The following is a 144,179-nucleotide window of genomic DNA, read 5'->3' as shown; positions in this document are numbered from 1 at the left end:
AGGGCAAGCATTCTGTGAAATTTCTTCTTGTGCACTGGAGCACTTTGTCACCAAAGAATCGTTAAACCATTAAACGCATACACTGCAATGTTTTCGTTTCATTTCACGTAACTACATTAAAAGCTCTGTTAACAGTATTACACGAAGGGCTTATGCAACTGCCAAAGTTTCATCACTGCACTGTCAGCATAAAATTCCTTCACTATATGATGCGTAGCTGCTGAAAATACTGTGCTTGAAGTCATGGATGATTTGACCTTGTACTGCTATCTGCTGGCCTGCTGTAGTTAGTCGAGATGGCAAAGGGACCGTCCGGAAGAGGCATTGTTTTCGAGCTGGTAATCATCGATCTATGTATACATTACTAATTTCTGTCATAGGTGCCACACGTTAAAATTTCACATGGGAATTACATATGGTAATTGTTCAAAAGTCAGTCTAAGATAACGTTAGTCCCTCAAATATGCTTTCCAATTTCTTGTGCTAGTGTATAGTGCCCGTTCTTTCGAGCAATCCGGTTCAAACGTTTGAATAGTGATAGGTATTGGCACTCTTGTGTCAGGTATCTTGCGATAGGTATCCCTGGCCCTTGCGTCATAAAACACCATAAATGATCAGTAGTGCTAACTGGCATACGTGGTCTTCTTTTTTAAACTTGGTGAACTCTCAGAAACAGAAAAAGAAAAAGGAACGCCACACTATAATTTACACTATAGCAAAGAGAAAACAGACGAAATCTAACAGAAAATATATAGATTGACAAGAAATGCACGTTATTCGGCTTGAAAGCCGGCTGAAAGTTAAAGCTTCGGAAATATAGGATATAAACTGCCGGTCTGAGCGCAGGCCCGTCTTCCTGTCTGTGTTAGCTCCTCTACGGTGCAAATTGTTAAAGGGGTCATGGACCACATTTTATCGAAGTCGAGAGATGCTTTGGACGTAAAACAGATTATTTCATAAATACTTTGCCACAAATGTACTTCAATGCATTCGGCAGAAGCGGAGTTATCGGCATTCAAAGGCCACCTGTGACCCCTTTCACGCTGCTCGCAGTTCAATGCCTTGCACTGGGAAGGCTACGGCGGAACGGGGTGTTGTTCAGAACACTCCGCCTACGGCACGCCACCCTGGGGTTCAGTTGTATATTTTGGATGTTGACACAGACGCCGCTACCGATTTTGGCGCCTACGACGAGCCAGACTCACAGGCTACCCCTCAGCTTACGGTTGAGTTCACGTTGTCTCGTTCCTTTACTGTTCTATAGTGGGCCTCTACGATCGTGCAGTACCGGACTGTCCGCAAACCGTCTGCGACTTCCGGTCTGCAAACACTGACAGATTCGTCCCAGTCACGTGCTCCTGCTGTCGGGGACTATCTGAGGTTTCGTACGAAAGTACCGTGACTTGAAATGAATTACCTGACTGCCGTCGTCTGCTCTTGGCTACTCGTAGACAGCCCCCTACACAGCGAATTCCTTAGCGCAGCCTTCGAAGTGGTGCAGTCGCAGAGGCCACGGCGCCCACACAACAATAAAGCTTGCATATTGGAATCGCAACATGAGCGCATAGAACGCGTTCGCAAAGCGCAGTTTACGTCGCGCTCTCGCTCTTCGTGCCCTTCAACAGCTGTGTTTAAGCTAGCTCATTGCCTGCAAAATTGAAGCGCAATTATCACACGGACATAAGCGAAATCACGGTCGCGCCACGTCTCTGTTCACGCGCAAAACACCCGCCGATATCCTTAACGCTCGGGAGACTGTCTGCTAAAAAAAAACCGGACGGGCGTCTTGGGTACACCGTCTACTAATCCTGCACGTCAAATAGCATATGCTCGAACTTGGGAACACAAGGGATAAGCATATATATCAACAGCAAACGACGAAGCTCCGATTGTGTACCACCCAAGTTACCGGCATGAAATATCCACATGCAATATTGTCACGTAGTAGTGACGGTGAAGAGTACAGCCGCAAAACTGTGAGTAATTTAGCTTTTTATTGGGCGAACCTGTGCCCACCGAAGCAAGTCACGCTCAAAGCACAATGATAGCGGCGAAGACAGACAGCTTGAATAGTCTGACTCATAGCCTCATGAGGGATCCTTGAAGCTGTTTATGTCGGCAATAACTTCCTGTCCTTGGGCACAAGTGCAAAATGGGACTATGTTGCAACTGTCTGGCAGGGATGGTGCTGTCGATTTATTGCCCGAGTTCAAGTGCTTCAGAACGACTTGATAGGACATCTGGAAACTCGACCCTTTCAGGAGCACCAACAGGTCCACGCACGACAATGATCGAAACACCATTGCTTCGTCGAGTGGAAGACAAGTATTGCAGTATGTCACTAGTTCTTGAACCCTCCGGCTCGGGAAGGATGTCATGCATAAGTTGGTACATATTGCACACGCATGCCTCACTAATCTTATACCAGTCGGATAGGGATTGCCCACAGTGCACTCCTGCCACTGACCTACCACTAGAGCTGCATTTGCAGCCTCGTCCACTACGTCTGATGGCCGCTCGTACTACATGTTGTGTCCAGCGCAAAGGAGCCCCACTTAGAAACCCGAAAGCTCCACCCATAAGTCACCTGTGCTTATCTTTCAAGGAAAGTCACGTGGCAAAAAAAGAGACGCCCTGACTGCCTTAACGGGGCGCCTAAATAGCATTGAGGAAGCCATAAATTCGACCGTTGAAGTGGATTATGGACGGCTGCCTTTTCTAGTCGTGGTGGTAGAACGGGACAGCGAGCGCTAATCTTTCCAAGTTCAAAGGACGGACACGCTCACAGAGCGGTATGTTCACTTCACTTTTGTAAAACTTGTGTGCTAAAAGCGGTCCATGATATTCTCATTAATACAGAGAGCACAAACAACTTGTAGTAAGCCAGAAGACTTGGTTTCCAATTTGACATTTATTTGACGCGAACTCGGTGCATGCAGCTACCAGAAGAGGTTTATTGCTGCTTCCGAAAAAAGAACATCGCACCCAAGGGAACCACGTGATGCCTCCGGCCAACGTCGCGCCGCCACTCCATATGTTCCCGGCATCAGCGAAGATATGGCACGTGTCCTGCGTGAATATAACGTGCAAGTCTCCCATGTTCCCAGCCGCAAGTTACTTCACGAGCTTGTCACCGTTAATTACCAACTATAAAAAAAGAAGCGTTCCCTGGCGTTGTATATAAGATACTGTGTGCGGACTGCAACTATAGCTGTATTGGCGAAAGTGGCAATATTTAGCGGTGTCTAAAAGAGCACAAAAACGATGTGTAAAAGAAAAAAAGTCACTCCCCGTGCACTCGCTGAACACGCAGTATCCAAGCAACACGATTTCAACTGTAGCCAAGCTTCAGTCACCGCCGAAGAAAAACTGGACGAAGCGACAGTATCTGGGACCTTTGACTACCCAAACAACCGCACATGCTTAATCGAATCGATGGCAATCTCTCGGCAACATACGCAAGATGCCTGAAGCGATTATTGACGCGGATTTAGGCTGAAGGTTTTATGCCTCGCAGCTCAATGAGCAAGACTTCTGTGTGGAAGTGGGAACGTTTAAGAATTTTTAGACAACCCCATTTTGGTCACCCTTCCGTTTTTCTTCCTATTATGTTAGAATACTACACGAAGTGTAAGACACGTAGCAATAGTGACAGTAGGAATTGAAGTAAATGTAGGCTAAGTAAAAACGAGCTGTTGTGCCGGGGTCCTCTGTTTGAATCCTGCCATCGGCAAATCTCATTAATGGTTAATAATGAAAGCTAACTTCTTTCTAGCTACTTTGTTACTACTTTTTCGTATCGTGTACTGTTCAAACCTCTTTCGTGGTACGATCCCGGAGGTTGTGCACAAGCGCGCCAATAAATTTGTCCCATTTTCAGTTTTGAGCTCTGCTATTGTTGCGCACACTTTAAAAATTTAAGTCTGAGAACATTTAAAATAAAGCTATGTGCTGTCTGTGTTTTGTTTAATGACATTTGTTTGTGGACCGCCATTTTCAAACTTCTGAGGTATAACTTTGCCAAGAAGGTAAGACCTGGTATGACCAACTTTCGTGATAGAATGGCGTGGCGATATAACCGGCGTGTACCGTGCTATATGGCATGGCATGATATATAGCATGCATAAACCTAAATGCATACTGAACGTCACGGCGACGACAGCAGCCAAAGTTCTCTCTAGTGTCCATATAATTTATATCGCAATAAAAATGCTCCCGGCGTACCACGTACCAGCTAACACTCGAACTGCGCGCCCCCAAAACCTAAACTGGATCTTAAGTTCAGCTATTGACATCAGCAGCTTGTGGCGCAAGAGTCAATTAGGTCGCAGGGCTCTATGGGAGTGTCCGCTCTCTTTGAATTTGTTTCTGTATGGTTGGGCCTTAAGTCACGTCACCCACAGATACCGATCGGAACATGCTGTGTTCTCAAGCAAGTCGCAGTGAGCGAGTGAACTGACTCACCGGGGCATTCCGCGGTGGCCGCCGTATCTACGCTACTGTGCAGACGTATAGCTACAGCACCTGTAGCGGGTCACTTTGTATACGACTGGGCTTGAGTGCGTGCTCATGAGTCCCAGTCTTGCCGTGCCACATGGTGCGGACTAACTTGGTCCTGCACCAGCTTCACTGACGGATAGTAGCCCCATCCAGATTGCGAATTCTGGCGGTTACGACAGTCAAAATCCGACGCGATGGTTACGAAACCCATAACCAGTGTGGCCAAGCTTCATTGTTAAGCGCGTGAGGGCGGCCGAGCGTTAGAAGACAATAGTCGGCGGTGGTAGGACAGTCGGACTACCTGAAATGCGTAATTCCTATAGAAATCGGAAACGCAGATTTCACCCTACGCCAGCTAGTTTAATAAGCTGCAGAAATAAACATGCAAGGTAACAGTAAGAAGCGCACTGATACAAACGCCCTTCTTGATTGATGTCAGCTATTTGCCAATAGCAGCCCCGTACGGGAATCTGCTGTATGAGCAAACGTAGGAGCCGGAAAACAGTGAGGATAAGGGTTTTGTTGAAATGAGAGCGTCCACGAGGAAGGTGTTTGCTCTCCACTTGTGAGCTGCACGAGCCGCAGACGACTGCAAAATTTGGCCGAGACGCTCCCAGCAGTGTATGCTATCCGCGGATTGTGTTTTCTGACCAAGCCCAAGGGATGGTGTAGGACCACATTAAGGTGTAGCTTGTTCCTTGAACCCTGCAACACTTTACTCTTAGCCGCTATTATTGAAGGTTGTTGAGTCCTCACAGAGTCTCTTCAAAAGTATGAACGGCGGTGTACGTTAATGCTATTGTAATTTTGTGTACTCGTAGATCTGCAGGCGGCAATGGAACGAGGTCAAATACATCCAGTCTGCCATCGGCTTCTACGCGCACAGCGGCAAAATGTGGGTCGGCTACGACACTGAGAAGACCATCGCTGCAAAGGTGAGACCACTGTTTGCTTTATAGTTTGGTTTTGAAACCTAAGTGCGACCAGCCTCGAATGCCAGTGACACAAAGCTCGCAGTACTAATTATGCGTACTATTTAAGCATGGTCACACGTGTACTTGTTTATCTTTCATCAGGTGACCACATTTCACCGTCCAACAAGTGTTATCGCTCAGCGATGGACGCGCCAGCATGTATCGGAAGTTTCTGGAACGTTATCAATGGTTACATCCGCTGCCTCTTGTCACCAAACCTTGTGTACCTTGATTTGCATGTATGCGCGACGCGAATTGCGTAGTACAGGAAGGGATCACCTTCCTTTCTAACTCTACATATGCTATAGTGCTTTCAATCGTTCTGCTAACCCAGGTAAACATGTGACACGACTTATTAACCCGATAGCTTTCAAGAATTTTTGAAATGCAATAAGAATACATACTGGCATCCAGTTTAGCTGCCGTTTACCTTCTTCCCGGAGAAATTTGCTTCGTGCGAAATTTGTTTCCCATGCAAAACAATACAGCCGAACAAAGGCCTCAAACCTCGTATCCCAAAGAGCTCATGAGAATAACCACATAAGAAAAATAACCTGAACCAAGCATTTTTACAAAGTCGGGATCCAGAGTATTTCTCAAAGTTCAAGCCTTTTCGCTACAAACTAAATGCTTCATTTCTAAGAACCAGGGACAAATACCCCATTAACATGCTTAGTGACATCACCGATCAAAAGATGCTCTTGAGCAAATTAATATCCTTGCTGGCCTGCTCTTGCTCCGGTACTTCTGAGAGTAATTATCGGAAGTAGTACTTGTAGTGGCTGAACTTGCTGAGAAATTTAATCAATATTTCGTATCGCTGGTGACTAGCGCGCTCGATTCAGGTTCACTTGATGTTATGAGTAACCACCTTAATAGCGTATGTCTTCCTTCCTATAGTAATGGCGAAGTTGTGTCTCATCATCATCATCATCATCAGCCTAGTTACTCCCACTGCAGGGCAAAGGCCTCTCCCATACTTCTCCAACTACCCCGGTCATGTACTAGTTGTGGCCATGTTGTCCCTGCAAACATCTTAATTTCATCCGCCCACCTAACTTTCTGCCGCCCCCTGCTACGCTTCCCTTCCCTTGGAATCCAGTCCGTAACCCTTAATGACCATCGGTTATCTTCCCTCCTCATTAGATGTCCTGCCCATGCCCATTTCTTTTTCTTGATTTCAACTAAGATGTCGTTCACCCGCGTTTGTTGCCTCACCCAATTTGCTCTTTTCTTATCCCTTAACGTTACACCCACCATTCTTCTTTCCATTGCTCGTTGCGTCGTCCTCAATTTCAGCAGAACCCTTTCGTAAGCCTCCAGGTTTCTGCCCCATATGTGAGTACTGGTAACACACAGCTGTTATACACTTTCCTTTTGAGGGATAGTGGCAACCTGCTGTTCATGATTTGAGAATGCCTGCCAAACGCTCCCCAGCCCATTCTTATTCTTCTGGTTATTTCAGTCTCATGATCCGGATCCGTGGTCACTACCTGCCCTAAGTAGATGTATTCCCTTACCACTTCCAGTGCTTCGCTACCTATCGTAAACTGCTGTTCTCTTCCGAGACTGTTAAACAATACTTTAGTTTTCTGCAGATTAATTTTCAGACCCACCCTTCTGCTTTGCCTCTCTAGGTCAGTGCGCATGCATTGCAATTGGTCTCCTGAGTTACTAAGCAAGGCAATATCATCATCGAATGGCAAGTTGCTAAGGTATTCTCCATCAACTTTTATCCCCAATTCTTCCCACTCCAGGCCTCTGAATACCTCCTGTAAACATGCTGTGAATAGCATTGGAGATATCGTATCTCCCTGTCTGACGCCTTTCTTTATAGGGATTTTGTTGCTTTCTTTGTGGAGGACTACGGTGGCTGTGGAGCCGCTATAGATATCTTCCAGTATTTTTAAATATGGCTCATCTACACCCTGATTCCGTAATGCCTCCATGACGGCTGAGGTTTCGACTGAATCAAACGCTTTCTCGTAATCAATGAAAGCTATATATAAGGGTTGGTTATATTCTGCACATTTCTCTATCACTTGATTGACAGTGTGAATATGGTCTATTGTTGAGTAGCCTTTACGGAATTCTGCCTGGTCCTTTGGTTGACAGAAGTCTAAGGTGTTCCTGATTCTATTTGCGATTACCTTAGTAAATACTTTGTAGGCAACGGACAGTAAGCTGATCGGTCTATAATTTTTCAAGTCTTTGGCGTCCCCTTTCTTATGGATTAGGATTATGTTAGCGTTCTTCCAAGATTCCGGTACGCTCGAGGTTATGAGGCATTGCGTATACAGGGTGGCCAGTTTCTCTAGAACAGTCTCACCACCATCCTTCAACAAATCTGCTGTTACCTGATCCTCCCCAGCTGCCTTCCCCCTTTGCATAGCTCCTAAGGCTTTCTTTACTTCTTCTGGCGCTACCTGTGGGATTTCGAGTTCCTCTAGGCTATTCTCTCTTCCACTATCGTCGTGGGTGCCACTGGTACTGTATAAATCTCTATAGAACTCCTCAGCCACTTGAACTATCTCATCCATATTAGTAACGATATTGCCGGCTTTGTCTCTTAACGCACACATCTGATTCTTGCCTATTCCTAGTTTCTTCTTCACTGTTTTTAGGCTTCCTCCGTTCCTGAGAGCCTGTTCAATTCTATCCATATTATAGTTTCTGATGTCCGCTGTCTTACGCTTGTTGATTAACTTAGAAAGTTCTGCCAGTTCTATTCTAGCTGTAGGGTTAGAGGCTTTCATACATTGGCGTTTCTTGATCAGATCTTTCGTCTCCTGCGATAGCTTACTGGTTTCCTGTATAACGGCGTTACCACCGACTTCTATTGCGCACTCCTTAATGATGCCCATGAGATTGTCGTTCATTGCTGCAACACTAAGCTCCTCTTCCTGAGTTAAAGCCGCGTACCTGTTCTGTAGCTTGATCCGGAATTCCTCTAGTTTCCGTCTTACCGCTAACTCATTGATTGGCTTCTTGTGTACCAGTTTCTTCCGTTCCCTCCTCAAGTCTAGGCTAATTCGAGTTCTTACCATTCTATGGTCACTGCAGCGTACCTTGCCGAGCACGTCTACATCTTGTATGATGCCAGGGTTCGCGCAGAGTATGAAGTCGATTTCATTTCTAGTCTCACCATTCGGGCTCCTCCACGTGCACTTTCGACTAACCCGCTTGCGGAAAAGGGTGTTCATTATCCACATGTTATTCTGTTCTGCAAACTCTACTAATAATTCTCCTCTGCTATTCCTAGAGCCTATGCCATATTCCCCCACTGACTTGTCTCCAGCCTGCTTCTTGCCTACCCTGGCATTGAAGTCGCCCATCAGTATAGTGTATTTTGTTTTGACTTTACCCATCGCCGATTCCACGTCTTCATAAAAGCTTTCGACTTCCTGGTCATCATGACTGCATGTAGGGGCATAGACTTGTACCACCTTCAATTTGTACCTCTTATTAAGCTTCACAACAAGACCTGCCACCCTCTCGTTAATGCTATAGAATTCCTGTATGTTACCAGCTATTTCCTTATTAATCAGGAATCCGACTCCTAGTTCTCGTCTCTCTGCTAAGCCCCGGTAACACAGTACATGCCCGCTTTTTAGCACTGTATATGCTTCTTTTGTCCTCCTAACCTCACTGAGCCCTATTATATCCCATTTACTACCCTCTAATTCCTCCAATAACACTGCTAGACTCGCCTCACTAGATAGCGTTCTAACGTTAAACGTTGCCAGGTTCAGATTCCAATGGCGGCCTGTCCGTTGTGTCTAATTGTGTCTAAATGTGTCTAAGTTGTGTCTAATTTTACACAAATGAAGATAACCATAGGTGAAGACCCGTTTCCGCTTAAAGTGAAACAAATTGTCTAAGTTAGCCCCAAAATTAGCTCTGCAATAACTGAAGTATATGAACTGTATTTAAATTAGGGAGTGTTCCCACGGGAAATGAAGAAGGCAGAACTTGCTGTGCATAAAGGAGGCTCCAAACACGTCATAATACGTGGCTGTGTCGCTCTTACCCATTTTTTCTAAGGGCCTTGAGGAAGCAATTTTTGTGTGCATTTGCAGTTTCATTGAACGATGCCATGTTATCTCGAAAATGCAGATTGGCTTCAGGCCACAATCCTTAACAGAGCTGGAATTATTATAACAGAAACAAATAATTTAAACAAGATATGAAATTGATATGGAACATATGAAATAAGATAGGAATTTAAATAGCTTTATCTGAGGGCTTTAAGAGAATAAATCACGTGACTGTAATGCAAGCGGCTTCTAGATATGGAGTAAGAGATAGGGCACTTGATCTGAGAACTAGCTATATCAGCGAGTGCGTTCAATATGTTGCAATCGGAAATTAAAAATTGGGTTACAAGCCCAATGGACATGGCGTACACCATTGTAGCATCTTAGGGCCTTTTGTTATTTATTATTTATGTTAATGATTTATGGCAGATAATGAGTGAAGTAGAGTACGTCATGTACACCGACGACACAATTTTATATATTTTAGCAACTGACACCAACAACCTCATAGGCAAAGCAAACGTAGTATTAAAAAAATTACAAACATCGTCTTTGAAGAACATTGTTTCGACAAACGAAGGCAATATGAAAGCAGTCTTATACATAGCAAGAAACATGTCGTACATATAGCCAACCAGACAATTACTTTGGACAACAACAGTATCGATGTAGCTGATGAACTTCGAACGCTGGAGATTGCTTTTAAGGAAATGATGTTACGGCATCCGCACATCAAAATATGACAGGTACACCATCCCGCAAAGTAGGCATTTAAAAGATTTCAAAACACACTCTCCTAGAAAACAGAATGGCTGATATATTTGGCTCTGTTTGAATCGCACACAATATGGTGGCACTTAGTGTAGGGAACTACCGCGTTCACCACTATGAGCAAATTACGAACGTTGTAAAAGGGCGCGTTAGGAGTTATTGGCAATGTACATTCTTTTAGTGCCGATATACTCAGTCTCATGTTTTAAGAAAGCCGGTATTTGTCAAAGCTTATTTATTTATTTAGGTACAGTGAACTCTTGTTAAGACGAATTCGGTTAAGCCAAATTCTCGCATATAGCGAACAACATGGGAACGCCTTAAGAGGAAGCTTTAGCTCGGGTGCTCCTATCTAAATACATGTAAAAGGAGAATTCGTTTTTCTCGGCAACCACTGCACCAGATTTGACGAGGTTTGTTGCATTTAAAAGAAAAACTTAAAATCTAGTGACTGTTGGTTTCGAAATTTCGAGTTAGGTCGTGAATTTTTTATTAAAAATTGGCAAAAATGGAAAATTTTCAAAAAACGAAACTATCAAGTTTGCAACTCTGTAACTCAACAAGGAAAAATGATAATACAATTCTGTGAATTGTATCTAATAGTACATCTAAAGCGGACAAAATTGATATGCTTCACATGAATATAAAAAAATTTCGTACTAGGGAAATACAACTTTTGCAGAACCCTTGTAACCAACGTAACAAATTCACCTAAGATGTAAAGCAACATATTGAATTTGTCCGCCTTGAATGGTCTAATGGATGCCGTTCACAGAACCGCGATATCTGTTTTTGATGCAGAGCTATGAATTTTTAAACCTCGTGCTTCCATTTTTTTCAAAGTTCCGAATTTTTGAAAGTTCTTTTAACAAAATTTAGGCCCTAACTCGAAATTCCGCTTCCAACAGTCACTAGTATTTAATTTTCTCACTCAAATACAACAAATTTCATCAAAATCGGTCCAGTGATTATCTCAGAAAATAGTTTTTGCGTTTTACATATATTTGAAGACGCCGCGTCAGAGTTGGGCCCGAGCTAAAGCTTCCTCTTAAGACGAACCGCCTCAGACGTGCTCTTCGATTAAGAGGAACATTCGGAGTGACCGCCACCGATCCCGGAAGCTAGGGTGCCTCGGTGCGCGCGCATCGAGGCGCCCTACTGTAGGCTTGCGAGACACATCGCCGATGGACAGGCGCAAAAACAACAAAACAAAAAGAGACAGTGACGTTTCACTTTGTGAACACAGGTGGCGCGCAAGCGTATGGTTACTACAGCGCGTACGAAGCTATTGGCTGCGCCTAGACTGCCGCATCGCAGATCGTATTCAAGACAGGGCGCGCGCGGCCGCGCCATACGCAGCAGTCGTCGGGCTAGAACAACCTCTTGCATACACTAGCTCAATTAACAAGCATGGTGCCAGCGCGCACAGGCAAAGGTGAACACATTACACTCGAGGACCGTGGACGCTCGCTGTCAAAACGCTGGCGTGAGGACTCGCGGCAGCAGCAGCGAGCGCAGTGACTTTCGCGCTTTCTCTCGCTTCAGCGCAAACTCAGTGGCGAGAAGACGGCGCACGCCAAGCTACGAGCCATCAGCCCGCTTAGACTGTGCCCACAACGCAGACGACGTGACCACACGCGGCCGAAGCACAGGGGGAATCTCCACATAGCTGGCATTGGCTGTTTTCGAGCAGACGCTGTTTCGACGCTAGCGCCAAGGTCCCCTACACTTACGGCACTAACCGCAGGGCGACGCAGAAGCAAAATGGCGGCGCACACGATTGTTAACGTTGTCATGGCGAGAGGAACAGCAGCCGCGCGGCATCTCCTCTCCCAAGCGTTTTTCTTTTCCTTTTGTTTTTATTATGCAAACCTGCTCTGCTCCCTTCCCACTTTGCACCATGCCGCGCTTTCTCTCCCACTTTCTTTGTTTTTACTTGTACGCGGCGCGTCTTTTTTCTTTATCGAGCGCGCGCGTGCTATGGCGCACCACGTGCCCGCTCGCAAGCAGTGCGCACGCTACGCCGCGCATTGGCATTGCTTGCGAGCTGGCGCGTGGTTCGCCGTGGGCTATGCATTGGCACGCACGCAGTCTTGCCCACACTTATGTTATACCAGCATGTGCAGGGACATAAAAAAATTGCACTTCCAACACAACAGATCTTCAGTCTCGCTTTATTGACTTCATTTCTGAAAACAAAGATATTTCTTATAACGTGGTGGTGATACATGCTCAAAAAATGAGCAAATGTGAAAGGTGCATGACATATGCAAGAGTACTAAACACAAAAGTTCACAGACGCTGAAATAACAAAAAAAAAACGGCTAGAAAACGCCGAAGATGCCGCTCGAGTCCAAGGACTTCGAGCCGTCACCTGAGGCCACCACATCAAGAACTGCCGGACTATTCTTTACTAAAGTTTCGTATTCTTCTTCTAGAAAACGCCAAGGCCGTTTCATGTAGACACACATAAAAAAAAAGAAGATTTTTATATAACGCCCTAAAGAACGAAATGTAGAGCAGCGTCTGATATATGCACTAAGATATTCCACAAAACTGGACGGCATGTTTTTCCTGTACAAATACCCGAACACTCTCCCAGCCAAATTGACTTTCTGCCATATTCCTGAGTCGTTCTTCATAATCAATTTTACTGTGAGCATTCCTCACTTGAAACTTGCCCAGTCCATATCACCCTGCACAGCTGTATTTATAGTCTACCCGTGAGTGCCCACTGTGAGGCATCCCACTGACCTGAAGTCCCAAGTCCTGAATGTGGTTGCAGCTAGCGCCTCTGCCGGTGGCGGCACGAAAGACTGACCTTGAGCCGCTCTTCGTTTCCACTGCACAACGCGTGAGGCAGGCAAAGTCCCAGCTTGACCGTGGCCGAACTTGAAGGTAAAATTTACGTAACCAGGCGTTTTCCAGGTTTGTACGTGAAGTAGTAGAGCTCTCGCTTTAATAACAAAAGGACGCCCGCCGTGGTTGCTCAGTGGCTATGGTGTTCAGCTGCTGAGAACCAGGTCGCGGGACCGGATCCCGGCCACGGCGGCCGCATTTCGATGGAGGCGAAATGCGAAAACACCAGTGTGCTTAGATTTAGGTGCACGTTAAAGAACCCCAGGTGGTCAAAATTTCCGGAGTCTTCCACTACGGCGTGCCTCATAATCACAAAGAGGTTTTGGCACGTAAAAACCCATAATTTTTTTTAATCGCAGAAGGCAACGAAGCCTCCAAAAGAACCATGCACACATGACTAGGAAGAAGGAAAAAAGCAGAAAAAAGTGTCCGACGATTACTATACTCCCTAATACGAAATTTCAACGCAGCTCTATACGTGTTTTCATTTCGCGATATATTCAGGCGAAGAATTTGGGACCGAAAACACCGCACCGACTGACTGACAGTGGGCCAGTGCCGTCAGCGCCTTCGCAGAGGGATGGGCAGTAAGGGAACGCTGGCATGATAAGCGGCATCTAGGGATGCCGACACTCACTCTACCACACGTGACCGTCAGGTCTCACGGCCGCCAGAATTCACCATCGCCGCACAAAAGCAACTGTGGAACAGCCCTTTGAAGCTTTGCAGTAAAATAACAAAAAAAAGACATCGCAAAGGGAAGAAATAAATTATTCATAGCAGCAGTGTCTTTAGAAGTGAGGGCCAAGTGAAGCATTGACAACGTTACAATGTCGTAATCTTATGAAAGGCAAAAATTGTCATCCACAGGAGTGCAGGACGATGTTATATAACGGATTCTCGGAAAGATAGTCGCGAAGTTCATGGAAAACTCGCCTAGGTCGGGATATTTAACCAACGCCTTTCTTTGTGGTCACTTCGCCATCTGCGTTTACCAAGAGGCTGACAGATCGCAACGCAAGGTCGCAGTAAGGACTGCGGAAGACCCATAAGGCTTCGTGCTACTCTACGAAGGGCGAACATTTTTGCCCATTCATGCGCCTCCCTGCACAGTTAGCGGGCTGTCGCTGTGCTTATTTGACAAATTTTGCGTTGTCGACAGTTTATGGTAGTTGACATTTAACCCCTTGACACGCTTACTCGATCCGGCTAGCAGGAATGTGCCATAGTATGGTGTGACGTATCCGACTATAACAGCCGACGACCTAGAGCATATAGAAAGAACTGACCGACGAAAACGCACTGGACCTTCCCTTCATCTCTAAAAGACAGCCGACCCATGTGGAGTAGGCTCCCAACCTAACGACCGTGCTCTTACAATGTAAATGCAAGCCAGTTGCAAAATAAAAGTTCGTTTTTCCAAGCTAAACTATTACGTTTGGCAGTGCACTCATATCTAGGTCACCCGCAAAATATGCCATGACGTTCAGGTTTCGCCCTAAAATCTGTGAATCAGATCTGTATGGAGATAGCTGTCGTTTTTAATATTGCAAAACCGCTTGACCTCCCCAAAATCACCTACCTATTTGGCTGGTGCTTCAATGTATATTGCGTTTGAGTTGAATAGCGTACATATAACCTTCTTAGGTTGGCAGCGACTACAGTGTACCGATCGGTGCCCCCCAATACACTGACAAACAATGCTTATCGCAGGTGCAGCTAGCTCTGCGCAAGTACCCGGACTTCTGCGTGATGTTGGTACAAGTGGACAAGGACGACTTCCGCGGCATCTGCTCCGAGAAGCAATTCCCTCTTGTGCAGAGTGTCAAACATGCGATGCGCCAGTACCACCGGAAGCCGCCGGGTCTGGAATCATAAAAGCGCAGGGGGCGGTATGATCGCGCTTTGACTACCGCAATAAAAAAAGAAAAAAAAAAGTAATCTTGACCTTACCAGAGACATTCTAACTGCCACCCATATCAGCGAAACATCGTTCTTTCCCACATTTGGTGATACCAGCGCTCACGTTTACTGGCGGACTGCTTCTCGTATACTAAACAAGCATATGCTTTCAAGCCAGATAGCATTCTGGCAAAGATCAGTTAATCGCGCTTAATAAAACCCTGCAACCTACCTCCGAGTGCGCAGTCGCGAGCAAGAAGGAATCACCTCATTCGCCTTTAAACAATTGTTACTCTTGATGAGCGTGAAGATTAGGACAACTGAAGCACACGATATTAAAGCGACTAGCTTGCTCTGGCTCTTTCGCCTCTTCTCATAGCAGCCGGTGGTGACAGGACTTATACAAAAGCACCACTGGCCCTATGTCTGCTGCGGGAGAGGGCGCCGGATGCGGGAGGAGAGAGAGGCAGTGGATTTCCAGCCAGCAATCAGGTTCGTTTCCCCTTCACCGTTTCCCCTTCATTTGTTTGCATTGACAATAATAGTTCCTGATTTTACAGAGAAAGCTGTATATGACTAACCTTCTGTAGTTTTTTCGGCGTCCGTCAACAGACAAAATCATCATGTGGGCCGATGCTGGTGATAGTGCAGAAAGGATCCAAGCTCAAGGGCACATGCCCTTGTGGGCTCGGGATCCTGTAACGTGCCCTTCGGTATATTCGGGATGGGCCCACGTATGCGAAGAGCTTAACGTCTGCTTCACCTGCACACACGGGTCGGCCCGATTTTGCACTATATTCAGGCCGACCCGCGGCGGCGTAGGTGAAGCACTTTGCTTTTCGTTTGAGTTTTAACTGCCTCAGCTTTCGATGCCATTCCATCTTCACAGAGTGGAATGGTTGTCAAGTTTTTTGCTCTCATCGGTGAAGTAGGCTGCGGTTGTAGGGCTACGCTTAGATTGCTAATAAAAGGAATGCATACACAGAGAATTAAGAAATTCTTTCAGACCTCCTTGGCATACGTGCTTCCACGTAGCTCTTTTTCGTTTAAGAAACAGCAGTGGTAGGAAGTTTTCCTAGAGCCTGTGTAAAGCTTTATTTTAGGCTGCAAAAGTTTCTCAGTGATACGGTGCTCTGAGACTACATCCGATGAGGAGCGGTGTACTTTATTTCATGCTCTTCGCAAACGCGTGGCAAGGGTGACACACCTATTCGCTTGCACTGCGAGGAGGATTGCTGCGCACCTGAGTTTAGCGGCCTTTGGAGTATTGGTGAAATAAGGACCAGGGAACATAATGATTGAACCGGAGTCGTTGCAAGCGTAGGTAACAGTACAATAGAACGAAGTTTCATTCACGAAAGACGAGATCCGTTAGCTGAAATGCTTGACAGTGATTGAAGTGGTGAAACCTGGTTCGTGCACGTAGGCTAGAGGGCTATTTGTAGCCCCCTAATTTCACATGCATATGTCGCCTGCATAAGGGCTGCAAACAACAACAACAACAACAACGACGACGACGACGAAGAGTACCAATAATAATAATAACAATAATAATAATAATAATAATAATAATAATAATAATTTTATGAAGTAGAAGAAGAAGAAGAGGAAGGTGGAGAGAGAAGGGGTAAAAATGACAACAAACAAGAATGGCTAACTTGTCATACTGACTGATCTTAGCTTTATTACACATTTGGCGTAGCCAAGGACAGGACAGGAACCTGTGTTGTGCACCTCATCCGCTTCGTTTAAAGAGAACCACGTGCTCAAACATTATTGAAATCCGCGGGTACGACGTCGGCAGGCTCGCGAGCGTGGCAAGCTTTTTCCAGGGAGGGCGGTTCACTGTTACGGGTGAGCATTGATCACTTGTTCAGAACGCTCACGAAGACGACCTTTTGCTATTGGTGGTATAACGTAACCCTGTACGACCACCGTGATGTGAACTATGCTGAATATATGAGAGGGTGCAAGACATTTTTCATCATATAGTGGAACTCGTGCAGTGAGACACTAGCAAAAAGTACTAGAGCTCGTGACGGAAAACGTCCTCCAGCATTCTCGGGGGCCGCCGTTGAAAACGGTAAAACGGTATGTTGTGACGGTTCGTATCCTGCAAACGCTCAAGCCTGGCGGAGAGTCTATGAGTACGCGTGTGACCAAAATAGTTGGTGACAAGACCTTGACAAGGTTATGAATAAGTGCTTGTACCTACGAGGGCTAGCGAAAACCTGCTATGACTTGATAAGCACGGAAAGAGCGTAACGGTCGCTGGCTGAGTGCAGAGACAGTTTTTGGCATATTTCAGCTAGAGTAAGCTCCAGAGCTGGCACAGCGCTATAGCCTTCAAATATAGGTACGGCACTGTGGTAGAGCATTTTTTTTAAAGAGGAGGCTGATACTTGTTGCTGACTCCATGTTATCGGACTTGTCACTCGTACCTTCGATTGTATTACGACCGCCGAAGAGCATGTAGCAGGGGGTCCACTACGAATGCCGCATACTGTTGACGAGTTGCTTAAAATGTGAGAGATTTATGCACTCGGCAGCATCAAGAGAGTGCCTCTAACGGCTGCAGTACTTTATGCAATGAAGATCACAGACTGCAGTGTAAAGACGTGAGCAAGTTGACATCGGGAGGTCACCCTCTTTCGTTTTACGACACCATCTTCTTTGCCGATTGTGCCAAGCTTGTGCACATTTCTGTGCAAGGAAATGGGAGAGACCTGAAGGCTTTAGCAGATAGTGGGGCTTCAATAACAGTTGCAAAGGGAAACTCCGGTCCTAATAAACGTGGAAGAGTGTCCTCTGACGGTGTATGGTTACGACGGCAGAAAACAGACGTATAATGAGTGGGCGGAAGTGTTGATTACGTGCAAAGGTAAAAGCACCTCAGCTTACGCTCTCCTACTCAATGGAGTAAAAAATCAGTTTCTCTTGACTGGCCCAATCATGCAACGGCTACAATTTTACCTCTACTGGGATGGGAATGTCACTACTCGGTATAACTGCCAAATGTGCCCGCTTTCCCTTGCTGAACATCAGCAGAAGCCCACTACAGTGGCTGACGTTATGCAGCTGTATACAGAGCTAATATGCGTCGGGGGCTATCCGAAGGCCACATCAACGTTTGAAGTACCGTTTGAACTTCGCTACAAGACTATAGTGAAACGCAAGGCCTACAGTATGTCACGAGAGAAGAAACATTGCTTGAAGGAAGAAATACAGAAGATCTTCGACGCCGGCGTAATTCGCCAATCAACAACTGCCTGCGTTTCTCTGATCGCCATTGCTTCTAAATGCGATGGCACATTTCGTCTCTGTACTGATTACAGGCAGTACAGACGAAATCATAAATGAAACCGAGGACAATAAGATCTTTTCTCGCCTGGACGTGTGCAGAGGCTTCCGGCAAATGCCACTGTCAGAGGCGACTAAAAAGTTTTCCGCCTCACTGACACCATTCGACATATACAAATATTACAGACTACCTTTTGGCTGGAAGAACTCACCCGCATGGTTTCAGAAGATGATGAACAGTTTTCTTAAGCCATATATCGGAATTTTTCGCACTGTTTACATTGTTGACATCATTGTGTATTCGAGGTCGGAGCAGGAGCACACCGAACTCCTGGCGAATGTCTTACAAGCGCTCAGCGATGCCGATCTGCAGATAACAAAAAGAAGAGTATTTTTTTTTTCTGTCCAAGGTCATTTTTCTCGGCAGAGTGTTGGACGGTACTACGAAAATTGCCAGAGTCTGTACATCGAATTTCCACACTTGCGAAACTGCATGGCCGTTATTCGCTGCGAGTTTTTCTTGGACTAGCAGACCACTTCAGGACTTTCATTAAGGATTTTGTGAAGATACCTGGCCGAGCCAAGGGTCTGATCGAGCTCACAAAAAAGGACGTTTGTTTTATTTGGTCCGATGATTGTGAAGCAGTCTATCAAGAATTAAGGCGCCGCATCTCGTCTGACCCAGTACTAGCTCTACCTGACTTCAGTCTGCCGTTCTAGATGAACAGAGGTGCATGCCATTGTGGTACAGCGCACTGCTGTATCACGTGGACTGCAGTTCTCCACTAAATTGACAACTTCAAGTCGTAAAGTACTATTGTACAGCTTTACCACTTAGCTCAACCACTCTACGACGGAGAAAGCGGCCCTTGCCGTCCTCATGGCTTTGCGTTACTTTAGACCGTACAAAAACGGCAGAAAACCCACACTGAATACGGACCATTATGCTCTGACCTATCTCCTCAGTAAGTCGGAGCGAAAAGGAAAGCTGGCGCGCTGGATAAACGAACTGCAGGAGTTTGATATTGAGTTTACCCACCGGGCAGGCAGCGGGTTGGTGGATGTAGATGCATTATCTAGACTGGCGTTCGAAGTTACACGTGAAGTGCTAAACGGACACTAAAGCAAACGATAAACCAGCTTAGACTAATAAAGCATTGTTTGAGAACCCTACAGGCAGTCACTTCAAAATAATAGAATCATTATTAGATGAGAAAATGAAGGTCGAATTATCAGTGCTTCAATTTCGCGCCGAAACCCGAACGCGGGGACGTCAGTATGACGTCAGGGATACCAAATTATGCTTTCGCATGTGGGCCGCGTTGGCTGAGTAAAGGTTCCCGAAACTAGCTATGTTTAGCATTTGGTTCCTTTAGAACACAATGTAGTCAATCTGTACACTGTACCGCAGGTGGGCAACGATCCCACAACCGTCGCCTTTCGCGTGCGATGCTCTACCGATTCGGCTACTGCGGCGCCGTATCCCCATACACTTTCTTGGGTATTTTTTTTTGCTTTCCTAGTAGAACCCTGTGAGTGTTAGCCAGCGCCACCACTCACAGACCTTGATGACGGATGTGGCACATCCTTTCTGCCGCAGGCGTCACGGGAACGTGATCTTTTTGGGTGAAGGCAACCGTCGAATAAAACCACACATGCTACCTGAAGGCATTAGTGTTGCCGGATTCAAGACCCTCGTTATGTATATCAAGAAGAAAGGGGGTTAACTGATGGGCCCGACTTTTATTAGCCATATCATAAGAAACTAACAAACGGTGAAACCAAGGGCAACATAGGGGAATTACTTCTGCTTAATAAATGAAATAAACGATAAATTAATGGAAATGAAAGTGGATGAAAAACAACTTGCCGCAGGTGGGCAATGATCCCACAACCTCAGCATTTCGAGTGCGATCCTCTACCAATTGGGCTACCACGGCGCCATTTCCTCATCCACTTTCTTGGGTATTTATGTTTTCCTAATAGTTTCCCTGAGAGTTCTAGGCAGTGCCACCACTCACAGACCTTGGCGGCGGATCTGTAACAGCCTTTCCGCCACTACACAGGTAGCACATAAAGTCTCAAACAGATTTTTGACCAAACTCGACGCACTGGAAACATCGCAAGCAGGATAGCTTAAAAACGAGGGTTGAATGCGTTTCGAAAACGTTTTCATAAGTCTGGCCGTATCTGTTCAGTTAGCGTGCTGGGTTTTCGTCGGCGCCGTTCTTGGCGGGAGAATTCTCCATTTATCAAGCGGCACTCGTGTTAATTGCTGTTATGTTCACCCTGCAGTAGCATGAGTTCGGCTTGGAAAAAGAAGCCTTTTGTGGTGTTGACCACACGTCAGAAGAGGCGAACAATTGTAGACGAAGTTGACGCCGCGACTGCCCACGAAGCTATGGTGCGCGAATGCAGTCACAATGAAACCGCTCTTTGTGACGCGGACAAGAGCTCCACGTCGACTTCGGAGGAGCGCTGCCAGTCAGTAGACCATGCTGTTGTTAGCGGTGATTGTGAGAGCGCGTCCTCTACTTCAATACCTCTGGCTTTTTCATAAACTTTATCATCATTAATTTCTTTCTGACAATTTCTTTCAGTTCCCTGCAGTAATTTTTTTGTCATGACCACTAGTGCACATGTGAGACGACCGATATGTCACTCTCATTGTTTTATAAATTAATTCACAACGCGCACTATCGTAGAATGGAAACACTTGCCATCGCACGTAGGAACTGCAGGATACGCAGCAAAATTCAGAGCTTCTATACACTGAGCGCTGTGCCCGACCTAATTGATTTGTTTACTTTTTATGCGTTTTGCTTTCGCAGTTTCTTACACAAAATAAAGTATTTTACAGATGGCATGTTAATCTTTCTCCTGTTCCATTTTGTAAGCATTCTCATGCGGTGTACTTATAAGGTTTTTTTCCTGTATTACGCATGAATAAAAGGAACAAGTTAAAGAGCGATATTCACTTTCGATGGCACTAAAGGAATGCATCGATACATCTGTTCTTATAGGAACGGTGCTCTTAAGAAAGCGTTGCGGTGAATTATACTGTGAGCGCAATGTATACAAAAACAATGTGCGGAAACTACCGTCGATGAATGTGAGTGCAAGCGAATAGCCCGAACGAGTGAGCGAACGAAAGAACGAGAGAGAGCGGGCGAAATACAGTTGGCGCGAGAGCAAAAGAAGGAACGAACGTTTTCCTTTCACATCAACTTACGACCGACCACTGACCTCTTACCAACCATAGAAATAGCCGGAGACAGTAAGCTATTCCCTGTAATATTCATGGGACTCAACGGTATGGGCTCGGCACGCTTGGGCGCATAGCTTGGTGTGATCACGCATGGTTTGACGCACGGATCGCGTAACCACAATGATGCGGCCGTGACGGCGTCCGAAAGTAAAGGCCTGCGAAATGCACAACGGGAACGGCCAGCTCACTGCTCTGTTTTGAGGCGGAGTGGTTGTCGAGCTGGCGAACCAGGGCGTGCAAGAACAACGGAAGAGAGCTGGGCCCGCGCGTCATGATTCGCAGTCGATGCGTAGAGACGCACAACGCGCACGACACGCCGACGCGCACACCAAGCGCTCACACCGCAGCCCTTCAACAAGACAACCCAACCTTACGCAAGGTAGCGACACGATGCCGTCATGACACCGGTCACGTGACCAAGCGTGTGGCGAAGGCTGTCGTGGCTGCCGCAGTGGCTACCGTGGGAAAGCCGTGCATTGTTCCGCAATTGTGCTAGTGTGGGCAGTCGTCTGTTTCTCACTGTTTTAGGTCGCGCTGTCCTTTGTCAAGTAAGTAATAAACTTTGTTGTATTACTTGGCGCTGCATGTGCAGCGATTTGTTTGTATCATTTTAATTTGGAGAGCAGCTGAGTTTTTCATTCGAAAGCGCCGATTGGAGGACACTAAATTGCTCTTGAAGCTCATTCTCATGTCGCTGTGGCTATGTGACGTCCCTTTTCACTGACGTTGTAATTAAGGCTTTAAGAGCAGTATTAAGAGGAAAGTTGGCGACGAAATGTTGCTTTTGGGTGCCTGGCATCGTATTCGGCAGACATGCGTGAAACTAGCAAGTTTTTCAGGATACGAAGAATGGCGGGAATGCCGTGTCTGCGCACATTGCCAATATCCTCTAGATAGCAGTCACTGTGGTATTTCAGTCTTCCGTTTAGCAAGAATGTTGGTGACGAGGGTACTGACAAACGGGCTCTTTGTTAATGTTCATCACGAGTACGGTAGGCCAAGACATCAGGTTAAGTGCCCGTCGTATTTCCGTTATCAGTGTGACGCAGCATTCTCGACAGGAAAGTAGCGAGCGCCGAGTTTCAAGAAACGAAACGCAAGCAAGGCAGATGACGATTATTGTTGTGGGACAAATATACACCCCAAAGGGTGCAACTGTTTTAAGAGTGTAGTTTAACGAAAACGGACTCTCCGTGAGACGTAATGCTGGAAGCAGAAGGAATCGGCGACGCCGATGCGGAGAGACCTAGCTCAGCCTCGAAAAAACGTCACCGTCGTTACTCCTGCGTCGTCGGCTGCCATGAACAGGAAGGCCTGAATCCCAACATCACATTCTACCGTTTTCCTTCAAGGCCTCACGAAACGGAGCATCAGGCGCGCTGGTTAGCTGCAGTTCGTCGCGCTGGGTAAGCGAAACTTCGCGCCATGGTGACTGCTTCGCCAGTCTTGAACCTTGCTTATCTGCGTTCTAAAATTCGGTCTTTTGCACCTACATTCCCGACGGCTGACCGACATAGCAGCAGGCATGGCCGGTGATTCACGATTTGAAGACCTGGCCACAGCGACAATTAACAATTCCCGTGCGAAGTCGTGCGTGCAAATGAGCACAAATGGCCCGGCTGATTCGGTGACAATTCACTACCCCACTACGAGCAGCACAGGTTAGAGAGTTAAATGTGCTTATCCTTGACCTCAAGCCAGCACGTTGAGGCAGCGCAGCAAGGTAGTATTGATTACAGCACATCGATATTCGAGCGCTGTCATTAAAAGCTACACCAAGCGAGCAGCGCACGAGCTCGCGCGATTCGCACGTAGGGTATTGCGAGCTCATAGCATTGCATCACTTATTTGTCAATTGCTAAAGGGACAGATGGCCCCTACTACAGTGCAGCAGGCATAACTACTTGTCCAGCGGCATGCAGTCAACAAAGACTGCAGGAGGCCCGCCGTTTCGCGGCATGTCGAAAGATCGCTGCCGTCGCCGCGCGTACCGTCGTGCGCTCGAGCAGTTCCGTACACACGATGCCGGCTTATCGCTGCTGTGAATTCATTTATAGCAAGCATTTCCTCGCGTTCGTGCGCCTGAATCTAGCAGCGTGCAAAGCTTACCTGAAGTTCAACTTCGTACGCGACTCGCTTCACTTGCGATTGACACCGCGCTAAAACTTCGCCGCTTACTTCTTGAACGGCGTATTCGGTGTTGCATAAGTTATTGCCTTTTTACGCAGCGTGCCACCCCTGAAAAACATCTTCGGCGCCCGATATTCGCTGCAAGCCGCGGTACAACAAAACCGGAAGTGGCGGGTCCATACTGTAAACGTGCTTTCCGAAGCAGACGACCGAGCTTTGTACTACCCAGTTGAGGACAGAGGGCGCTTTTTAGCACCATTTTCGCAGCACCCCCTGGGCAATGCAAGAGCCCCATACTATGTGTAACTCACTAGTGGATACTGCAGTCGTGAGTCGTGAATCCTCTTGGCGTAAAATATCCTGTCACTCCAGGTAGTCACTATTTTTTGCTGTTTGTGACTGGTGCTGGTCTCCACGCTGCGCGGCCTCGAACTCAGCAGACGCCGAGCTCGTGCGTGTGCCATGTGCACGCACGGAGTTTCGGAAGCGCTCGTGCGGTGTTTTTTATTTGTGCGCTCTTCGTGTACTTCGCGTAACAGGGCATCCGCTGTTCTTGGTCCTGGTGCAACAAATTTTCCCATACTACGTCAAACGCAGGAACCTCTTAGGCATTTAGGGTTGTCGTTCATTAAGTAAGTTGATGGGTAAAAGTACATAGCATTTGATGCTTAGAGTTCATGTAATATTACCATGTAATGCCACAGAAAGCTCTCCACATGCCAGTTACGAGCATTCTCATTAGAGCGCTGGTTTCTGGCTTGGAAAGCGTGCTCTGCCTTCTCTCGCCGGTCGTTGCTGGCATACGTGGCAAGCAACTGTCTCAGAAATTGTTCCCATGAAGATAGCGTCGCTTCATGATTTACGTACCATGTCCTCGCTGACTCTTTTAACGCGAAGTACACGTTGCGAAGCTTCCCTGCCTTGTCCCTGCTGTAGGAATCTGCGACTCGCTCGAAGTGTTCTCACCAGTTTTCTGCATCTTCGAACGTATCGCCGTGGAAAGACTCGGGCGTGCGTGGAGGGTGAGACGATGCCACTGGGCTGGTCATGGTTGCACCGTCGCTGTTAACTGTTGCCAGCACTGCTGCAGCAACAGGCAGTCCGAAGAGGCAGCGGCTTGTGTGCTGGTGTACTGGAGTCAGTCCTCTGGACTCCAATCGCTGAGGGTCGGTACTCCGCTCTCTTATGAACTGAGTACTCAAAATCATACCCCGTACCGAAATGTAGCACTCTTCAAAGAAACACACTAAGCAAACTAGTTTATTGTGGGGGAACTTGTGGATGGAAACTCAAGACTAAAGCATTTTCACGCAATTTGCAAGCAGAGGTAACAGGAGCCTATCAACAGTGAACCGCGTCTCCACACTGAACACACTTTCACACGCCCCGATGACCAGGAGCGACGCCGTGACTTCTCATTGGGCAGGGGGAGTCGGGCGCTGCCGTGTGCACGTGCACGAGGGACGCGTGCTGTCTCGCCATCCGCGAGCCGTTGCTGGAGCTCTTCTAATGGCGATGCGATGAGTAATGCCTAGGGGCTTTAGCAAATAAGCGCTTGGAAGGGTACCTCACGAGAGTGCTCGTAACTGGCGTATGGCGTGTCTGCCGCAATATAGATTATTTGTACAGCAATTTCGGCCTTGTATTGCGGAAGTGATTTGTGCATGATTAATTTCATATATTTGTCCCTACCTGGAGGTCTTAGTTGAAAATATGGTTGCAAGGCGACAGTGTGCCAATAAATGCAGCAATATCAGACAAACGCCTGGTAACTTAGCGTGGTGCCTTGAATGGTGGCAAGGAGATGACAGGTGACATGAAAACCACTGGCATCAACACAGTGTCCGGGGGTAAAAGGGCGGGAGAATACGTGGATATATATCGGGGCACCTTCACTCATCTGCTCTTAAGGACGATCTCCAAATTGTTTAAGGAATGCAAGCAATCAGATTGTTAGCACTGGAAGGGCGAGTGAACGAGTCCGTTTCATTTTTTCTGATTATTCACCCTATACTAGCATTTCAGCACTAAAAGCTCGCGCTCAGCTTGACGACTTATCTCATCGCCGCAGAATTGCCCGCCTCTCACTGTTGCACAAACTTTATCATCATCCGCACCTTCACCATATCTTCGAACCAGCGACAGCCTTCTTTCCACGCACAGACCATATCTTCAAGATAAAACGCATCAGTTGTCGCTCAGCTAACTATGCTAACTCCTTCGTTCCCCGAACAATTGTTGCATGGAATAACCTACCATCACACATTGCTACTCAAACCGATTTCGCAACCTTTCAGGAACTTTTACGCAATAGTTACGCGTAAATATCCATCATGTACCGTTTCTTCATACGTTGTTCAGTGTATATATTGTTTTGATCATTGTCTTACCATTCTGCGTGCACATTGTACAAGTGGATTCATGTCTCATTAATTTGTTAACGTGACAACTGAAGCAGTTTAGAGCAACACCCCGTTTTACTTCTTTTGCATTGTACCTATTTAATTCCCTTAATTTATTTCCTCTGACAGTTTTGTATTTTCTATCCGAGTTTCACTTGCCTAATGTATTTCGTATATTGTGTTTCGTATATTGTTTACTTGTGTATTTTGCTATATATCGTACTTTTGTATAACTTTTGTGTTTTCTTTTGTAAAAATTTTGTATAACTTTTGTGTACTTCAGTTGTTTTTTCCGTAACGCGCAAAGCTCACATTTTTTCATGTATCAGTACCCCTTATGTAATACCCCTTCGGGGGCCTTTAGGGGTATTATGAAATAAATATGAAATAAACGCAATTTACTTTTAATATTGATGTCGAATCTACATAATATGTGGCGATTTCATGGAACAGCTTGTTCAAAAGAATTTCCGCAATACATTTTTATAGTCAGCATTGGTTAGGTTATTTTTATGATCGGAATATAGTGTTGTTGCTGCATATTTTGTGCTCATGCCATTTAGATGAGTCATAAATTTGGCATATCTTTCACATTGTAGCTTAAGTGTACTGCGATATGTTTCATTAGAAGCTGCAAAAATTTGAATGTGAGGCCTGCCCACTTATCTGGCAAGCACACCGAGTGGGAACACTTAAAAGTTCAGTGCTACGAAGTGAAGAGTGAGCGCATACATGAGCCAGAGATGGTATGTGGGCGAGTAGTCCTAGTGAAGCCACTGCATCTACTTTCAAAACATTTCACTACCAGCGTAGTGCAAAATTTCGTGTCCACTTCGACGAAATGGAGCACCAGTGCAAATATCTGGGCGTACCTGTCCAGGGCAGCAAGTGTGTCTGCATTGAAAACATTTCAAGCACCAGCACGTACGGCAGTGCCATTGAGAGCGGAACTTAGAGTACAAAGTGGTGTTCTCCCAAGCTGTTCATCAATGGAACTCTGCCTGGACAATGTGCCAAATATTTTTGGATGTGAAAGTGAGGGTGAAATGATAAAGCATTGGCTCGGGGCTACATGTGTGAAAGGTTTTTGCCACTCAGAGTGCTTTCTACGGTGACGCTGTTAGCCCCTACTTGGTCGGCATTTTCTGTGTCCGTGTCCGTTACCGAAAATGTGGGCCGATCTCGGCGGCAGTGCAGGGCCAGAAGCGATGGCTCGTAGCCCCGTAGGTCAGAGGCTTCAGAAAAGTGAAGCGCACAGTGCATGCATTCTTTGGAAGCGCGGATGCAACATATAGAACAGCGTACCTTTCAATAAAGAACAAGCGTAAAACAAGCATCCCAGCGACGTAATTCATAAGGTGCGCCTAGTAACAATGACAAGCAGGTCTCCCCGCATACGTTTCCCGATAACGATTACTGCTGCGCAAGCTGCCGCGGCGATGGCAGCATGCGAAGTGGGGAGTGACGTCCCTAGCCTAGCGTATATAGAATAACCAGCCTAGCACCTGATTTCAGTGTTGCTGCAGCACCGCTACGGGCAGCGGCGTGCTTTCAAAATTACCATCACTCTAAAGCAGTAAAGCACTGCAGTTGTAGTGGTAGCATTAAACAGCTTCGCTGGACATCCACTTTCGCAGGGCGTGGATGGTGAGCCAATTTCTCTTATTTACTTTAGGGGACTGGAGATGTGTGCAAGGTTAACTAATGTATTCATGTGTTTGCAAATGATCCATTGTGACCTCATGTCTGTTATTGCGAGAGTGGCACATATTTGCCTTTTGTACAATGTTGCTTACATAAACGGATTCGTGTTTATTATGACCATTGATCCCTTGGTAATACTGAAGCGCAGCTTCCTGTGCATTCCAGTTAATTTCCAGGTTCAAAACATTCCATTATGGGGTTTTACGGGCCAAAGCCACTATCTGATTATGAGGTACGCCGTAGTGGGGGATTCCGGAATTTCTGGATTTCCGGATTCCGGATTCCGGGGATTTTGACCGCCTGGTCTAACGCGCACTTAAATCTAAGTACATGGATGTTTTCGCATTTAGCCCCCATCGAAATGCGGCCGCCGCGGCCGGGGAATTTCCAGGTTTATACAATTCTGTAATAATATGGCCTGCACATTGATTTCTCGTGTACTAAAGCACTATTAATATTTTAGTTATGTATAGCATTACTAAGTGTCATCGTACTCTGCATTACAGTGCTTCTCACTTGTTACACAGATTTCCTTATTTTGAGTATTCTTTATGATCATTCACGAGAGTGTTTTTTTGTTTTAAGGTACTTTTATTTCACTCACCATTACTATATTTGATGTACCGTACAGGCAATATATTCAAGCTTTACATGTTCCCGTTGTTTCGTTTTAACTCAGGATTGATTTTTCATCGTTGTGCCGTTATTCCTTTTATGTTCTTGTCAATCTGCTACATTATTGGTAACATACCTTGTAGGCAGAAACCATGCGATTAAATCTCGCATTTTCATTCTGCTTCTTGCAGTTGTGATATAAATTTCTAAATAACTCTAGTCTGTGCATCTGATAGCATGTGCTGATTGCTGTGCAAAATAAGAAACTTTCGCACACTTTGCGCTCTTGCTGTTCGTCATTGTATGCGTACTTAAGAATTTGGCTTATGCATGGTCTAGCCATTGTTGATCAATTTATAGCTCTTTAGGAATTGTTTCAGGTAGCTTTAGTGGTCTTTGATGTGTATTTAATTCGATTTATATTGCATTTCTCATATATTTTGCAGAAACCTTGCTTAAGTGCTATTTTTGCAATAAAGAGTTGGTTTGTGATATGCTCATTTCATGTGCTCTTGGCACAAAAATCCTGGCCTGACCGATTGTCAAGATGCGCCCATTTCTTAGAGAGAGGTCATTCCCATTTTATTTATAAACATCGTTCATGTATACCAAAAGCGGCATTGCGAGTTCATTATCGTGGACATGTGCTTTTTCAGGTGACTTGGTCGAGAATGTGCCTGCCTGTAAAGGCAACAGTGCTTGGCACTGCGCCATTAGCTCAGTAGCACTAGACACTGACGCTGCTAATAATTTGGGAACCGCGGAAACGAGCATCAGATTATGTGAAACCTTTCAAGACTACTTCTACATCAGCTTTTAGATAACGTCGTAAAAGCGTTTAGAAATCGTATGTGAAAAGCCCTGACAAAAGGATTATTTGTGTCTTTCCCAACCCTATTTCAAGATCAGCCTTTCGAATACGTTTTGAAGAGCTGTTCTAGGTCGTATGAAAAAAGTAATTAAGCCGGACATTAGCAGGAATATACGGCGTTTTACCAACGAAGAAAGTCTTGGTCGTCTCTTCTTTAAACCGTTTCTTTGGTCTCGGATGAACGATATAAAAACGTTATGTATCTCTCTTGTGCCACCTGGGTAATGGCTACACTAATGATGTCACACACAAGCAGGTGTCATGATATTTAACCGGTTAATTAATGGAAAACACTTGCCTCCGAGTTCGGTTCATGCATTGCGTTGCGTTCGCCTAAAGTTAACCTAAAGAACACCAACGCCGAGATGCAAGTGATACTAAGAGGTGCGCAAGTCAAAGATTAAGGTCGTGTACCATCATTTTTCTTTTCCTTATGCTTATTTCGTTCTTTTGATCAGAAGTTAATTTTATTGAGTAGCTTAGCTTTTAATCCAATAACGTTTAGGCTCTTTCTTTTCCCATTCTATTTTCCTTTCATCACTTTAATCTAGACTTAGCTTTTCGTTCTCAGTCCTTAGAGCTCCTTGCGCGTGCCTTGCCTAAGTTTTTTTTAGGTCGGTAACTTCACCCCTTTCAGCGTTCCATCAAGATTTGGAAGGGCCTGGCGGGTCACTTACATTCCTCCTCTTTCTTTATATTCCCTTCCAACGGAGAGTGCCTTGTGTAGTCCTCGTGGCTCGTCTGACGAAACCTATTTTCCCTCTCCCCCCATTTCTGTCCTTGTGTTTTCTCTGTTCTCAGCCTCTCCGCCTTCCCTCTTCTCTTCAGTGTAGATAAATCTGGCGTAGGGCAATATAAACATTCAGTTGTAACATATCACTGCGCTTGTCTAACATTCTTGTCCCTTCTATTTCCTGTTTTTGACTTTTAAAATATGCACCACTCTCACAGTAGAGAATTCTTCTTCAGCATGGTTCCTCTGCTTTCTTTCCCAATTCTTCCTGCGGGCTGGAACTTAAACCTACTGCACCAATTGGTCCCCAAAATTCTGCTAGCCTGAAAAAAAGAAAACAACACGCTAGGTAGAGCTTTCCGGGAAAGCCAACTAACATTATAAGAAAGTGGGCAGCAGGAGACACTACTACACGGTGCCATATGCTCTTTCTGTAGAAAAATAATAGGGGGCGCAGTCATCCACAATGACTTGCATCGCACTAGCTGTAAAATTTAAAACCGCTGCAGAAGTTCGGTTGTACTCGCGGACAACTTTCTGTGGCTATGAAAGAGAAGCTACAAAGGCAAAGCACGCACAAGTGAGAGCACTTCTGAAAAGTGCCCCGCGTTCTCAACTACGAGAGTTTAAGCTGCGGAAAAGGAAACATAAACAGCTTATTAGCAACAGTTAAATAAGGCAAAACAAACCACCGAATTTAGAAGGTTTACTTACATTTAATTGCAATTGTAGATCCAGATCAAAATTTTCTGCCCTGTATGTAGCAATCCTATTCTTATGGCAGAATGAGAACGTGAATTGTGTATTCCAGTGGCCGACTGGGAGCAGCCACTGATTCCTGATCCCTCTGCGGAGCAAAAGTATCTGCTACGCCAGAATTGGTAGATTTGACTGGAAGTCCGCGTGACGTATTTCCTTCACGCGCCTCTGCTTGCTGTCACGGTCGCCTGTTTCCGGTCGCAGGCAGCTATGCACGACACGGGAAACATGAACGCTATGTCGCGCCGTGCCTTTCAAAGCGACAGCGTTAAGGAGCTTGTGTCGCAGAAAAGCCGGTGTCGTCGGCCGTGAGCGATAAATACCGGGAGGCCACTTCATGAATAAAAAACAACTTGCAAGGTGGGAATCGGACCAGGGTCTCCAGGAGTGTAAGACGGAGGCGCTACCACTCAGCCACTAGTTCGATGCTTCAAAGCGGTACAAAAGCGCCTCTAGTGAATGCAGTGTAGCCTAAGAAACGAGCCGTAGAAAGTTATACTGCGGTGTATATCGGTAACTATGAACACGTAACTTAGAGAAGTCGCAGTTACACGAGTAGCGCAGTGCGTTTCCGCTACATTTGTTCTGCGGTTTCCGCACACGCAGAGCCATCTTCCGGCAAACGCAGAAGACCCGCTCCTCTCAATGTACAGCGCTGCCTCGACAGGTGGCGCGCCACGCGCGCATTGGGACTGTGCGGGGACCGGTGCGAGGCGCGTCGCGGCCCGGACTCCCTCTCCCCTGACGACGCTTCACCGTGCTCCCTCAGGGGTTGCAGAATCAAGCGTCCTTCCTTTGTTTACATCAGTATTTGTCTATCTCTGTACCTGTGCCGATCACGACGTTTGACTGGCGTACATCGTTTCCCCCTCCGAGTCACCGAGTTCTTTGGTTCGTTCCGCTTGCTTAGGCGCACGTTTCGTTACCGCGCCCAACGCTGCGTTGCTCAACGCTCACCGCGTGATAGGTGGGCGCAAAGTCCGATGCGGGGCGCCTCGTAAGTGATCGCTGCGCCGTAGCGCATTGTCTTACACCCCTTGGCGGGTCGACGGGAACGCTGTCGCGTTCCACTCTTGAAGGCGAAGCTTAAGCGTCCTCCAATTTTTGTTCCTGCTCGTGGATAGTGATAGCTCCGACTCAGACCCTATAAGTTCGCAAGCCCAGTGGTAATTCATCATACACGAAAAAAAACAAACAAACAAACGGACGGAATGCCTGCATGATACACATGATGGTGGCGATTGTGATGAGGCCTACCCTATCCAACTCTAATCTAGTGCCCTCTCACTTAATTTCCATGTAGTAAGTGCCCAGCGGTAGCGCACGCATTCTATTCACAGATTTGATGAGAGCAGTCTCAGTAAGAAAGACGCGATCCGTTCATGATCTGGCCCAGCGCTCACGATTTGCCATTGAAATTCAACATCATTTTGCAGCTTTTCCCTTCCGCCTCTGGGCAAACGCGAAACCGTCGCAGTCGAAGCTGCGCCTATTCAGCGTCTGTTCCAAGCAAGCAAGAGCACTGCAAAATGCTTGCGGACAACTTGGCGCAGTAACACACGTGCGGAAGCTCCGCCCCCGTATAGTATAGAAATGGCATTACGGTTAAGCGGCACAGTTTAGTGCACCATAAATTGAGGCAGTATTTTGAAATTTACTACCAGCAACGCTATTTAAACGATGCAGGTGAAAGCGCACATGTCTTTTAATTCTATTCCCTAATGGATTTGTTATTGCGCCTATAGAGGATGCACACAGCAAGTGCGCTTTGCGCTTGCGCCACTTGTAAACAATCTACGATCGAGAAATTTAAAACCGTAAATACAGTTACGCCACAGTTAGCAGCCTTCGTGATAAAAAACGAAATGTATGTAGAACACACATAATAATTTAGCATTAAACAAAAAAGTATGGGCAATATTATCCCGTTGCAGTTGGCATGCTCGGTAAAAAATTGAAGAAACGATTGTGCGGTTCATTAGGAATGGCCGCTGAATGCTATGTGAAAACTAATATTTACATGTCCTTCTCTTTGGCAGGCCGATACTACCTGGTCTATAAGAACTGATAAAGAATGTGGCAATGCATATAGGATCGAACGGACATTGTTAATCAATGTTTAGAGACGCACAGCCAATGACGGCCCTCTAAAGGCAAAGCACGCCCGTGATAACCAGTTGCGTCACCTGGCTTGGCCATTAACGGGCATTCATCGGCAAGGCATGGCCATCACTGAATGTCTATACAGTCGCTTCGCCAGCACTGTCATCAGAGAGGCAACGGTGGGCCTTGGCAGGCCCCGCAGGATATTCGGCCTAAAGGTGCAGAGAACGAGAACTAGAACCTCAAGTCGTCTCCTTGAAGGCTCGAATATGTGTGGTACGAGACTGGACACTAGTTCGCCGAATAAGATGTTAAGTTCTCATGTGACGCTTTTGGACGGGTCTTATTAATCCCCACGACCATGTGAGCCCTTGCGGAGGTACTTCGGTGTTTGCAATTTGGGCAAAATATTGGACCAAGCACGAAGCCTGAAGATAACGACAAAGTCGCCTCAGATCATAGAACCCGCCGTGGTTGCTCAGTGGCTATGGTGTTGGGCTGCTGAGCACGAGGTCGCGGGATAGAATCCCGGCCACGGCGGCCGCATTTCAATGGGGGCGAAATGCGAAAACACCCGTTTACTTAGACTTAGGTGCACGTTAAAGAACCCCAGGTGGTCGAAATTTCCGGAGTCCTCCACTACGGCGTGCCTCATAATCAGAAAGTGGTTTTGGCACGTAAAACGCCATAATTTTTTTCAATTCTAAGAGCAAGCCTCAGGTTACGAACATTGCTACAAACGCACAGAAGGCCACCTCAAATGATCGGTGGAGCGAACATAAATATGGCAGCCACGATGACAGCTGTAGTGTCTGCTCCATCCATGATGCAGCGACAGCCTAGGCAGCCAGCTGTTTTCTGTGGAGCATCGTTAGGAGATGCCGAAGCTTGGCTTGATGCGTTCGAAACAGTTGAGTGGTTGTAGGCTACTGGTGGGATTAGCCTTGCATTTGCTGCCGGCAATAGCTCCGTCGTAGCGACACTTAAAATCAATAAATCACATAAATCAGACAGGCCTCACAATTACAAATAGTCACTCCTAAGGTCATCATGTGGAGGCCAAATCCGCGTCCTGCAGGTAATATAAAAGAAGGCGACAAACCTCCTTCCTACACAACTGGTTCCCGCTCGGGAAAACAATGTCCTGAAGAGAACTATGAGGAACTCCTGTTTTCTGGAGGGATGCGAATAACACACTCCTTTCCGCATTATACAGAGTACAGCACATAAGGCGATAATCTATCTCCCCGCACACACCACACGTTGAACATAAAGGCGACAACGCTAGGCCAGTCTTGTACATCCGCGCAGGGGTACGAGCAGAGCCGGAGGGAATGCGGAGCAGTAAAGTGGCTTGGTTTCTTTTGAGACCTTCGGTCACACATGGCTTGATAGGTGAGCTTCACAAAGAACTGAAGTGGCGCACCACCGCTCCTTTAAAGAGTCTCTTGTCCTCTTGATGTACTTTTCTCAATGGTTTCCCAGACAGCGCTCTATGAACGTCAGAGTCTGGAGTTTTGCAGCACTCGTAGCGCCACCTGCCAGTGCGAAGATGCAGTAATTGAGTATAGTGCGAAGCCCGACTCCCATGCTAAGTTGCCTATGCCGCTAGCCACTGCGAAACAAGAATTTAACTAGATTTTGGTCCATATTGCGAGTGTTTTGCGCACTCAACACCAAGACAGACACTATGAATTTCTCGGATAGTCGGACGCGCCGCCGAACTGCCATAAAGCGCTTGCTGGCTGATGGCGGAAACAACGGCAACCGTGATAGCTCCGCGCGCTACGAAGAAACGCCGCATTCGACGCTACTGTTGTATTGTAAATTGCCGTGAACGTGAAGGACGTAATAAGAACGTTCTGTTTTACCAATTTCCATCGCGATCGTATGAAGGGGAAAGGTTAGAGCGCTGGATACGGGCCGTTCAACCTGTTCGTTAATCGAATTACTTGCATTCCCCGCAACACAGCGGCTCGCATGAGAAAGTGCGACAATCTTATTCTTCAGTCATTGTGTTGTGTAGCCCTGACGGAGGACCGTGATAACCAAGCGAAAATTCAAGAACCTGCAGCCGCCACTTTGTTCGCAACAACGTTGCGAACCATCCTGCTTATGTGCCATCGGTATCTCCACCTTTTAACAGACGTCCGCCTCCGCTTAACTCAACAAGTGGTACGGAGAGATCTGGCAGGTCAGCTTAACCAAACATTTTGACTCGTTTATGAATTCAAAATCCTGTTCTGGAGCATCGTTGTATCGCGAGCTCATTTCTACTTTCGGTATTTTGTATGTCCTGCGCCGATACAACAAGCGCGCTTCGCAATGTGCTGAGCCTGCTCGACGGCGTTTTTCAAATGTGAGCAATAAAGTTGCTGTAGGAGCGCTGGATGAGTAATTGCAAAGTAACGCACGTGTGTAAAGAAAAAAAATGTCGCGTTTATTCACATTTATTCCTGCGCGCTTATTGCTCGAAGCGTCTGCGAAAAGTTGAAATTGAGGTACTGAGCGATGCTGTAGCTCCTGCGAGAAAGAAATATGCAGCACATAGGCACTGTAGGAAGCTTACTTTCGTTATGATAGCACGCTGTTTGCTACCTTGGAAAACATTTTCTGTTTGCTGCCCTGGAAAAGGCTATGAAAGGATTTACTCTCTGTAAATAATAGCGATACAAAACATTACGATAAAATACATAAAATATAGGAGATACTTAAGTATTGTGTTCAGGACATTCAATATTGTCACAGAAAAAGCCACAAAAGACTTCGGTAGACGCTAGAGATCCTTTTATATATGTCGCTGTCCTGGCACCTTCGTCGTTCTCTTCTTCTCGGAGCCACCCAACATGCCTAGCATGTGGCACCGAATTGCAGCGAGTGGCTATCAGCTGTGTCGAGGTCGGGGCATTACCCCCCTCCCTAGAAGCATCGTCTCGATGCGGAACATTAATGCACTGGAGATTGCCACGGTGATACTGTTAAGACAGACGTAGATGGTGAGAGAGGAGTGGAGCTTTGCGTTCAGCGGGAGTGGTATAACTTCAATCTAGAGACGTGAACGACATCGGACAGGCGTGGGCGTCGGGGACGGTGACTGGTGCCTTCTCCTTCAAGAATCCCTTCGTATGTGACGTCGCCGAGTCGTTGAACGATCCTATAAGGTCCAAAGTAGCGGCGCAAAAGTTTCTCCGACCGACCACGCTGGCGGATCGGTGTCCACACCCATACTTTGTCACCGGGTTGATAAGTGACGTCGCGGTGACGAAGATTGTACCGGTCGGCGTCGTTTTGTTGTTGGTAGCGGATACGCATTCGTGCGAGCTGGCGCGCCTCTTCGGCGCATCGAGCGAATTCCGCAGCATCAGTGACAACATTAGAACAGTAGTGGGTAGGAGCATTGCGTCCAACGTTGTGATAGCTTCCCGGCCGTGTACCAAGCCAAAAGGGGTGAAGCCGGTAGTTTCTTGAACGGCAGTATTATATGCAAACGTAACATATGGGAGAACGTCGTCCCAGTTTTTGTGGTCGACGTCAACATACATGGAAATCATATCAGCGATCGTTTTGTTTAGCCTTTCTGTGAGCCCATTCGTCTGGGGATGGTAAGCAGTGGCTTTGCGGTGAACTGTACCACTGAGAAGCATGATATCTTCTGTGAGCTGCGCTGTAAATGCTGTGCCCCAGTCGGTTATAACTACTGTTGGAGCACCGTGGCCGAGTATGATACCAAGTACAAAGAAGGTCGCAATATCATTAGCAGTGCCTCGTGGGAGAGCTCGGATTTTAATGTAACGTGTAAGGTAGTCCGTTGCAGCAGCAATCCAATGGTTACCAGCCCTCGACGTGGGGAATGGTCCAAGCAAATTTATGCCAACCTGCTGAAAAGGGATCCGCGGAGGATCCACGGGATGGAGAAGGCCAGCCGGACGCACGGGTGGTGTCTTGCGTCTCTGGCAGTCGCGGCATGTCTTCACGTATTGCTTTACGTCACGGCGAAGGTTAGGCCAGAAGTACTTTTGGCGTATGCGTGAAAATGTCCGTGCGAATCCCAAGTGGCCCGAAGACGGCTCGTCGTGAGTGGCCCGCAGGATATCGTCACGTAGTGAAGACGGCACTACAAGAAGGCAGGCGGTTGCGGTCGAGTGAAAACCCAGTTTGTAGAGAACGCCATCGCGGAGAAAAAACGAGGATAATTTGCGGATGAACATACGAACCAATTTGGAATGCTTAGATTATTATGCTGATATGCCGATAGGCAAACCTGATGCTCTCTATACTTGCGAGTTGGAGCGCACCGAAATAACACCTGATACTTTATTTTATATTGTACACGTAATTCGCCCTGCTGAGCTTCCTTTCCGGAAGCGTGGACGGGCGGAAGAAGCTTTCCAGGTCCTTTATTTTTAGGAAACCGTGCCTCAACACAAACGAAAGAGAAGGGTCCATTGTGGCCTATGTACCTTCGCTTGGGGAGAGCTCTCCTTGCACTACTCAGTCCGCCCCAAGGCGACGATGGGCGCTGGTGACGGGTTTTTCCGCAGCGTCGCCTGGGCAGAGCTGAGGTCTATGGGCCAGGCTGTCCGCCATTTCGTTGCCTATGATACCTATGTGCGAGGGCCCCCAGTGGAAACGTATGGAGAAGCCTTTGATATGGAGATTGTGCACCGAGCATAGAGAGCTAACACATAAAGCATCAGTAGGGAACCCGTGCTCTAACCTTTCAAGGGCACAATTTGAATCTGTAAGAATGACAACAGGTTGAGGCGTACAAAACCGTAGCTTCTTTAGAGGTGCCTCAATGGCAACGCTTTCGGCCATTGTGGAGGACACGACGGCAGAGAAGCGAACAGACCACTCATACTTCCAAGAGGGAATGTGAAAAGCAGCTGCACTAGGTCCTCTGACCTTGTCCACAGAGCCATCAGTAAAAAATTCAAGATGACGTGCATATTCAGTCTCAAGATGTTGCAGTACGAGGGAACGCGTTGCCGCCAAAGGAGAGCTCCGCTTATCGCGAACGTGAGACGTTGTCAAGGAACAATCGAGGCTCGCGAATGACCAAAGTGGTTTCAACCTCTTAGTTCGACCTCTAGCGTAAAGACCCAGGTAACTAAGAGTATTAAGGGCCAAGTATGCTTGGGACTCAGATCTTTTTCGAAGGCGCTGTAGAAGGATTCGCCCCGCTACCGTCTGTTTGAGGCGCCCAATTTGCATCAATAACCTATGTGAAGCGACTAGGCTGAGAGGTATCGATAGAGACTCGTAAAGTACTGCATTGTTAGGAGCAGTCTGCGTAACGCCAAGAGCCCTCCTTAGTCCCTTTCTATGCAAAACTTCAAGTCGTTCTAGCTGTGATAGCGAGGGGGAAATTAACGGGAGCTGGTACATTATTTGGCTCGTCACCAGTGAATCGTGCAGCCTCATCATTGAAGAAGGGTGATTTCCCCATTGCTCACTTGCAAGTCTACGGATCACATTGAGACGCGAAGATAGTAATGTCACAATCGAGTCCACAGCTCGTCGCCACTGTATACGGTAGTTAATAATGACGCCCAAAAAGCGCTTGTGCTTCAATTGACGAAGGAAGATTGATCAACGTCTATCTTCAGTCGCGCATACCATCTTCCTCTACCTGGAAACATGATGAAGCCACATTTTTCCACCGAGAGAGTCAACCCAACACCTTGAAAGTAATTTTGTACTGAAAGTAATGCCTCTCGAGCTATCAGAGCTAAGCGCTCGTGTTGATATCCGGTTAACCAAAGACAAATGTCGTCCGCATATATTGACATATGGACATGCCTGTAATGTTTTTGCACTTAAGCGGGAAGACCAGCCATTACAACATTAAAGAGGGTTGGGGAAAGAACACTTCCCTGAGGCACACCTCGCGATACCGCGCTTTCAGTGCTTATGGTATTTCCTAACCCCACTTGAATTTTCCGTTCACTAATAAATTGGTGAATGAATCGCAGAAGATAGCCCTGTACGCCTGTGGCCTGCAAACTATTTAGTGTTGAGCTCTGAAGCAGGCTATCATAAGCCTTCGATACTTGTAGGAAAATAACTAGTGTTGAAAGGCCGAAAGCTCTATGATGTTCACTGTGACTTATCAAGTCTAAGACGCTACCTTGTGCGCTCAAACCTGCACGGAATCCAGTGATTCATGTTGGCAGAGCCCTTCTATCTTCAAGCAAACAAGATAAACGGTTACTTGCCAGCTTCTCCATGACCTTAGCCACACACGACGTCAGTGATACAGGACGATACGAGGCCAAGTCTTTCCTTTCTTTCCCGGACTTAGCGCTGGGACCACGCAAGCCACCGTCCATAAAGGAGGAACGTCGCCAGTCTATTACACTCGATTGAGATAGCTTAGGAGCATCTTCCGGTGTTCCAGACGTAGGTTCTACATGATATGGTTGGTAATGTCGTCAGGACCTGGTGCACATCGACGCCGCAGGCTGTTGAGTGCTGTCTGTAGCTCTGGAAGTGGGAACGGGGTGTCCATCATAGACGTAGATGTTGCAGGCAGAGCGCAGGGATGAATTCCTGAACTTGTACACACCAATGCATCTGCAACTTCCTCTGCCAAGCACGCGAGAGGTTCGAAAGACTCTTAACCGTCGAAACTGGAGCTTTGAGGTCAAGTTACACCACGTAATATTCTCGCTAGGAAACGCAAAAAAAACGTCGTTATAGAATGAGGGCAGTAGAAGGCCAAAATTAACTTTCTTTATATGCCTTATGTCGTGATCACACTGTCACAATGATGCATCAGAGAACTAACCACTATAACCTCTAGGATATGAAAACGTATGCATCACAGCTGGGACTTCTATGAGCCAAAAGCTCTTTCTATCAAGACATCTAGAGTCCAGTTTAACAACGGGTGAACTGCTTCGCAGGAGCTTCTAGAAGACGTTCACAATGGTCGTCCGAACACAAATAGCCGAACTTCTGTTGGAAGCTGGAGTGCAGCTGCCTAGAGAAAACTACATTGTATTTGTAGAAGAGAGGACTCATCTTTTTCAAGCAAGCCGACCTGAATGTGCATGAGGAGAAGAAATTCCGTTTGCTGATGTAAGGCATAAAGCAAGAGCTCTTTGCCATACTGACCCGAAACTAGCTCAAGGCCCTAGAAAAATTTCCTTCAGAGGCAAAGATGATTCAGAAGACGCAGGGAAAAAAAAGAACTAGACTGTGAAATTGCTGCTTGATGCCAGAGTGGCAAGAAATTCAAACGCTCGGCTCTAACAAACTGCCGGAAACGACAAGAGGAGTTCCTCGAGGAGAACTGCGAAAGATATTCCCTGCGCCATAGCCTGAAGTGGCGTCAATTACTGACATTGCCCGTGAGGAATCGAGCAGTTACTGTTATAAGCGACGAGTTAAGCTGGCGCGTCCGCTGCAGGGCTCCGTAATGCATTTCCATCGACTTGGTGCAGTGGGTCGCTCCCGACGGTGTCACGTTATCATAGCGGCGCCGTCCACTACCCGAAGTCGTCCATGTGCTGAGTCTGAAGCCATATTACGCCGTCAACTCAAACTGTAAAAACTTCGTTTGTTAGTTTATGCGGCGTACTTTTATTGCAATAGCGATCATATGGACACTCCAAGCTCATTTATTTCGTCGGCTGCGGCGTTGTCGTTGGCGTGAGGTTCCGTATAAAGGCCAAGGGTGACAACATGTTCCCGCGCGCCTTCCGCTGTATGTGTGAGTGAAGGCGTGCGAGGAACGCTGACAATGGCAGCTCAATCTCAAAGAGAGAAAAACGGGGTGGAGGCGCGCAGTCTTCCACCGTGCACAAGGTACCCAAGAGAGACGTGGTTATTGTGGGAAAGGAGGAAAGGCTGGCACTATTTTCTGCAACGTTTGCGGGAGCACGGCTCAGCGCAGCAGGGTGGGGCAGATGGGATTAAAAGAAAGAGCGGGTAGGAGGGAGAAAGGTAGGGGTCGTCCCAGGAGCATCAGAGCAGCCCGACCGGGAGGGCCCAGTGGGTTCGAGTGGAGGAGTAGGCTGGAGGTAGACCGTATAGGAGGTGGCCCCGTAGAAGTGAAGTAGTGACGGATCAGGAAGCCCAAGGTGGTGGGATGGCCGTTAGGCCATCCGCCTTTGTAGAAATTTCCTATAGTCTCACCGAGAGCCCCGACGAGTCGAGGTACTCGACACTTAGGGAAGCTGGTAGCTGATTAAGACAGGGGAAGAGGATATCTTCCGGTCGTGAACGTGGGAAGCCCAGCTGGTGGAGCTCTTGCAGAAGTCGGCCGCGGTGCTGCAGGTGAGCAGGGCAGGCCAGCACGAGGTGCTCCAGAGTCTCTGGTTCACCACAAGAGGCACAGGCTGCTGAGGTTGCTTTCCCAAGTCAGTGCCGGCGGGCTGCCGTTCAGTAGCAGCCAATTCGCAGTCGGAGCAGCAACGAGGCATTTCTCCGTAGGAGGCCGTGCAGTGTAAGAGGGCGTGGAGGCCGGCCCAGGGATACTAGTTTGTCAGGGTGGCAAGGCACCCAACGTTACGAGGTACAGGCGGGAGGGGGCACACGGGGTGCCGCGTTATAACCCGGCTGCAGGGCTGCGCATATGGTGGATGCGTGCAGCTGTGCGGCCGTTTCTTGCGAGCAATCTGCGTTGGGGGCAGCGTTTAGCGTCGACGGCGGCTGAGAGCATTGTGCGTGCTGTGTGTTCTCGGTGTTGACTTTGCATTGGAATGATAGACAGCACGAATGTCATTTCGCTCGCCGCTGCTCGCGCGTTTAGTCACGCTAACGTTTTGACAGCGAGTTTACGCGGTCTTCGAGTCTGATGTGTTCATGTTTGCCTGTGAGCGCGTGACCCCATGCTTGTAAATTTACTTTGTGCGCCTATGTTAACTTTGTACGGCCGATAAAAGCGCTGTCATTTGTTGGTATAACTGTGCACTAATATTCTATTGCAATCGGTGTTTCGCTTTTCGGATGAAATAGTGAATTTTTTTAAGGCGTTAGGATTCATAGTATAATTCGCACTTAGGGTACTTAGTGCACTTTTTGGGAGCTATGTATGTATGTATGTATGTATGTATGTATGTATGTATGTATGTATGTATGTATGTATGTATGTATGTATGTATGTATGTATGTATGTATGTATGTATGTATGTATGTATGTATGTATGTTTTGTATGTATGTATGTATGTATGTATGTATGTATGTATGTATGTATGTATGTATGTATGTATGTATGTATGTATGTATGTATGTATGTATGTATGTATGTATGTATGTATGTATGTATGTATGTATGTATGTATGTATGTATGTATGTATGTATGTATGTATGTATGTATGTATGTATGTATGTATGTATGTATGTATGTATGTATGTATGTATGTATGTATGTATGTATGTATGTATGTATGTGTGTATGTATGTATGTATGTATGTATGTATGCCGCCTACCTTGGTCGCTGGGTCGCCCGTAGTCGAATGCACAGCGCATAGGGTTACTGTTCTGAGATAAGAAGGTTCGAAACAACCATCGGACCAACTGAGAGCGAGAAATTTCTAATGGCGGAAAAATGGAGAAGTCGGTCTGAGAGAAGTGCCTCTAGCCTGCTAATCCACGCTGGGGAAGGAGTTCGGGGGAAGGACAGAGATAGAAAGTGAATAGGAGCAGCTGGGTCACTGAATATGTGCCATCGTGTTCATACGTGCCGCTCTTCAACGGACCTCTTTCACGCCGACATAAGTCACTGTAGATTCGGGAATGGGCAGGCACCACTGTTCGAAGAAACTTGTTCACGCCGGCTTGAAGCACTGGGTATGCACCAGTAGGTTTGTGCCACTCTTCAATGAACGTATTTAGCGCCAAGTTGGCTAACTAAGTATGCGTCAGTTGGAATGTTTCGCTCTGCAATCACTGAAAGGATGCCTTAAATTTCTTCTGTGCTGAGCGTAATCGAACCAATGTCAAAAGACTTCTCCCACGACAGCAACCTGACGCCTCAGGAGGCCGCGCCACAATGCACTGGGCACGTGCCGTTCTACAATGAATCACTCGCCAACTTGGGTCACTGAGTATGTTGCCACTGAATGCGCGGCAAGCGAGAGGACAATTCTCAGCTTTAGCAAGGACCGGCGCGCCGCGCAATTCAGAGGCCACTTGAACGCTTCGCAGCAGCGGCTCCTGATAGCCTCGGCTGTTCCTAGGGAAGCGCGTAAGTGGAGCCCCGCGGCACTGTGCGCCTTTTACCTACGCACCTCGTTTCGACGGCGGCAACGTGCTGCGGCGCTATATTGATTTAATGCTCACGCATTACCGTCGGAAGTCACGGCGAGATGAAGTGCGCCGTTTTTTTCTTCCTGTTCCGCTTGTAGCATGAGAATGAGGCTTGTTAAGAGGGGAGAGCTGACACGAGTACATTGTTTACGCTTTCTCTGTTGATCACTTTTTACCTGCCAACAACTGTTAGTGAACGCTCGGCACAGGTGGCGCTCGCATGTATTGGAAGGCTCTCGTCTTTTGTGGCCCATTTCGTAGCGACAAAATCTTTGTCCAATCAGAATGCGCGTGGGAAGAGGATAGTGGTCTACATTGGAGAACGTGCGTGAACACTAGCGATGAAACTCGACAGTAGGTGGTACAGATCACTGGGATTCCCAAGACCCCAAGAGGTGGTAGAGATCATTGCGTTGTGTCAGGGTCGCCGAGTTGAAGCAGGGCTTTATAACCTATTGGAAGTCGCGACCGAGATATTTTCACGTGGTCGTAACGGCATCCAATCATAAACTGTCAAAAGCGTGGCACCCAAACGCTAACTTTTTATTGCGCAAACCTGTGCCTAGTAACGCAAGCGGCACTCAAAGCTCAACAGTAGCGGCGAGCACAGTCGGCGATCTTCGAAATTTTATCTGCCGGTCAAGTTCGTCGACTTTTACCCGTGACTCATCGATGGTTCCACGGTTCTCGTCGGTTCCCGTGTGCCTTGCAGAATGTACCGCACCATTCGTGTTGCGCATACAACCTTAGTAGACAAGGTTCGGCGAGAACATACACAACAGATATAATCAACGATTACATTCGAGTAAGTTTTAATCATTCAGATGCGTCTTGTCTCGAGCGGCTAGTCGCGCGTCAATTTTGCGCGTATTTGGAGGCTGCTTTCACCGTAACAAAAACACTTTTATGTAGCACGTATTCAGCAAGGGAAACCTGTTTGGGGAGTTTTTCTTGTTACTGAACAATTTTCTCATTTTACACTTTTCATATAATTAAATGTTTGATAAGTTGAATAAATAATTAAAAGTAGTTATTTAATTAGGCTGGATGCTGAATTTATCTGAGTATCTCTAAGCAACGGCAAACATTACCTTGTTTCTGTCCAGCGACGCTGCATTTGCATATGTTTAAATCTCGGTGCTTGATAATTGGGACGCCCTGTATAATCAAAATAATTAAAGAAATGTAGCATAACTGCGAGTCGGCCTAGTTTGCGCACAAAAAGTATAAATAAAGAAATGTTTCGCAATCTTTACACTCGGCGAGTGTCATCCTTTTACTTGCCACAGACTAGCGGTTGAGTTTCTATCACCTTGTGATTCATACGCACAGAAGCAAAGTCTATGGCGTTCTTAGCGCGTTACGCAAGCCCTTAATTGTCTGCCTCACGATTTGTCGTTACACTGCGAAGGTAGAAACCGCGCTGAGAGTTTTCAACTTTCTACCAGTTTTTCAATTCTAAACACTCTAGCGAATACTGTTCACTAAATAATATCAGAAGGCAACCAACGCCACATTTGGGTTTCCTCACGCGATAATCGAGAGAGGCCTAAGACAAGATGGCGGATTTTTTCATAGTTTACATAAGAGTGACTTATCTTACGGCAGAGTATGCGTCTGGTTGGTCCTCCTTTGGCTTAAATGATTTTATCACTGCATAAAGAAAAGTGCTTACACAGAAATGCCGTGCAGAAATTTTAGTGGAAGGGCACGATTAACTTTTGTATTTGTACGTAGTTACACAAACTGTTTTGTATTGTGTCACCAAGTCATTTTCTTTCGATCAAGTTCGTCTATTCGAGCTGTATACATTCTTCCACGGTTCCATGATAAATCATTAATTGTATGTGTTAATACCATGCTTGTTAACATATCCTTGTATATTCCATGTTTTTTTTGCAGACCCGCACTTCACATGTACTTTCATATATGCGTGTGTTATACTTGCCTTAATATTTAATAGTAACTTTGTTTCTTTGTTTTTGGCTGGTATTGATTTGTGATGCAAAGACCGCGAAGAGATTTTGCCAGACGGTATGGAATTCTATTTTTACTTCGGAATATTGGCGACTGATGTCTATGCGATCCTGGCCGAAGGGCCCGTCAAACCTCTTTTAATTTCCTCGGTCCTCTTGGCGTACATAACGTGCGAATAAAAAAACGCCAGGCGTTACCAAGTTCATATCAAAGAAAAAAGATGGTATATGCGGCTAATGTTTTTGATGCTTTTGACGCCTTTATTTGTCAGTAATTCATTTTTTCACAGTCATCTTTCAGTACTGAATTTGACGTCCAGCGCTCGCTTTGTGCGCAAGGAACGCATCCTGAATCTTGCAATCAGGCTGATACAGCAGTACCTTGGGACCGGGACAGTAGTTGTAGTAGAGAAGCATACACAACTTGGGGACAGGGTAGTCAACGGCACTTTCCGTCATCAGCAACTGGCAACCTAAAACAAAGTGCGGAGGCATGTATCGCTTTGTGCGTAGCCAGATTTCTAGTGTGAAACGATTTAGGAAAAATGTCAGTGACAGACAACGCTTTTCTGCCTTTTAAGATGCAATTACGGAAGAGGAGATGACGTTAGAAAACTCCCTGCCCATGTGGGTAACTGAAATAAATGTTCTCCAAGAAACTTATTTTATTCGCTTTGACTACATATTCCAACAGCGAATTTAGCCGATTTGCAGTGAAGTGACATGAGACTTCCAGACAAAATTTTCATCATATCTGGCCTTAAAGTCTGCCGCTAAGTACACTGGCGCTCTAGTGAACAATTTTCCAAAATGTATGCGTCAAGCAGTCCGAGCTGATTTTAATTGGAAAAGCAATGCATTTTGTAGTCGTAACATAGTCGTAACTTGTCCAGATAGAGATACGAATCTGCTGCCGTGTTCGTCACATATCTGGGGCACAAGAGCGCTCTCTTACTACGTCTGTGGACTGCACTGATGAATATCGCTGAACAGATGTAACATAGGGGTACATCCGAGCATGGTTAGAACCTACATTCTCAGAGCTACAAATAGCTCGATGTATCATAACTTGAAAATGAGAGCGCTAAAAAGCAGGGTCGCGAACGTACGAGACAAATGCAGTGCCAAGATAGTATCACACCTTCGTAGCGCTGCTTTATTAGCGCTGTTACCTTCGAGTTTCGATATTCCCCAACGAACCTAGTTGAACACGCTACTTCGATATATCGAGTCATTCGATATATCTGAAACCTTCTATAAGAAAGCTTGAAAATTGTTTCTGCGGTGCGTAGCTACTTGCAGATTTGCTGTCTCAGCAGTGAAGAAAAAAGCAACCAAGGAGTCCACTCACCAAAAGCAGGACTATGCGCGCAGTACGTAGTATCTTTGTCTGTGGCCTGAACTTTTTTCTCGGGGTGGTTATGCCATTCTCGATGCACGAGATTCTGCAGATGTGCTCTTTACGTTTCCCCTTTACGTTGCATTCACAGCTTTCAAGCGAATTTATAGCAAGGCTAGCAAACATTCCGGGTCTGGTACATCTAATGTCGAGTTCGTCAGTAAGTCTCACGTATTCTGCATATAATATATTTTCTTCAGCTGGGTTTGTCCTGTTCGGGTACGAGTGTATATAAGAAATATGAAGGCAGCTAAGGCAGGACACTTTGAGCGGTCCATTTTGCTCGCTTCTGAGAAAAATGTCCCTTCAGAAATAAAAGATATAAAAATAAAATGAAATACATTTGTTACGCGTTTGTTAGAAGTAGCAGGTAAATGCATGCGTACAGGCTAAACACAGCGTAAAGACGCATGCAAGACACTTGCCTCTTCCATTATATCCGATCCTTTCAACCAGGATTAGGCATCTTCTATAGTCATCAATGTACATAAGCTTGCGTTGGACCGGATAGAAACCTAGCGGATTCAGAAATAAGGAAAATTTCATCACCGTTTTCTTCATCAGTCAAAGGGAGAAAGGACAGAAGGTGCACATGACGAGCATTGACAGGAAACACACATATTTCACGTTGCGAACCACAATTCCTTAGGAGCATGAATTCAAGCATGTGCATAGGCAGACGTCAGGTCTGTTGCTGTATTCTAGCAGAAGTCTGTGGTGAAATATAAAGTTTCTGTGCAAAATGAAGAAGATGGGTCATACCGCCAGCACAATGTGTTGAATATCGTGCATTACTGGTCATGTCGTGTAGCATTTATTTTAGAGTGCCGCCCGCAGGAGCCCGTTCCTGCATTGATCGCCGGCGTGCCTCGTCGGCGTAATCGAGCGAACGTGGAGCGCACCGGCGAATGAAAGAAGGTGTTGCGTTTCGCCTGCGACACGTGGTTTTGCCGGCGCGACTGCGGCGGGGCGGCAGACATTTTGGCCCGATCGTCGTCGCCGCAACGCTCCCCGCCAGGTGTTTCCAGGCGCGACTGCGGCGATGCGACCGCAAAGGATCACCCTCTCCTTCCAGTCATTGTGCCCGACCGGCAGCGCTACGACAGTGTGCTACGACATTGTGCTACGACATTGTGCTACGACAGTGTGCTACGACATTGTGCTACGACATTGTGCTACGACAGCGCTACGACATTGTACATTCACGTGCTCGTCTATTGAGGGGTTCCTTCTTGCCCTCAACTGCGAGAGTATAAAAACAGCTGCCCCCGGACGCCAAGAGGAGGGCTCCGATTTCTTCTGTTGAGTAAAGTGCTCTCCCGCCTCTCTACTTCGGTCAACCTGACCGCCAACTCTTTGCGATGTTAAAATAAACAAGTTGCTTTGTTGTTACCAGTCGACTCATGCTTTGCCGGGACCTTCGGATGCTTCCAGTTGTACCCCAGGCCGCCAGGCCAACGCTACCCTTGGGGCTTGCGACCCAGGTACAACCACGGGCGTCAGCGCCGAGTTCCCAACAACCGATCGCGCCAGCGGTGCGATCCAAACATCTGGTGGCAGCGGTGGGATCGCCTCCGCCTTCAAACAACTGTCTGCCAGCGGTGAGATCGCGACAACGGAGGCCAGCAGCAAAGAGATGCAGTTGACTGTATGCTGAGCAGCTCAACGACGATCCGGGAGCAGTGCAACGAGCCCTGTGTGACGACTGGTTGCCTGCAGCGGAACGACTGCGCGGAATTCCTGCCTGCGAGGTTTGGTGAGTGCGGGACTTTCTTCTTCTGAGCTTTGCCAGGCTTTTGTTAGTGTCAGAAACAGAGCTGGTAATTGTGGTTGTCGTTGCTGCCGGGTTAGTTTGCGGCAAGACAATAGTAAGCAGTAGAGAAAGCAGCATTCAGAGCAGCCATGGATTTGAAGTCGTTGCGCAAACCGAAATTGTTGGAGCTTGCAAGAGAGTTGGGTCTGGATGTCTCGGACAAACTCAGAAAACCAGAACTGCTAAAGGCTATTCTTGAGTTAGAGGCTGAGGATGACGAGCTGTCGGAATGCCTTGAGACCATTGAAGAGAGGGAGACTGCAAAAAGACAAGAGCGTGAACGTAAAGAACAGAAAGAGCGAGAGCAACAAGAGCGTGACCGTCAACACGCTTTGGAAATGAAGCGTCTCGAGATAGAGATGGAACGCGCTCGTAATGGAAGTCAGGCACACGGTGCAGGAGAACGCGTATTGTTCAAAATGACTGACCTGATGCGGCCGTTTAAGCTTGGAGAGGACATTGGTTTGTTCCTGGTTAACTTTGAGCGAACGTGCGAGAAGCAGGGGTTCTCTCGGGAAACGTGGCCACAGCGCTTGCTCACTTTGTTACCCGGCGAGGCGGCCGACGTAGTCGCTCGCTTGGATAGAGAGGAGGCAGAGGATTTCGACAAAGTAAAATCGAGTCTGCTAAAAAAGTACCGGCTGTCTGCGGAAGCGTTCCGTCGGAAGTTTCGGGAAAATGAGAAAGGCAAAAGTGAGTCATATACAGAGTTTGCATATAGGCTTATGTCAAACATGCAGGAGTGGCTCAAAGAAGAGAAAGCGTTTGGTGACCACGATAAAGTTCTCCAGTGCTTCGGGCTAGAACAGTTTTATAGTCGGTTACCGGAGAACGTGCGATACTGGGTCTTGGATAGGCCAGACGTTTGTACGGTGACTAAAGCCGCTGAGCTAGCCGAGGAGTTTGTGACGCGTCGGGCTCGCGGAGCTAAGGACGGTCAAAAGGGTGAATTTGGCTCGAAGTTCGAGAGGCCGAAGTTCACACCCATGAGAGTAAAGAGGGACACGCGTAGTGAGGATGCGAGTGAAAGCAGTCCGACCAAACGTAAAGAGACGGCGGCAGCCAAACGCAGAAAGCGGTTCGAGATGAGGCGAGCGCGCGTTTGTTATACGTGCCAGAAGCCGGGTCACTTTTCGGCGCAGTGTCCGGAAACAACACCAAAAGTTGTGTTTTTTTCAATAGGCAGCACTGACGAGAACATGAAGCTTCTCGAGCCTTACATGCGAGACCTCCTCGTGAACGGGAAAGAGTGCCGAGTGCTTCGCGATTCCGCAGCTACGATGGATGTAGTTCACCCGTCTTACGTAGAACCCCATATGTTCACGGGCGAGTAAGCGTGGATCAAGCAAGCCGTGGAAGCTCATAGCGTGTGTCTGCCAGTAGCAAAGGTGCTTATTGAAGGACCTTTCGGAGCGCTTGAGACGGAGGCGGCAGTGTCATCTATGCTGCCACCCCAGTACCCGTACCTATTTTCAAACAGGTCCGATCACCTCCTGCGCGAGAAGGGGCTTTTGTTTGGTGAAGCTTGTGTTCAGGCCTTAACCAGGTCGAAGGTTCGGGAGCTCGCTGCAAAGGCGGTAGTTGCGGGGCCGACGTTATCAAACAACGAAAAAGGGTCAGAGGCGCAGCAAGCTGATATTCAGAGCACGCCCGAACTGAATAAGCTTGAGTCTGTAACGTTAAAGGCGCCAGATACTGGAGAGGAAACGCCCGACACGGGAAAGTTAGAAGAGCTATCTACTGATTTGCTCATCGCGCCTACGTCAGACGGACTTGATAGGTTGCTAAAAGTCAGCCGGTCGGCTTTGATAGCCGAGCAAAAGAAGGATGGTAGCCTAGAAAACATACGCTGCAATGTCAAGGAAGGTATCGCCAGGAAAAATGCGCGTTTTGTGGAAAGAGGTGGAGTCCTGTACCGGAAGTATCTAGACCGAAGAGGAGTGGAGTTCGATCAGCTGATCGTGCCTCAATGCTATCGTCAGGATCTGTTGCGCTTGTCGCATGGGGGTTCGTGGTCCGGACACCTAGGAGTTAAGAAAACTAAGGACCGTCTCTTACAAGAGTACTATTGGCCAGGGTGTTTTCGGGACGCAGACCATTTCGTGAGGACATGTGACACTTGTCAGCGGGTGGGCAAACCAGGGGACAAATCAAGGGCGCCGTTGAAATTGGTACCTATCATAACGGAGCCTTTTAGACGGCTCGTTATTGATACAGTGGGACCTCTGCCGGTAACAGCCACGGGGTACAGACACATTTTGACTGTGATCTGCCCAGCGACAAAGTTCCCTGAAGCAGTGCCGCTTAAAGAACTCAGCTCAGTTGAGATAGTTAATGCACTACTGTCCATATTTGCACGAGTTGGTTTCCCTGCGGAAATCCAATCAGATCAGGGCACAGTGTTTACTAGCGCTTTGACGACAACTTTTCTCGAAAGGTGTGGGATAAAGCTGCTACACAGCTCAGTGTACCACCCACAGTCGAATTCCGTTGAGAAGCTCCACTCCGTCATGAAGCGCGTGTTGAGAGCGTTGTGTTTTGAACATCGAACTGACTGGGAGCTGTGTCTGCCTGGGGTGATGTTTGCTTTAAGGACCGCGCCGCATGCGGCTACGGGGTTTTCGCCAGCTGAACTGGTGTACGGTCGCTCGCTTCGGTCTCCGCTTCGCATGCTTCGAGAATCATGGGAAGGCAGGGGCGACGACCCAGTCGTGGTGGAGTACGTACTTAAGCTCCTCGAACGCTTAAGAAGGGCACAGGAGTTGTCAGGTGAAGCAATGACAAAGGCCCAGCAGAGGGCCAAGGTTTATTATGATCGGACAGCCAGGGCCCGTCGTTTTGAGGTGGGCGATGAGGTCATGATATTGCGCACATCGCTAAACAACAAACTAGACGTGCAGTGGGAGGGCCCAGCACGAATTGTTCAGAAACTGTCGGACGTTAACTACGTGGTAAGTCTGCCAGGAAAGCGGAAAGCACAGCAAGTTTACCACTGTAATCTGCTCAAACCTTATAGACAAAGGGAAGCAGTGGTGTGCATGATGGTAAACGTTCCTGAAGAGCTTCCGGTCGAGCTTCCGGGAGTAGGCTCAGTGACGAACAGGGAAGACACCGGTCAAGTCATTAGTGACCTTATCAGTAAAGCACCGCTGTCGCCTGAGCAGAAAACCGAACTACACCAGCTCTTACAAGAGTTTCAAGGTCTGTTCTCTGAGAGGCCTGGTAGGACTTCTGTACTTACTCATAACATAGAACTTACCTCCCCAGAGCCAGTACGATCCAAGGCGTATCGGGTGTCACCCCGCCAGAGCGATATTATGGAGGCTGAGGTAAAGAAAATGCTACAGCTCGGTGTTATTGAGGCAGGTGAGAGTGATTATACCTCCCCTTTGATTTTAGTTGAGGTACCGGGCAAGGAACCTCGTCCTTGCGTCGACTACCGCAGGCTTAATTCCATCACTAAGGATCAAATTTATCCGATCCCTAACATCGAGGAGCGCCTTGAGAAAGTTAGTAGCGCTCAGTTTATTTCCACCCTAGATCTTGTCAGGGGTTATTGGCAGGTTCCACTCACAGAAGAGGCTAGTAGGTATGCGGCGTTCATTTCACCAATGGGAACATTCCGTCCTAAAGTGTTGAGTTTTGGTTTGAAGAACGCGCCATACTGTTTTTCAAGCCTCATGGATAAAGTGTTGCGGGGACAGCAAGAATTCGCTTTACCGTATCTAGACGACGTAGCGATATTCTCCGCATCCTGGTCTGAGCATATGGTACACTTGCGGGCAGTGCTAACCCGCCTGCGCGAAGCGGGCTTGACAGTAAAGGCTCCTAAGTGCCAGTTAGCACAGGCCGAGGTTGTCTACCTCGGTCACGTGATTGGTCAGGGTCGTCGCCGCCCCTCTGAAATAAAAGTGGCCGCTGTGCGAGACTTTCCGCAACCGCGCACGAAGACCGATATTCGGTCGTTCTTGGGTGTCGCCGGCTACTATCAGAGGTACATTCCCAGGTGCTCTGATATCGCGGCTCCCCTGACGGATGCTCTAAGAAAAACAGAGCCTCAAACAGTCGTCTGGGACGAGACAAAGGAAAGAGCTTTTAGCGCCCTAAAGAGTGCCCTAACAAGCCAGCCTGTGCTACGATCGCCAGACTATACAAAAGGGTTCATTGTTCAGTGCGATGCTAGTGAGCGAGGCATGGGCGTTGTACTGTGCCAACGGGAAAAGGGAGAAGTAGAACACCCCGTCCTGTATGCTAGTCGTAAGCTGACCAGTCTTGAGCAGGCGTATAGCGCCACCGAGAAAGAGTGTGCATGTCTCGTGTGGGCCGTTCAGAAATTGTCATGCTATCTAGCCGGCTCGAGGTTTATCATTGAGACGGATCACTGCCCTCTCCAATGGCTGCAGACCATCTCTCCCAAAAATGGCCGCCTCCTGCGCTGGAGCCTCGCTTTACAACAATATTCCTTTGAGGTGCGTTACAAAAAGGGGAGTCTCAACGGTAACGCCGATGGCTTAAGTCGAAGCCCCTAACGTAGGAATCAACCTCAAAATTGTTGGTTACTGATGTTTTTCTTCCTGAGGCGGGATTTTTTTTAACATATTGCTTTTGTTTAGTGTTTCAAAGTGATGATATGCTTTCTAGTGCAATTTTCCAATTTGTGGACGCGTTCTGAGTGATGCTAGACTACTGTAAGGAACTAGGCAGTGGTATAAAAAGGGGAAAGAGCCTGGCAGGGCTTAGTGAGGGTTGTGCCGTGCTTGCTGACTGAGCGGTTGAGTTTCAGCGTAGTTCTAACGCTTGCCGGGAACGAGAACAAAAATGTGAACTCTCCCGAAGTCACTTTGCAGTGTCCCGTGCGAACCTTAACGAGAGAACGAGGCCTTCTCTGTGCGCTGCGCTCAAGAAACGTCGAGGGACGCCCGACTTCGGTTATGAGCATCATCGAGCGACATCCCTCCGGACAGCGGATGCAGTCCCCTGTCCATCGGGATCTCCTTTCCCCGGCGGGGCGGTCTGTTGCGTTTCGCCTGCGACAGGTGGTTTTGCCGGCGCGACTGCGGCGGGGCGGCAGACATTTTGGCCCGATCGTCGTCGCCGCAACGCTCCCCGCCAGGTGTTTCCAGGCGCTACTGCGGCGATGCGACCGCAAAGGATCACCCTCTCCTTCCAGTCATTGTGCCCGACCGGCAGCGCTACGACAGTGTGCTACGACATTGTGCTACGACATTGTGCTACGACAGTGTGCTACGACATTGTGCTACGACATTGTGCTACGACAGCGCTACGACATTGTACATTCACGTGCTCGTCTATTGAGGGGTTCCTTCTTGCCCTCAACTGCGAGAGTATAAAAACAGCTGCCCCCGGACGCCAAGAGGAGGGCTCCGATTTCTTCTGTTGAGTAAAGTGCTCTCCCGCCTCTCTACTTCGGTCAACCTGACCGCCAACTCTTTGCGATGTTAAAATAAACAAGTTGTTTTGTTGTTACCAGTCGACTCATGCTTTGCCGGGACCTTCGGATGCTTCCAGTTGTACCCCAGGCCGCCAGGCCAACGCTACCCTTGGGGCTTGCGACCCAGGTACAACCACGGGCGTCAGCGCCGAGTTCCCAACAACCGATCGCGCCAGCGGTGCGATCCAAACAAAGGCGATAGCGAAGAACGCGAGGAGTAAAGAGGCGGGGGAGGCTACAGTAAAAGCACGAGGGGAAAGTGGAGGAGGAGAATATGGCAAAAGTGTGAGGAGAATAGCAGAAGACTGCATAGCGAAGAGCGTGCGAAGAGAGAAGGCGAGGAAGCCACTTCGAAGCATCACCAGATGGGACTCACGTCCGCGCGTAAAAAAAAAAATCCCAGTTCCACCGGAAGGCGAAGCACCGATTACGATAGCAAATTTGTAGATGGCTGTACGCAGTAAGGATAGTAGTTTTACTCACCGTGTAAGCTTGTGAACACACAAGTTATGCAAACTTAGACGTCAAATTTTCTGCAATGATGACGGATCATCCAAGTAAACAAGACAGGTCTGTCACTTCAATCCTGCGAACACCGTGTCCATGGCGCGCTAGAATATTGCAGGCGCTGAGCACAGTATGAATGGCATGACCTTGAACTCATAAAGGCCGTCTGGCATGATGAAGGCGGTCTTTTTGTGATCCTTTCTCGTCAACTTCTGCCAGTACCCAGTCTTGAGATCCATCGTCGAGAAGTAGTTAGCGTTGCAGAGCCGATCCAATGCGTCGTCTATGCGTGGGAGGGGGTATACGTCCTTTTCTTCATCTTGTTCAGTCGATCATAATCGACGCAGAAACGCAGTGTTCTGTCCATTTTCTTCTCCAGAACTACAGGAGATTCCCACGGGATTTTCGACAACTGGATGATGTCATCGCGCAGCATTTTTCGACTTGTTGCCTTATAGCTTCACGTTCTCGCGTCGAAACACTCGGTAAGGGCTCTGGGGAGTGGTCGAGAGCACTATTTGGTTATTGTGCCATGCTTTGCAACTGGTGTTCTTCGAATACCCGATGACGTCGAAAAGCAGTCTTTGTATCGTCGGAGAAGATTTCTGAGTTTTTGCTGCTTGCTCACGGGGAGACTTGCATTTATGTCGAAGCCTGGTTCGGGAACTATGGCCGTCGGGGTAAATGCAGCGGAATCCAAGAGGACAAACGGAGTGCTGTTTTTTTTAAAATTTCTTCGATATATGCAATCGTCATGCCCTTGTTGACGTGCTTGAATTCCTGGCTGAACTTGGCTACCATCACTTTCGCTTTTCGCTTTTCCTCCAAGCAGTCGAGTGATCCTTTATTGCGACGCAAATGTCACGATCGAGCAGTAGAAGTTAATCACCCTCGATGACGCCTTCTACGTCTGCGGGTGTTTCCGGCCGGCAGAAATAACAATGCTGGAGCGAGGCGGGATGCTCACTTGATCTTCGAGTACACTCAAGGCGTGGTGACTACGACAGCTCTCCGGCGTTATCACTTGGTCTTTCGACAGAGTTATTTATTCCTACTTGAAGTCGATGACTGCGCGGTGTTGGTTCAGGAAGTCCATGCCCAGAATGACGTCTCGTGAGCAGTGTTGGAGGATAACGAACGTGGTAGGGTAGGCTTGGACAGGAACCGTAATTGTTGCCATGCAGATTCCAGTTAGCTTTATTAGGTGTCGTCCGGCTGTCCAGATTTGAAGGCTTTCCCATGCAGTCTTACCTTTCTTCAAGTGGGCAGCGATGGATCCATTCATCACAGAGTAGTCGGCTCTTGTGTCCACTAAAGCGGTGACTGCGTGGCCGTAGATAAGCACGTCGAGGTCGGTGGTTCTTTGTCTTGCGTTGCAGTTAGGCCTCGACGTCGGGTTACGGCTGCATGTGACTGGTACGTCGCGCCATCACGTCTTTAGTCGGTGCATTCTCTGCTTCCAGGCTTCGTCAGCATGGCGGCGTGTCGTTATGTCGTCTCTTCGGCGTCTTCGTCGGCGGCGGAGGATCTTTGCGTGTTCGAGAGACAGCAACCTCACCTCTATCGGTTGCTGCTTTTAGTTTTCCGAATATGGGCTGACGGACCGGCCCCTGGCTGGGTCTGTGTATGGACGGCGCTGCGGAGGCAGGTACGGGCCTGCTGACGGCAAACAGGACAGTCGTTGGGCGCTCCACTGAGTGGCGGCGAGGTAGGCGGCGATGTCACGTGGGCGCTCCTCAAGCTCTGGACGCGGCGCGTTGACGGCGAACCCTCGGAGTCCCAAGTCGAGGTATGGGCATCGGCGGTACAAATGGGCGGCTTTGCCACAGTAATAGCAGAGCGCGCGGTGGTCGGGGGCTAACCAAATGTCCGTCTTCCTCGCGTAGCTGCGCTGGGCCACGGGTGGGCGTGCTGGCGGTGGCGGCGGTGGACGACAGAATTGTGGCGTTACAGGGCGCTGGCGCGGTCGCGGAGGTGGACCTTGAAGGCTGCCGACGGCGGCGTATGTCATTGCTTCCACCTGAGGCAGTGGTGATTGTGGTAGCACCTGAAGAACTCCGACCGTTCGCTGAATTTTTTCGACGATACAGGCGATTGAAGCCTCTTGAGGCTGCGACGAATGCAATATGTTGCGCATTATTCGTGCACAATAGTCCTGATGGCCTCTTGAAGGTCGTCGCAACCCAGTCCTTGGATGGCACACTGCGGCATGAGCACTTATTGGTTATATTGCTTAATGCGCATTCTCAGAGCTTTCTCAATCGTAGATGCCTCTGCAGAAAACTCAGCTGTGATCTTCTGTGGTTGCGGGTCAGTCCAGCAATAAGCTCCTGCTTGACGCCCCGCATCAGGAAGTGGATTTTTTTCTCCTCCGACATTTCCGGGTCGGCGTGCCGGAAAAGACCGGCCATCTTCTCCGTGAAGATTACTATGGTTTCATCGGGCAGCTGTACTTGGGTTTGTAGTAGATCTTGGGCCCACTCTTTGCACACGATGCTTGTGAATGTCTGCAGGAAGCCGCTTCGGAACAGGTCCCATGTTGTTAAAGTGGCTTCTCAATTCTCGAACCACGTCCTGGCGGCGTGTTCCAATGCCAAATTGACATGTTGCAGCTTGTCGTCGCTATTCCGGCTTTTAAACATAGCGACCACCTTATACGTCGCCAGCCAGCTTTCCGGGTTCTTGAATGTTGAACCATGGAACGTCGGTGGCTCTCTGGGCTGCTGCAGCGAGGATCGATGTTGGTAACAGTGGGGCTGTCATTGTAGCTACTGCCGTAGCCCTGTACTTCCTGGTCTTCTAGCATCCTGCGTCTAGCTCGCTGGTCCGTAGCGACGTTGGTGATGTGTTCGTGGCTCGGGCTTGGATCACGGCTTTTGGGGAGGAGGGGGGGACATTTGCTAAACGAACGCACTAGGAACTCCACCAGATGTCACGTAGTAGTGACGGTTAATAATACAGCTGTAAAACTGTGAATGGCAATACTAGCCTTTTATTGGGCGAACTTGTGCCCACAAAAGCAAGTTACACTAAAGGCACAACAACAGCGGCGACAACGGTCAATGATCGTCGAAATCTTATCTGCCGGCCAAGCGCATGGGCTCTTATACGCGTGTAATCGAAGGTTCCACAGTAATCGATGGTTCCCGCCCGTCTTCCGGAAAGTTCTACACAATTCGCGTCGCACATGCAATGCGATTACAGAAGCTTCGGTGACAACAGAACCGCCGATAACATTCGGTAAACTTCCGATACATGCGGGCATATCGCGTGCTCAGCGATAACATTTGTTAGCCGGTGAAAAGCACTCATCCGAAAAAGATAAACAAGTCCACGTGTCAATATAGAGGAATATCTAGATAATTTCTTTCCAGGAATGCTACAACTTTGCGTTTAATTTTAATCGGTTGCAATGGAGTCGCATGTGATTTGGAAAAGAGTACTGCACGATTAGGTGTTACGGCACAGTTACAGTGGTGTCCTCAAGTCTGATACCAACAAAATATTGGTGCCGCATTCAGAATAATCGCATCCGTGGGATTTAGACAACGGAGGTGAATTTAACCCAATAACCTTGACTTCAAATTTTGCCTGGATATCTTGCCTGTTGAAGCAATGAAGCGATTGAAGCCATGGATAACTAGGACATGACAATTTCGGAAACTCTGTCGGCACTTTTACTCTTAACCGATTACGTCAGGAGCGAGGAAGTTTTCGACGGCCAATGCTGAAGTTATGGCGGCGACAGGTGCGGCCATGATGCCCTCTCATTTTCATGTGCAGTTTATATGTATATTCGCTCTGCATGTAGCATCGCTTTTTGATTGGTAGGGCGTTTGAGGGCCATGGTATTGCTGCGTGCCAGCGTCTATTCTTGTGGTAGTTTTAAGATATCGCATACTGTCCTTGCGGTCCAAAAACTTATAATAAACACAATTGTAGTCAGAGAAAAGTTATTTCGATATTTTTGAATAGCTCCATAACTTCTCCATTGAAGATATTGAGTTAAAAGCAATAAGCCAAAAGTTGGTAAGCATTGTAAGTAATCATCTAAGCACACCAAAAAATACGTTTTGGCTCAAGCAGGCACTGAACAATAATAAGCTGGTTCTATTGTCACATCGCCCGCGGGAACTTTTTATAGCTTGGCATAATTTAGTTGTGACACCCTGCCCATGCTGCCAATTCCTGGCAGTCCATAGCAGAAATGTGAAATATTCTTCCTGAGGATAGAACACATTTCTTTTTATGCTCTAGAAAATAAATGGACACACCAGGCAAATTTTCCCCGTAAACTTTGTCGTGATACTCTGTATAACGTCTAAGTGCGATAAGATAGCGCGCTGCATCTTGCAGGCTGTGGGTGTGAGGGAAAACGTGTGAAATTGCCTACCATGTGGCCGCGCGCCCACCGTAAAATCGGGTGCTGTGGTACTCAATGAGAACAGCGAACAGGCAGTGACAATACAGGGCCAGGAAATACCTCGCGTAATAGAATATAAATACCTTGGTATATGGATAAACGAAGGCAATAGATAAACGGAAAGACAGGAAAATAACATTATCAGCAAACTGGAAGAGAAATGCGGTCATAATGAAACACAGAACGCTATGGGGATACAATAGACAGGAGGTGCTCCGGGACATGTGGAAAGTTGTAATGCTTTCAGGACTTATTTTTGGAAATGATGTTGTTTACTTCAAATCAGGGGCAAAATCACGACTCGGCGGAACCCTAAGCTCAGTGGAACACATCGCATTGGGCGCTCACGGCAAGACCACAAATTAAGCTTATCAAGGTGATATGGGGTGGCCGAGTTTTGAAGTGAGGGAAGCTCACAGTAAAATTGATTATCAAGAACGACTGATAAATATCGAAGAAAGTAAATGGGCTTGGAAGAGTGTTCTGGTATTTGTAGAGGAAAAACATTGATTCACAGTGCAGGAAAAGAACTAGGAAGCTTAGACCTGTATGGGGAGCAACAAGGCAACAAAGAACGTCCAGCGGAAAATCGGATAGGCTGAGATACCTTAATGGGTTGCGGCAATAGAAAATAAACCTGCCATGAGTAACTATTTAAGAGGAAAAACAACATCAGGAAGGAAACAATTTAAAGTAACTCAAACGTAAGTTCACGGATTTTCGAAGCGAGATCAGCATGCCTTAGAGCACGCGCGTATAAAGCAAGATACAACAAGGAAGAAGAAGCATGTGCTTGTTGCTTCAAACGCAGGGAAACCCTGGAGCAAGTGTTATCACAATGTGAAGATATCTGGCCAGCGGTCGATTTAGGCACCTCGAGCCTCCTTGAAGCTCTTGGGTTCAGCGAGAGCAGAGGGAAAGTAAACTTTTCCGCAATAGAGATAAGTAAGAGGTGATTGGAAGACTGGTGGAAGAAACATTGGGAAACGACCAACGACGGAGGGGTGCAAAAACAAAGTTTCCAGTAGAGGTTCGCAAAATTTCGCAATGGGTATTATTTTAGATTTTTTTCTTTCCTTTGTTCTTTTTTAACATGGGTAGGACATTAGGCAGTTTAATAACAAAAGCTTGGTGGTGCAACCCACCGTCCCATTCCAAAGGGGGCGCTCATAGTATCCATCCATCCATCCATCCATCCATCCATCCATCCATCCATCCATCCATCCATCCATCCATCCATCCATCCATCCATCCATCCATCCATCCATCCATCCATCCATCCATCCGTGACATGATAAAGTGCGTACTACCGGAGGGGGGCGCGCGTCTCCTTCTTTAGTCCGTCCGTGGCTGCGCATGGCTGTGTGCAGGGCTGATCGCACACGCCGCCCTCGCGCTGTATCATGGAGGTATTCTGCGGTGGGTGCAAGGGTTTAGAGCAAGCCGAGCTACTCGGTAACTTCGTGCTGGCTGTTTTCGCATACGCCTAGTGTTTAACGTCGTAATAATCTCAAATTTCCGAGATGCAATGCAGCAGAAACCCACCCTCCATGATGTGGGCCCATTTATCCGGCCGGCGTTTTGACAGCGAGTGGTCGTGCGATCGAGTGAGATGATGGTACCATGCTTATGATTTAGTAGTAAATGAATTTTTACTGCAATTAATTCGGCCCATAAACCACGAGCCTTACGTTGTGAAGCTGTTTAATACATTGGTATTGCAATCAATGCTTCAGCTTTCGATGAAACTGGGATTTTTTAAATAAAGCTTAGACATTATTCCAACGTTCGAATCCCTAACATGTAATGGGACGTGACTTACGTGGATGAAGCTTGTAGATTACTGCATTATCTCTCCTGTGTGTTCCAGTTCTCGAAGTAGTGAACACGCTCTTGGATTCTTGCCTGTTAGAAAATAAAGTGTTAATGAAAGCAATGCCTAAGAACCTTGAAGAATGAGAACTTTCTGTAAGAGCTCACCTCGTGGACATGTCCATTTCGTCTTCTGCTGCAGTTATGATTGGCTGGACTGGGGTACGCGTCACAAAAAAGACAGTCACCCCCAGCCAATCAGCCCTTTAGCAGCAGGATAAATGGACATGTCCGCTAGGTAGGCTCTTACAGAAAACCCCCCAGGTTGGTGCAAATAAGAGCAATGGGTCGTCGCCGAGCCGTCCTACGCAAATTTTCCGCATCGCATTTCATTCACAGCAGTGATGGGTGCTGTTTCACTTGATTTAAGTTAGTCTGAAACGCATGCACGGCAATCGGAATCACGAAAAACTCGACACTGTTTCGAATAAAGTGACTTCGTTATAACAAAAGCTTGCCGTATGTACATCTATCGCTTTGTTGTTTTGCGTTACCTGCCATAGGCTGCCCCTTAAGCTGAATGTGGCTTTCGAATGCCTGTTTTGCATAAATCATGACCACACAAAGTCAATGTACAATGAAGAGAAGGAAAGCAGCGAGCAAATTAGCTATAGTTGTTATTGAAATGTAGGAAATGATGAAAAAGAAAAGGGAAATGAAGGTGGACGAAAGGCAACCCACAACGTCTGCATTATGCGTGCGTTGCACTACCAATTGTGCTACGGCAACAGCTATGAATCCCTGCACTAACTTAGGTATTTATGTTTACTGGAAGTGGCCATGAGAGCTTTAGCTAGCGCCACTCAGAGTCATGGTGGGCAGATGTGGAGCATCATTCTTTGTGCCCGATGGCGTGACATAGCAGGCAGCTTTAGGTGATGAGGCTCGTCGCTAATAAACCCTCGCATGCTACCTAATGACATAAAGACTGCCACATTCGAGACCCTCCTCGCTATGCATAAACGAGAGGAAAAAGGGAACCGAAGGGCTCGATTTTGTTAATCATGTCCCCACAAAGCCAACAGACAATGAAGCCGAGGAAAATATCGGGGAAGGTAGGCGTAGTTGAAATCAAAATGTAGAAAAGAGTGACAAAAAGGAATATGAAAGTAGACGAAAAGATAACTTGTTGCCGATTGCAGCCTAACCCACAACCTCAGCATTACGCGATGACGATTAGGAAGCATGCAAGGGTTTATTAGCACGAGCCTACTCACCTAAGATCACGTGGTACCTGAGGCCAGTGGCCAAAAAAGGATGTTCCCCATCCGCCCACCGTGGCTCTGAGTGGCGCTGTCTAGGGCTAGATCTAGTAGACATAAATACCAAAGTTAGTGGCCGGATTGATTGATAACCGTGGGTGCAGCACAACTGGTAGCGCAACGCAAGCGTGATGCGCGGAGCTAGGTGGGTTCGGCTCCCACCGGCGAGAAGTTATCTTTTCGTCCACTTTCTTCTCCCTTTTATTCATTATTTTCGGCATTCAATTTCAACTACAACTCATTTCACCGAGGCTTTCCTCGGCTTCACTGTCTGTTGGCTTTATGCGATCATGATTACCAAAATGGAGCCCCTCGGATCCTCTTCTCTTGTATTGCGTATCGTTTTGAGTTTGCTGAATATAATATACAGAAACGCAGTTCGACCACCGTCTCTGATTCGGCGTGCTGCTGTCGGCTGCAGGGTCGGTCGGTATGTTCGAAGTTGTATTTGTGGATGTATACAAAGGTTATATGTGCGCCGAATGCGAGAACCAGCAAACGAGCTTGCAACCGCCTGTATGCTAACCCTAAAGTATTGCCAACAAGCGCATCTTTGATCTGGGTAATTAAGAAATGAATTCTCCTTTAGAACCTGCACATATAATGCCGGCGCATGGTAATTCTCAAATAGAACGAAGTCTTCATGAAATAGCGTAATATAATGTACAAGTAGCTTGATTCACTTAATTCATTAATTAAATTATGGGTTTTACGTACCAAAACCACGATCTCATAATGAGGCACTTCGTAGTGGGGGATGGGGGACTCCGGAAGTTTGGGCCACCTGGGGTTCTTTAACGCACACCTAAATATAAGTACCACCGGTGTTTTCGTGTTTCATCCCTATCGAAATGAGGCCGCCATGACCGGGACTCGATCCCGCGACCTCGTGCTCAGCAGCCGACCACCATAGCCACTAAGCAACCGCGGCCTTGATTCACTTGATTTAACTTAATTTAGCCATTCCGTATATGACGCTGGGTGTATTGCCAAATGTGGCGAATGCTCCGGAGTCCGTGGATGTGAGACACTGTGAGAGAAGACGTACAGAATGCCCAAATGTACATTTACGGCTCGTATGGGTCTTACACATATGTGTTTACGTATATAATGCACGACACAAATGTGTCGTAGTTCTATGTGTCGTGCCTGCCGTCGCCATTCTTCCCTCGATAAGCGTCACACATCGGCTTCGTGCCCATGACGTCGCTGCCTAGGCGTCTGACAAGGCGCATACACCTAAATTGGTTGCATTTCGGCATAGTTCCTAATCACTTCAGTGCATAAGCATGGAAAATGTGTGACATTGTAACTGGAATGTTTGTTTTGGGCAAACACATACTTTGGATCAGGTTGTACAGGACAAACGGCGTCGCCGTTTGTCCTGTAGCATTTAGTTAACGCCGCTTGACTACAGCTTGGCTTCACACAGATTTCAACATGCATGTTTTGTCTGCACAACTTCTATTTTATTATTTAGAATTGCTGGTGACGAAGAGCTCGTATACATACGGAGGGCCATCGACGCCTCCGAGATGTGTTCGCAGGGCAACCACAATTGTATCGTGGCGAAGAGCTGCCGTCTTTATGGCCGAATGGCAGCGATTCCTGGTGGTGATATTGTAATTGCGAGACACGATGTACATCCTCTCTCTGATGCTTGTCATCTGAAATGCAGCAGCATATGACAATGAAGTCTTTAGAAAGAATATGAGATGCAGAAAGAAACTCTATTTTCATCAGGCACTGGGAGGAATAGGATCCCTGTTTTGAGTGGAACCCTCACTCCAGGAGCCCAACGTCGTTGGCAACATTTTCCTCCCTAGTAATGACTTCCTGCTGGTCTGCCAATGCCAAGCTAATCAGTGCACATCTGAACAACGGGTCACGTCCGTCGCATTGCCAAAGCTACGTAAAACTGACTTTGCCTCGTTCCACATACAGCACGCGCTCCGAGCATTCGCCCAGCGATTCAAGTTGAAGTCACCAACGCTCATCTCTCTATGCGTGAACACGGGACGAAATATTTCTGCTATCAATGAAGAGCAAGCCAACAAACTTTGGAAAATTGAACCTTTAAGAGGTTTTGTTGTGTCTATCCCTCACCATCTTAGAAGAATAGAAAAGGGTGTTTTATCGAAGACACCCATATGAGTGGGTGATTTTTGAAATTGCACCTTTTCTCATGATGGGCGTTTCGCTATAATGCAGACTACGTTTTGTTTTTAAGGCATACTCTTTATTGCATCCCTGCGCTAGCTTTCCGATGTCCGCCGAGGTAAGGCACAAATTCTTTTCCGAGATGCTTACAAAAAATAAAGCGAAGGAAAAAAAAAAGCTCCGCAGAACGCCAGCGGGTTTCCAATTTCTGACTTACAGACTGCCTGACGGAAGCGTTACCTCTCAGCCACTCCTTCATTTTGTCGTTATTGGCGTTTATGACAGTAACGTTTAACACAATAAAACATCCACGAATTGTGAGCAGTCATGTAATGGGGAGCACAATAACAGCCACACACAATAACACACAATAACAGGTACAATCCGGCGACACTTCCACATTTAATACTGCAGCGTCTGAAGAGCGCGCTGTGCACCTAGTTGCTATAAAAGACAAACGCCCCTCCCTTCAATTCAGCTATTAGCCAGCAACAAGGTGAAAAAATTTAGACGAAGCTACCAGTAAACTCTGAAACGCAAGCAGGAGAGAGGAGGACAAAATAGTCGCCCCACTTTACGGCAGGGGTGCGCCGCCTCCGCAATAAATGTTGTGTTCTTGTCGGTAGTCGTTTGCTCCGCTTGTATTAACAGGGAATGGTTATTGCAACTGACACTGCATGAAACAGTGCAAGGCTTATTGCGATTAACAGTGCGCCAGTGCAAATGCTGCACCAAGAAGAATGTGTGCCGGAAGAAATACAATTGATGGAGGCGCTATGAATATTTGACACTTGACAGCTGATCCATGAAGCAGCATCGAGCTGAAACAATTTAAACTAGGTTAATAGAACTGGCAGAACTTTCTAAGTTAATCAACAATCGTAAGACAGCAGACATAAGGAACTATAATATGGATAGAATTTAACAGGCTCTGAGGAACGGAGGAAGCCTAAAAGCAGTGAAGAAGAAACAAGAAATAGGCAAGAATCAGATGTGTGCGTTAAGAGACAAAGCCGGCAATATCGTTACTAATATGGATGAGATAGTTCAAGTGGCTGAGGAGTTCTATAGAGATTTATACAGTACCAGTGGAACCCACGACGATAGTGGAAGAGAGAATAGCCTAGAGGAATTCGAAATCCCACAGGTAACGCCAGAAGAAGTAAAGAAAGCCTTAGGAATTATGCAAAGGGGGAAGGCAGCTGGGGAGGATCAGGTAACAGCAGATTTGTTGAAGGATGGTGGGAACACTGTCCTAGAAAGATTGGCCGCCCTATATACACAATGCCTCATGACCTCGAACGTACCAGAATCTCGGAAGAACGCTAACATAATCCTAATCCGTAAGAAAGGGGACGCCAAAGACTTGAAAACTTATAGACCGATCAGCTTACTGTCCGTTGCCTACAAAGTATTTACTAAGGCAATCGCAAATAGAATCAGGAACACCTTAGATTTCTGTCAACCAAAGGACCAGGCAGGATTCCGTAAAGGCTACTCAACGGACTATATTCACACTATCAATCAAGTAATAGAGAAATGTGCAGAATATAACCAACCCTTACATATAGAGTTCATTGATTACGAGAAAGCGTTTGATTCAGTCGAAACCTCAGCAGTCATGGAGGCATTACGGAATCAGGGTGTAGATGAGCCATATGTAAAAATACTGGAAGATATCTATTGCGGCTCCACAGCCACCGTAGTCCTCCACAAAGAAAGCAACAAAATCCCAATAAAGAAAGGCGTCAGACAGGGAGATACGATCTCTCCAATGCTATTCACAGCATGTTTACAGGAGGTATTCAGAGACCTGGAGTGGGAAGAATTGGGGATAAAAGTTGATGGAGAATACCTTAGCAACTTGCGATTCGCTGATGATATTGCCTTGCTTATTAACTCAGGAGACCAATTGCAATGCATGCTCACTGACCTGGAGAGGCAAAGCAGAAGGGTGGGTTTGAAAATTAATCTGCAGAAAACTAAAGCAATGTTTAACAGTCTCGGAAAAGAACAGCAGTTTACGATAGGTAGCGAGGCACTGGAAGTGGTAAGGGAATACATCTACTAAGGGCAGGTAGTGACCACGGATCCGGATCATGAGACTGAAATAACCAGAGGAATAAGAATGGGCTGGGGTGCGTTTGGCAGGCATTCTCAAATCATGAATAGCAGGTTGCCACTATCCCTCAAAAGGAAAGTGTATAACAGTTGTGTGTTACCAGTACTCACATATGGGGCAGAAACCTGGAGGCTTACGAAAAGGGTTCTGCTGAAATTGAGGACGACGCAACGAGCTATGGAAAGAAGAATGATGGGTGTAACGTTAAGAGCAGAAAAGAGCAGATTGGGAAAGAAATGGGCATGGGCCGGACATGTAATGAGGAGGGAAGATAACCGATGGTAATTAAGGGTTACGGACTGGATTCCAAGGGAAGGGAAGCGTAGCAGGGGGCGGCAGAAGGTTAGGTGGGCGGATGACATTAAGACGTTTGTAGGGACAACATGGCCACAATTAGTACATGACCGGGGTAGTTGGAGAAGTATGGGAGTGGCCTTTGCCCTGCAGTGGGCGTAACTAGGCTGCTGCTGATGAACGGTAAAATGCTAGAGGCAGTGTAGGAAATAAACAAAAAGCAGCTTGGCCTCTCCACTACTGAGGATGCTATATACATGAAGCAGCAGGACGACATCCGTACCTATTCTTGTCAGAAGAGTTCCTCGAACAATCACATTGCGCGAAACGCAGGAAAATACATCTGTAGGGCTTTTTACTTGCTTTTACTGAGCACCCTTGAAATCTGTAAGCCGTATGTTTTGCACAAACACCCTTCTAGCAGGCTGAAATAAGTGAAAGGGTAGGCTAAGGGTGTTCTAATGAGTACACCCATTAAAATATCAGTGAAAGTAGGTGTGCAAAACGGGTGATTCGACATTCAATCCATCCGCGACGGTGCTTGTTTCCTTAGAGTGTGCCATTACTGCGAAAGGGACGAGATAACTTTTCACTGGCATTTTCCTCTAAATCTGCGCAACCTAGGTGCCTGTAAATTCAAGTGCGTATAGAGGATTCTTTCATATTGGCTAGATAAAAAAAATATTGGGTAGGCTGTATCAGACGCAGCCGCAATGGAGTACGTGAAATGTTTAGCGCGTGCTGGAGAGGTTGCGCGGTTCGTAAAGTACAGGATATGCGTGAGCAAATACGCCGGTTACATTCATTAACGGTTTAGAAACAGAGCATTGAAACGTCGCATGTCTAATTTACGTTACAGCTAGTGGGGGTCTTGCGGTCAAATGTTGCAGTCGTGCTCACTTTCTACTCGTAATGGGCTTCCCTGTTTTGCAGAGGGTGCTCAGTGAATAGGTTGAAGAAATGACAACAATGCTGGTTAGTTGTAAGAAAAACATAATGGGATTCTAAAAATATAGCAAGACCAGAATATATCATCTGTTGTAACATTTTCCATGGAATGACACTGTACGACGTATTCCTTTTTTGTCTGGGAGCCCCCAAAAAACAGTTATATTGTCACGAAGTTAACATGAAGTTGCCGATCATCTGAAGGCTATCGCTGATGATATTCAAGAAATTAAGATGGATTGATCTGTCACTAACCTGAAACTAAGCGCGACTGGCAAGAAACACGAAAAATTCACTGGGTTCGGAAAGAAAGTTTCCGCTTGCACAAAGAGTTACTGAGCTTGTGAAAAACCTTGCAGCTATTGCAAAAATAATTGATGGACTTGAGAACAGAAGTCGTCGACCTAACATCATAGTACATGGTATACAGAAGGTAGTGAACCAGCCTGCTGAAACATAGCTCCAATCTACTAAAAATATCGTCTTCGAGGGATTCCTAGGTCTTAAAGTTACAGGAATCGAGAAGCTCCACCGACTTGGAAAACAAGACAAATTCATCAAAAAGCAGACCGGTAATCATGAAACTATTCGATTACTGCGATAAGATTAGCATATTCAAGGAGTGTCCCAAATAAAAAAGAAGGCTCACTTTTTTATCAGTGAAGATTTTTCAGTGCCGTTCGCGACGTCAGGAAACAAATCTGGAACCGAACAAAACTAAATCGAAACCCAAAAGAAAAAGTATTCCTCAGCTACGATAAGGTGTGAATAAATGGACGGCTGTATGCCTGGGGCAACAGCCGAAATGGCATTGTTGAAACAGAAACAAACATCCAAGCACCACAACTGAACACCCGAGTCACTAGACGTAAAAATAGATTACCTTTCTTAACTGTAGTGCACGCAGTCTGGTAAGTAAAGTACTTTAACTTGAAGCTACCTTGCCAAATTTTGAACCTGACATAGTTACCACCTCAGAGATATGGTTCCACCCTGGTATCCCTGACCGTGTAATTGTCCCACCTGGCTATGCAGTTATTCGCAGGGATAAATAATCGGCAGGCAGCTGTGGCAATTATTCCTAACAAACTATAGTATACTCCGTCATGCCGCACGTCTCAGGTACTGATGCTGTAGGGAGCAACATAGACTTAACCGATAGCGCTGCTCACGCTGGAGCTGTCTACAGGCCTTCAAATACCGATGCAATGCATCTGGACCCGTTGTTCGCCTACATGCTTATGCATACTTCCGGCGCGGAGGTTGTTATGGTTGCTGACATTAATCTACCGGGCGTAAACTGGAAATCCCTTAAGGCCGGAAATGTAATACATAACTTCATTATATATTTCTTGTGGACTTTGGTCGCCATTTGAATCTGAACCTGGCAACGTTTAACGCTAGAATGTTATTTAGTGAGGCGAGTCTAGCAGTGCTATTGGATGAATTAGCGGGCAGTGAATGGGATATAATAGCGCTCAGTGAGGTTAGGAGAACAAAAGCATATACAGTGCTAAAAGCGGGCACGTCCTGTGCTACCGGGGCTTAGCGGAGAGACGAGAATTAGGAGTCGGATTCCTGATTAATAAGAATATAGCTGGTAACATACAGCTATTCTATAGCATTAATGAGAGGGTGGCAGGTGTGGTTGTGAAACTTATTAAGAGGTACAAATTGAAGGTCGTACAGGTCTACGCCCCTATATCCAGTTATGATGACCAGGAAGTCGAAAGCTTCTATGAAGACGTGGAATCGGCGATGGGTAATGTCAAAACAAAATACACTAAAATGATGGGCGAGTTCAATGCCAAGGTGGGCAAGACGCAGGCTGGAGACAAGTCAGTAGGGGAATGTGGCATAGGTTCTAGGAATCGCAGGGGTGAGTTATTAGTACAGTTTAAAGAGCGGAATAATATGCGGATAAGGAATACCTTCTTCCGCAAGCGGGATAAACCAAATTGGACGTGGAGGAGCCCGAATGGCGAAACTAGAAATGAAATATATTTCCTATTCTGCGCTAACCTCGGCATCATCAAAAATGTGAATGTGCTCGGCAAGGTGCGCTGTATTGACCGTAGGACGGTAAGAACTCGAGTTAGCCAAGATTTGAGGAGGGAACGGAAGAAACTGGTACATAAGAAGCCGACCAATGAGTTAGCAGTAAGAGGGAAAATAGAGGAATTCTGGATCAAGCTACAGAACAGGTATTGTGCTTTAACTCAAAAAGAGGACCTTAGTGTTGAAGCAATGAACGACAATCTTATGGGCATCATTAAGGAGTGTGCAATACAAGTCGGTGTTAACTTCGTTAGACAGGATATCAGTAAGCTATCGCAGGAGACGAAAGATCTGATTAAGGGACGCCTATGTATGAAAGCCTCTAATCCTACAGCTAGAATAGAACTGGCAGAACTTTCCAAATCAATCAACAAGCGTAAGACAGCTGGCATAAGGAAGTATAATATGGTAGAATTGAACAAGCTCTCAGGAATGGAGGAAGTCTAAAATCAGTGATGAAGAAACTAGGAATAGGCAAGAATCACATGTATGCGTTAGGAGACAAAGCCGGCAATATCATTACTAATATGGATGAGATAGTTCAAGTGGCTGAGGAGTTCTATAGAGATTTACACAGGACCAGTGGCACCCACGGCGATAAAGGAAGAGAGAGTAGTCTAGACGAATTCGAAATCCCATAGGCAACGCCGGAAGAAGTAAAGAAAGCCTTGGGAGATATGCAAAGGGGGAAGGCAGCTGGGGAGGATCAGGTAACAGCAGATTTGTTAAAGGATTGTGGACAGATTGTTCTAGAGAAACTGGCCACCCTGTATACGCAATGCCTCATGACCTCGAGCGTACCGGAATCTTGGAAGAACGATAACATAATCCAAGTCCATAAGAAAGGGGACGCCAAAGACTTGAAAAATAATACACCGATCAGCTTACTGTCTGTTGCCTAGAAAGTATTTAATAAAGTAATCGCAAATAGAATCAGCAACACATTAGACTTTTGTCAACCAAAGGACCAGGCAGGATTCCGTAAAGGCTACTCAACAATAGACCATATTCACACTATCAATCAGGTGATGGAGAAATGTGCGGAATATAACCAACCCTTATATATATCTTTCATTGATTACGAGAAACCGTTTGATTCAGTCTAAACCTCAGCAGTCATGGAGGCATTACGGAATAAGGGTGTAGACGAGCCGTATGTAAAAATAATGAACGATATCTATAGCGGCTCCACAGCCATCGTAGTCCTCCATAAAGAAATCAACAAAATCCCTATAAAGAAAGGCGTCAAACAGGGAGATACGATCTCTCCAATGCTTTACACACCGTGTTTACAGAAGGAATTAAGAGACCTGGATTGGGAAGAATTGGGGATAAGAGTTAATGGAGAATACCTTAGTAACTTGCGATTCGCTGATGATAATGCCTGGCTTACTAACTCATGGGACCAATTGCAATGCATGCTCACTGGCCTGGAGAGGCAAAGCAGAAGTGTGGGTCTAAAAATTAATCTGCAGAAAAATAAAGTAATGTTTACCGGCAGTTTACGATAGATATCGAGGCAATGGAAATGGTAAGGGAATGCACGTACTTAGGGCATGTAGTGACCGCGGATCCGGATCATAAGACTGAAATAATCAGAAGAATAAGAATGTGCTGGCACGCGTTTGGCAGGCGTTGTCAGATCATGAACAGCAGGTTGCCATTATCCCCCATGAGACAAGTGTATAACCGCCGTGTCTTACCAGTACTCACCTACGGGGCAGAGACCTGGAGACTTACGAAAAGGGTTCTACTTAAATTGAGGACGACGCAACGAGCTATGGAAAGAAGAATGATGCGTGTAAAGAGAGCAGATTGGGTGGGGGAACAAACGCGAGTTAATGACATCTTAGTTGAAATCAAGACAAAGAAATGGGGGGGGGGCTTGGGCAAGACATGTATTGAGGAGGACAGATAGCTGATGGTCATTAAGGGTTACAGACTTGATTCGAAGAGAAGGGAAGCGTATCAGATGGCGGCAGGAAGTTAGGTGGGCGGGTAATATTAAGAAGTTTGCAGACATAACGTGGCGACAATTAGCACATGACCGGGGTAGTTGGAGAAGTCTAACTTTTCTCAGCCGGTGCGATAGCTGGTGCACGTACGGTATAGCTGTGCGCGTCAGCTTCTTGCAGCTTTTTTCGGCTGCTACGGCAGGGCGTCCAGCTGCTTTGATTTCTTTCAGGAAGCATTCCGCCGCAGCCGTCACGATATCTTTCGAAAAACCGGCGTTCTGCAACCAGAGCACTTGCATCTGCATGCTAACCTCAATTTTATGGTGGCACGACTTTTCGAGAGCACCACGCAGGCAATTTTTTGTAATGCCCCTCTTAACCAATTTTCAGTGAGCCGAATTATTTGCTAGAGTTTCCTTTTTTGTGCGTGGCTGGTACGACCAGCAGATGGGCCCTGCGCCAGAGTACAAACACAACTCGAGGAATTGGAGACACCCGTTCATTGGCCCTTCATGTGTGAACCTTAGTTCCACATTTTGATTAGAATGTGCTTGTACTGTTTTAACCCTGTGTGCGCATGCACCACCGAAATGTATATATGTACCTTCGCTCGCAGTAAAAACCAGTTGATGTTTAGCGCTCGTCTTGTCGTCTTCTCTGTCTTTGTCCCTGCTATTTTGCGCTAGTCTTTTGAAGCTCGACAATACAAACACTTCAAGCTCTATCAGACCACGACTTAATGCTGTGTAAGTTGCCTTTAACCTCGCACGATCATACTATACTGAAAAACGTGTCTGCGCATTAGCGCTAATAATGATGATGTTATCATGACTGACCTTGTTCATGAATGCGAGAATTTGTCCCATCTATGTCTTGATAAACAGTGAAGTATTGTCAGGGCCTGGCTTTGTATTGAATATATTGTTATGCAATGCATTGAAAGTTTCGTACTCACAGTTAAAAAAAAGTTGGAAGCAAGCAGAGTTCCTGTGTAACAGTTGAAATTATTCAAATTAAACGCGAGGTTCAAAGACTTAGACAGCGCAGTAAAATTCGTACAATTCCTAATTGCCTATCTCGCCTCCAATTCACTAAATATGCAACTTAAAAACGCAGCCCTGAGTGCAAAAGAACATTTCTACAGCACTGCTTTACACAACTTTATCAAAACTTCGCCTAATAAATCTTGGCACTACTTGAACATAAACCAAAAGTTTAGTGTCCCAATGTCATCCCTGGGCCGCAAACTTAAAGCAGATTCATTCAACGAATACTTTCAGTCTGTCTTCACTGTTGATAATAACCACACCCGCCATGGCTGCTTAGTGGCTATGGTGTTGGGCTGCTAAGCACGAGGTCGGGGTGTCGAATGCCGGCAACGGCGGCCGCATTTCTATGGGGGCGAAATGCGAGAAAACCCGTATGCTATGATTTAAATTAAAAAATTAAATTATGGCGTTTTACATGCCAAATCTACTTTCTGATTATGAGGCACGCCGTAGTGGAGGACTCCGAAAATTTCGACCAACTGGGGTTCCTTAACGTGCACCTAAATCTAAGTACACGGGTGTTTTCGCATTTCGCCCCCATCGAAATGCGGCCGCCGTGCCCTGGATTCGATTCCTCGACTTCCAGTTCAACAGCCTAACACCATAGCCACTGAACAACCACGGTGGGCTATACTTAGATTTATGTGCACGTTACGGAACCTCAGGCGGTCAAAATTTCCGGAGTCCCCCACTACGGCGTGCCCCATAATCAGAAAGTTGTTTTCGCACGTAAACCCCATAATGTTTTTTTATAATAGCCACACACCGCCAGAAGACTATGACCACGTAGTGGTGGACCCCAATTAGTGGAGGACTCCGGAAATTTCAACCACCTGGGGTTCCTTAACGTGCACCTAAAGTTTTTCATTGGTGTCACGATTTGAACATGATCGTTAACGAAGAAGCTATAAGTTCTACGACAGTTCCAAAGAAAAAAATCAGCTTAAGTTTACTTATGGTTCTGATAGCACGGCGCTAAGACCTGTTACTGAATACTGATCGCTGGGTGTCATTATCACACCCGACTTAAGCGGAACAATGCACGCGTGTATGTAGCAAAAAAAAGCATGAACAAGCTTTTTTTCCTTTAATGTGCCTCGAATAACTCGCCCACAATGATAAAGCTTTTGCTTTATGTCTGGCTTATGCGTCCATTATTTGGATATGTTAACACTGCATGGTTTCCCTATGCAGCTACCCACGTAGCCACAATCCAAAGTGTGCAGCAAGAAGCTGTGCGATTTATCTATACCCCATACTGACGCACAGGTGCGGCTACTGAACTTTTGCTTCGCGCAGAGTTTTACCCTCTATCTAGCTGATCGGAGCTACATTGCTTGAAGTTCCTATACATACTTCTGCACAATTAACTTAAGAATGACTCCGAAGAGTTCATCAATAAAAGCCTCACCATAATCACCCGTCACAGCACCCACTCACTCTTGAGGAATTCTTATGCAATAACAGCACTTTTTACTTTTACTTTTGCCTCCAAGTAGGGCGCTAATGGCCTGCAGAAGAGAACAGAAGTGCAATGCAGCGGACAGTCCTGAAATTTCCAAGGCTTGCCTGCTGTCTATAATGCCTCCTAACTGACGTAATTAGTGATATTTCACGCTTTAAATATGCTCTTTGTTGCATAACTTGCATTCATGAATATGTTGTTTGTTTTATTTGCTTGATTTTACCATGCTTGCTGGTAGCGTTAGCTAGACACACGTGATGCTTAGATGCTTGACGTGCTCATACATAAATAATTTGCACCCTTATTATAGCATAATGTTTACTAATCCGTAACTTGTTCCTTGTTTCTTTAATTGCACCCACCCCTGTGATAACACAATTTGGGGTTGACAGTAGGCAAAAATTAAGAAATTAACAAACAAATAAACAAATAGATAAGCAAATAAATAAATAAATAAAGTGACGCCTTGGCAAAACAGTCATCTTGCTATAATTACCGACCCTCGGAGAGCGTGCGTACCACTAGGCATTTGCTCGTTCTCGTTCAAGCAGCCGGCGACCGCCGGAGCCAGCCTGTCTCGCGTCTATCTCTCTGATCAAAAGCGACCTCCCCGGTGGACCAGTACAGATGGTTAAGATAGGGTGCGCAAAGGTATAGGACAGCAGTATACACAAGGGTGGTCACCGAAAGCAAATAACAATCACAGCACTGCGCAGGATGGCGAAGGGGGAGAGTCACTCACTGGCGTAGTACGGCTTCATACATACTACTTGGACAACTTGGTGACGGCGACGTCGTCGGCTGAAACGAGGATCAACGCTTCACGGTCACAGCCTTGCAATTCACATCACCAAGGCTGTGCATATCCTCGTATGGGCCAGAGTATCATAGCAATAATTTAGCTGAAAGCCTACTTTGGCGGACAGGCGTCCACACCCACACAAAGCGTCCTGGGTTTTTTTCGACATTCAGTCGGCCCTGTTTGTGACGACGGGCGTCTCTACTCTGCTGGCTGTGGATGCTGTTACGAGCAAGCTGACGAACTTCCTCGGCTTCCTGGTTGAAGTCTTCAGCGCTGTCGCTTGTCGCGGTGGCGCCGTCTACTGGGAGCCCGGCGCCTAAAAGTGCCGTGACGCGACGTCGATGGACAAGCTCAAATGGGATAGTACGGTAACTGCTTGGGCGAGTCTGTACTAGTGCATTACTATTACTTACAGCGCTCCCTAAAAACACGTACAAAGAAGAAGGACCAAACACGTGCGCTGTGTTTTGTCTGTCTTTGTCCGTGTTTCAAATGGGGTAAGCTGAATGGTCTACTGCACAGCTGTATTATAGGCAAGCGTCACGTATGGCAAAATATCGTCCCATTTCTTGAGCTCTACATCAACGTACATAGAAAGCATATGACCGGTGTTTTGTTTAGGCGCTCCCACAATTCATTAGCTTGGGGTGATAAGCCATGGTCTTCCGATGGTTCCTGTGCGCCAACGTGACGACGTCTTGTATTAAATCAGAAGTGCTGCAGCGCGACCAATAATGAGGACGTCGGGCACACCATGACGCTGCACAAAGACGTGGACGGAAAATTTGTTGACTAAAGCAGCGGTTGCCCGGCGAGCGCCTTTGCTCCCGGCGTAATGGACTGCATACTTGGTCGCGACAATTATCCATTTGTCTTCCGAGGACAAAATAGGGAATGGACCTAGCAGGTCCACTCCACAATTATTTAAACAGCTCTAGAGGCGGGTCCAGACGTTGGATCAGGCTCGCGGGCTTGACTGTTGGTACTTTACGCATCTCACAATCACGACAGACTTTCAGGAAGTGCTGAACAGAAGGAAATAGCCGGGCCACTAGTGTTTCTGGCGTATGTGTTCTAGTGTTCGGCTGAAGCCTAAGTGCCCGGCAGAGAGGTCATTATGGCATGCCTCCAAAACTTGTTCGCTTTAGCCTGGCGATCTATTGCTGCACATGCAAGGGTTCTAGATTAAGCTTGTTTAACACGTTGGTGACGGAAGGGGACATGCGATAATCGTGTAAAATAAATCTGGTAGCGAGACGTTGAACGTGCTTCACCTTGACAATAGCAGTGTTTCTTGCCTTCTTATGACATGACTAATTAAAATCGGGCCTCCCGGTTAACCCCCTTCTCGTTTTTCAGCTTCACAATGTTTTTTTTTTGTGAAGTGAGGGTCCCACGCAATAGAACCGTACTATAGAACAGGGCGAACAAGTCAGCGGTATGCTTCCGATTTCCCAGTTGATGGGGCTCTCTTTAGTTTCCTGCGCACGAAGCAGAGTTTAGCAAATGCTTTAGCAGAAATGTTATTAATGTGCTCGTCCCAACAAAGGTTAGTTCTAAATGTTAAGTCTAAGTACTTCACAGATGAGACTGAATGAATAAACTGATATCCAATGTTACAGGAGCGGGACAACGGATATTTTCCCCCTCGTGATTGACACAGAAGCTGTTTTCTGAATGCTGATTTGCATCCCACGCCATTCGCACCATTCCCCAAGTTGAGACAGCTCCTCATTGAGTAGGTTCTGGCATTTGACATCTTTGATGACATTGTAGATTAGACAATCGTCTGCAAATAGTTTAACGACAACACAGCCAACCATATTTTTAAGAATATCATTAAGATATATCAAAAACAACAAGGGTCCGACTGCGGACTCCTGCGGATCACTCGATAATATGTGCAGCTCCTCAGAATTGACGCATGCGCACCTCACATACTGGGTGCGGTTTGACAGAAGGCTTGAAGCCAAAGAACCAAATTTTCATGAATACCTGCATCTAGGTCGAATGCTTTCGATAAAAAAACAGCGTCAATTTGTTCACGCTTATCTATGGAGGACAGAAAGTCGTGAATAAAAAAGAGCAGTTGCGTAATTGTTGAGGCATCTTTGCAAAAACATGCACATAATTAACAAAGAAATTTATTGATTCAAGATGACTGGTTATGCGGTGGACTATGATATGTCCAATAAGGTTACAGCACGTGCTTATAAATGAAATGGGTCTGTGATTACTAGCGTGCAATCTGTGCCCTGATTTAAACAGCGCAACCACTTTAGCTGTTAGCCAGTCGTTTGGTAGGGAGCTTTGATGAAGTCATGCCAACAGAATAACATAAAGGCAATGTGACAGCCCCTCGGGGTACCGCTTCAGGAAATCATTTCGTATTCCGTCAGTGCCACATGATTTCTTTTCTTTAATGTTTAATTGGAGACAAATTATGCCTTCATGGCTAATAGCAATGTCAGGTATGGTGGGTGAGACTATCTGCTGACTTACGTTTACAGATCGCAAGTTTACTGACTTCGGCCTAGTGAAAACGTTGTGAAATGTACTAATGAATTAATGTACAATGCTATTAGGAGAGCTTATGCGACCGCTTAGTTTTAGCTGTTGGAAATTTTGGCTAATGTCTGACAAGAGGCGCCAGAATCTTTAAGGGGATTCCTTCAGGAAATTATCAAGGGGTCGTCCATAGAATGCTCTACGTGCGTTAGTAAGCTTCATTCGCAATTACTGTGTGATAGCAGCCATATCTGAGGTCATCACAATCCTTTTCTTTCTCTGTCGTGCAATGCGCTGCTTCAAATGAATAATGTCGCGAATAATTCACAGGTTGAGCTGTTTTCTTGGCTTGTGGCAAATAGAAACGAACTGCTTTATCCGTGACAGAACTAAAGTTTTAAATTTATCCCAGAGGTACAAGACCTCTCCACCATTCTCAAGTTCACCAAAGAAAAATTCAAGCTGTCAAGGATGGATTTACCGTTTGCAATAATAATTCATGAGAGGTTTGAACTGAACGTTTCCAGTCATTGCTATCGACTCGACGGTTCACGTGCACAAGCTTGTGATCGGCAATACCATCTGTGATACTAAACTTGTAGTTTTCGAAAATACGTTTTACAAACGCAAAGTCAAGCGTGGACTGTTACCGCTGCCGTGATACATGTTGATAGACTTCCAGTCTGCTTGAAGTCATGATAAAACAAGGAGTCACGAAGAAGGCGCGCAATATCGCTATCTACAGGTCTCAGAATGGTAAGGGTATTTCAATCAATGCCCGGTAAATTGAAGTCGCCTGTGAGCACAAGCTTGTGGTTGGGTCTGCACATGCACTCTAAGCAGCAAACCGCAGATTAAATATAGGACACAGGATTTTTGGCGCCCTGTAAACTACAGCGAAAAGAGTACAAACACTTCCATAGGTGATTTCGCACCAAAGCTTTCGTGGTCCGAAATGGCCTCAAGTTTGACGCAGTGTAAAGCTTTCTTTCTTACAATTGCAATGCCTCCTCCTCGTCCATTATGGTTACGTCTCAATATGTTGTGGGATGGGAGGATTGTTTGCGCATTTTTGATATGCTCTGTAAGCCATGTTTCCGTTGCACCCAGAATATGAGCGTCAGATAGGAAGAGAACGTCTGCTTGTTTATCAGTTTTATTTGTAAGACTTCTTGCATTAAGCAAGATCAGCGCAGATCCTTCGTTTGTGGTCAGGGGGAAGATTGCTTAGGCTTTGGCCAGTCTAACTGTACGATGTATCGTCATCCCACACATAGGTCATGTCGTCCACCTGCAGCCGGTTGTACTCAAGTGAAATTTTCATGGCCTGGGGTTTAAATTATTTACCAAACCGTCATAAGTAAGAGCATTGTTTAATGTAGCGTTACAATAGTCATGATTGATAGACAGCTTGGAATGTTTAAGCTTGGAGCAGTTTTTCAATACTAACATTTTTTTACTTGTAGTTGAAAAAGCTAAGTATGACCGGCCCAGGTTTATCGTTCCTACTTTTGGATCAACCTATCTACCCTTTCAACAGTGGTAGTAGTGTCACCAAGTGTCGCACAGAATACATACATCAAGTATTTGTTTCTTTAAGCTGACAAGGTTCTCACCTTCAACCTCAGGATGGCCAAAGATAAATAAGTTTCTGCGTTGATTTCGGTCCTCCAAGTCATTCCAGTTCGACCTCCTACCACAAACCAGCAATTTGTTCTGTCTATTTTGCAATGGAGCTAAGTGTCTCACTCACCTCGACAAATTTTGCCCTAACAGTTTTTTCAAGCGACAACTGAGAGGATGAAATGTCATCTATTGAGGCTTGGAGTGTCACTTTCATTCCCATGATTAAAGCTTTGACGTCGGTATTCGGGCCTGGATTTACCTCCACACACTAGAGACGCTCTAGACAGGCCGCGTCATCCAGCGGCACCGCCGCGAAGTTCATACGTGACAAGTGTCTGAATACTGACACGTCTATTTGTTTATCCTTTGTCGGTGACCGATTTTCCTCAGCTATCTGATGGTAAACATTATCGCTCGGTGAAAGACTTGCCTGCACGCGTCAGAACATCTGCGATTGTTGTAGCCGATTCCATCTGTCGTTTGTGTTGTCGCCGAACCTTGTATAATCGTATTGCGTGGGGGACGCGAATAGTGAATAGAACTCGTGCGAGCCCCAGCGATCGCGCAGGAACTTTCGATGAGTCAAGCATAAATAGCCGACGCATCTGACGTTCGACGATCGTGCTTATTGCTCCGTCGATCTTTCAGGGTCGTCTTTTTTGCGGACTGATGTTCGCCGAATGAATAGTTAAATTCATGCCTCAAAATTTTCGCGCTTCGTTTTTCGTCCCCGCCACTACAGCGTGATAATGCACATTCCGACAAAATTTTCTGAATATTTATTACACGGATTCTATTACGCCCAGCACCGGATAAATCTCAAAGGCCTGTTTTTGTGATTGAATACTTGTACAAATTTAGTGGGACATACCCAGTCACACAAGTTGACGTCAAAGAGCTTTATTGAACAGCGACACATACCCGGTGGCACGTACCCAGTATGCTAAGTTTGTGCGAGAGAGGCTCATTGAAGAGGTGGCACCACCTAGTCACACATGGCCAATGAAACATGCGCAGCGACCGAAATTCGACACATCCATAAGAGTGGCATACCTTGTGTAAGCTTTCCTTCAATTTCAATCCTTCCGAAGAATGTATTTATCGGAGCGATTCCATCACGTTTTTTTTCACGCATGCGTCCTTGACATTTTTTCCTGTTTTCTTTGCAAAGTGGTACATATGGAGGCTTCTTGAGAGAATAAACCTTTGTTGTTAGTCAGCGCCGTTGTCTGTCCCTTTCTCACGTCGTGTTAACTTTCTTTGTTTTCGCTAAAGTAATGAAACAACAAGTCGAAATGCTTATGCTTCAGCAATTATTTTCTAACTCCGTTCCCTGGATACGGCCGTTCGATCCTGTACCAATGAGACCACGGACTACAATGTGACCCAAGTTGGCGGGAAAACTGTTACAAAGGCAGATAGTCGCCTGAAGGGGCTTGAAGTTCCCAATAATGGTAACCGCATAGAAAAATTCCGGCAGCACACGTATCCAGATGACCGTAATGGTAATGCCAGCAGCACCCCGGCAATCTAGCGACACGCCTTATCGTCGAATACACTTTTATTTAGAATCTCTGGTAGTTAAACAGCAACTGTCATTGCTTCGGATTTTGCTGGATAAACTGCCTCCAGCTTAGGCACGCTTTGTTATGACACTCGTACAGAAAGATTGGCTGTGTGCATGACGGAATGACGACGCGGTCACGACGAATAATGACAAAGAATAAATTCCTGCAGAACTCATCACACGGTGGATGCCGACTATATTGCGATTAACATTGAAGTAATTCAGCACTAGGCCGTATTTCATCCTGCGAAAGGCGCCATGTACAGTGCGTATTTGCCGCCGAGTACCTCTCTCCTACTTCCAAGTCACCCGTGGCATCAGCGCAAATCTGCTCCTTGAGATAGGTTACCATCAGAGGCAGAAATTATTTGCACAAGAAAGCACAATCAATACTGTGACAATTAAAGTGTTTCAGGAATATGCCTGTCAACCATTTACTTTACGGCACATATTGCGTTCTTCGAATTGCAGCCTTGACTTCGAAAATCATTTACAATTGGAACCAATTCATGCTGAGGATGGCGTTAGCTTCGAGATATTGGTCTCCAAGGGTTGCGATAAGATGCATGGGTGTTCCAGCAATTTCGGAGCTTCAGTGTATTAAAAGGGCGTTTTGTTAAAAGGCACCTATGGCGTTTGTTAACCATATTTGGTATTATAATTTTCAAATGGCATTGACAGTCCTGTCACCAGTGGGGTGGTTCAAATTTGTTGGCAATTCGTCAATAACATTAACTAACCAATCCGCGAGATACCAAAACCGAAGCGGGTAGCTGCTTTGAGTGACGTCACGATAAATCGTTGATGTCAGATCCTGCACAACCATAATGTAAACACGCATAACACGCAGTACAAGTGACGCTAAGGCCAAAGAAGCGAAGCTGATGATGTCCCTTGGCGACACAGAGAGCTTTTACAGATTTTCCGAACTAGACAGCGTCAATTTCAGCGACGAGTTCAGCGACAGTCGCGGTGTAGACTCTGACGTCACAAACGTAGGGTGGCCAGTAAAAAGTCATGAGTCGGGAACACCGGCCAATCTTTCAAAGTCATTTTCAGGAAAGCTGAATGATTAGCAGCCATATTGTTTGTCCCAGATAATCAGGGTTCAAAGGAGAAAGTACATTCAGAATTTTATTAAGAACAGTGGACATCGAGAACTAGCCGGGGTTGCCATTTAAAGAAAGTCGACAGAGCCCGTCTCACGATGACTATCTACGGTCATGCGCTTAGCAATAAAGCAATATAGCTAAACAACTTATTGCCGCCATCGAAACATCTTAAGTATCAGGGCTTACTGCAGCGGTACATTTCCGCTCTAGGTAAAACGTAATATCATGAGAAAAGGACATATTGCAGTTTGAAAAAGCTTTTAAAAGATTAGAAAGCAGGGTTGATGATTGAGAAAACCACAGCAGAAGATGAAATTTTATTGTTTACGGACTTGCCGAGGTTGAGGGCGAAAACAGCTCTAGATTAGAATACAGCGTCAATCAAACAATCACCAAGGATACCCTTGACTTGGAGCCAGTTACCATCGAACGAATACATCGCTAAGGCAGGCCGAATAAAGATAAAAACAGACGGGTCATACTAAAGCTACGTGACTCAAGTAACCAATCATGCGATACTGAAGAAAAAGTACAAATTCAAGAACACTAAGTACTCTATAGGTAATACTTCAGTCGTAGGGTGCGGGAAAAGAGAAGAAAACTCTGGGAAAGCACTAAATCAAACCGTGAGAAAGGTAAAAAATTATCCCTATTCTTTGATAAACTATACATAAACGACAGAATGTTTGTCTGGGATGACGAAAGAGACGTGAGAGTCGCAGTTTGAAAAAAACGCCGAAAGAAGTCGACCAGTAACTCGAAGCCACGAACATTCACAGAAATAACACTGCTAAATCTGAACGCGAGAATTATTGTAAATAAAACTGAATCATTAGAAAACCTGTTACTCGAACCCTGACATTGTTGTTATTACTGAAATATGGCTTTCACCAGAAATATACATTCACGAAATAGCACCGCTAAATTACTCAGTTATCTGTAAAGATCGACCAATTCGAGGCTGTGGCATAGCACTGCTTATTAAGAAGTCCTTACCCTTTGTATTGATGTCCGACGTTCTAGCTGTCGAGGCTGTGTTCTGCAGGATTATGTGCGATGATTTTGCTATACTTACTGGTTGCTTTTGCAGACGTCCTCATTCTGGTCCCGAAAGTGTTATTACTGTACAGAAGTTTATGTAGAAGCATGCTAGCAACCGAGTTATTCTGATGGGAGACTTCAATTTACCTGATATTGACTGAAATACCATGCACCACACTTGACTCTCATCAAATTCGCTCATTGATTTGATGCTAAATTTCGGGCTTCATCAAGTTGTAAGCTCTCCCACGCGAACACAAGGAACACGCGATAAAATCCTAGACTTAATATTCATGAGTGACAACTTTTCCTTTGATCTACTCAACTCGGAGATCATAAACGGTATTTCAGACCAGAACATACCAAAATGCCAGCAGCCCCTCGGATGCACTGCAACAGCCAAAACTATTGAAATTATCGTCCCTAATTTTGAAAAAGACTGATTCCGCCATACTAACCTGTTCAGCGCACGAACACCAAGAATTTTATCAAATTGCCAACGATAGTTCTGTTCACGACAGTGTTCTCTGGCTTCATTTCAAGAGTATTATTTCGCACGGCATGCGTCATTAGATCCCGAAAAAAAAGTAATAAATCAAACAAACAAAATCCTTAGATGACACGCGATATAATTCACGTGAAGCGCAGAATAAAACGCTTGCGCCTTAACATGAAAAAGAACGGTGAAAGTACAAAAAAAAATCGCAACTCTACCGCGCTGCCGACGAGCTCAAGTTAAAGACGAAGCTTGCGAAGCATATATATTTCAATAAAACATTGCCTAAACTTATCAATCACAACCCTAATCGATTTTGGAACTTTTTTCGCGCACGCCCCGCAGCGACACCAGATCGTCCACGCTGGAAAAACTGGCACTCGCAGATAAATTTAACCAACACTTTTATTCAGTCGTTACTAAAGATAACGACACAATTTTATATTTTCCACCGTCATCATTCCCCACTATTGACACATTAAATATAAACGACTCCGGAATATTTAAACAGTTACTTGAGTTAGTGGTGAATAAAGGAAGCGGTCCCGATCACATTCCCAACAAGTTCTTGAAAAGATATGCTGAATGTAACAGTAAATATCCTGGCCTTATTTACCGCAAGTCCCTTTCCACGTCAGACCTACCTGAAGATTGGAAAATTGCCAAAATTGTACCGATTCATAACTCAAGTGGTACTAACGTGCCATCTAATTACAGACCAATTTTATTTACAGTACACCACGTAAAATTTTGGAACACATTATTCTGAAACACTTAACCGCATATTTCGAAGAATATATTCTAGTCGATGTTCAAACGGTTTTAGAAGAGGCTTATCGACAGTTACTCAGCTAACAGAGGTTGTAGACTATCTTGCTTCAAGTATTAGTAATCATAATCAAACTGACCTACTTTTACTGGATTTCAGTCAAGCGTTTGATTGTGTGTGTCATATTAAACTAACTGCCAAAATTACAGCTGTGATTGGCAATGGACCCATAACTGCATGGATAAAAGCTTTTTATCGCACCGATCCCGATTTGTCGTCATCGAAATCATCCCATCTGCTCCGGTGCCTGTCACATCAGGGGTCCCACAGGGCTCCGTAATAGGTCCGCTGTTATTTTTGGCTTTTATCAATGACATTACAAATAACATTGATTGTAAAATTAAACTATTTGCAGACGAATGCATAATATACAGAGAAATACGTAATCACCAGCTTCAAGTTCTGCTCAATATTGCACTAGCAAAAACAACCGATTGGTGTGACAACTTGCAAATGACCATTAATACAAACAAAACGGTTTGTATGACATTAATGAGAAAAAAAGTACCCATCGCTTTTCCACTACGAAATTAACGGCAGCCTCGTAGCTAGAGTTCAACAGCACCAGTATCTTGGTTAACAATAACGTCCGACCTTAACTGGACATCACACATTAACAACATTACTTCTTGTGCATTACGAAAACTTTTTTTTCTCAAAAGGTGCCTGCGGTTGGCACCAACTAACGTCAAATTTTTAACTTAGATTACATTTGTGAGACCTGTCCTTGAGTATGATAATGTCGTATGGTTCCCGTACGCGCAAACAAACATATCTAAACTGGAAAGGATCCAGCGAAAGGCAGTTAAGTTTTTCCGCCAAAAATACCGGCGCAGTGATTCCCCTACTCTTCTCCTAACACAGTCAGGGCTTGCAACTTTGGCTGTTCGAGCAAAACGAGCTCGTCTAAAATTTCTGCACCAAATACTACATAGCCGACTAAAAATAAATGCCTCTGCGTACATTACGTTTTCTAAATCCCACGTACTTCGTCATAATCATCCATATACACTAAACGAGCTCCTTTGTAATAACGGTACTTTTCAGTCTTCCTTTTTCCACCGTGTTGTTCGTGAGTGGAATAACCTAGATGTATCTATAACTAAAACAGTATCGTAGTGTGATTTTGCTAAGTTATTAGAAGATGAAATAAGTAGTTTGGAAGGAATAGTTCTTATGCACCTATAATCGTGAGAACTCCCATTTTCCTAACTAAAGCTAAATATTTACCTTCTTTGTTTCTTTCTTTGTTTTTATAACATTGTAATAAATTTAAGCACATGTAACCTGAAGTGTACTACTTATGTGAGTTGCTCTTGTTATTCATATTATTAGTGTTGTAAAATTGTGCATTGAACCAGTTTGATTTTTTCCCATTTATATGTTTTGATGTTCTTAGCAATCGGTATATAAAACATGCATTGTATGTATAATCATATGCCCACCTGCTATGATCTCGATATGAGACTGACAGTGTTGTAAATAAATAAATAAATAAATAAATAAATAAATAAATAAATAAATAAATAAATAAATAAATAAATGTAGTCACATAGATAGGACAGGCCGCCATTGGAATATGAACCTGGCAACGTTTAACGCTAGAACGTTATCTAGTGAGGCGAGTCTAGCAGTGCTGTTGGAGGAATTAGAGGGCAGTAAATGGGATATGATAGGGCTCAGTGAAGTTAGGAGACCAAAAGAAGCATATACAGTGCTAAAAAGCGGGCACGTCCTGTGCTACCGGGGCTAAGCGGAGAGAAGAGAACTAGGAGTCGCATTCCTGATTAATAAGAATACAGCTGGTAACATAGAGGAATTCTATAGCATTAACGAGAGGGTGGCAGGTCTTGTTGTGAAACTTAATAAGAGGTACAAAATGAAGATTGTACAGGTCTACGCCCCTACATCCAGGCATGATGACCAGGAAGTCGAAAGCTTCTACGAAGACGTGGAATCGGCGATGGGTAGAGTGAAAACTAAATACACTATACTAATGGGCGACTTCAATGCCAAGGTAGGCAAGAAGCAAGCTGGAGACAGGGCCGTGGGGGAATATGGCATAGGCACTAGGAATAGCAGGGGAGACTTAGTAGTAGAGTTTGCGGAACAGAATAATATGAGGATAATGAATACCTTCTTCCGCAAGCGGGATAGCCGAAAGTGGACGTGGAGGAGCCCGAACGGCGAGACTAGATATGAAATAGACTTCATACTCTGCGCTAACCCTGGCATCATACAAGATGTGGACGTGCTCGGCAAGGTGCGCTTCAGTGACCACAGAATGGTAAGAACTCGAATTAGCCTAGACCTGAGGAGGGAACGGAAGAAACTGGTACATAAGAAGCCGATTAATTAGTTAGCGGTAAGAGGGAAAATAGAGGAATTCCAGATCAAGCTACAGAACAGGTATTCGGCTCTAACTCCGGAAGACGACCTTAGTGTTGAAGCAATGAACGACAATCTTGTGGGCATCATTAAGGAGTGTGCAGTGGAAGTCGGTGGTAACTCCGCTAGGCAGGATACCAGCAAACTATCGCAGGAGACGAAAGATCTGATCAAGAAACGCCAATGTATGAAAGCATCTAACCCTACAGCTAGAATAGAACTGGCAGAACTTTCGAAGTAAATCAACAAGCGTAAGACAGCTGACATAAGGCAGTATAATATGGATAGAATTGAACATGCTCTCAGGAACGGCGGAAGCCTTAAAACAGTGAAGAAGAAACTAGGTATCGGCAAGGATCAGATGTATACGTTCAGAGACAAAGCCGGTAATATCATTACTAATATGGATGAGATAGTTCAAGTGGCTGAGGAGTTCTATAGAGATTTATGCAGGGCCAGTGGCACCCACGACGATAATGGAAGAGAAAATAGTCTAGAGAAATTCGAAATCCCAAAGGTAACGCCGGAAGAAGTAAAGAAAGCCTTGGGAGATATGCAAAGGGGGAAGGCAGCTGGGGAGGATCAGGTAACAGCAGATTTGTTGAAGGATGGTGGACAGTTCGTTCTAGAGAAACTGGCCACCCTGTATACGCAATGCCTCAAGACCTCGAGCGTACCGGAATCTTGGAAGAACGCTAACATAATCCTAATCCATAAGAAAGGGGACGCCAAAGACTTGAAAAATTATAGACCGGTCAGCTTACTGTCCGTTGCCTACAAACTATTTACTAAGGTAATCGCAAATAGAATCAGGAACACCTTAGACTTCTATCAAGCAAAGGACCAGGCAGGATTCCGTAAAGGCTACTCAACAATAGATCATATTCACACTATCAATCAGGTGATAGAGAAATGTGCGGAATATAACCAACCCTTATATATAGCTTTCATTGATTACGAGAAAGCGTTTGATTCTGTCGAAAGCTCAGCAGTCATGGAAGCATTACGTAATCAGGGTGTAGACGAGAGGTATGTAAAAATACTGAAAGATATCTATAGCGGCTCCATAGCCACCGTAGTCCTCCATAAAGCAAGCAACAAAATCCCAATAAAGAAAGGCGTCAGGCAGGGAGATACGATATCTCCAATGCTATTCACAGCGTGTTTATAAGAGGTATTCAGAGACCTGAATTGGGAAGACTTGGGGATAAAAGTTAATGGAGAATACCTTAGTAACTTGCGTTTCGCTGATGATATTGCCTTGCTTAGTAACTCAGGGGACCAATTGCAATGCATGCTCACTGACTTGGAGAGGCAAAGCAGAAGAGTGGGTTTAAAAATTAATCTGCAGAAAACTAAAGTAATGCTTAGCAGTCTCGGAAGAGAACAGCAATTTACAATAGGCAGCGATGCACTGGAAGTGGTAAGGGAATACATCTACTTAGGGCAGGTAGTGACGGCGGATCCAGATCATGAGACGGAAATAATCAGAAGAATAAGAATGGGCTGGGGTGCGTTTGGCAGGCATTCTCAGATCATGAACAGCAGGTTGCCGTTATCCCTCAAGAGAAAAGTATATAATAGCTGTGTCTTACCAGTACTCACCTACGGGGCAGAAACCTGGAGGCTTACGAAAAGGGTTCTACTCAAATTGAGGACGATGCAACGAGCTATGGAAAGAAGAATGATAGGTGTAACGTTAAGGGATAAGACAAGAGCAGATTGGGTGAGGGAACAAACGCGAGTTAATGACATCTTCGTTGAAATCAAGAAAAAGAAATGGGCATGGGCAGGACATGTAATGAGGAGGGAAGATAACCGATGGTCAGTAAGGGTTACGGACTGGATCCCAAGGGAAGGGAAGCGTAGCAGGGGGCGGCAGAAAGTTAGGTGGGCGGATGAGATTAAGAAGTTTGCAGGCACGGCATGGCCACAAATAGTACATGACCAGGGTTGTTGGAGAAGTATGGGAGAGGCCTTTCCCTTCAGTAGGCGTAACCAGGCTGCTGCTGGTGATGATGATGAGATAGGCAGGTGTATAGTCAACAGACAGACAGACAGAGAGACAGACGGACAGAATAATAGATAGATAGATAGATAGATAGATAGATAGATAGATAGATAGATAGATAGATAGATATATAACTAGATAAATAGATAGATAGATAGATAGATAGATAGATAGATAGATAGATAGATAGATAGATAGATAGATAGATAGATAGATAGATAGATAGATAGATGGTCCCCAGATATTGTCTGAAGTACCCTAAGTATGCTTATGAATTCAAAGGAAGTGGAACAACAGTGCCTTTTCACCGTACGTTAGACTATCTATTTGTTGTTGCAACCTTCAAAATCTGTTATAAGTGGAAATGCATTGCGACATTACTAGCTCCGTTTGCTGTTTTGAAATGTGCGTGCTTAAGCAAAAAAATTTAACAAGTGTTACACTGTGCTAGAAGGGAAACTTGGGCGAGTTGGGGGTGATTCACGTTTTCGCGAACAGCGCTAAGCGCCCAAGGACTTAGGCAAAGTAGAGCGCCGGTGTCGCGTTCGTCTTTACCTAAGTCCTTGTCCGTTCAGCGCTGTTACATTCCAAAACAAGCGTTGCACGTTTGCAAAGCGTTAAGACGAAAGCGTGATTGCGTACTTGGAACACTGTTTGTGACGATTAAAATACGTTTATGAAGAATTGTGGCCACTGTACATCGGAGCGCACGGTAGAACTCACCGAAATCGCCACAGCTACTGATAGAGGGTCATTGCCGTCAGCGCCTTCGAATAGGGAGGGGCAGTATGAAAATGCTGGCATGATGAGCGGCGTCGGTGCCAGCACTGGAAGACGGCGATAATGAACGCGCGAGCAGTGTCATGAGCGCGTCTCTGTGACCACGAGACGTGTGCAATCAGGAACGCCGTAGGCACACCCTTAGTACGCCAGAACCGTGGAGCAGCCGTAGCTTCAGGGAAGTGTGCAAGTCTCAAACCCGGAGGCCTTGGTTCGATTCCCACTTAGGCCTAAACGTACCAAATTTTCTTTTCAAGGCGACTAATTGACGTTGTTTACAGGAACCTCTCTGAGAAATGTGACGTCTATCGGAGCATTTCTTGACGCAATTTTACTATTTGTGGCGTCGGGCGTTTTTCGTCGTGGTGCAGTTTCGCCAAGGGCACCACCAACATAGACGCTTACGGCTTTTGTCTTAATAAGGGAAAAATCCGAAGACACCGAAGAACTTTTTACGGCGAAATTCTGATGTGACTTGTTTCAATGGCTTCGACCCGAATAAGCGGCATCTTGTCTTGTGATGCAAATACCAGTGATGCAAAAATATCATCTGGAATGGCTCATAGCCGCGCAAGCAAGCAACGATGCAATGTCTAAATATGATTCAAGAAATGACAAAAAGAAAGACAGAGAGATGGAAAGAAAGAGCGACAGAACCTTTCGGTAGGGCATTAGGCGCTCGAAGATGTCGCTGTACGTCGACCTACAGCGTCATACGTTTACTTCACACTGCGGCTCGTTATGTGTTACAAGAAGACCAACGCCTTGCGACGTGTGCAGAAGACTTCCACCTGCACGTGTAGTGCAACAAGGTTTCGAACTTTATGAGTTGTGAATGCGAAAGCATTAATGTTCAATTGAACGCCGCTGAGGGGTACTTCGAGTTGCAAACTTCTCGTGGCAATGTGCGCCGCCGTTTTGCTTCTGCGTCGCCCATTGGTTAGGGCCGTAACTGAAGGGGACCTTGGCGCTAGCGTCGAAAGAGCGTCTGCTCGAAAACGGCCAATGGGAGCCATACGGAGTGTCCCCCCCCCCCCTTCCCGAATCTCCAGTGCTGCCCTTGCGCCCAATGTACGGAGCTTTGTATTAGTGGTTCCGCACGTTCCACCCAAGCTACAACTATGGGAAGACCACGAGTAGTGCGTACTCCCGAAGAAGAAGCTGCCTACGACGAGCGCCTGCGAGAGTTGGCCCGTGAACAGGCCCGTCGTCGTAAGGCCGGCCCCCGAGCTGCGCACCAGAGATGCCGAGTTTAAACGGTGTCTCCGCGAGGCCAATCCCAAAATGCGCCCCCGAGACGCCCAAACACATCGGCAGCGTCAGGAGGCCGATTCCGAGATGCGCCATGTAAATCACCGCCCACACAGAGGCGTCACGCGCAAGAAAGAAGATAAAGAAAAACTGGGAGGACAGCAAAAAAAGCCCTCCTAAAGCTTGCTCAGCACGCGAAGCACGCAAAAACGATGAGTTGAAACAATGGTGAAACAAAAGATTTCCAATATAGACTGCTCGCGGACTTTGACTTGCATGGTGTAACGCTCGGTGTAACTAAAACAGCTTCGCTGTTCGACCATGCTCCCGGACTGCAAGGGGTGGTGATTTTGTTAAGCATAAGATGCTTTTAGCTTCCGTCGTAGGCGACCTTCAAGTCACCTTGACCCAAAAGCCAGAGCCGTTATCCAGGCAAGTTGTGACACGAAAGCGAGATCATGCGGGCAACCAGTGAAAACCTTAAAAAGAAATGGAGCCTCTCTGCCAATCCTTAAAAAAATTAATAAAGGAGGTTTTAACTTTAAATTAAGATGTGGGATTTAAAATATAGCATTTTGATTTCTAGTCGAAGGTCAGCTTCGTTTGGCAATCCAGCTCAAATAAGCAGGTTTCTTCTATTTTCCCCAGGAGATGTAAAAAATAAAACTCTGGTAATGTTAAAAAAGAACATGCGGTATGTGGCGCTTTGATTGCGGCCAGTACTGGGTACATTTTCAAGAATTGACTTTGTACTTTTTTTTTTGTCTTACACCGGTAGCCCAAATTGACTTCAAAGAGATGAGTTGAATAGTGGAACATGACCAGTGTCTCAAGTTGGTGTCAATGGTGTTGATTGAAGACGGCCACAGCATCAGTGATGAGACACACTCAGTCACCATGACAGGTGTCAAATGGGAAGAGTGCGACATGATTAATGCCGGAAGCTGACGTGGCACATTGAAGAGTGGCAAAGACTCAGTGACACGCACTCAGTGGCCGAAATTGGTCGAAAGACTCCAATGATATTCACTACTTATTCACTACTGCGCTCCATAAATAAAAAAAGATAACCTCTACAAAAAAATAAAACTCCAGCCATTTAACCTCGCCCTTAAGGCTCGATTCAAAGTGTATTCACAAACTCTCACCGTCTTACTTGGACAGGCTAAAAGAACCTACTATAAAAATAAAGTGCTCGAAAATGGGAATGACTGGAGAAAGAATTGGAATGTAATTAAAGAATTTTTAAATCTTAATCAACAGCACACACCTCTAACCAGCACTCTAAATATTCCTATAGAAGTCGCAAATTCATTTATTGAATCATTCTTCAAGAGTTCTGCAGCCGGTGTCCCTAACTTGCCCAAGTTGCCCCGCTTGCCTCACTCCTTTTTCTTAAAACCCACTTCGCCAAATGAAGTTCATCGCCGTATAACGGGGCTCAAGACCACAGGCTGTGGCCTAGACTCGATTCATCCATCTACAATCAAACTTGTTGCTCGTGAGTTATCTTTTGTCCTGTCAGATATTATTAACACTGCATTTCGTACAGGCGATTTTCCAACGAGTCTCAAACAAGGAAAAGTAACTCCGGTATTTAAGAAAGGTGATCGAAATATCTTTTCTAATTAGCGCCCTTTAACGATACTCCCATTTTTAGTAAAGGAATTGAGAAGCTCCTTGTTAATTGCTTAACGAACTACCTAACAAAATTTAATCTTCTGACACCTAAGCAGTTTGGTTTTCATGCTAACTTATCAACCGAATTACCCCTGATAAAACTGACAGCATAAATCAGTTTATCGACAATGGGCTATGGGCGGGAGCAGTATTTGTTGATTTAACTAACGCTTTTGACACTATTAACCACTGCATTTTGTATGCTAAACTTAAATCATTTGGAATTTGTGGACCTGCTTTATATCTTTTGCAAAGCTACCTTACTAACACAACCCAGGTTGTCAGATATGGAAGCGTTTTATCCACTCCAATAACAACCAATCAGGGCGTTCCACAAGGATCAATTTTGGGTCCTCTGTTATTCCTCATTTACATTAATGACTTACCATCATCGCTTCACTGTTCTGAGTGCATCCTCTATGCTAACGATACGATATTCACTAGTGATAAAGACATTAACAGTCTACTAAGAAAGTTAAACGCCGATGTCACGAATCTTGTTTCTTGGTGTAAAAATAACTTGCTAAACGTAAACCCTGTTAAAACAAAGTTTATGTTATTTCGCTCGTCCCAAAAAAAACGCCTACAAGAACCCCTGAACTCTATATTGATAACTACGTCATTACCACATCTAATTTTATTACTTTCCTTGGTGTTACATTAGACCTCCCAAATTAAGTATAACATTCTCGTAAACTCTGTCATTAAGAAGACTGCTTTTGGCATCCGCGTGCTCATTCGAACAAGACACTGTTTCCAGCAATATATTCTTAAATCACTTTACTAAGCTTTCATTAACAGTCACCTTACTTACTGCATTTCATCATGGGGCAACACATATCATGCACATTTGACATCCCTCATTCACCTTCAGAACCAGGCGATCAGAATAAGTACTTACAGTTCATACACCGCATCAGCAGCGCCCATTTTTCGCACTCTTAAAATTCTACCCTTAACCTGCACATTTCAACTGAAACTAGGTTTTATATTATATAGAAGTAGAAACAGTGACAGTCCAACTGAGTTACTTCCCCCAACGCAACTTTTCAATACAAATAACACGCGGTTTTCGGGAAATAATAATCTCTTGGTTCCTAAAGTCAACACTAACTACGGTAAAATGACAGCCTTCTCTTCAGCAATTTTATTTTGGAATTCACTGCCATCAAATATAACACATGTTCTTCACGACATTGTTCCCGGCGGCTCCTAAACCCGTTCTTACTAACAACATACCTTACCTGATTGTTCGACAAGTGTACATATGTTTATATGTGTGTCTATATTTATGTGTGTATGTACTTATGCGTGTGTGTATACATGTATTACTGTGTAGCCATGTTTTATTGTTTTTGTCAATTTATGTTCATAGATTATCAGCCGCTTGTCAATTAGTTTTGTTGCATTGTTGGATTGCGCACTGTTGTTCATAATCACTATACTCCTGTTCAATTACTGTAATGTTCGCACCTCCATGTGTATTTCAAGATAGAATTATTCTTGCTAATTTTTGTGTAATCTTCAACTACCAGATGTTTCATTAATTTGTTCTAATATGTTGATTGTATTTTCACGCTGTTATGTATTCATACATTTATTATATATTTTATACATGTTGTAACAGGAGGTCCCCCTGACAGCTTTACTTTGGGACCTCCTTCTGTATTACATTTTGTTTGTAATTGTAATGTCTACTAATAAATTGATTGATTGATTGATTGATTGACTGCTATTTTTTTGAACGTGATTCCCTAAGCGCAGAAGCCAGGTTGCTTTAACTTGTTGACCATAGATTACCCAGCGACAGACCTTGATTCAAAAACTGTTAGAGATAAACACGCAAACATAGAGGCACCTAGGAAGGTACGCGAAGTATTTCAAGGATGGTAATGATTATTTAAACGACGTCCTCTACACTGCGGTCAGTACTTTACCCATGAACTGGGTAGCTCAAAGAACGCAATAGTTTTTCCTGCGCGCCACTGCGTGCAGCTGCGCAATCGACTTGAAGCAACACCTGTTAAGCGAACGTGAAAGCTGCGCGTGATTGTTCTGTTGATTCGAACTAGCCTCGAGCTTACGGGCTTTGTGACTCGGGCTGCGCTGTTAAGCTTGCGCAAGCTCAATATAGTTGCAAACAATGAGTTAGAAGCCAACTGGCTACCGCGAAGAAAACGCCCTCGCCCGAGGACACACATATCGGGTTAGAGGACTAAGCGGAAGCGAAGATGAAGCAGGCGAAAACCCGGCAGCATCGCTACACAGCTACAACGAAATCACCGATGACTACAAACTCGGTAGACGGAAATATCTACAAGGGCCTAAAGAATTAGGCAAAAAACTGGAATGGGTATGGAGGGTACTTCACACGTTCACGTTTGCAAAGCCAACTTCTATGCACAGAATTTATCAAGAGATCTACGATCCTTTGCGGCGGCATTGCAGACCTCTTCTGCATAATTTGGCAATGCCCCAAGAAATAAGCATGTATTAAATATGAAGAACGAAAACGACTGGGAGACCACCATTGTTAGCTCAGACCCGAAGACACAATTGAATATCATCAAAGCTGCGCTGGATGCCGCCTCAACCCACGGGACCGAACTCACGTCCAGCGCATGAGCGAAAGGGTGTGACAAAGCCCTGCTAATCTTTCCCAATTTTGGAAATAATAGTTGCTCTTTCTCTCTCTCTCAAAAAATAAAATGTCCCTCTCGAAGTACTTTTGTAGACATTAAATCCCGGGATAAAAATTCGTGATTTTTAGGAAACCTAATGTGAACTGCATATGACCTATACAATCTGTACTCCAAACCTTATATGATATCATGGTAAACTCTATTACGTTTTTTTGACATTGGACATTATTTATTTCATCATAAATTTGTACATCAACATAACCAAACAACTGTTGGCCCCATAGCCAAGGCTAGTGTGGGCCCATGTGGTATACATGCGTTTGTGCTGCGGCGATCAGGACAGTGATGAACAAATGCGTAATGATTATACATAATTGTACACGATGAGAAACAAGAGGGAAAAAAGAAAACATACATCAGTGCAACAATAGAATAGTATTACTGAAAAAATATCACCACAAAGACAAAGCAACATTCTTAACTAATTTTTGAGAGATATTATCTTTTTATGGAAAATAAAAAGTTACTGGCACACTTCACTTCTATTGGTAAGGCGTTCCATATCTTTGTACCATGATACTGAATTAGTCTTTGACCGTATGTGTTTCGGGTAACTGGTAAATTAAAATTTATATTAGTGGCGTGTCTAGTATTTCGTGTAGGAATCACAAATATACCAAACGACAATGAGTGATTGCGACATATTATGTTATTCACTAAAATAGCAACTTTCATTTCGGACGATAGGTAAAGGGAAGTATTTTCAACCTGCAAAATAAATGACTGCTGGATTCGAATGGACTAGAAAACGTCATTATCCGCACCGTTCTCTTTTGTAAGCGCGAAATTGGATCCAAATATGTTTTAAATGTGGACGACCATGATTCGCAACAGTATGTCAGATGACAATGAAAGAGAGAAAAGTAGATTAATTTCAGTACCGAAATATCGAAGCATGCCCTCGCCTTTAAGAGCCCATAACACGCTGACGCTAGCTTCGAACATGCATTATCAAGGCCACGTTACATAAGATTGTTTGCGGTTGAGTGAGGTGGAAATACGACCGCTCTTATAGAAAAAGAAGGATCCTTACGTGATTTGAATGCGAATCCACGCTAACCAACCCGAAGTCAACTTGTTCTAATCTGTACCAACCTTGTTCCACGTTAATCGACCTGAATCCAGTTAAATCCATCTTCATACACTTTACACCACCTGAATTCACTTTGATTCACCTTAATTCACTCTACTTCATTTTAATTCACCTTATTCCACCTGAAATAAGCTTACTCTAACTTGTGATAACTTTAATTCGCTCTACATCACTGTGAGTCACGTTTGTGCAGCTTAACTTACTATATTACACATTAATTACGCACAATTACTACCAATGAACGTTGTTATGCCATTTTGATTTCATCCGTGCTACAACTGAGGCCACACAGGATGCTGATGACGTCGCCTCCTCCCCATTGGCTGCGCCGTCGAGTGCCCAAGGACGCACGCATAAGGGCGCACGTTTGCTCACAGATGGCTGCAACATGACGTGCGCAACGACGCGCGCACAAGGAACACGTTTACTAGGAACACCTGTACAGCGTGCTTGAAGCCAAACCTGTCTGTCCAACACGTGGTGCCACGTCAAAACGCGCGGTTGGTTTTAGTGTGCCCGCTCTGCAGTCAGAGCCACGGCATGGCAGCCGAGCAAGCACGCTCCGAATAAAAGCTACTGGCATAGCCACTGGGGAGTAGACATCTCAGCAAATCACGGTTACTGCTCCGTGATCACGACGCAAGGGGTCAGGTGCTGGACCAGCACTGAGCACTTCACGGAGCATTCGCTTGCCAAGGCTGGCTGAGTGGCGTAGTGCTCTCTCCTAACTTTTCTCCTTCTGCCTCCGTGGCTTTAGTCAACCAGAAGCGTGGACCTCCGGAGGCCCGGATTCGACTCTCGCTCCAATCTAAATTTAGAAAATTTTATGTTTAAAGAAGTTGACTTAGGTCGCTACAGGAACCTCCCTGAGAAATGTCACGTCAATCCGAGCATTTGTTGGCGTTTCTTCCCTCTTGCCCCATCAGCAATTTTTCGTACCATCGCTTGATCATGCCGGATTGTCGGCCTCTTGGGACATGTAATGCTTTCGCATTACTAACGTGAAGGTAAATGTGACACCAAGAAAAGATGACGACTCAAGCACTCATTCAAAACTAGTTTCCTCTAGAACCGGTACCGAGTAGATGCAACCGTGGAAGGAAGCATGAGAACAAACGGATAAATATGGAAAAGCAAACGTTGTATGAAACCGTAATATTCATAAGGCATTGAGAGCGTGCTGTCGGAGTTTGTTTGAAAGCACACGTTCCATCATTTATTGGTATTTATGCTTCATTAACACAGGCTGCACATCTAGTTGTGACAAGGAACGCCTAGATTCATACGTAATGACATAGACTGAAGCCAGACAAAGCATAGAATAAATCACAGGCTTTGTGCATCTAAAAACTTTCCATTTTAATTCAAGATAACTAATAATGATTTCGTGTGATTCCTCTGCTGTCATTGTGATTTTGTACTACTTTGGTAATTTACCTAGTTGACCGTGCTTCTGGGACAGCTGTTACTGCAGGTCCAGGAACGCCTTAAAACGATACTGAAGGCATCGGTTCTCCGTCGCCGGCAAAAGCGTCATTCCTATAATAAACATATATCCGCCTCGGCTCCGCACTGGCAGTGGAGGACACAGCAGTACTTGGGCGTGGACCGAATCATTCTTGCTGCTGCTGTTGTCTGACAAATCTGGGCCGGTATAACGTAAAACTAGTCCAATCTGTTTTTATTCCCAATCGGCCATTAGCCCTGCCTGATGGGTCAAAATGGCTCGGGCTCTGCCAGTATGGAAAGGCACCGCACCCCGAGCCATTTTGACCCATCAGGGAGGGCTAATGGCCGATTCGGAATAGAAACAGATTGCAATAGTTCTACGTTATACTGGCCCAGGTCCAGTATAACCCTGTTCGCTCTTGATAGAATGCGCATTAGCTTCATCATTAGGGTAACTCGGTAATAAAGGTTTCGACACTTCCTCTATTAATCATCCACGTAATCTAATAAGGGTTTTTCTTTTGAGTATAATTCTCTAGAAGTTCCGTGGTAGAAAAAGAAAGTGGTTCAGTTCCCATGTTTCTTTGACGAAGAACTCAGGCGTACTTCTGCGAACCAAATCGTGCTCCCTAGGAATATATAGCACACATAATCACTTAGTAATAGCATAGTTACATATAATCACTTAGTAATAGGACACAAATAGTAAGTACAACACTAGAGATATGTGTGTAGTCTGCCTAGAACTATACTTTGATTCGGTTTCACTATGGAAATGTTCAGCAACCGTTGCAAATTAACATACAGCCGAGAGGATTTTTTATCTGGACCAACTAAAACATAGGGGAGATGCCTCTGATGAAATCTCCATATTAGGCATGCCTTTTAAGTGCTCCATTCGCAAAATTCGGTTGAAGATGGTCTTCTCTAGCAGCTTTAGCGAATACGTGATTGAGTTTGTAATGTTTATCTATTAATAACTCGAAAAAACTAGAATGTGTGCGTGCAGATTCTTTGAGCGAAATAATAAAAAGAAGGACTTTTGAACGTATTTCTTACGGCTTTGACGTCTTGCCACCAGGCGAATCGAGGATCTTCCTCAAAAGGTGGTGCTTCAAATCCATTTGCTACAGCAAGTGCACAGAGAGCAAGTACAGTGAAGAAACCCATTCGGTCGTGCGCTCTGGGCCAGAGAACCAACGACCTCAGAATGCTCAGGAAAGAAGAGATACCGTGAGCACGAAGTCGAGCGGCAGCTTCGAAAAACAACCCCTAGAAGCCATTGTATACGTGAACAAAGAGAAAAGTGTGGGCAGTTCCAAGTGACATATGGCTTGCTCAAAAGCGCGTCCATTCTTAGAAAATGACGTAATAAGCCACCCTGAATAGGAAATAATAAAGATAACGACGATGCAACAGTTTCTAGTCGCAGCTTCAAGTAATGTGGTTGTCTAAAGCGAGCTGAATCTTTTCTGACGTTGCAGGCAATAAAATTGAATCGCGACGTTGGAGTGATGCAGAGTCAGAACAGGCTAGCCTGGACGCTGACGTCTCAGGCGTAAAAGTTTCAAGACTCGACACTTTCACTTCGATACTAATAAATAGCTCCAAACTGAATTGGCTGTGTTCGTCTGTCCTTTGTCACGCCGTCAACATCATGCCCGTGCTTCTGTCTTAGGTATCAGGTAAAAAACAGAAAATTTTGCCGAGCTCTACTTTAATATCGCCGTGCACTTCTGCTGTATCACCATTAGTCAAGAGAAAAGAAAATGTGATTGTACGGCGTCTTCGAATTGAGATAGCGCTGACACTTAAATTCGTATAAAGATGGGGTCAACGACCTCTTCGAGATGTCGGGGAACTGGTAGAAAGCCTATGTGCCCATTGTGTCATGGCCTGGTAACCTGGTAACATAGCGCCCCTAGCATGTCGTCGTCGTCTTCATCATCACCACAATCATCACCACAATCATCATCATCATCATCCTATTCATGTGCACTGCAGACGAAGGCCTCTCCCTGTGATCTCCGATTACCCCTGTCCTGTGCCAACCGATTCCAACTAGCACCCACAAATTTCTTAACTTCGTTGCACCATCTAGTCTACTGCCGACCTCTACTGCGCTTCCCTTCTCTTGGTACCCATTCTGCACCCTAATCGTCTAACGGTTATCTAATCTGTGCATTACATGACCTGCCCAGCGCCATTTCTTTCTTAATATCTATTAGAATATCGTAAATACCCAATTACTCTCTGATCCAAACCGCTTTCTTTCTGCCTCTTAAATCAATCCCTAGCATTCATCGTTCCATCGCACTTTGCGTGGTCCCTAAGTTAATCTGAAGCTTCTTTGTCAGCCTCCAAGTCTCTCAGCCATATGTAAGGACTGGTAAAATGCACTGATTGTATACTTTCTTTTGCAATGATAGTGGTAGGCTCCCAGTCAGGAGCTCTCGATGTCTGCCACATGCGATTCAACCCATTTTTATTTTGTGAATTTCCTTCTCATGGTCGGGGTTCCCTGTGATTAGTTGATCTAGGTAAACGTACTCCTCCACAGACTCTGGAGGCTGAATTGCGATTTGAACTTTTGTTCCCTTGCCAGGTTATATATCATTAACTTTGTGTTCTGTATATTCATCTTCAGCTCCACTCTTACACTCTCCCTGTTAATGTCCTCAATCATTTGTTGCAACTGCTCTGCATTGTTGCTGGATAGAACAATGTCATCGGCAAACCGAAGGTTGTTGAGATATTCGCCAGCGATCTTTACTCCTAAGCCTTCCCAGTTTAATAGCTTAAATACTTCTTCTAAGCACGCAGTGAATAGCATAGGAGAGATTGTGTCTTGTTGTCTGACTCCTTTCTTTATAGAAATGTGCCTACTTTTCTTGTGTAGAATTAAGGTGGCTGTGGAATCTCTGCACGTATTTTCCACGGTATTTGTGTAAGCGGTCTGTACTCCTTGATTACGCCTCTATGACTGCTGGTATCTCTACTGAATCAAATGCTTTTTCCTAATCTATAAAAGCCATATAGAGAGGCTTATTGTACTCTGCGGATTGCTTGATAACCTGCTTTATGACGTGGATGTGATCCATTGTAGAGTAACCTTTCCTGAAGCCAGCCTCCTCCCTTAGGTGGCTAAAGTCCATTGTTGTCCTTATTCTGTTGGAGAATATTTTGGGAAATATTTTATATAATATTAGGAGTAAGCTAATGGGCATTTATTCTTTTAGTTATTTAGCGTCGCCCTTTTTTTGTGGATTAGCATAATGTTTGCGTTCTTTCAGTTTTCTGATGACTACAGGTCGGTTGTCCGCTATGGCTAGCGTTCTTTTAAGCAGCGTTCGAAATTTATGGTGTCTGCATTTTGGACTGCTATAATTATTTAATAGGAAGAGACTGTCCTTCGTTTTCCGCATGGGAATACAAAATCGAAACTCAAGAACGCAGGAACCTCTGGCTAGACGCGCAACAGGAAGGCCTGACCCTGGTGACCAACCCATCGGTTCCCACGAGAATAGGTTCCAGCGTTTGCGCGGATACTACGCCAGATTTAACGTTCACAAAGAACATACGGGACACGAAGTGGACAAATACGCCACACGGCTTTGGAAGCGATCACAATATACTAGAAATAACAGTAAGGGCAGGACTGCGCCAGACAAAGGGTACACAACTTATAATTGTCGACTAGAACAAATTCAGGAAAATAAGGGAGGAGGCCGACGACACGACAGAAGGAATTGAGGAATGGACCGAAAAACTAAAGGGAGATGTGGCGGCAGCTACGCAAACGGTCCCGGCGAAGGCGCATTTAGATGGCTTAGACAATAAGCTTTTATACATGTGCGAAGCTAAGGCAGGGTTGCAACGGAAATGGAAAAAACAAAAACACAACCGGACGCTTCGTAGAAAGATAGTGAAATTGAACAGGGACATAATGCAACGACATTGACAGTCAGACAGGAATGGTAAAAACGTGGAAGACCCTTCGATATTTGTTAGACCCGGACGGGACCATGTCGACACATAAGCAAAATATAAATCGGCTAATACAAGCGTACCCAGGAATAGAGCAGGACTTCCTCAAGGAAATTGAGAAAAGATACATCTCACAAGCGACACCCGTCATACACCCTGACTACACAGGGCAGGTAAATGACGAATTAGCAAAATCAGCGAGTCAGAAGTCAGGGCAGCCCTGCAGAAACTCAGTACCAAGTCGGCACCCGGACTAGACAGGGTAACGAATAAAACGCTAAGGAACTTGGAAGATGAGGCTATAACAAAGTTAACAAAATATATTAACGAATGCTCGGAGGCAGGGAAGATTCCGCAGCAATGGAAGACGGCACAAATAATGTTAATACTTAAACCGGGCAAGCGACTGCAGATTGAGAATTTGAGACCCATATCTCTCACTTATTCCATGGGGAAACTCATGGAGCACGTGGTGTTAGCGAAGATAACTACCGACCTCGAGTATTGGGACGCGCTCCCACCCACGATAATACGATTCAAGAGAAATCTCTCAGCCCAGGATGCTCTGTTACAACTAAAACATCAGATCATAAAAGATTCGGGAAGATCGACAAAGGGAATTCTTCGGTTGGACCTCATAGGGGCCTACAATAACGTAACACATGCAACAATACTAGATAGAGTAGGAGAGCTAGGACTGGGAAAACCTACGTACGATAATGTACGCAATTTCCTAACGGGTAGAAAGGCAAAGATCACGATAGCGGACCTAGTTTCGGAGGAGATCGAGATAGGCAGCCCAGGTACGTCACAGGGCTCGGTCTTATCACCGATGCTATTGACACGTGTACTTATCCTCAGCGGGCGACCACGCTTCGCCGCCTAACAAATGTTATCGCACAGCGCGGGACATGCCTGCGTGTATCCGAAGTTTCTGGAAAGTTATCGATGCTTCTATCCGCTTTCTGTTGTCCCCAAACCTTGCGTTATCTGATTTCATCGCCTGACGCGAATGGTGTAGAACTTTGTGGAAGGCATGCGGGTCCGAACGATTAGTGTGGAACATTCGACGACTGCTCTATAAAAGCCGACGCGCTGGACCCGCTGATCAGATTTTCGACGATTGCCGACCGTGTTCGCCGCTATCGTTGTGCTATAAGTGTAGCCTGTTTTTGTGGGCACAGGTTCGCCCAATAAAAGCTAGTTTTGTATTCCACCGTATTGCTTCTTTCTTCACCGTCACTACCACGTGACATCTGGTGGACGTGCTTTTCGTTCATGTACCGGACGCCCCCGACAAGCTGTGATCCAAGCCCGGACCGCAAAGAGAACACCAACGTAGTCCCGGAGCATCGAGCAAGCCGCCGTCTTCAACAGCTGCCCCCGGAGCACGGACTTCTACCTGAGAAGACCAAGAAGATTGTGGCCAAGGCAACCCCATGGCAGCCCCAGCGTCCCCCATCGTGCTGCAGCAGCCCAGGGAACCTCCGACGTTCCGCGGATCAACATTCGAGGACCCGGAAACCTGGCTCGAGACGTATGAGAGGGTCGCTACGTTTAACAGTTGGGACAGCGACGACAAGCTGCGGCATGTCTATTTCGCACTGGAAGACGCCGCCAGGACCTGGATTGAGAATCGAGAAGCCACCTTAACGACGTGGGACCTATTCCGAAGCGGCTTCTTGCAAACGTTTACAAGCGTCGTACGAAAAGAGCGAGCCCAAGTACTGCTAGAAACCAGAGTGCAGCTGCCAAACGAGACGATCACGGCCTTCACGGAGGAGATGGCCCGTCTTTTCCGGCACGCCGACCCGGAAATGTCAGAGGAGAAAAAAGTCCGCTTCCTGATGCGGGGCGTCAAGCAAGAACTTTCTGCAGGACTTATTCGTAACCCGCCGAAGACCGTAGCTGAGTGTTCTGCAGAGGCATCGACGATCGAGAAAACTCTGGAGATGCGCACCCGGCAATATAACCGCTAGGGGCTCACGCCGCAGTACGCCATCCAAGAACTGGATTCCGGCGGCCTTCAGGAGACCATCAGGGCCATTGTGCGCGAAGAACTGCGCAAGGTCCTGCCTTCGTCGCAGCCCCAAGTGGCTTCGATCGCCGACATCGTGAAAGAAGAGGTGCACCGATCGCTTGGAGTTCCTGAGCTGCAACCACAATTACCGCAGCCCAAGCCAGAAGCGATGACATACGCCGCCGTCGCACGCCGTCAAGGTCCCCCTCCGCGACCACGCGAGGGCCCTGCAACGACGCAATTCCGTCGTCCGCCGCCGCCGCCGCCAGCAAGCCCACCCGTCGCCCAGCGCACCTACGCGAGGAAGACGGACATTTGGCGAGCCCCCGACCACCGCCCGCTCTGCTATCACTGCGGAGAAGCCGGTCATGTGTATCGCCGATGCCCATACCGGGAGATGGGGCTACGAGGTTTCGCCATCGACGCTCCGCGCCCGCAGCAAGGTGAACGCCCTCGCGATATCGCCGACTACCTCGCCGCTACTCAGTGGAGCTCTCGACGACCGTCGCGTTCGCCATCACCAGGCCGCTACCTCTCGCCGCAGCGCCGAACATACACTGGCCCAGCCCGGGGCCGGTCAGCGAGCCCATATCCGGCAAACTAAAAGCAGCAACCGATGGAGATGCAGTTGCTGTTCGTCGAACTGGCGAAGATCCTCCGCCGCCGACGAAGACGCCGAAAAGATTACCTCGACGACATAACAACGACAAGCCGCCGTCCCGACGAAGTCCGGAAGCAAAGAATACACCGACCAAAGGGAACTTGACGACGCGACGTTCCAGCTTCAGTTCAACACGACGCAGCCGTGATCCGACGCCAAGACTCAACTGCAACGCCAGACAAAGAACCACCGACCTCGACGTACTTCTCGACGGCCACGCAGTCACTGCCTTAGTCGACACAGGGGCCTATTACTCCCTAATGAAGGGACACATCGCCGCCCAGTTGAAGAAGGTTAAGACTACATGGGAGGGTCCCCAAATTCGGACCGCTAGAGGACACCTCATTACACCGACTGGAATCTACACGGCAAGAATAACCGTTCATGACTGCACTTACCCTGCCATCTTCGTTGTCCTCCAACAGTGTTCACGAGACATCATTCTCGGCATGGACTTCCTGAACCAACACGGCGCAATCATAGACGTTGAAGTCAAAATCGATAACGCTGTCGGAAGATCAAGCGATACCGCCGGAGAGCTTTCGTAGTCACCCCGCCTTGAGTGTTCTCGAAGATCAAATGAGCATCTCGCCTAGCTCGAGCATTGTTTGTTATTTCGGTCGGCACCGAAACACCCGCTGACGTAGAAGGCGTCATCGAAGGCTACCAACGTCTACTGTTAGACCGCCAAATTTGCGTCGCAAGAGGGATCGCTCGACTGCATGGAGGGAAAAGTGAAGTGTTGCTGACAAACTTCAGCCAGGAGTTCAAGCACATCAACAAGGGCACGACGATCGCGTAAATCGACGAAATTCTGGAAACCAGTAATGCGTTTGTCCTCTCGAATTCCGCCGCATCTACCCCGACGACGATGGTTCCCAAACCAGACTACGACAATAATCCAAGTCTCCCCGTGATTAAGCAACAGCAGCTCAGAAGTCTGCTCCGACGATACAAAGGCTGCTTTTCGACGTCATCGCGCATTCGACAAACGCCAGTCGCCAAGCATCGCATAAACAGCGAGGAGTGCGCTCGACCTCTCCGCCAGAGCCTTACCGAGTTTCCCCGCGAGAAAGCGAAGCTATAAGAGAACAAGTCGGCGAAATGCTGCGCGACGACATCATCCAGCCGTCGAAAAGCCCGTGGGCATCCCCTGTTATCCTGGTAAAGAAAAAGGACGGTACCCTACGTTTCTGCGTCGATTATCGTCGTCTGAACAAGATCACGAAGACGGACGTGTACCCCCTCCCACGAATAGACGACGCATTGGATCGGCTCTGCAACGCTAAATACTTCTCGTCGATGGACCTCAAGTCTGGCTATTGGCAAATAGAAGTCGACGAAAGAGATCGCGAAAAGACGGCCTTCATCACCCCAGACGGCCTCTACGAGTTCAAGGTTATGCCATTCGGGCTGTGCTCGGCGCCTGCAACGTTCCTGCGTGTCATAGACACGGTGTTAGCAGGATTGAAGTGGCAGAACTGTCTCGTTTATTTGGAGGACGTCGTCGTCTTCGCCGCGAATTTCGACGATCACCTCAGCCTGCTTGCAACAGTGCTAGAGGCCATCAAGTTGTCAGGGCTTACTCTTCAGCCGGAAAAATGCCGCTTCGCTCACGATGAGCTTCTGTTCCTAGGCCACGTAATCAGCAAATCTGGTGTCCGTCAAGAGCCGCAAAAGACAGCTGCCATCGCTCAGTTCCCGCAACCCATCAACAAGAAGGCAGTGCGTAGATTCCTTGGCATGTGTGCCTTCTACAGGCGCTTTGTCAAGGACTTGTCGCGCATCGCCGAGCCTTTGACACGTCTTACTAAATGTGATGTTGAGTTCAAGTGGGAAACGCCGCAGGCCGACGCATTTCAGCAAGTCAAACGACGCATGCAGTCGCCGCCGGTACTTGTGCACTTCGACGAGTTCGCCGATACAGAAATCCATACTGACGCCAGTAGCCTAGGCCTAGGCCTCGGTGCCGTTCTAGTCCAGAGAAGAAATGGAGTCGAACAGGTGATAGCTTACGCTAGCCGGTCGCTGTCAAAAGCAAAAGGCAACTATTCTACGACCGAAAAGGAATGCTTCGCCATCGTTTCGGCTACAGCTAAATTTCGCCCTTACCTTTATGGCAGGCCATTCAAAATCATCAGCGACCATCACGCGTTGTGTTGGCTAGCGAATATAAAGGATCCTTCAGGACGACTGGCGCCGTGAAGCCTCAGAATACCAGAATGCGACATCACTGTAACCTTCAAGTCCGGACGAAAACACTCCGATGTCGATTGCCTATCACGCACACCCATTGACCCGCCGCCGCAAGATGACGAGAATGACGACGCCTTCCTTGGAATGATAAGTGCGGAAGACTTCGCTGAACACCAACGGGCAGACACGGAGCTAAAAGGCCTCGTCGAATATTTGGAAGGGCACACCGACGTTGTCCCCAGGGCATTTAAGCGCGGATGATCTTCCTTCACGCTTCACAACAATCTACTAGTGAAGAAGAACTTCTCACCAGTCCGCGCCAATTACCTTCTTGTTGTCCCGTCAGGACTTCGGCCAGAGGTATTGCACGGCCTACATGACGGTCCGACCACTGGACACCTCGGATTTTCCAGGGCACTATCGAGGATACAAGAAAAGTATTATTGGCCGCGCCTGACCGCCGACGTCGCCCATTATGTCAGAACATGCCGAGACTGTCAGAAACGCAAGACACCGCCGACAAGACCAGCCATATTACTACAGCCAATCGAGCCACCTTGCCGACCATTCCAGCAGATCGTGATGGACTTGCTGGGACCCTTTCCGACGTCAATAACCGGAAATAAGTGGACCGTCGTGGCGACGGACTACCTCACCCGCTTCGCTGAAACAAAAGCACCGCCGAAAGCTAGCGCATCCGAAGTGGCGAAATTCTTTATCGAAAACATCCTGCTGCGACATGGCGCCCCAGAAGTCCTCATCACCGACAGAGGAACGGCCTTTACAGCGGAGCTCACCCAAGCCATTCTGAAATACAGTCACACAAGGCACAGGAGGACAACGGCCTACTGCCCGCAGACGAATGGTCTTACGGAGCGGCTCAATAAGACCCTCGCCGACATGCTAGCGATGTACGTCGACGTCGAACACAAGACCTGGGACTCCGTCCTGCCGTACGTAACATCCGCTTACAACACGGCGGTGCAAGAAACAACACAGATCACGCCGTTCAAGCTGGTCTACGGCAGGAACCCGACGACGACGCTCGACGCCATGCTGCCGCACGTCACTGACGAGGAGAACCTTGACGTCGCTATCTACCTCCAGTGCGCCGAAGAAGCCTGACAGCTCCCCTGCCTGCGGATCAAGAACCAACAGAGGACCGACAGCCGACACTACAACCTCCGACGACGCTTCGTCTAGTACCAGCCCGGCGACCGTGTTTGGGTATGGACCCCGATACGCTGACGAGGACTGAGTGAGAAACTACTGCGACGCTATTTCGGACCCTACAAGGTCATCCGACGTATTGGCGCACTGGACTATGAGGTCGTGCCAGACGGCATTTCGCATTCACATGGGCGCCGCGCACGATCTGAAGTGGTCACGTGGTGCGCCTTAAACCCTTTTATGGACGCTGATGAACTTCCTTATTCTGTTGTTTTCTTTGCTACGAGTGCTTCTTTTTTATTACTTTCGTTTGTTTGTAGCATCGGGTCAATGCTTTTTAAGAGGGGGGTAATGACACGTGTACTTATCTTGAGCGGGCGACCACGCTTCGCCGCCTAACAAATGTTATCGAAGAGCGCGGGACGCGCCTTCGTGTATCCGAAGTTTCTGGAAAGTTATCGATGCTTCTATCCGCTTTCTGTTGTCGCCGAACCTTACGTTATCTGATTTCATCGCCTGATGCGAATGGTGTAGAACTTTGTGGAAGGCACGCGAGTCCGAACGATTAGTCTGGAACATTCGACGACTGCTGTATCAAAGCGGACGCGCTGGACCCGCTGATCAGATTTTCGACGATCGCCGACCGTGTTCGCCGCTATCGTTGTGCTATAAGTGTAGCCTGTTTTTGTGGGTACAGGTTCGCCCAATGAAAGTTAGTTTTGTCTTTCACAGTATTTACTACTGTGGTCTTCAACGTCACCACCACTTGACACTATTCAATCTGGCGCTAATCGGGCTGCCAGCCAAGCTACAAGAAATGGAGGTACTCAAGCACACCGTATACGCTGACGATATCACCTGATGGGTGAGAAACGGAAGTGACGGGCAAATAGAACAAACGCTTCAAGCAGCGGTCGAAATAATCGAACAATATTTGGAGGCGACAAGGCTAACCTGCTCGGCAGAGAAATCGGAGCTGTTACTGTACAGACCGACTCGCAGAGGTCGCAAACCAGGCAACTAAAGGGAAGATCTCACCCAAGGAGACGAGATACAGTTAAAGACGGCCGATGGGAAACCCATACCCAAGGTCGACAGGATCAGGGTATTGGGGGTCCTCATAGAAGCCAAGGGCAACAACGGAGAAACCCTCAGAAACCTTGAAGGAAGTGTAGCGCAAACCATGAGGCTACTCAGGAGGATAGCAAACAAACATGGCGGGATGACAGAGGAAAACACGATCAGGTTAATACAGGCTCTTTCGTAATAAGTAGAATAGTATACGTAGCGCCGTACTTAAAATGGCAGGTCGCGGGAAAGATCAAACTAGAATGCCTCATGGGGAAATATGCAAACTAGCCATAGGGCTACCGTTCAGTACCAGCACGGACAAGTTGCTACAATTAGGCCTCATTGAAGCTCATTGAAGCGCAATGTGCGGCACAATATGAAAGCCTCTCTAAGGCTAGAGCAGGCAGACACATCCTAGAGAGACTAGACATTGGTTACCACACACAGCATGGTGTCAAGGTGGACATCCCGAGAGAGACGAAGGAAACAATGGTAATACCCCCAATACCAAAGAGCATGTACCCTGAACACAATAAGGAGAGATGAGAAAACAGAGCCAAGCAGGTACAAAAGAAATTCCGCAGAGACAAGGACGCAGTCTTTGTAGACGCGGGTCAATACAGTCGCCGACGAGGGTTCACGGCAGCCGTAATCAATAGCGAGAAACAGTGTAAGACATGCACAACAATACGCACCACAAGTAACGAGACAGCGGATGAAGTAGCCATAGCGCTCACAGTAGCTCAGAGTAACGCAACCGCAACCTTTGAGATCGAGCTTTTCGCCTCGTGAACCATCTGCCCGCCGCGTACTGGTCCTTTGAAGGCGGGGTACGCTTCATTTCTTACTCAAGATGGAGTATCAAGTGGCGGGGGAAGATATCTCCCCGGAAGAGGTTACCCAAGATCAAGGCTGGCAGTGTGCGGGAGCCAGAAGAGTTAGCGCCAAAACGCGCACGTCTGACACTATGCGCCATCGCCCTAGCCGGGAGCGCGCCGTGGCAAATCAGGCGAAGCTGCGCCAAAATCCCAAGTGATACGAGCGGGACGAATGCCCTCACTTCCTCGAGATGACATCAAGATTGTGATCAGGCCGGAGGTGGACTCAATATCTCCAAGATTGGCGTTGTTACGGTGGCTCACGCAATACTCACCGCCGCTGGCATCGGTCAGGAAGATCTATGCCAAGATACTCTGTGCCCAAATCTACAGCAAAATATTATGGTTGCCAGTACTCCCAAGCGCGAGAGTGCCAACCGCTACGTCCGGATGAGGCAGATGCTTATCTCGGGCAAGGTATATGAGCTCAGTGCCTACGAAACGGCCCCGCACTCCACGTGCAAGGGGGTGATCCGCAACATCCCTCTTCAAGACGGCCCTGACGTCATCGATGCCAAGATTGTCAACGCCAATAATCCACTCGCCTTAGCAGCGAAGAGAATAGCTCAAACCGGCACGGTCATCGTCGCGTTCGACGGGCATCGTGTACCGAACTTTGTCAGGTATGGACCGTTACTCATGCATCGACGTGTACTATATGCGTGTAATCATGCAAATCGACGTGTACTATACGTGCGGCCGCCTCGGTCATCGCGCCGACGTGTGTCCCAATCCAGGTGGCGCTATTTGCCGTGGCTGTGGTGTCCCTAGTGCCGATGAGCGGCATCAGTGTACCCCCAAGTATAAACTCTGTGGTGGCCAGCCTCTCACAGATAATAAGGACTGTGCTCAAAGGTTCAAGATTCCATACATCGTGAGTTGTCGCAGTGAGTGCGCCAAGATGGCCGGCGCCGCGTCACCGTCCCCTCAACCGCGCTTGAACACTGCGGAACTCGTCCAGGCTTCGTCCACTCCGGGTGCTCAGCGCAGAGGACGCTCACGTTCCAGGGGCCACTCGAGAGTCCGTTCCGTATCCAGGGGCCACTCCACCTCCAGGGCACGTTCCGGCTCCCGCCGTGGGTCCAAAGGACGGGCCTGCTCCCGGGGACGCTCCGGTTCTCGGCCTCGCTCCAGGTCCAGGCCGGGGCGCGACACGTCGACTTGGACCAGGTCCCGCTCCCGCACGCCCACCGCCCTTAGAAACAAGATCACGCTCTCCTGGGCCGACAAAATTCGAGGGGGACGTGACGGTCCACGCGATTCGCACCCCGCACATGAGCTCGAGGAATGCGACGAGTTAACGAGCAGTTGAGGAAAGAAAACGCGCAGGTTAAACAAGAAATGCGCAGGCTAGCTGCGGAGATGACGGAGATTAGGAAGCTTGCGCTTTCACCCTCCTCGCCGCAACCCACTTTGGCCCCGGTCGCCATGGATACGTCCGAGACATCCCACGCGGCTTGTGCGCTCAAGCGTCGAGCGGTAGAGAACAGAGAGGAAGACGAGACTATAAAATCTCTCTCAGAACTCAAGAATGCCTTCGCCAGCATGCAGGCTAGCTTCGCAAAGGTCCAGGAAGCTATAGCGCACCCAAAAATGGGCTTAGGTGCACTCAGTGAACGGATAAACAAATTAGAGGAGGTCGATGCCAGGAGAGAACCCAGCCCCGCTCTTTCGCAGGTCGCAGCACGACGTCATGTACTGGCACCACCGACGGAAGGCGCGATTCTGAGGGCCGTTCAAGCCTCCTCTCAGCCTAGCCATGGATAGTGCGGACGAGAACTTTAGTATCTGGCAATGGAACTGCGGAGGGTTTCCCAATAAGAAGCCGCTTCTGCAGCAATATTTAAGAACTCTCACGGTTAAGCCCCAAATTATCGCTATTGGGGAAGTTGCAACTAGTACTCCTCTCAAACTCTCAGGTTATCTGGTAGTATCCTCCCAATCAGGAGGTAGGGGAGTTGCTACCCTTGTCAACAAAAGCTACAATTGCCTCTCTCGCGATCTCGGCACCGTTAGTGATGGCATCGAGTACGTCATGGCTGAAATCCTCATGAACCCACCCAGAAAAGGCCTCAGAAGAAACAGCCTCTTTATCCTCAACGTATACTGCAGCCCCAGCTACTGCAGGGCGAGGGCGAACTCTCTCCTCAAGAGGGCCGTCAGCCTGGCCGGTGGGCACCCCCTGGTCGTCATAGGAGATTTCAACGCCTCACATAGGGTGTGGGGGTACACCCATGACACGCCCACATATCCAGCTTTAGTGAACACGTACCAACTAGCGCCCCAAGCGGCCCCCGCCCGAAGCTAGCGCGTTTTAATTGGAATGAGTGGGTTTTTCGCGAATAACAAAAGCTGCAGGTCGATTATAGAAAAAGGCAGGTGACAGACGTGTTCTAGAAGACAATCCACACGAGCCAAATGCAGTGATCACGCTATGGCACGTAAGAATTTTGTTCCCACAGCGGTTAAAGATTGAGCAATGGAAGCCTATGGAAACGACGAAGATTTGTATTTAATTTTCGAGGCAACAACGGTGCCTGTAATTAACCTACGACGTCTATCGTAATACCCAGTGCAGCGTATGTAGTCCGGAGACTCAGCTTTCGATTGATACCTATCTCGACTCTCCACACACGGCGTAACACTGCTCCCAAAAGAGTTTTTTTGTAACACGGTCGTGAAAATTCACGTCGTATCTATAAAAACATGAGCATAGCGCTGGGCGAAGCTTCTGAAGCCGTGGACGAGTGGTAGAATCGCGCGCACCTTTCGTCCCGCGTCGCCGTGGCCGCGGTTTGATTCCCGCTTCAGACTTTTTTAAAGCCGCGTAGGACCTAGTTTTGTAGTCTCTCACTAGATGGCAGAAACACAAAACCCAACATTTGCTTTTGGTTCTGGTTTGTCAGCGGCGCAGTTTTTTTCTAAAGCCGCATATGACTTAGTTTTATAGTCTCCCACCAGAGGACAGAAGCACAAAACTCATGATTTGCTTTCGGTTCTGGTTTTCCAGTGATTCTCTTGAAATATTATGTTCTCTATTTTCCTATTTTTCCTTTCTATTAAAACATAGCAGTGTTGTGTTCATTTGTTACGTCATCGCTTTTACGAAGATTTTATTAATTGGACATCATAACTAGAAGCTTGCGCATGGCTTTGTCTTATGGAAAAAAAAGTACTTTCGTGCTTTGTAGCGTGGAACCTGGGAGTACAAAATCGCTATTCTTATTGCGTTCTTCTAGAATGTCCGTAACGACAGTCGACTTTCGGCAGTCGTTAATGGCGCACACTCCGAGCGAATCAGGTACACCTGGGCCACAATGCCGCCCAAAGGCCAGTGCCATTCCTATGCAACATTCTTGCGGAACAAAGGGTCTGCTGAGTCGCTGCTCCGAACGTCAATTACTTCTAAATATTCATCCAAATAAGAAATGCACCATCTAGGAGAAGATCTGCAGCGTGTTGATTAATAGCTACTGTTAATGTGTTGCCTACAGCCAAGTGGTATGAATCCGTAGGTGTGGCCGTAAAAAAATACATTTGAATAAATGTCCTATGCTGTGCCTGCCCCTGTCGCTCTACAGAGAAGCTAGCTTGGCTAGCCGTAAGTATTTAGGGTCAACATATGGCGTCGCTCGTTCGGTGCAGTTGCTTTTAATGCGCAACATTGTTTGCCGAGTACCCCAGCAATTTGGTAGCAAAATCGTGCAAAATCGTGTCTGTAACGCCAAAAAACTTGACGCATTTCCTATATGAAAACATATGTGTTCAGAAAAAGGGCTGGGGTGGCCAACTTGAAATTGGAAGTGGCATCAGCATAAATTTGGGCGTGATACAGGGATGGACTAAGCTGAGTTTGGCAGTGATAAAGGAGTGGCCCAACCTAAATTTGGGATGAAATGGTAATGAGCCTAGCTAAATTTGAAGCTGATATGGGGTGGCCCAACCTGAATTTGAGGTGATATAGGGGTGGGTAAGCCTAAGTTTGGGGGAATATGGGGGGTGGGCCAGCCAAGATTTGGGGATGATACAGGGGTGGGAGAACCTAAATTTGGGGGGATATAGGGGGTGGGCTACCCTCACTATGGGGGTGATATGGGGCTGGGCGAAGCTGAATCGGGAGTGATATGGGGATGGGCTAACCTAAATGTGGGAGTGATTTGCGGTGGGCCATCCTAAATTTGAGGTGATAGAGTGGTGGACCACGCTAAGTTTGGAGCTGATATGGGGGTGGGTCAACTTGGATTTGGGGATGATATGGGGGTAGGGCAACCTAAATTTAGGCGTGACGTGGGGACGGCCTAACCTAACCATGGGGATGATGTGCGGTTGGGCCAAGCTGAATTGGGGGTGATATATGGGTGGACTAACCTTAATTAGTGGGTTTGGTTTGGGGCACATATGGTGGTGGGCCAACCTCGATTTGCAGGTGGTTTTGGAGTGGGCCAACCTAAATTTGGTGGCGTTGTGGAGGCGGGCACATATGTATTTGGGGGTGATATGGGGTTAGTCCTACCTAAATGGGGGGGCAATGTCGGGGTCGGCCAACCTGAATTTAGGGGCGATACGGGGGTGCGCCAACCTAAGTATTGGGGTCGTCGACTCGAAATTTGGAGGATGATTTATGGAAATTCGTCCGTGGACCAACTTGAAAATTAGGGGTGGCCCAAATGAAATTTGAGATTGGGCCAACTTGAAGTTTAAGGCTGGGCGAAAAAAAAGTCGGGTGGCCGAATTGAAATTTGGGGCTGGGCAAATTTAAATTTGAGGGTGTGATAACTTGAAATTTGGGGGTGGGCCTGCTTAATATTTGGGGTGGGCCAATTGAAATTTGGGGGCCTGTTTACGAATAGTTAGATAACACCAGTGGTGTTTCTGCGTATTTTTCATCATCAGAAAGTACGTCTATTATAAATGTTACTCAATACCCCTCAAGGTGAGCTACCACTCGAGCCTTCCAGCCCACTGAGCTAATAATGTCACAGGAGCGCTCTCATTGTGACGACTGCGACGTTCAATGTGGAGATTCACAAGAACAAATCGCCGACGGAGCTGACCATTTTCACACCAATGTCATCGCTAGCACTACTCGCTCGTGCAAGACGCAACACAAGCTTACAGCGATCATAATTCAACTTTAAATCGCACGCTAGTCGACACGTTATGAGTGCACAATTTGGCCAATCATTTGGCTAGGAACCTTGCTGGGTGTTGCGTCGTTTTTCACGAAAGCCTTCTCCCACAACGAGAATACATTTTTGAGATTGACAAGGCAAGCTAGTATATATCTCATACGAAGCAAATGTATAAAGGATTGTAGTGATTTTCCAAAAGATATGTATAAGCAAATAAGACTTCAGATGGTATTGTTTCAACCCGGCATGACAACAATTTATTCCCGCCTGTCACAGTGCTTTGACCGAAAACCTAATCATTTTGCTCAAACGTGTTGCCCCAATACTACATGTGCTGAATGTACAAAAGTGCGGTGCGTGGTCACAGCTTCAAAGCCAGTCTATTTTGTGGACTGTTGTTGATGTAGTAATGTGGGGTTTTCCTCTTCATACGAGCACAAAAAGAAAAAAAATATTACAGATAGTAGCTAAGCGCAAAATACATTGGAAGATCTGAACCCAGCAATTATTTTTAATTTGCGGGTTGGTCTTCTCCGCTGGTAGATCGCTGTCCGACCACTTCAACGAATTTTGTTTGTGTGCAACTGCAGAAAAAACAAAGATACTACCATTTCATTACCAGGACATTTATGCACTCCACAGAAACAAGGACACCAGGTAATTGACACTATCAGTTTATAAACTGATATTGTTTTGCTAATTTCAGTGTAGCGTGGTGTCTGCGAACGGAGTATTTTCTTAGTATCAGCCCAGTGTTAGCAGTGAGAAGCAGTTCGGTCTACCATCCCCATGAGGGCATACTAGTCATTGTAGCGCTTTACTCTAGGACACGTGCTAAAAACGTGGTGTGTTTTGTCCTTTCCGCAGGTCGTCCATCCATTCTGTTATGGTGATGATGAATGTTGTGCCCGTCAGGCCTCCTCCTCATTTTAGCTTCACCATCGCGAGAGTGGACAGAGAAAGGAAGCTTTCTTCACGATCAGCCCCAGCGGGATTCCACCACTCGTAATTGCTGCAATTTGCAGTCAGTGGCTGGGCATGCTAACTACATCCTTAGTTTCACAATGGCTAGAGCGCGCAGAAAAAGTAGAGCTTTGGTCGCTATCACTACCACGAACCCATGTCAATGCAGATATAATACGTGCAGGAGCTGGGCATGCTAACTTCTGCGCTATCAGCTTCCGCCATCACCTCAAATTTTCTATGCATACCTGCTTCTTGTTTTCATCGCAGACGCATGCAGGACAAGTGCGGACAAGTAATTGAATTGGACTGGGAAAACGTTTATTGAGCCTGCAGTAAAGCGCGAAGGCGCGCTTCGGACGTGGCCTACGTCGTCATCGTGGCGGGTGCTCTGCGAGTATCCCCGCTCGCCGTTGCCGGCTCGCCAGGCTCCTGCCTAGCCAGTGCTACGATGACCTGCTGGACGACCTGGAGTTGTTTTTCTTGGTCGTCAGTCCACGTTGGTTGCTCAAGCTGCGGCGGTATACGTCCTGAGTTAGCTTCGCTTGGATGTTTGGAGCAATCCCATAGCATGTGCTCAAATGAGGCCGTCTCCCGGCACCACGCTCTGCACTTGTGATGGGGGTGTGATTCTGGGTGCATCCTATGCAATAGCGGCGGGCTTGGAAGCGTTCTCATTTGTAGTTGCCTGAATAGCACGCCCTGCGACCTGCTCAGACCTTTGCAGGGCGGCGGGAGAAGTCTGTGGGCCAGCCGAAAGCCTCGGTTAGTTCGTTATAGCTGGTTATCCGATCTTTGGCGCTGAACCACAGCGGGAAGCCGTTGCCTTGGTCGGTTAGTCCTCGCGCTCGGGTGTGTGCCGTTTCGTTGCGATGGGCATGCTGCTCCGACGCTTGTTCTGCGTGTGCAGGGAACCACTTGATTCGAGTCCTCTTGTCGTGGTCTGCCTGTCAGAGCAGGATGCGTGCCGCCGTTGGGGCAATTCTTCCTTTGGCGCAGTTCCTCACCGCCTGTCTGGAGTCGCTGAGGATCATGTGGCATTCTCGGTCTACGATGGCCAGGGCGATGGCTATTTCTTGTGCTTTCTCCACTTGCTTGCTCGATGTGCTGGCGGTCGCCCGCACGTTGCCTCCGGAGCCGACCACCGCGATCGCGAAGCCGTTGCGGCCGGTATATTCGGCTGCATCCGCGTGTCTGGCGCCGGTGTCTTCCGCGTGCAGGTCCGCGAGTGCCTTGGCTCTAGCGCTTCTTCTGCCTTTGTTGAATTCCTGGTGCATGTTCCTCGGCAAGGGGTCAACCCGCACGTTCCGTCGTACGTGGTCGGGGACGGGACATTTTGGTCCCTGCTGTGCGTGATAACCGATGCCTAGACTGCATAGGACCTTTCTGCCGGTCTTTATTGATGAGTCTTTCCTACTGAGCGGCTCCTTGCGCTTCGACGATCTCGTCGGGCGCGTTGTGTATGCCCAGCTGGAGGAGACGTTTCGTGTTGGTAGTTTCGGGTAGACGATGGGTGTCTTGTAAGCCCTCCGGATTAGTATGTTTAGCTTGTTCTTGTCGCTTTTCCTCCACTTGTGGAAGGCTGCCACGTACATTATGTGGCAGAGTACGAAGGAGTGTATGAGTCTGATGAAGTTTTCCTCCTTCATGACTGCCTTCTTAGTGTTAACGTGCTTGAGCAGGCTGGTGGCGTTGGCCGCCTTACCCATGATGCGGGGGACGGTGTCTCCGTTCCTGCCGAGCGCTTCGATCGTCACACCCAGGACTCGGACCTTGCTGACCGTCGGTATTGTGTTACCATCCCTGGTGCAGATCTTGATCTTTTCGTGCTTCCTTTACTTCTTGATTCTGTGCGTTTTCATCGGTTCTAAAGCAGGAGCTCCGACGTACTTGGGGAGCGACGCAGTCCCGTACCTTCCAGGCTTTCTTCGATCATGTCGACGGCCGTCTGTAGTCTGGATCTTATGCGGGCATCACTGCCCCCGTCCACCCACAGCGTGATGTCGTCCACGTATATCGTGTGCTTTAGTCCTTCAAGCTGGCATAATCTTTTACCGACTTGAATCATAACAAGGCTAAATAGCATGGGTGAGATGAGGAAGCCTTGGGGAGTGCTCTGTCTCCCTAATGTCTTCTCGTCCGTCTTAAGGTCGCCGGCTCTGAGCTCCGCTGTTCTGTCGGTGAGGAAGTCTTTGATATATTCATACGACCTCTCACCTAGGTTTAGGTGGTATACCTGCGCGAAGATGGCGGAGTGCGTCACTTTGTCGAAGGCGCTTTCTAGGTCGAGCCCAAGGACAGCTTTAGTGTCCCTGGTTTCACCGTCGATGACCTGATGTTCGATAAGTAAAAAATCTCAGTGCCCTCCCACTCTGTGAAGAAAGATGACCAGCAAAGCTGTGCATGTGGGCCTCTTAATGGCAAACTGCACTTCCGCCGTATGTCGGCCCCGCATTGCACTGTCTTCGGGATCGGCCCACGTATGGGGAGGGCTTAATGCCTGCTTCACCGCCGTCGCAGGTCGGCCTGTCATGGCGTTACATTCGGGATCAGTCCACGTATGGGGAGAGCTGAACGCTTGCTTCACCTCCGCTGCGGGTCAGGCCGGTATTACGCTCTCTTCAGGATTTTGCTGTACAAGCGGACGCGATAGTGGAGAAAGTAACCCTTAAGAGAAACCTTTAGCTTTGGTGGTCCTATCTAAATACGTGTAAAAGGAGAATTCGTTTTACTCCACAACCACTGCATCAAATTTTACAAGGTTTGTTGTACTTAAAAGAAAAACTTAAAATCTAGTGACTGCTGGTTTAGAATTGTTGATTTAGGTCATCATTTGTTTATTCAAAACGGGCAAAAATCGCAAATTTTCAAAAAACGAAACCATAAAGTTTTCAACTGTGTCCTCCGGCTATGAAAACTGATATCACAATTCTGTACATTGCATCTAACAGCACATTTAAACCGGACAAAATTGTTATATTACGCATGAATCTAAAAAAAATGTGTAATATGGAAATATAGCTTTTCCACATCCCTTGTTCACAACGTAACGACTTCACGTAAGATATAAATCGGCATATTGGATTTGTCCGCTTTGAATTGTCTAAAGATGCTGTTTACAGAACCGCGATATAAGTTCTTGATGTGGAGGTATTATTTTTAAACTTCGTGCTTCTGTATTTTTTGCGCTTTCAAATTTTTGAATATCTTTTACCAGAATTCAAGCCTTAAATAGAAATTCCGCTTTCAATGGTCACTAGAATTTACCTTACTCTCCCGAATCCAGCAAATTTCATTAAAATCAGACCAGGGGTTATCTCAGAAAGGAGTTTCGCGTTTTACATCTATTTGAATAGGCCGCGTCGGAGTTGGGCCCGAGTTAAAGCTTGCTCTTAATGACTTCGTTGTAAAAAAAGGAATAAAAGAAAAAAAAACGTCTCAGCCCTCACTATCGCCGTCTCAGATTTCGTCATGATGGCACCGCCACCATCGGCACGGCTCCGTGTGCAGCTATCAAGCTGTTCACTTTCGTTTTCTTCCTTCCCTCGGCTGCAGCGCATTGTCTTAAGAGGAAGCTTTAGCTCGACTGCTCCTTTCTAAATACATGTAAAAGGAGAATTTGTTTTTCTCGGCAACCACTACACCAAATTTGACGAGGTTTGTTGCATTTAAAAGACAAACCTAAAATCTAGTGACTGTTGGTTTCGAATTTTTGAGTTAGGTTGTCAATTTTTTATTAAAAATTGGCAAAAATCGTAAATTTTCAAGAAACAAAACTACCAAGTTTACAACTCTGTAACTCTACCACTAAAAACGATAATACAATTCTGTGAATTGCATCTAATAGTACGTTTAAAGCGGACAAAATTGATATGTTACACATGAATATAAAAAAATTTAATCATAGGGAAATACTACTTTTGCAAAACCATTGTAACCAACGTAACAAATTCACGTAAGATGTAAAATGACATATTGAATTTGTCCGCTTTGAATGATCTAATGGATGCCGTTTACAGAACCGCGATATCTGTTCTTGATGCAGAGCTATAAATTTGTAAACTTCGTGCTTCTATTTTTTTTCAAATGGTATAATATTTGAAAATCGTTCTAAGAAAATTCAAGTTCTAAATCAAAATTCCGCTTCCAACAGTCACAAGAATTTAACTTTCTCTTTCAAATGCAACAAATTTCATCAAAATCGGTCCAGGGGTTATCTCATAAAAACGCTTTTGCGTTTTACATGTATTTGAATAGGCCGCGTCGGAGTTGGGCCCGAGCTAAAGCTTCCTCTTAATGCCAGCGACGCGCTAAATCTGCACCGTCATTCCGTCATGCATCGCTGCTGCGACCACGCAAGCTTTCGGCGGCACACGTTGAGTGCTGTATTGACACGAAAACTTTAAATTGCTTGCCTTAGAGATAGAACGCGACTATGTGGCCATCTGGAACATGTTCAAGGGGCCATACTATTGATGAGAGCATCACAAAAGGCTAGATGTGGTCAGGTTGACTTTACAGGTTTGGAAGGAATGAATGACGGGCTAATTTTCATATCACATAAAGAACAGCGCTTAAAGTTAGCGCAGTTTGTGTGTGGTTACTCCTTTGTGTCCCGTCGTGAAGTGCGGTTCTTTCTGTGACTTTACAGATGTTCTTTTTCTGCGTCAGTTACGTCTTCCAAGAGTGTCTACTTGGAAAATTTTTGTTCGCATGGCTCTTACAGGAGCACGTTTAGTCGAAATTTTTTCGCTTGGTGCATAATCTCGAGGACGGGCTCCAAACTACTCATTTTTTTAGCCACGTAAGAACCATTACTGAAAATTTAATTAACGTAGCTTTGTTAATCACGCAAACAACTTCTCAACTTACTCCGCATCTAGAGGTTACCAATCTGAACGCTTGAATGATGAAATGACGTTAACGTTATTTGTATCGTTTCAATAGTTTTGTTTCGTGCAGTTAAAAGCAGCCGGCATATTGATGGTGCTGTTGACTTCTTATAAAGTAAGTGTGAAAGCTTGGACAGGTTATCTTGGCACAAATCAACTTGATGAGCTTAAGCACATGGCCCAACCTTGCACGCCTGCCTTTATAACCGATTCTCATGCATTATACAAGAAGCACCTTGGCGCTGCGGTACATCCCACAAGGTGTGCGAGAACATTGTGCGCGCTCCCGAGTAGGTTTCTGAGCGTTGGTGGCATCAGGCTCGGTTTCCTGGCATCATAAGGAATAAAACAGCTTCCTGGAGAAAATCATTGGGCACATTTTCAGTACTTTGTACCACAGAGACCAGCACGAAGATGTACGTTAGAACGAAAAGTACTGAAATATTAAGGTGAGGGTATCGCTGGATGTATTTTAGCTGTCTAATAATAAAATCTAAAGAAAGAAAATACTGTGTTTTTGTGACAATTATTGTTGACATGAAATTTGAGCTCCGACACAGTACCAGTGGTAGAACTTGCGCATTGACTACAGGGCTACATTGAACCACGATATGCTGGTTAGATAAATACCAATAATTGGAAAGTGCTTCGCTCTTGAATTTCCTGCATGTTGGCGCCGCTGGGCAGTGCTCGGGGCCCTTTTTAAACCACAAGCACTACGTTTCAGCTAATATTGAAAGCAAATGTATAGCTTTTTTAGGGGGGGGTGCTTTTTTAGCGTGTAACCACAGTTCCAAAGTTATCAGTTAGCTCCAGATGCGCCTGCACGTGTTTCTATTATCCAGTATGTTGTCACGGATTCAATAGCGAAAGAGCGTTATCTTATCAGATTGCGCGCGTGAAGCGAATACTGACGTACATTCTCCATCACATTTGACGACCCGAGATTGTGCTGCAATGTACAAGCATTCCAATCTGATGAACCGACGCCCTGATCCGCAGATCGGAATCAGAGGAAGCACTTTGCGCGCAGCCATCGTTATGTTTGAGTGTTATTTTTTTTTCCAGCGCAAGCTCATCTTATAATGAGGAACATTCGTGACTGACTCTTTTTGAAGTGTTTTACTCTTGACATTACTACAACGTGAGAGTATAGAGGAGCTCCACCTTCATCGAGGGAATACTGGGAAACGGACTAGGCCTTTTCTTGCGTTTGCGTTTACACATTTACCGCACCAATTTATTTTTCACAACTTACTTTTTAATTTAGGTGGCTGTAAAGCACAGCTACCTTTTATTAACAGGATGTTTTAATAAAACGGAAAATTTAAATGCTTATTAGTCGGCTTTCACCTCATGATAAGGAATTTCAATAAAGATATACTTACGATAATTTAAGCCTATCCGTTCGACAACGTTTCATCTGAGTTTCCCTTTGCACACCCGCCGTGGTTGCTCAGTGGCTATGGTGTTGGGCTGCTGAGCACGAGGTCGCGGGATCGAATCCCGGCCACGGCGGCCGCATTTCGATGGGGGCGAAATGCGAAAACACCCGTGTGCTTAGATTTAGGTGCACGTTAAAGAACCCCAGGTGGTCAAAATTTCCGGAGTCCTCCACTACGGCGTGCCTCATAATCAGAAAGTGGTTTTGGCACGTAAAACCCCAAATATTATTATTATTAGTTTCCCTTTGCACGGTGATAGAGACTTTTAGGTGGTTCGTATCGCGGACCCTCGACATATGTCCAACCGCCAAACAAAGGGTTACTCCAAATGTTTCATTTCAGGAAGGCGTGTTACCCTCCTGTCTTTCATTCCCGTTCGCAAACACGCATAAGACGAAAGTGCTGCGTGAAGAGCGTCGTTAGTCCAAGCCAACGAGCTACCGTAACTCACCTCGCCTATATCGCTGTCATTTAGGCTTAGCTAAGAAATATATATATATATAATAAATCGACGCATCACGAACCCAAAAAGAGCTGCCCGCGACCAGCCCAGCTAGGTTTCTTTCATTTCGTACTTCGTCGTAGCGGCTAATAGTAGCTCACGAAGCAGAGCACTGAGTGTGGATACGGCATAGAAGGTGTTCTGTATACTGTCTCGTCACCCACCGAAAATTGCCCGCCGCCCTACTGGCCATTCCTAGAAAATTGTATATGTGACACGTAGCCATTTGCAACACAGCAACTTTGTTTTGCGATGGGAGAGTCCAGGTGAGGGACAGGGTGGTTATGGAGATAAAGACATGCTATTTTCTGCAGTAACTTAGCAATGCGTGAATCAATGCCTTCATTTATTGAGAAAAAGGAGGAGCAAGCATCGGTTGAAGCACGTCTCAGCAGATTGGGAAAGAAGCGGGGAACAAAGAGGAAAAGCTTGGGCCCGGGTGGCAGGCGAAGTCGCAGCATAGGGGCGAGAGAACATAAGCAAGAGTTGGCAAAACCAGTTGAATTTCAGTGTAGATGTGTGATATGCCGAGTAAATGATTGGACTCACCACGCAGCATCCGTCCTTTGCGGCAGTATAAGCACCCGCCGTTCAATTGGTAACAAACCTTTACTGAAAACCAATCTTCGGAATTACTTATTCAGCAGCCATGCCTTACCACGTATTCCTTAGTGGCACGGTCTGTGGATTACAACTACGCTGTCCCGACAAGTTACGACCATAACGCGACGCTTGCGGTTACGGATGCCACAGTCGTGACTCTTACAATACTGATATTATACTGCGCGAATACTATAAACATGGGTTTACTGCACCAACAGACATTTTGGAACCGCGTTTTTTGCCATACATACGCTCAACGCAAGCACCATTGCAGCGTGTTACGATGCGCGTCCCTTCAAGACAGAGACGCGAACGCAAACATAAGAACGCGTTAGAAGACAGGGTCTTGGGCCTCGTGCCAAACATATCCAAGCCAACAATATGTTAACAATCATGCCGTCGTTTCTATGCAAAGAGGTTGTGTATTTAAACTTCTGGAGTGACAGTCCAATCCGCCACCTACGGGAGCGCGTGAAGCCGCCGGGGGCCATATTGTTAGAGGAAAAGGAGCGTGGCCACAGTACGTGGCTGCGATATACGCGCGACGCAACCTGTGCTTGCGGTTCTGCGATGAAAAAATAAAATGAAACCCTTTTAGGAAGTATATAAGTCCACCACTGTGTGTCGCTGTTGTCAAAAATAAGATGTCATGGTGGTGGGTGCCTTGTGTTCTATGTACAATATGTGGCGAGAACTGAAAAACACTCGTTTCCTGTTTTCTTCATTTAGTAACCTGCCGCGTGCATCGGCACTGTGATGCCCTTTCGTCGATACGTGGTGCCGGGCCGTATTGACAAAACGACATGACCTCGAAATATAGTATCCTTATGCCATTTCTTAAAAAAATCACTATTTGTGTAAATGAGCGCCTTTGGTTTAAACCTAGAAAACAAGAAAAAAATATTCAACGGTAGGTCTCATTTTTGTCCGGCATTTCAGTTCTAGCTGGAAAGAGTCGGTGACAGCAAATTTACGATAAAGCTAAGGAGACCCACAGTCTGCACGCAGCTGCAAGCCTACATGCGCTCCAATGAGAATAACCTGCCAAAGTTAAGGTCATGTGTCAGCTGCCGGCTCAAGCAATCCTTTTTTTCGTTTCTGCATCCGTTCTGCCTGCGTCTGCGTCAAAAACGTGAAGTGGGAAGGCCGATTAACAGAAATTGGTGGAGGCAGGTGGTAGCGTAATGGTTAGCGTGCCCATCTCCCAAATGCAAGATGGTGCATTTGGGAGATAGGCTCGAATCCCGGTGGTTTGTTTGTGAAGACAGCTTTCTGTGCTCTCGGGTGACTGCAAAGCTCAGAATAAGGCGGCAGCCTGACAACAACGGTCGCCGTCAACATAATAGAATAAGCGGGCGTGCAAGGTCACACCTAAAGCCGAAAGTACATTCAGAGGAAATACATTATGCCCTCGTCGACAAAAAAAAAACGTGATGAGTAACGAGCGGGGTTGTGTAACGAGGCTGTAGACGGATAATGTCACCATAGACAGGACCACGGTCCAATCCCGATGCTCAGCGGAAATATACATCGACAGCGTGTCAACGTGTAACGTGTAAGTGTAAGTGATACTTCATTAAGGTCGTTGCGTGTTTGTGTTTTGTCTAGCAGGAGCGAGTAGTGTAACAGATGACACTGAAGAGAAGGCGGTGAGAGCAGTTCGCGTAAACTAATTGAGGATAGCCATATTGAACGTCGACGCCTTGTTGAATAAAGCCTGCGACGCCAATTGCTCGGCCGCCAGAAAGGCTTGAGTGGTAGCATACCGCTGGGCGTATTTGGTAACCACAACGATAAACACACACTTTGCAGAAGTAAACAGAGGAAAGGGACGTAGTGAGTTGGCCGCCCTTTTCGAGTTCTTGCATAATTTGAAAAATGAATGTGGCGAAGTATGACGCATAAAATAGTATATTTCAACCCAAATGAATCAGCGTGGTCATACTTGCGCGACACGCCATGGTGGCCTGCCACCAGGACATCATGAAGTTGCAGCGATGAGAGTTTTCATAGGGTACTTGAGAATAAAAACGAGCACATCAGAGACGTCCGGGGGTCATTTCTAGGGTTCAAGAGCACATCGCCCGCCCCCCCCCCCCCAAAATAAATAAATCACGAATATAAGCTTACGAATAGGAACTTCATAAGATCGAGCACTACGGCGCTTGTTGATCTTGTTTAGGATGACGTCAGCAATTTCATTCAGCGTTTATTTCTGAGAAAGTAAGTTGAAGTTCCGTTTTTTATTTGCATCACAATGGCAGGCGTAATCAGGCAAACATTGACAGCATTTCATTAGAGAGTGCCTGTCTACTCTGTGGAGATTACGTAAGACAATGAGAACAAACATAGAGAGCTTTGCTTACATGGATTCGCTCATACATGGGACCGGCATAATTTTTTGCTGTCAATTTAAAGGATTAAGAATGGCGCTCATTAACGCAATATTTCCATTCATAGTGAGCAAAAGCGGCTGTCGTATCCACAGTAGAATTGATTTAAATGGCTTTAATCCCATGGACATTATATCATTGCCAACTTCCGTGTGATTGGAGTCGTCAAAATGGGATACAGTTGATAGGGAAATCAGGAGGTTGATGACCGGCAAAAAGGCGGAAGCTTGCACAAGACCTCAGGGATATAAAATGACTTTTTGAGCAGCTTAGTCAGGGGGCAACGCAATGGTTTCCACGTCTATTAAAAATCCTCCAAAATATGAACAGAGGCCGACAAAAATGCGGGCATTTTGGGAAAGGTGAAACCGCTGGAAATTTCAGGACAGCATTAGCCTAAATATAAAAGATGACTTAACAATAAAAAAACCATAACCTTGACAGGGTGGCCCAATTCTGGCACAAATAAATCGGTTGTTGAAGCAGTTCAGCTGAAACGCAATGGTGCGAAATAAGGCGAGAATGTAGGCAAGCGTTGAACAAAGGTCAAGTAGGTCCTGTGGCCGACGCCATCGCTCGGCAGCTGTCAAGCAACTGCACGTATTAGCGAGATGCCTGGTCGTCAGTAGTTACAGTATGATTCGGGTCTGAAATATTGGATGCGGACTCCATCACATTGAATACAGTGCATTCTACGGTGTCATTCTTGGATAGGTAGTACGCATTCTCGCGGAATGAGGATGGGAACAAATTGTCTCACGTGCCGGCTGTCACCTTCCTCCTACTGCCAACCTTCCTCCCCCTCCGTAGTTGCTTAGCTTTTATTCGGTTCGGCTGCTAATCACGAGGTCTCGGGATCGAATCCCAACCACGGCAGCCGTATTTCAAAGGGTGTGAAATGCGAAAACCTGCGTACTTAGGGTTAGGCACAAGTTAAAAATCCCGAGTGGTCTAAATTACTCCCGAATACTCCACTACGGCGTGCCTCATAATGAAATCATGGTTTTGGCAAGTAAAACCTCATAATGTTTTATGTAACATTCGTTAAGGATGTCCTGGGCAGTCGCACAACTCTTGAATACAATTAAGTGTCAGGAGTTGCGCGTGAGGTCTTTAAATATGTCATCATCATCATCATCATCATCATCATCATCCTGGTTACGCCCACTGCAGGGCAAAGGCCTCTTCCATATTTCTCCAACAACCCCGGTCATCTACTAATTGTGGCCATGTTGTCCCTGCAAACTTCTTAATCTCATCCGCCCACCTAACTTTCTGCCGCCCCCTGCTACGCTTCCCTTCCCTTGGAATCCAGTCCGTGTATAAAAGCTGTGTCTTACCAGTACTCACCTACGGAGCAGAAACTTGGAGGCTTACGAAAAGGATTCTACTTAAATTGAAGACAACGCAACGAGCTATTGAAAGAAGAATGATGGGTCTAACGTTAAGGGATAAGAAAAGAACAGATTGGGTGAGGGAACAAACGCGAGTTAATGACATCTTAGTTGAAATCAAGAAAAAAGAAATGGGGGCATGGGCAGGACATGTAATGACTGAAGATAACCGATGGTCATTAAGGGTTGAATATGTGGATAGCCTTTATGGCGTTCGATAGCTGCTAGTCTACATTGCGGCTATATAACAAAGGCAGAAGGGCAACATGGTAGAGAATGTGGAGAACATACAAATCCCGCATATATTACTGCACAATAATTTCAAATAGCGTTCTTGCTTCACGCACGTGGATAACCGCCATAGGAGACTACTTTGGAAACTAACTGCAAGTACTGTATATGTCGTACCCAAGGGTGTACCTGGCCTGGTGGCCAGTAAATGTGACCTAATATTGTGAGCAGCTTCGGCCATAGCATGCTAACGGATGACGACACAGACTGAAGTGACTAGCGCAAGAGTGGACAGGGGACACTAAAGACGCTACAAGGACAAGCGCCCAATTGGAAGTTTGCGCTTATCCTTGTCGCCTCTTTAGTGTCCCGTGTCCACTCTTGCGCTAGTCACTTTAGCATGGGATACCAACTAGCCCGGTCTCACACCCTGCGACGGCACAGGGACAGTTTGCTCAACTCTTGTGTCGTGACTTTTGTGTCAAGGTGAAAAACCAACATATCCATGTATATGTCTTAATACTTAAGCACATCTAGATTTGCAGCTGCGGCGGTAGCCCATGAGTGCGCATTGCAAAGTCGCAAGTGAAATAATTGTGTGCACCTTAACGAATTCGATAAGGGAAAAATCAAAATCCGTCCACGACAGCGTCTATAGTAGGCGCTGTGCGATGTTCGGACGTTAACAATGTGTGCCGACTGAAGAAAGGCTGCCCCGAAGTGCTTCTGACGGTTAGGCTAGCTTCTTTACTCCGTAGAATGAAAAGAAGAAAAAGAAAAGGAAAAGAAAAAAGAAAGAAAAAAAAGAGAACCAACCGCATCAAAAGCCCAGAATCAACAATTGCTCGTCGCGAGTAAACGCTGGATGACGAGTAATTTCCAGGCGACGAGCGAATACGCTTGATCAAGAACACTGATAACGCCGGCGGGACAAGCACTGTGGCGAAGTTCAATGCACATGGATAGCTACTACTTTTTTTTATTTTTGTTTTGTTGACGTCATCACGCGTCACCGCGGGAAGTTTGAAAGTTTAAGGTGAGTGCGCCACGTGGTGGCACTCACGCGAACTAAACCCTTGTCTCCAGAAAAGCTGGATACGCTTACAGACAAATATGGAGGCAAAACTTTTGCATATGCGGTCTATGGCCCCGTACCTCTTGCACAGGACCACTTTACATACGCTAGCTACTGCCCAATACACTTCCCCGTTTGCCCGATATAGCAACGTTTACAATCGAGCGAGATATTATAGATGACCTGCGTTGTGCAGTCAATGAAGCCGCGAACATGATTCTTATAACAACTTTTACGCGCGACAGTATCCACGCTAGTGACTATTTTGCACAACCCGCTCAGTTTATTAGGAGCATTGCATACAACCTTCAGTCCTGCCATTGGCGCAATTTTCATAATATTATGGGAAGCATGGTGCGCAAAAAGAATGACGGCAAACCTAGATCTCGAAGGCAGTGGCTACATAGTTTGTTTTGCAGCGTTTTTAAACTCTTTTACAAGGTCACTAACAACACTGCATAACAGGCTGGTTGGTTAGCCTGCTGATGTTAGTCTGTTATAGTGCGCTGAAACGCTCTATTCAACAGAGTGCTCGCACGAGCGCTTGAAAGCAGCTCGCAAAGATGTTTTATCGATGCCTGGTTGTACGAGTTTGGAGTGTGCGGACGAAAATTCTAGAAGCCCTTTATTTGAGCGAGGCCAGTAGCTCGAACACACGTGATGAGGTTCAAAAACAAATTCCGTCTCTAGAAACCTTCAACAGTCATTGGTGGGCTCTTCCAATAATGCAAAACACCTCATTATCTCAATGAATGCGTCTATAGTTGTCGTGGAGGTCAACTCCCTCTCACAAGGGTCAACTGGGTCAACTCCCTGTCAAGGGCTCAAGCGCTGCCGGTGTCTAACAATTTTCTCAGGCAAGGAAGAAATTGTGGACAGTTTTGTGTGAAGTGTATAACAACGAGCTGCAGCCGATTAAAAGCTATAGTTTAACACGGAATATCCCCGTTAGTCTCTCATCATTTCATCCCATGTCATACATACACTTTAACTCTCTTATCAAAATACTATTGGAAAGCGGAATTCAAGGTGTGGGAAAAGCTTGACGGGGTTCCTGGGCCCATTCCCATTCGACGGCATAAAATGTTAGCAGCTTGTGGCATTTGGTGAAAATACACAGAAATAACGTTTTAAATTCAGTGCGGCTCACGTGATGCACATTTTTAACACAGATATAGTGATTCGGAGTATTTGCTACATGTTGGAGTAACGATGGTGCATAAGCAGCGGGGTAATCTGGCTGAGACTGGGCACACTCAGAAAGCTCGAAATCAGCAAAATAGAAAACAACATGTATTCATAAAGCGACAACGTTGGCGGAACCATTCAATTGTGGCGTTTCAGCTAGCTGCTGCGCTGAAATTCACGTGATTGAATGCTACCCTATCCAACGAAAAACATGACGTAAACGTGCAGTCTTGTTTTTATGTTTAGACGCGTCTCGTTTGACCTATGCTTGCCTCGATGGTCTGCAATTCTCACAAATAGGATCTCCATGAAGAAGCCCCTATTTATGAAATTCAAAATTGCTTTATAACACTGCGTTTCTGCGGCGATTGCGAAAACACAATCACTGCGATATGTCATCCTTAATAGGCAGCCTTCAGTGTCATCGCTTGGCCAGTGTTCTGAGTGCACGTAAACTCTACTTACTGTCGTAACCGAAAGTTATGAACACTGCCAATACATGGCCGGACCACCGGCCCATTCCGAACTAAAGCTCAGATAAATCTTCGAAAAGAAATGAAATTCTTTGGTCTCGGTGAGAAGTAAAGCGATTGGATGGTAACTTCCAAAATCGATTGGATGGTATCTTCCAACATCGTAAATCTGCATGGAGTCGCCGTTACGAACAGCGCTTTCTGAGTTGCCAGGCTCATCTTCACTTTTTTGCCCAAAAGAAAAGAGAAAGCAATGAGCTCACGGCTTTGAAAGCTTTGAGAAAATATAGAATTTTTCAAGTTCTATCACCCGGCCGCTTAAAGGGGCCCTGAATCACATTTTATTGAAGTGAAGAAATTGATATATATTTGAAATATACCAATTCAGAAATACGTTGTAGCAATATGTACTTCAATGCATTCAGCAGAAGCGGAGGTCTTGGCAATCAACCCGGTGCTTCTGTTCTTTGAATTGCAAAGCGAAGGCTAGAGTGGAGTAGGGCGTGTCGACAACGTTCTGCCTACTGAGCGTCACCGTAGCACCCGGTTCATTTCATTTTTTTCCCTTCATTTATTTACTCGGACGGCCGTGCAGGCACTACAGAGAGGAGTGGCAGTAGTTAAAAAAGAAAAATTGCTGATGAGGCAGCACATGGTTACAGATAGCCGACTTGAACACATGATGCTCTGTAATAGCGACAATGGTGGCGGGAATGCGATTCCAGTCTTGACTTATTTTAGGTATGCATGCTTTTACACTGGGACACCGCAAATTTCATTCGATGATCAATACGGGATAACAAATGGCTTGGAGGCTAAAAAATTGTATTTTTAGGCCATTATTAGTATAGTATATTTTATGAAGCAGACATAAGCTGGAAATACGACGTGCAGTAGAAGGGAGAGGTAGGTAAATATGTTGCTTGATGCTAGAAGGGCCGGCTAAGTGACAGTGGTTAGCGAGGATAAACCTCGGAGAGCAGTTTTGAACCGATTCTCACGAATGTGTTAGTGAGCAAGTGTATGGGTCCCATATGGGTGAAGCGTACTCGAGTTTAGAACGCCCGAGTGTTTAATTTAGTGATAGTTCCAACGGAACCGGGGCGAGGCGGAAATTTCGACAAAGAATACCAAGGGTGTGTTAGCTTTGTTAAAGATAAGGTGGACATGTTTCTGCCAAAAGAGGTTTTTAGTGAAATGGGCGCATAGATACTTGTAGGAGAACTGAGGAGGGAAACGTTAAGATCGTAGCCATAACTAGTAGACTGGTCAATTGTTCGAGGCATCCTCATTCCTTTACACTTGTTCATGTCTAATTTCAAAAGCCACGTCTCACACCAAAAGTAAATTGCATTAAGAGGAAGCTTTAGCTCGGGCCCAACTCCGACGCGGCCTATTCAAATACATGTAAAAACGCAAAAACGTTTTTCTGAGATAACCCCTGGACCGATTTTAATGAAATTTGTTGCATTTGAGAGAGAAAGTTAAATTCTAGTGATTGCCGCAAGCGCAATTTTCATTTTGGGCTTGAATTTTGTTACAAAGATTTTCAAAAATTCAGAAGTTTGAAAAAAATAGCAGCACGAAGTTTACAAACTAATAGCTCTGCATCAAAAACAGATATCGCGGTTCTGTAAACGGCATCCATTAGATCATTCAAAGCGGACAAATTTTATATGTTAGTTTACATCTTACGTGAATTTGTTAGGTTGTTTGTGAGGGTTCTGCAAAAGTTGTAATTACATATTAATAAATTTTTTGACATTAATTTGCAAGATTATCAAATTTGTCCGCTTAAGTTGTGCTATGAGATACAGTTCACAGAATTACGATGTAATTCTTTCTTGCTGATTTACGGAGCTGTAAACTTGATAGTTTCGTATTCTGAAAATTTTCGATTTTTGTCAATTTGTAATAAAAAATTGACGATGTAAATCGGAAAGTCGAAACTAACAGTCACTACATTTTAAGTTTTTCTTTTAAATGCAACAAACCTCGTCAAATTTGGTGCATTGGTTGCCGAGAAAAACGAATTCTCCTTTTACATGTATTTAGACAGGAGCACCCGAGCTAAAGCTTCCTCTTAAGGTTAGACTGAAGAACGGAGAAGTCAGACTCATAGTAATTACGTGGTACAGTACAGAGTCGTCTGCAAACAGTCTTATATTAGAAGTAACAGAACCAGGCAGGTCATCATTGTAAATAAGAAAAAGAAGCTGCCCAAGGATTGAACGCTGAGGAACACCGGATGTTACATAGCATTATTTCGAGTCATCATCACTAACAGAAACATACTGGGTTACATTTCGCAAGAAATATTCAATACATTTAAACAAGCCGCAATCAAGATAGACTGCGCTAAGATTCAGTAATAGTAGTCGATGTGAGACGGTGTCGAAAGCTTTTGCGAAGTCAAGGAAGATGCAGTCAATCACTAAAGCTCGATCTAAAGCTTAAGGCAAATCAGTAGTGAAGGCTAGTAATATAGCCTCACAAGAATATTGTTCACGAAAGCCATGCTGCTGTGGGGTAAAAAGGTTCTTACACTCGAGAAAACTAACGAGGTTGCCGTAGATAATGTGCTTTAATAACTAGCATGGAATAAAAGTTAATGAGATTGGCCGATAACGTAAGGGGTTATAAACATCACGAGACTTGTGGACTGGAATCACCTTTCAACGTCTTCCAGTCGTCCGGCAGTGTTAAACTCTTCAAGAACTGAGTAAAAATATGATACGAAAGCAGATGAATATGCTACAGTACTCTTAAGGAATTTTTAACTTATTTTATTCACAATCGGCAACGAGGAATGTTGAGCTTTTTTAATCGAATCGCATATGACATCGACGTCGATTGAAATCGGTTCCATCTCAAGGTACGTAAAGGCACTTGCGGACGGTGAAGTATCTGTTACAGCGTGAAAAATAAGATGGCAAAAAGTGCAGTGAAAAGCCGTTGAGCAAAGCTCACAGGGGACGGGCAATCTAGTGTCAGTTTTCATAACCATTTCTTTAGGATTGCGCACGTTGACAACAATCCAAAACTTCTAAAGATTAGTTGTGGGCAGGTGTAATAGTACTTCAGAAAAAAAGTAATACTTGACTGATCGGATGGCCATTTTATATTCAAATGCGATAGCTACGTAGGCAGCCTTTGCTTTGATTCCCGCAGACTGCTTGAAGCGTTGAAAAATGCATTCTTACTTTTTAAGACGCCGCTTGCAGCATAAGTTATACCAAGGAGCCCGAGTGCACGGAGACAATTAGCGAGTAGGTCTGAGGTTATTGATGCTGGGCGCCTTGCCAGGCTTTGGGATGAGCATGATGAGGGCCGTTTTCCAGTCTTCGGGTAGCGCACCGTACCTATTTTGTTGATTTCCTCTGTGAGGGTTTCGATTGAGGTTTCGTCGAAGTTTCTAAGTGTCTTATTAATTACGCCGTCCGGCCCCAGCGCTGACTTGCTGTTTAGGTTCTGAGGGGCCGTGCGTATCTCTTCGGTTGAGAAGTCCCGATCTAGTTCTGGGTTGGCTTTGCCGCGATATGCTTCAGCGGTCGTGTCTCTAGCATTTTTGGCCAGCGGGAAGTACTTGTCGGCGAGACGGTCAATGAGCTCATTTTCCGTGGTAATTTTGAGTTCGTCGTGCATGATCTTGTTCAGCGTACGACCCTGGTCCGCTTTGGTTCCGGTTCTGTCTAACAGATATTTGAGCAAGTGCCACGTCGTCCCGCTGTTGATGCGGCTGTCCGCGGCGTCGCACACCTCGTTCCATTGCTGGTTTGATAGTTGCCTGCAATATTCTGCAATCAGCCGGTTGAGGGAAGAAATTATTTTTCTCAACCGTTGATTGTGTCTTTGTTCTTTCCATCTCCTGGTGAGCGATTGTTTGGCTTCGAGCGTGTGAGCCAGTCGGCTGTCCATGCTTTTAACGGGGAGATCTGTCTATTTCCTTCGTGGCCGCCTTAACGTCGGCCTTTAGTTGCGACGTTCATTGTTCCATTGATTCTTTGCCTGTTCGGCGTTCGTGCCTGAACTCGCGGAACTTGTGCCAGTCGACGTACGTCATTTTTCTGGTTTCTCTGGATGGGGGTGTCAAACGTTGTCTCAACAATGTGATGATCGCTGCCCAGATCCTGGAAGAGGTTGTTCCACTGATAGTTTTGAACGCTGCGGACGAAAGTGAGACCTGGCGTTGTGTCGCGGTTGACCGAGTTACGCGTTCTTGTGGGGTATTCGGCGTTCGTGATGACCGTTAGGTCAAATACATCGGCGTCGTTTAACAAGTCCTTGCCCTTGGCTCTGCTGGTGACGTATCTCCAGGCCGTGTTAGGGGCGTTGAAGTCCCCGGCCACGATCATAGAGTTGTCGCAGGCACAGTTGCGGGGAATCTGGAGTATTTGCCTAAATTTTTGTGCTCTTTGTTTGGGGCTGCTGTAAACGTTTTGGATGAATGTGCTCTTGGCGTTCTTGGCTCTAGGGAAGACTTCCGTGAGAATGAATTCGCAATTGCTGCGGTTGTGAATAATTTTGTGTGTCGTGTGGGCTAGCTTGTTGCTGACCAACGTGGCGATACGTCTACATTTGTGTTGCGGTGTCGTTGCGGTCACGTCATAGCCGGATAGCGTGAGTGTAGCGGAATTTGTCTCTTTTAGGAGAATGACTTGGGGTTTGTCTTTTTTGACTCGAATGTATTGTTGCAGGGGGGCCTTTTTGCGGACGTAGCCCCTACAATTCCATTTCCAAAGGCGAAACGTTTCAGTTTGCACAGCCATCTTTGTTGTTGGCGTCGGGTGGCCTTTGTGAGGCCTCGTTGTTGGTTTGTCTATCGAGCGACAACGCCCGAGATAGCTTGGTGATAGTAGACTGTGACGCCAAAGACGGGTGGTCTGCCATTTCTTGCGCGTTGAGCCTTGCCCCATGAATGTTGATCATCTCCATCATGAGGTTGACTTGTAGCGTTATCCTGTCGTAACCTTCCTTGAGGGTCCCTACAGTCGTCGCAAGTTTGTCTTGCCCTTCCTTCAGTGACGCAACGGTAGTTGCAAGCCCGCCGAGCAGCTCCTTGATTTCCTTAATGTCGCTGTCCGTGCTCGATGGATGTGTGTTTGTCACGGCTTTTCTCTTATGCGGATCGCGCGTGGATTCCGCGATGGGTACTTCTACTACCATGGGTTCTGATGTGGCTTCGGTTCGATTAGACTCGTAGGGTGGTGGCGTTTTGAGTTGTCTGATTTCCTCTACGAGTTGTGTGATTGTTTGCCTTAACTCTTTGAAACGTGTTCTAGTATTTAAATCGTATTTGCTATTTCTACTTGCTCTGGCCGTGCCATCGGATTCACCTGGCTGGCGGCCTGCTTTTGGTGCTGCTGTTCTTGTCGCTCCTGTTGTTGGTGCTGCTGAACTCGTTGGGCCCACGTCAACTGGTTATCACCGCCAACTCGTGGGCTGGGGTAATCGAATCGTATCCTTGACGAGGATCTCTGGCTCGGGTTCCTGGAGCGTCCTTGCGATCGTGGCGACAGGCGACCGCGCTTCCTCGATCTGGAGCGGCCCCGCTCGCCGGACAAGCGAGCATCTGCGTTTGCGGCCACGTTGCCGTTGATGGCGCAACACTCGGCGTTCTTGAGCGGCGGGAAGTCGTGCTGACTCAGGGCGATTGGTCCTGATCTCGTGCTGCTTTTGGTTGCGTTTGCTGCGATTCTTCTTTCAACTCGTCTTCTTCGGACGACGTAGGGAAGTTGGAAGCGGTTCATGCATTCCTTGCTTGCCGTGACGTGATTTCCCTCGCAGAGTGCACACTTGATCGAGGTGCACACATGATCTGCGTTTGGGTTAGCTAGTCCACAGCCTTTGCGAGTTGCGTCGGCGGGCGAGAGGCATACGTGCGCACGATGGCCGAGTCTGCCGCATACATGGCACATGGCGATCTGCTTGCGGTAAATAGAACCCTTGATCAGGGCGTTGTCGTATCTGACATAGTTCGGGACACGAAAGCCGTCGAAGGCGATGATGACCGTGCCAGTTTCCTTGATTCTCTTTGCCGCCAGGGCGAGCGGGTTGCGTGGGTTGACGATCTTGCGGTTTATGGAGTCCTGCGTCACATCGAGCGGAACGCCTCTTATAACGCCTTTGCACGTTTCGTGCGGCGCCGCCCTATATGCAGAGGTTTCAAACGTTTGCTCTCCTATGGAAACTCTGCGGATCCTGAGGTATTTTGCTGCGTTCGCTTCGGACGGTGCGCTGACCACCATGATGTTCTGCTTCAAATTGGGGCATATCGTGTCCTCGCTTCGCTTGTTGGGTTCGATGCAAGCAGCCATGCAAATTGCTTTGGTGGCCGTAAGTTGGCCTATTGGCCTACCTTGGCTATGTTGATACCGCCACGTATGCGAATCACGATCTTGATCTAATCTTGGGGCAGCGCGGCCATCCTGCTTGCTTTGATCAAGGAGTTTCTCATCGTTGAGACGATTATCATCCCTTTGCAATTCAACTTTTGAGCTCATGGTATACATAAGTTGTCATTGTCATTATTTTACCACCTGTATAGTTTACGCGCTCTACAGTGACTAAATTTTAGGCCTCTCTATAGCCAAGTTACATCTTTCATTCGCAATTCAGATTCTTAATTCTGACATTGTCGCGGGCACTCTTGGTGTCGCGTGTCACTGATCTCGGGGCCGTGGAGATGTTGAAAGAGATGAAGTCGGGAAACGCAGGGTAACACAGTAAACATATTTTACTCAAAGCAAACCCAAAATAAAACAAACTCAAAACTCAGTGAACTGCAGATAACATTCCTAAGAAATGAAACACCATAAAGAAACATCGACACCTTTGTCGCCTCCTTAACGGTGAATAAAGATGCCCTAATTGCCGGCCGTGTCAATACCTAGCGCCTTCTAGGTGAAGGTTCACCAACCCTAGCTTATGGATGCGACGCTGACAAAAGGAAGGCTCTTACACAGTTCTGCCGTCGGACGTATCCCCGAGTTCCATGCGTGTCAGCTCTTGGCCATAGTCGGTGCTCCCGCCGACTCGGCAAGCTTTGCTGCCTTCGTATCGGCAGGCCAGCTCGTCCGTCTCCCATGTGGGGTCCCGAACTCCGTCGGTGACGTAGCACTCCGGCCTCACTGGCTAGGCCTAACGCCGAGTTCCGCCGCTACTTCTTCAAGTGCCGACGAGACGCCCCGGCGACTATCGTACGTGCAGGTCCACCTCTGAAGGGCGATCCTTCCTGGAGTGCCCGACACTGCCGTGAGAGGCTGCAGCAGATCGAAGGAGCCTCGCTCGACTGTCGCCGAGGTCGACGGCCACACCCGGAATCGCAGCGTCACAGGCTTGACCAAACTTTCATGGCTCCTATCGCCAGTGCGATGCTGACGCTCCAACCTTCTTGGCCCAGAGCTACGTCGATGATCCCAGCTCAGCGCCGCTTCTCTCCCGATCACAGCTCGGGTCAGGCGCCTCAAGGATTCGTGCCCTTCGGACTGATCAGCGTACATCATCCTCTGCCTTTCTTTTTACGCCGCATGCCTCTTACATATGACAGGCATTCGTCGCGTGTTACCATCGATAATTCATCCATTATCTTTTGCATATATGTGACAGTTGCGTCAATAAAATCCATAAATCATTATGATTGAGGATGTTCACGCATACGCCACTACTTCAGGTTTTAGCACCTAAAGCGCGCCAAACTAGGTTCTCTTCAGCCATTCACAGGGCACTCCGCCAGTGGTCTCATCGGGGACACCGCGGTGGCGGTGGTATCTACGTTACGCAGCAGACCGCTGCTCTATGTGGCTGTAGTGCGCATGCGATGCGTTTACTTTGTGCATGACTGGACTTGAAAGTGCACTCGCGTTCTCATGCTCCAATATGAACAAACTACGTGGTGCGGACCAGCTTTGTTCTGCACCAGCGTGACGGACGGGTAGCAGCCAAATCTGTCTTGAGTATTTGAATCGCTGTCGAATGTGCCAAGGCGTCTAACCAGGAGCGGCCAGGGGTACAAGCGTTGTGGGATCTGACCTCAAGTTTGGCCCGTTTCGAGGCAAGTTGAGTGTGCAAAACCAGTCACAACTAGCAAGACTCGACGGCTACAACACCGACAAGCACCGTCGCCAAAGTTTAACTTCTACGTGGGCGGCCGCGTGTATACACAGACGTAAGCGGGATGCTTGCTCAAGTACTTATTTGCTATATAAATTCAAAAGCAGCCTTTCGCTTACTTCAGCCTGTACATTAAACTGCGTCAATAAATATCCATACTAAGAGTAAAAAGAAAACCACTTATCCGAACTGAGCTCTCTTATTGGTGTCAGCAATTGGCCAATAGCAGCCGCGTATGGGAACGTGCTTGAGCATGAAATGGGACGTCCAGAAAATATCGAGGGGGGAGCTATTGTGGAACAGAAAGCGTTTGAGAAAAAGTTGACTTCGCGCTCCATTTGCGAGCTCCACGCACCGCGCACGACCGCAAAATATGGCCGACATATTCACAACAGCGTATGCCATCCACGGGCTGTTGTTGTTGTTGTTGTTGTTGTTGTTGTTGTTGTTGTTGTAGCCTGTGATGCGTGTGGCTCCTACCCACGATGGGGGATTGGCCAAGAAGTGGGTGGATTATTCGAAACTAATATGAGGCATAAATTTCTCAATATCTATTGAAATGTTATTGAATAGCGCAGAATTACCTGTTAAATAAAATCTGGAAGGTCATATTGAATGAGTAATAACTGATTCAAAAGTAAAAACAGAAAGAAAAGAATTTAGCAGGCTATTCGCTTAGATTCCGTAAGGAATTTTCGGACAGCGAAGTATGCATCCCTGTGGCTGAATACCAAAGTGGACGCTCCGAACGAAAGAATTGCAGGTTCTGTCAAGTCCAGGCCAATTATTCGAAAAGGTATTTCCAACCATCTTTCTCTCACCGCAGTAAAGCGGAGACAAGATAGAAGAAAGTGGTATATCGTCTCTTCTTCATTACAAAAAGAGCAGAGGGGTAGGGAACCAAACCCGACCTGTGTAAATAGAAATTCAGCGAGGGAATGCGGCAGCGTAATTTGGTGAGGCAGACCTCAGGCATCTTTGTGTTACAGGATTCGCTATGCCAGGGAAATGCCAGTTGCTCATACTCTGGAGAAGCAGTAAATGTGGGTTTGATAAGGCTAATCTTATTAATCGCATCCGAAATCTTGCCGCCGTGATCTGTGCTGACACTGGTAGAATAGGAAGAACACGGCCGGATAGTGATGCATTTGCCAGTGTATCGCCAGTTTCATTAAAGAACAAAGCTTTATGGCCAGGCACTCAAATCAAATGAACACATTGCACATGGGCAGGAACTAGTAAGTGAAAAAGTTTTAACATGGGTGACTCATTAGTAGTGGTAAGACAAGACCGTACAGAAAGGGAGTCAGTCAGAATAGCAGCCGTTGTAATCATTGGGTCTAATTTACGTAAAGCTAGGATTATTTCCAACAACTCGGCCAGCAAAATAGGCACAAAATCAGGCAATCTTGAAGAAAAAGACCAGTCGAGTGCAGGACAAAATATTCCAATGCCAGCTTTTTCCTCTTACTGTGAGGCATCTGTTGCGATGATAATGTTTGTTTCTAGGGTGCTTACGTGGTCTTGCAGCATGACGTTTGAGATGCCGTAAGGGAGTAGTTTCGCGTGGTTTGGGAAAATGTCATCGAACTTGATCTCTGGGTAATTTGAAGGCGTATTATTAGGAAACACATCGCGAATTTGCACATTTAGTGGTTCAAGTAATGTTTGCACAAATATAATCTGTGGTATATGAAACCTGGGGCATTGAAGAGGAAAAAAGTAATTCTGGATTGGAGATGAAAATAATTTGAGGATGGTTTAATGGTGATTCATATAGCCTTAAGAATGTCTGAACGGTCAGAAGGTGAAATCGGCTTAATATGGGTGGGATTCTTGCTTCCAGGTATAGTACGGCATTTGCTACGTATTTTGGAAGGCCTAAGCACAGATGTAGTGCCTCTCGTTCAAACAAAACTAGCGGCCGAAGCTTGTATGATGGAACACCTGAGAATAAAACATATCCAAATTCTAACACCTGATGAACGTACATCTTATATACCATCGAGAGACATTTTCTTCGCATACCTGTTCTCCGATCGCTCAACTTGCGGAAAATGCCAATTGAAAGAGCTCCTTTTGTCGCAATATACTCAATATGCGGCCGCCAGTTTAGATTTGCATTGTAAATAACTCCAAGGTATTTGAGTGACTCTACATGTGGTATATCTTCGAGATGATATTTAACCGATATGCATACTGGGTCTTTAACGGGAAAAACAAGGATAGCACACTTATTCGCATTCAGGTTTAAGTGTAAGCTATCCAGCCAGCCTTCCAGTTCCCTTAGATGCGACTGCAGTATTTAGTAAAGAGAGTATATGTCACTAGCCATGCCAAAGAAGGCAATGTCATCAGCATAAACGTACGTACTGACACGTGGGTGAACGGGGATTCTGCTCAGTAAAATATTAAATAATACTGGTGAAAGTACCGATCCCTGATGCACACCTATTGTTTGCTTATGTTTACTAGAAGAATAACCACTTCGAAAACAATAGAACTCCCTGTCTTTTAAAAATTCATGCACCCGTGGTACAATATACCCTGGAAAGCAATGACTCTATAACCGATTCGTTAAAATTGTATGTTCAATGCTGTCATACGCTTTACATATATCTAAGGTAACTAGAGCCGCGTATTGTGTTTTTCTGTCTGGCCATGTTAATCCGACTTTTGGTCTACATGCGCGTGCCATATTGAATAGCCAGATCGAAATCCAATTTCACACGGACTCAAAAATTGATTGTCGTCAATAAACTCTATTATATGTCCGAGAAGCACTCTTTCAATAAGTTTCACTATGTTTGATGTCAACGCAATTGGTCTGATGTTGTCGATAGTATACCCTGCTCCATGTTTTTTAAGTAATGGAATAATTTTGGCGAACTTCCATTCTTGGTGAAATACATGCATTACTAACACAGTAGTTAACTTCAGAAGCTCACGTGGAGCTTCTTGAAAGAAAATCTTTAACATTGCATTTGTTATGCCGTCCGGGCCAGGCGCTGTAGTTGGCAACTGTAAGATAACCTTTGCTACTTTCGAATAGGATATTTCCTTGTAGCCCGAGAATGCAGGAGAAAAAAGAGAAGTTTGAAGGCGCGTCGCGAACCGGCTCTCCAGTCCTTTAGCCAGTAGTTCTAAGGACTCCCGCAGTTCCTGTGAGGTATTGACGATTGAGTCTACATTATTGTTCATTGGGAGTATGTTTCTAAAACGAAGGTAATAAAATAAGGCACGTTTGTTTTTGGATTTAGATGGATAATCAAAATGGTTTTTATCGTACTCATCTTTTGCATGTTTAATAGTACGTTTGAAAGTTGCCGAAATAAATTGATAATTTTTCCAATTTTTGTGGGCTCTGATTATGCAGACGTTTTTTTCCAAGCAGCTTTCCTTCTATAAACTCGTGTGCACTCGCTGTTCCACAAGGGACTAAATGAGGAACGCTTGGCTGTCTGAATTACAAATTCACGCTTTTGTCGGGACATCTGTAACGCTGAACAAATATTCAAGCCAATTTCTTCGTCATTACTATTAGTTAGTGACGCAATGGTAGACCGCAAGCAGTCTTTAAATTTTTTTGCAATTCACAAATATTCTGTCTTCTCGTTCAACTGATGTTAAAGGGCATGCGATTTCAAAGTATACCGGGAGATGATCACTTTTTGTACAGGAATCAATCGTTGTCCAAGATGTGAGAGCGACAGTTGTGCTTCAAAACATCAAATCTAACACTGAGCCAGATTGTCCACGGACAAATGTAGGTCGTCTGATATTAAGGCATGGAAGATTTTTATCTACGGTCCAGTTCCACAGACGTGTCCCACATAAATCTGTTTTGTAACCCCATGACACGTGATGCGAGTTGAAGTCACCAGTAACTATGACTTCATTTTTGCAGCTGGCAAGCGCACTATGCAATTGGTATGTACTGTGCACGCCCGTAGGGAAATAAGCATCTGTAATTTAAAATGAACAGTGCTAAGGTGCACTGCCAAAATTTCACATTCCGGAGACATTAACTTGAAAGCTATTTTACCCTTATGACAGAATTTAGATGACAACAAAATCATTAAACCACCTCCTAATGAAAGGCGATCTAATCGAAAAGATCGAAACTCTTTAAAATGAAAATTTTCTCAAGAGTAAGCCAGGTTTCTTGTAAGATTATGACGTCAGGATTAAGATGAGTTGTTAAGCAATATAAGTCTGTTGAAGCAGGAAACAAGGAACGACAGTTCCACTGTAGTAGTTTTAAAGAAGCTGTGGTGATTATCGAATTGATATAGTTACTTCAGCGACTACCGTCGCAATGAACGTTCTTCGATGCCCGAGTGAGAAATTTGATTACCCTTTTTGTTTTTGGTATATGGGCAAGAAGCAGTTACTGGAGACCCAGTTCGCCTTTGCGGCCTGGTATCATGACCTGTTTCCATGTCGACCTGCGAGTCTGACTGACGCGAAGAAGAAGGATCGGATACAAGAAATGTTGGGTCCGATGTGGTACTCAGCACTAGAACTGGACTGGCTGCCTGTTCTGCACCACAAGTAATCAATTTGGTGATTGGTGTTGAAGCTGTTTGCAATAGCTGTGTCATCTGTGCAGTAAACACTTGGGAAAGACAATCGGTAACACTTGTGACAATGTGTTGCAGAGCCTTTGCCATTTCTTTTTCTACGGGCGATTCAATGAGTTACGACAAGTTGTCTTCATGTAAAGTAGATTGCCTCGCAGTGACGCCAGCGTATCCAAAGGCTCTTTCCTTGACGTCTGCAATAGCTTCTCGCCGCGAACATCGTCGCCTCTCAATTACCTCGAGTACCTGTATTTCATTAGCTCTAGCCGAGCAGTTTCCATAGTCAGCCGCATGGTTTCCTCCACATAGGCAGCACGTTTCGGCTTCAGCTGTGCACTCATTGGAAGAATGATCGTCATCACAGGCGCGACAGCGTCCATTTGATTTGCAGCCTCCTGCACTACGGCCAAAACGCTAACAGTTCCGACACTGAAGTGGACGGGAAGCGAGAGGTTCCACTCGAAAAATAAGTCGCCACACTTTCAGTTCAGAAGGGCAGGACATGCCAGCAAACGTAGCAATTACTGATTCTGTGGCAAATTTTTCCCCGTTTACCAGTCGGTTACACCGGTATACAGCTATGACGCCAGCATCAGACAGTTTCTCCAGAGTCTTAGTTTGGCTCAACCGAGAGTCTACGCCCCGAACAATGCCTTTAGTGCATGCTAGATGAGGAGGAATAAACGCACGCACCGGGACAGATGCGAAAGTCTTACACTTTAGGAAGTTGCAACACAGGTCGAATCTGATTACCTACAGACTATCCCACCTCTTCCAAATTGTCGGACATCACTTATAATCTGGAAATGGCGAGTCATGGCCTGAAGCTCGGACTGAACAGCTTGTGGTTTGTTCAGCCGGATGAATCCACCATTCGAGGGCACCAGCGCGACAGGGATGCTGCTAACACCGCTGCGGAAGAAACATTGCAAAAGCAAATCATCAGGAGAAAGGGAGGCTGACCAAGGGCTGGGCCCTTGCCCAGGAGAGTTTTTAGACATGAGTGTTGCTTCCAATCACGGATAAGTCCTACAACAATAAGATAAGTAAGATAACTAGGTCAAATCCACCCAAATCTCAGCCAAACCACCAAGAATGTTCCAGTTGGGGCACACCGGGGCGTCAAGGATGCAGGCCAGCAGAAAAGAACCCGTTCCGTTAGAACCGCGGGCTGTGTTTTTCTCCAAGCCCAAAGACGAAGAGGAAGAAGAGTTCTTGATCAGCTGCAATTCCTCCTTCGCGTTGGTTTTTCAGTTAAATTTGTGCGTACCTACGCCCCCATGGCGCGTACAGTTTGAAAAGCAATGAGAGACGCTCTGCCCCTCTGCAGCGAAGGTTGGGGGGCTGCCCTCCAAGTTGCAAGTCGGTCTGCTGCACCTGTTCACCTGAACGTGACTCTGCCAAGGTCATCGAGCTGCTCTCACGTCGAAGACATGGAATCCGACGGTAGATATACCAAGGCCAGAAATCGCCGGCCAAAGAGGAAACATCGTAGGACTTCAAACGTGTGTGAGCTTAACTACAGTAAGCCGCCCTCACAGCAAGCGTACACAATCACCTAATCCCCGTCGCTCCTACAGGCAACCTCATGCCCTCAATAGGCAAACTCACACGGTCTATCTCGAGAAGCTGTCTCCAGGCAAATCAGAGAGGTGCGAATTAATCCAAGAACAAACTTACTTACTATTGACGTGACACAGAAACCATCCTCGACACTTTGAAAACTAACTCAGCTAGGAAATATACTTTTCCGCTCATTCATCGTACAGGGAGGCAGCACCACCGCCCGTGTTATCAACGATGTGCATAGAGATATTAATAATGGCGATCCACCAACTCTAATCTCCTGAACTGTCCATATGCCAAACATACACCGCTTCGGATGGTCGAGCTGCGTAAACCTCATTTTCGATGGAGACAACTTACCAACGC

At 46.4% G+C, this 144,179-nt stretch overlaps 1 protein-coding gene across 1 annotated transcript; it reads right to left on the bottom strand.

Moving 5' to 3' along the window:
* Positions 1 to 45,399: 45,399 nt before the first annotated feature.
* Positions 45,400 to 98,540, bottom strand: LOC142560862 (uncharacterized). The gene is made up of 5 exons (XM_075673269.1): positions 98,338 to 98,540; positions 63,405 to 63,559; positions 60,581 to 60,663; positions 46,989 to 47,078; positions 45,400 to 45,637 (listed from the first exon to the last, which is right to left on the bottom strand). The coding sequence occupies exons 1-5, from the start codon at positions 98,446 to 98,448 to the stop codon at positions 45,462 to 45,464; spliced, it is 615 nt and encodes a 204-aa protein (XP_075529384.1). The 5' UTR covers positions 98,449 to 98,540; the 3' UTR covers positions 45,400 to 45,461.
* Between the last annotated feature and the right edge of the window lie 45,639 nt (positions 98,541 to 144,179).

Source organism: Dermacentor variabilis, chromosome 10, assembly GCF_050947875.1.
Source record: "Dermacentor variabilis isolate Ectoservices chromosome 10, ASM5094787v1, whole genome shotgun sequence".
Lineage (NCBI taxonomy): Eukaryota > Metazoa > Arthropoda > Arachnida > Ixodida > Ixodidae > Dermacentor > Dermacentor variabilis.
The sequence above is the reverse complement of the archived record's forward strand: the minus strand, read 5'-3'. Positions and strand labels throughout refer to the sequence as shown.

Coding starts and splice junctions, on each gene's coding strand:
- LOC142560862 (XM_075673269.1), bottom strand. CDS start 98,448: ATGGGTTTCTTCACTGTACTTGCTCTCTGTGCACTTGCTGTAGCAAAT. Junction 60,664..63,404: donor GGAGGCGTCGATGGCCCTCC/GTATGTATACGA, acceptor ATTTTCTAACAG/GCAAGAATCCAAGAGCGTGT. Junction 47,079..60,580: donor AATCTACAAGCTTCATCCAC/GTAAGTCACGTC, acceptor TGAATCCGCTAG/GTTTCTATCCGGTCCAACGC.